Source organism: Simochromis diagramma, unplaced genomic scaffold (assembly GCF_900408965.1).
Source record: "Simochromis diagramma unplaced genomic scaffold, fSimDia1.1 OVJJ01000026.1, whole genome shotgun sequence".
Lineage (NCBI taxonomy): Eukaryota > Metazoa > Chordata > Actinopteri > Cichliformes > Cichlidae > Simochromis > Simochromis diagramma.
Genome location: NW_024386985.1, coordinates 4,123,590 through 4,237,845, shown reverse-complemented (window position 1 = coordinate 4,237,845; position 114,256 = coordinate 4,123,590). Strand labels below are relative to the sequence as shown.

Sequence of the window (114,256 nt, the reverse complement as noted above, 5' to 3'; positions counted from 1 at the left end):
AGTAAAGGATTTCAGGCACCCCTCATAATGTACAATAGCCAGTACTTGTTAAATGTAATGAAATATCTTAAATCCTGTTAAAGTGTTAAGCTGTCTTTAACATGTAAATTTCCTGATTTACGGGAGAAATAAACACTGTTAATATGGTCTCCACTGCCTGATTTTTGTTTTTTAATAAACAGGAGCTCAGTCTCCCTTTGCAAATCAAATAAAACATATCCCTAGGTTTTTTTTTATGTTTTCATTTTCGCTTAGATGCAAAACAAACAAAGAAAGCTTCTAAATCTTCCCTTTCACTCATGTTGCTATCCTTTTGTCACCAATCACAAGGACAGGAACAAAACTTAAAGTAAAGCTTCAAAACATTAAGATCCAAGCCCTTAAAGACATTTTGTTATCTTACACTTTATGCTTGCCCCACTACTGAAAAAGCTCTGGCATGAAGTTCAGTCCCAGCACACCAGGTGTCAGTTTGAGAGGAGGAGCAACTGTAATACCTTCACATAAACACTAGAGAGCAGCAGCAGGTCATCAAAACATCTTTACATTCTCTACATGTTTCCATTCCCCCCCTTTTCCCTTTTTAGTCACACTAAGTTTTTCATCTTATAGCCATTTTGGTTAGCAACTTTTTTGGTTCCTCATCAGAGCAAATCACAGTGTTGGATATTAAACCCCCCCTCAGAAAAAAAAACTTACTTAGCTAATTTTTCTACTTAATATTTTTTCTACTGAATCTGCATAATGAGTATTTTTAATTTACGTTCTAAAGTATATTTCAGTGAAAATTTGCATTAGTAGGTGGGGTTATGTTTTAAATAAAACAGCTTTTAAATATAGAATTATGCTCAAAGTCTTCTCTAGCCCCTTTTCATGTAAAACATCTGTATCACCCCAAAAGTCCAGATGTTTACTTTCCCCCCATGTATATTGCCGATCATATATCTTTTGGTTTCATGTGGGCCCCGACATGATAACCAATTTTTTAAAACATCCTCGAAGCTCCCCTGGTATATGTCAAAGTTATTAACTTCATGTAGAAGTACATGTAAAAAATATTTTAGCCAACTGACATAAAAATAAGAACTAAACTTAACGGAAAAAATGAGAACAATATTTTCTGTGATTTTCTGCTTTGGTCAAAATTATTGCTTTAGTTTATCTTTGTTTACTGAGACTAAAATTACAGTGAAACTACACAATTAATCATAACCACAAACACCATCTGGAAAAAATGTATACAACAAAGTAAAAACCATTGGAAAGATATAAAACTATGCACAACTCTGGGTCATATCGTTAGGCTATTCAGCTGCTGGATTACAAACAACATCTCATACCATCAGTGTGATCAAATAGATATATACATATTTTTTGTGGGAAACATGTGAAAAAGTTCTGTAGAAACAGCAACAGGATTAGGATATATGAAACTGTACTTTAGTTTTTAAGGGATTTATGATGCTGTTTTTGGGACTAGCTGATTTTTAGCTAACAGGTGGAAATGTCTGTTTAAAGGTCGGTTCAACAACTGTTGGATGAATTTGGCATAGATATTTCTGTTGCCCAGCGACTTTGCTGATGCCATGGCTTTTTCTTTTGCCCTGTTTTGGAAATATGCTGCCCTCCATTAGCACAATCAAAAATTGCTCTTTTATTATAAGTAAATATATTGTAATGTATTTCAGCATTAGCGCACATCTACTTCAGTTAGTTTGCACTATTTTTCAAAGCTAAAAACTAATTGCCCCTTGGGGATAAATAAAGTCTTTCTGATTCTGATTCTGACTATCAAATTTATGGCACCTTTTCTGTTTTTTTCACGTTTTATAATTTAGGATATTAATATTAAATTGTATTAATATTAAGTTTCATAAGATTATATACTGTTGCGTGACCGGGATTATACAAAAGAGTTAAAAGAGATGCAGGACATAGTAATTAACAACGTGTAAAAACAGTCAAGACAACCAGACCAACAGAAAGATTGAAAAAGCAGTCACAGGAAAATAAAAACTCTTTCAAAGTAAAACAGGAAATGCTAAATGCTGCTAAATATGGAAGTAGGAAAACTCCTAGTAAACACAAAGCAGAGGAACACAGGGAGGTACGAGTAATAATAAAACTGGAACCCAAAACTAAAGAAAAATCAAAACGATAAACTTCACACACCAATGATTAATTATATAAAGGAAAAGAGTATTGGTACGATAAACTAAAAGAGAACATTTTAAAAGAGTATATCTGAAGATAAAGTATAACAGTTATTTAAGTCACTACAGTATTTTCCCACTTAAGTGTTAAAACAGTGTCAAGTTCTTCTTCTTTTCTACATTAACATGAGTGAAAATTCACAAACGATCTTTCATCAGCGATTAGCTCTCTGCACATAGTCATCATTTATATCCACCTGGATCATAAAGGGTTATTCAACCACTGCTGCATGCTGAGGCATGCCATGGAATTCCCCAGCTGTGCCTATTCAGTTGCATACACCTGCTGGTATGTTTCTTTAAGTTGTGAAACACTCGTAAATTCTTGGGATATTATTTGTGACTGGTTTTATTTGGAACGATTAAATGAGTCCAAGGAAGTAAGCAGTAAGTTAGTAAGATCAGTGATTAAAAATCAAGGAAATGTTAACATGAGTACATGAGTACAAGCAAAAGAAAGAAACACTGTTTTTCTGTGACATACCAGTTTGACTCTTACTCATTTGTCTGCATTGTTAATTACTCATAACCATTTCAGACTTCAGTTAAGTGACTTTTCACAGCTGTACAATGTCTGATCTTAACGTTGACTCATTTTTTATTTTGGTTTTTTGGTTTTTCTCTGGCATGAAGGTTGTCCTCTGCAGCACGTCTCTCCGTGTTGCTACAGACACAGTGTGTTTTGACTCATCTAATAATTCCTTCCCTACAATGAATTGGCCTTTCTGGATTGTGCAGCACAGTTGATTCACTGGAAACCACTAGCAGACCCAGACAGCAACCAGCTAAAGCACCAAAGAGAGGTTCTCCGTGGTTAATGAAGTATACTCTCCCCAAGAACCCCTTTAAACATGGCAGCTTCATTATCTCACAACTCAATTAATTAAACAAGTCATTATGTCTGAACTCAATCAAACACTGAGGCACCACAGAGAGCTCACAAAGCTCCAGATTCTTTCAACTCAGTTTGGCTGTTCTCCCAGATGTTACAGTAAAGTTTCATGTCCAGGCATCCATGAAAAAAAAGGATTTGTAAGGTTTAGCAGAAAGTTACTTACATTAGCCAGATGTTAACATATAATGATGTGGTAGCTGGTGGCTAGCTACAGAGATATAGTTAGGCTAATATATACACATCAACATAGAGCAGATGAAGGATCATGTTCAGATGTTCATGTTGAGGGTCCCCGATGGGCAAAGTGGAGTTGAAGTTTGAACTGGATTCAAAGTCACCATCTGGCCAGAGAGTTTGCACGTTCTCCCGTGTCTGCATGGGTTCTCTACAGGTACTCCAGCTTCCTCCCACTATCCAAGGATATACATAGGCTTAGGTTAATTGGAGATTATAAAATGATTAATGGCACAAATGTAAGTGTGAATGGTTGTCTGTCTCTCTATGTTGGTCCTACCATCGACTGGTGGCCTGTCTAGGGTGTACCCCCCTCTCACTCTAGGCCCCAGCCCATTGGGTAAGAAGAAGAAAATAGATGGATGGGGCTTAAAGACATGCTGCACATGAACAGTGCTGATAAAACGCTGCAGAAGCTGATAATGATGACTTGGACTTTTGTCTTAAAAAAAACCCAAGACAAAACACTTTAGCAAGATAAAAAGACATCATCCTCATGAGAACGTGACAGAGAGTGACATGTCACCCAAACAATGCTCCGCTGAAATCGACAGAGCTTTGCTGTGACGTTGGGTTGAAGTAGGAGAGCAGAGTAAGCTCCTTTTCTCTAAGATGTCAGCTCCTCCCTGCTGGATGCGTCTTCTGCTGGAGTTCTTCGTCTCCACCATCACCAAGTGGTGCTCATTTGATCTAATGTTGTTGAGTCTTTACCGTACTACATAGAGGTGACTGTTATTGTAAACAGACTTTTTATAAATAAAGCTTAATTGAATTAAGTCGAGCAGTTCAGCAAATAATGTTGCAGTGGACTCAGGCCGAAAAATTTGCTTCCAGTGGCCTCCTCTGAGAGATTTGCATCGTCTCTCTAACATCCCTAAAATTAGAAGTCAGTGCCCTGATTTATGTGGAAACGCTGAGGGGGCGGGGGCACATTCCATGGCTGCTGTAGGCAGGAAGTTTTGGAATCTCCATGGAAATCAAGGCAAAACACAGAGCCCCACAGTTATTTTTCCAAATATTTCACACATGCCTTTAGTACAAAATGTGCTCAAAAGGAAAGGAGGACAAATGATTTGTTACCAACTGTCCCCTTCATTCCTCACACACACTTCGATTGTATCTCGCATTGCTTCAAATGGCGCTTGACTTTAACATTTTTCTGACTGTAGATGAAGCGTGAATTATGTGGAGTGCATTTCACACGAGTCTGCACTTTCATACCATGAAAAACAAACAAAGTCGAAATTCAGAACATTGACATCTGTTCTTGATCCACTCTGAATCACGCGCACAGTTGGCAGGAGTCACAGTGGTGAAATCACGGCGATAACCTGACAACAGTCTTTGTAAGTTATGCTCCAGTCTGCATCTATGTGGAATGCATACATGAAGGTTTAACCTTTCTCCATGCAGACTGGATGAGGATGACTTTTCGGCTAAATTTCCCACTATGATGCTGTTCAAACTTAGTACTCACGTAATCCTAACCTTTCCCCTCAGCTGAGCCTCACCTCACTCACAGTTACTGACATACGAGTCAGGAAATGTGATCTGCATTTGCACAGATAGGACCAAAATAATGGGAAATCACAGACCACATGGTGCCAAAGCTGAAAATGGTACTCAACACATGGCGATTTATTACTGCAGCTTTTCCCCGCCTGAGAAAAGTGGCACTCGCCTATGACAAGTAAAGGCAGCGAGAGGAAAATGTTTGGCATCTGAGGAATGAAATTCCAACCTCAGCAAGGGGGAACAAGGAAGACAAAAATATTTACATTAAAATTAAAAGTTTACCGAGGAATTCCTGCATGTCCCTGCACATCTTGAGAATATATAAGAAAGCACATCCACATCAAAATACAATCAATTACTTGGCATTTGATCTGATTATTTGAGGTTAAATTTGTATTTCCATTTAACTTGAGTAACATTACAGGTTCTCTTATTTTCTGAGAATTCGTGTGGATTAGTTCCTGCTGGGCAGGTTTGGAGAATCACTTTGTGTGAGATGAAATCTAAAATCCTCAAGAACTTAATTTTCTTAGGATTTGAGGTACAGCTTCTGGTATTTGTCATGCAAGATGCCTTTATCTTAACAGCAAGATAGAAAAAGATTGCTGTGAAACTAATACAGTACATTTTGTTACTTGCAGAGTTTTTGTACATCATATTGTGTCTCTGCTTGAAGAAGACCAACCACAGCTGAGCAGTCATAGAAGTCACAGAAGAATAGAGGAAAATCTTGGCTCAGTTGGTGTAGTAGATTTATTGGAAGGATGACTGATGACTGAGGAGAGACATTTTAAAGAAAACTTGGAGTCAAACAGTAAGTACAAATGTTTAACCCCAACAGCCTGGTCATCCCCTAAATCCAGTATATCTAAAGAGACCAAAACTAGTAGATTTTTGTCACTTTGGGGATCAGCCTCAAGTGGACAGAGGATAGAAGATTTTGGCTGAATTTTTCAAACTCGAAGATTTCTGAGGTCACTGAGATGTTTGGAAATTGTCACAGCGACAAAAAGAAATGAGGCCACTCTGGAAGTGTCTGAGCTGAAGCTGTTAAGATTTTCAATGGGAGTGACTATAAATGAGTATGTCAGAGGAGCAGTTCAAGTGTGGATATGAAGTTAGAGAGGCTAAGATGGTTTGGACTTGTGCAGAGGAGAGATATTGGATATACTGGACAAAGGACGCTGAAGATGGAGATGCCAGGCATGAAGAAAATAGAGGAGATTCATGGACGTAGTGAAGGAGGACAGGCAGACGGTTGGTGTGACAAAGGGGGTTGCTAAGGATGGAGGCAGATGATCCACTGTTGCGATCCTAAAGGGGGCAGCTAAAAGAAGAAGGCGAGGTCACCGTCTTTACAGCCTGATATAAATGGTTGTTTCTATAGCTGATATCTGCCTTCATAACAACTGCAAGAGGTGATTTTTAAACTTTTATCTTTGAACTAATGAGGAACCGTTGGTGCACCCTATTTGGATTCAGTAAACCTAGCTAGCTGATGTTAGCGGGTGAAGTAAATCCTTCTAATTGTCCAAATATGGTCACTTGTGGTTCCAAAAACGCTGGCAATAGCACCAAAATTTCAGGTTTAAAATGTTTACAAACCAGCGGGTGACATCTACGGCTTTACTTCGGTGAAGAGAACAGAGAGCCTTTTATCAGGAATATATTAAAACTTTATTATTGTGAAATGTTAAGGCATACATACAAATGTTTCCTTTACAAAAGTTCACAGCAACATCACGTTGGGTCAACCAGCTGAAGCGAGGCAACTTAACACAACCTTTTGTATTCGTCATCAACTATAACTTAAAGATAGAGTCCATCTTTGGCACCAGGAAACAAGACCATTTAAAGTAGATATGAAAAAAATAATAATTACAAAATATATTAACTTCTCTCACTTCAAACAGCCATTTGTGTAAACATGTTGCAGAATAAGCAAAGGGCAGTAACTCTGACACACTGCACTGACCAGCAAATGCACTGTGATGGAGGATGAAGGAGAACATCGGGTAAACGTGAGGTTTCACACGCTAATATTTAAAAACTGGATGAGCTTATTGGCTTCTTCAGAAATCCACTGATGATGAGTTTTAATGTCCTTTCCCCATGGAGTGTGGCACATTCCAGTTAAATAGAAAACACATTCATTGAAAACAGAAGTGTACATTCATCAGTGTTCAGTGATTCTACATCACGCAGGGAGAAATAAATAGAAGAGTCCATATTAGGCTTACAGTATAGTCTACCCAGAAATGTGAGATACTTGAAAAACAGCTGAATATAACAGCGATGGAGTAGCAAATGCGGGCCAATTATAGTTGACCGTTTCGACGTTCGCGGTAGATCCAGCTACCACGACTCAGAAGAAATAACCACCCCAGAAAAGGAGTCATGTGGAGAATGCCTGCCATTTTAACAAGGGCGAAGGGTCAGACTTTAGATAGCCTTTTTCTTTAACGGGAGCATTCCCTCAGCGAGGAATGTGAGAAGATTAGCTCCACTGTGGCATGGGAGGGGAGCGAAACGCTGGGTAGCCACCTTCTGAGGCCCCAAACATTAGCCGGGGATCTGGAAAACCGGACCCCAGAGAAACGGCGTCAATCCTCACACGCTTTTTAAAGAGAGAACCGAGCAGGCGTTTTGCAGGCTTCGCATTCAAAAAAATGTTTCCAAATCCCCCTCTGAGCTGAGAGCAAGGCCTCCGAATGTATTTTAAAGAGGAGGGCAACTGTTAATTTAGCTCTGTTAAATTCTGAGTCATTTTATAAATATTCCCATTACTTTCAGAGGGCATGGTAACAGGGATGCTACTGGAAAACAAAACCAAGAAGTGAGTCATGTGTATATAATTAGAAAAAGAAAGTGGTGCACATTTAGGACAAACAAAAATCACATCAATTATGAGCAGCATTTACATGTATAAATACAATACATAATTAAAAAATAAAAAGAGAAACATGCACAATATATGCACAGTCAGCAGCCCAGTTCCTGTCACGCTGAAATACTGTCCAGGTACCGTGAACGAATCCCAACTGCCCGTTTATGAGTTGTGCAGAAACAGCAGAAGGAAATCTCAGCACACACATGTTGATTTAAGCCAGACGTCGAGAAAGCCCTTTAAAGTCTCAGCCAAGAGTCTGTGTCAGAGCTGCTGTCAGTCATATGAGCCGCAGCGAGCGCTCAAATGAGGATTTCCACCACGTCTGCGCCCAAGCTGTTGAGGCTCCTTAGCATCTTCGGCGGAAGCTTTGGCTCCTCCGAGGTTTCTACAGGCAGGACAGAATTTATAGATTAGAAAAAACAACACTGGAAGGCAAACTGCCGATGCACGTGTCATTCGTTTAGATAAATATTTGTTATTTATATGTCCAGATTGTTTTGGAGTTGCTCGTTTTTGGAAATATCCTCGGTGAAGAGGTCTGCACTTGCCCTGCGGTGCTGAAAGCACCAAAAACCTGATGTGAAAACTAAGTAGCAACATCTTTTTTTTTCTAGAAATCATGACCCAGTTACCACGTGGTTCCTGGAGGAACTATTTTCTCTCAACCACAGTATGGTAGAAACGCAGCGTGGCCAGAGGCCTCTGTGGATCTTTTTTGATCCGAGTGTTTCAGCTGTAATATTCATGTTTGCTGATTTGACTGGAGGAAACAATGTAAAGCTACTTGTCGGAGTGATTTTTCTATTTAATTCAATGACACATTCTTAAAATGAGCTGTGAGGAGCTGACTGGGCCTTAAGCACTTCGAAAAACCCACCAGGTGTAGCCGCTGAGCTTGCTTCACACATCTTGAGCTTGCCGTGCTCTGCTGTGGCCTCAGGCTCCTGTGAGGCCTCGTCGCTCTGCGTGCTGCAGTCTCGGCTCAGGACCTTAGCAGCAGCAAGCAGCTTGGGCTGCAGCACAGCTGAACCTGTCTGGTCATCTGAGAGGCTCTTTCCTGCAGACAAAGAGAAGAAACTGCTTAATTACCCGTCTACATCCACATTTACGCGCTCCTGAACATCTGCCGCGCAGAGCTCTTCCCATGACTATTCTGGATGGGGCTATTCTGGAGTGAGAGATGATATGCATTCCAGTTTAAAAACAGGGCTGTGTCCTACTTGTTTTTGTCTTTTTCAGGGTGTGCGCATTCTGTCTGGCAGTTGTCACAGGATAGCGTGTGAAATTAAAGATTCCAGATTCCTCAGCTCGGCACGAATAGTAAGGGCAGAAGCTCACCTTTGTTCTCCATGCCGCCGGTCGCTATGTTGATGGAGGGGACGGATCTGGCCGAACGAAGCCCCTGTTTCTCAGGCTTGCTCTGCTCCAACCTGGAGCGCTGCTGGAGGACTTTGATCACCGCGTCCTTCTCCAGGAGCTGAGCGTGAAGAGCGCGGATCCTGAACGCACGGAGAACATAGTGAGTTTAGAAAAAACATCACAGAGCAGGCAGAAGGAGACAATGACGTATGGATGAAAAGATGATCACCTGTTCTCCATCTCCTGACGTCTGTGATGGGACAACGGCAGGTCTTCATTAAAACTACTGTCCGGAGAGTGCCGCGGGGAGTGATTGATGATAGTTGTATCTCTGAAAATAAAATAGACGGTTTTCTAAATAATCCCCCAATTTTTACGTTTTGAATCTTCACTCCATTTTGACAGATTTGTTTGTACCTCTGTGCTGCAGCTGTGGCTGCTGCATCCATTGCAAACTGCCTCATGGTGCTCTCCTCCAGGTACTTTTGCTCCCACTTGGTGATATCTGCCTCCAGGGCAAGGATACGCTCCTCCTTCTCCCTCAGATGCTGCTGCAACCTGGACGAGCTCGGCTCTGAAGCTGTGGAATCAGTGCTCTGGTTCTGGGACTGAAACGGTAGACAGAATAGAGCGTTTAACACCCAAGGAAACAAAATGCTCTAAATCTGACTCTCTGAAAATGTGTTTATCCCTCAATCCACTTTTACTACTTTAACTACGCAGGAATCCTCTAGCAGACTAATGCTGGTCCCTTTCACCCTGTGAGCCAACCAAGTGTTTCTATAGGATAAGCCGCTTGGACATGTTCACATTGTTAAAATCTGCTAACTGAACCATTGGGGGGGGGGGGCTTGTTTTCCTCACCTGTTGTGCCCTGAGGCTTTTTAGCTCCTGCTCCAACCTCGTGCGTAGCCGGAGCTCCAGCTCTTCCCGCTTCTCACAGGCGGCCTGCAGCTGGGCCAGCGCACTCTGCAGCCTCTCCACTTTCTTCACGTACGCCCTCTTCCTCTGAAGTTCTTCTTCCAGCTGACGGTTGCGAGTCTGCGCCGAGGCCAGAGCCTGCTCCATCAGCTCCCGTTTCCGCTGGCACTCCTCCCTGGACACTCGCAGGTGCTGAATCTGCTTCTCCAGACATTCGCGCTCCCGCTGCTGCTCTTCATCTGCAATACAGGAAACAGCAGGTTAATGAAGGTGACGAGGCTCTTACCAACTTAAAAATAAATCTTTTGAGATTCTTCCTGGCTTTTGTTTGATTTTTTAAGCCTATAAAACTATATCACTGAAAAAAAAAAAAAAAAAAAGAAAAAAAAAAAATTTGGTCTCCTCTAAAGAGAAGCTCCCATGGCCTTCACTGGGGTCAGTGAAGCCTTCACTCCAGGGAGCATTTCAGTGCATTTTCTAAGGAATGTGACCAAACAACAGACATAAAGGCATGTGGTTCAACATCAAAACATTTGACACCTCAATTTCTGCTAAGTTTATTGCCCTCGTAAACATGGGATCAGTAAAAACAATATTTCTCATTGAATCTTTGAAAGCTAGTCTGCATTTCAATGAGCCCTTTTAGAAAGTTTAACTGATGTGCCTCTTTAAAAGGGGGCTGATTACACAACATGAGTGCATGCCTGTGGAGGGAATGCAGACTTCCTCTTATCCACTTACGCACACAGGCATAGCCTTGTACTGGTAAAAGCTCTGGAATGCCTCTGAGGACGTGAAGTAAACAAGCAGCTCAAAATATATTTCATGTGGTTCTCATAACACAAACATATAAACTACACATCCCACTATTGTACTGCTTTTCTCTGCTATGCTGAGATAACCGTTTGGGAAAGATAATCATAGACACTGACACGACTGCATTTACTGCCCAAATGTTCCAACATAAGTGTTATTCCACCTAATCCTCGCTGTAGGGATTTCTCTACAGCTCAGTTCTGCACAGAGCTAAAAGGGAGCAAAGAAATATTCACAAGTGGCCGATCATCATTAAGCTATGGCATGAAAAAGAAATGCCCAAATAAGGAGAATGAGCAAGTCATGGGTCATGTAGAGTTAGGCCAGGACACCCAGACGTATTAGTTCCCCTTGAGAAGGGAGGTCATTAGTAGCGATGCAAAACTGAGCACATCAGTACAAAAAAAAAAAAAAAAAAAAAAGGGAGGGGGGGCATTCCTAGTGGCAAACACCCTGAAAGCCCTAAAAACATCTCAGGAATCCAGGCCACATTTACTGCAGCATAAAAAAAGTCTGGAGTCTAGGTGCCAAAAGTCACTTACAGGGGAGATACACCCATTTGTGTGACAACATGTAGACAGCACCACATCACTAAAGAAGGAAACCAATCCCTGCTCAGCTATGTTCCTGCTATTGTTCAGTGTTTCACAGGGAATTGTGATTGAATCTGTGATGAACTGCAGAGTGAGAGGAGTTTGTAACAAAAGACTGATGCAGACTCACTTTGCTCCAAGAGTTTGACAAAGACGTGCTGCTTCGGGTCGGCGCAGTCCGCTCTGTGCTTGTTAGCCACGTCGAGTTGCTCTGCACAGAGATGACCAGCATACCACAATGAGCACATACGCATAAGGTAGGTTTAAAGCCAGGAGACAGACAAATAAAAATGGAAACTTACCTCGCAGGTCTCTGTTGAAGTCATGCATTCTCTTAACCTCTGCCTCTAGTTTATTCCTCATCGTTTTCTCCAGAGTTTCTCGCTTTCCAGAGCCTTTCATGAGGGTCTCATAAGCCTCAGATATCCTCTGAATCTCCAACTCCAACTGGGAAGAAAGAGAGAAAATGAGTCTCTGGGGGAGGAATTCCTGCATATTGTCTGGTTTATGTTGCAAATGTTAATATCAACGAGGCTAATTAGTCTACTGAATGCCACCCGCTGTGAAATGTCTCTTTAATACTACGTGAATGAATAATGGAATTAACATTCCAGACTGAACACTCGTGATCCCAGGTGCCAGCCATTTATCTCCTCACATGCCGACATGTTTTTAAAGACAAAAGGAGATGCGTTGTAGAGATTCCATGCTCTGAATTAGTGAGAAAACCCGTCACCTCCTGCCCCAGCTAAAAACTTTTGTTTTCTCACGACCTCAACGAACCATTCACTACCATCCTCTCACCTTCTGAAGCCTGGTGGCCTTTTCCGTGTACACCTCCAGTTCCTTCCTGAGCCGCTCGTTCTCCCGCATTAATGTGTCGCTCTGAGGGGAGTTGCTGTCTGAAGCTGCTGTGATGCTGTTGTGAGTCTCCTGCGCAGACTGAGCAGACACAAACCTGCAGACAGGAGATAGCAACAGTGCTGAAAAGACCGCCAAAATAAAAGAACAGCAGACTTCTCTGGGGCTGTTCTTCTTTTTTTGATAGCGCATGTGTTTGTGGATGTTACCTGTGCTGTTGTGTGTAGAGGGGAGGATGGGGGTCTTGGTTGTATTGCACATATTCCTGTGAGTGGCTGAGCATGTATCCAGGAAGTCTGACACAGAAAGGATAGTCTGGGGGTGGTCCTCGTTGCTCTGCACACAGCTGAGCCCTTTGTCTGTCAGGTGTCGCAGCATTTAAAACATTATTGTGATGATTATAGAGCTGTGGGTAGCTGTGTGAGGAACTCATAGGCAGACTGTTCCTAGACCGGTTTCTCTCCAGTAGAAAGCTGCATGAGTCTCTCACTGAGAGAGCGAGCGTGCTCTCTCTTCAGATCCCACTGTGCCTCACTTCCACTTCCCTCTACATCCATGCTGGGTCCATTGTGCTCTGCCTGCCCCTTCTGAGAGTTCAGGAACTGGGAGTGGGCTTTGGCTTCCTCGTAAGTAGGCAGTTCCTCCTTGTGGAGATGGTACAGGTGGCACACGGGGCTCTCAGAGTGCAAGCTGTCTCCTTGGTGCTCCTGACCTTGAGGCTCCTGCCTTGTTGACATCTGGATGTATTGAGTGTCCTCCTGAGTGAGGCTCTCCAGAGAGGAGCGGGGACTGCCGGTGCCGCCGCCGCTGCTGCCTCCACGCAGTGCCTGCTGCTGGATGGCTAGAAGCGTGCGCGTGTCCGTCAGGTTTCCGTAGCGGAGCTGTTCCTGGATGAGACGGTGCAGGACCGTTCCAGAGGACTCCTCGGCAGTTCTCATGTCAGCCAATGAAAAGACAGTTTAAAAAAAAAAAAAAAACGAAACAAAAACAAGCCTCGATGTGGCAGCGTGGGCGCTTCACAAATCACACATCTGAAAGGAAAAGAACTGTGGTCAGACTCAACACTGCACAAACTTATCCACACTTCTGTTACACAATGCTGTGTGTGCACGAGCTGTAGCTGGAAATACCCCTGATAGTGATGTCACTGGAGATCCAGTTTTTATGGCCCACATGCTGCAATGCATAACATTCTCCAGTCACACAAGCATAATACTCAACGGTCGCACAGACTCAAAAGATTCCAGTGATTCAGGATCAGATAATGCCCAAAACATGATGAAGACATATAAAGTCTTCAGAATATGAATGATGGATGCTTTAAAATGCACTGGTTGCTTTATACAATTAACTCATTTTAACTTTCAACGTGAAAATCTGGATAGAGAGTAAAATTAATGCCTTATTAAACCACCACAATGTGTCCTGACCGCACAAAATAGCTACACAGCTACATGAGATCAAGAGTGAATTACGCAAAACATCATCAAGTCTAATCCTCCAAGCTGAAAAAGCAGCAGTAAAGATTATTTAAAAATCAGTTTAAAGACATTAATGTCAGGGGTGTGAAAGGGCCTGGTGACCAGAACCGGCCGCCACAGGGTCAATTTGGCCAAAGTAAATGTTCTTGTTTTGTTTTTACAAAGTGTGAAAAGTCTTTAAATTCTTTACTATTTGAGTTTGAATTATAAACACATAAAACATAAAATGCAAAAGCTTTATGGGTAACTCTACATTTGAATGGTTTGTGCCTTTATAGCTCCTGCATGAATGAGACTGTTTTGTAAATGGATGGATCTGTGTGTGGCTCATGAATTAAAACGGGACTCAGATGTAATCTGTTAAGTAAGTAACTCCATCCGGAGTGGACTCCGTCCACACACAAACCGACAGAAAACGTTCAGATAAACCTATTCAGATAAAATGCTAAACTCACCAAATTTTTGTCTCATCGCACAGTGAGCGGTGCCGTCGTATCTCAAATCAATGATCTGCGCTTATTGTTCAAAATAAACGTCCACAAGTGTGCGGAGCTCCTTTCCTCCGTGCGCATGTGTGCGCGCTGACGGGTAGCAAGCAGCAGACTGAGCGGAGCGGAGCTGCGAGGCGCACTAATAAATAACTGAGAGCTGATTGTTCGCTGCGGCTGGAATGACAGGAATGCAAAGGCTCCGAGTCCCTGTGGGATCAAAAGCAGAGCAGAGGGGAGGAGGGAGAGGATGAGGAGGAGGAAGAGGAGGAGAGAGGGGCGGTGTGTTTAAAAAAAAAAAATGGATTCAGAGCAGCAGAAGCAGCAGCCCCTCAGCTGGCTGCTTGTGTCATGTAAAAGAGCTCGTTGTTGTTTTTTGTTGTGCGGCTTCAGGACATTTGAATGCACAGTTTCTATAGCTGAGGAAGATTTAAGTCCCTGCATTCTCATGTTTGAACGTTTCTGTGGCACTGCCGCACAAAAAAGATAAAAAGCAGTAAAATAGCTGTTCAAATACTTTAAGAATGCAACGTTAAAAAATTTGATATTTTGAAGAATTTTTGCGTCAAAATAAAAAAAATGTCACAAAACGCTATTTAGTTTTATTATATTATCATTATATTTTATTTTTAGACATTAACTTAGATGTGCCAAATTAAGCCAGTCTGTCTCCGTTTCTCATCACAAACTGAATCCTTTCATTTATTACTAATTTCTTTTACTTCAGTCAGCCAGCACAATACAAACTATTTTAACTAGCTTCATTAGCAAGCAGCCCTACGTTCCATAGAAGTGTTATCCTTGTGCTAATGAGCAAACTGCATTTATGCCACATGTACGTACCATGTCACAATTTGTTTGTACATGTACAGTGACAATAAAGGCCTATTTTATTCAGTTCGACCAACCAGACCTATCACGGCTGCTGAGGTCTCATTCACAAAGACGTCTCATTACATATTTGGGAAAGTGTACATCAAGTTATGCTATACATTTAACACACTATGAAGCTAGGCAAAGTCTTGTTGTTGTTTTGTTTAAGCCTCAGGCTAAACATTTCTGTGGTTGTTATCTTTCTGAAAAGGATGGACCCAACAGAAACTTGCAGATCACAAGGTAGGCCTGCCCATCACAATCTCCAGCTTTCTCCTGATTTATGAAGATCATAATCTCCATACTGAACATCGTGTTGTATTAAATGCGACTTTTAACCAGCAACAAACCAGAATATCACATCAAGGGAGTTTTTACTGAGCTCATAGATCATGTAAACTGTAGCCTCTTTTTCCTCATAGTTTTTTATACAATGTTATACAGTTGTTATTTATAACTATAGACTCGCCCCTTGCTTTTCATAAAAAAGAATGCATGCTTAAGGCACTTCCATACTGGCTTCGCTTTCTAGCCCCAGAACCCATGTCCACCTTTTATGGCTATCTAACTATAGACGATCACAGTCAAACATTCCAGCTATTTTCCCTGTTCAAAGTTCTTCTCTTCTTGAATTTTTGTTTCCTTGTACATTTGTACCTGTTTTATTGACCTTTCATTTGCCTGCTCATCCTCACCTGGTTTGTTGTCTGCCCACCCCTGAATGACCTCAGACCCGATAAAAGATTTGGATTTGGAGCTTTTACTCTGTCCTGCGTTTTGGTCCTCTTGCTCTGTGATCCTTATACACAAACTTGACATTTGACACAAACTCGGTAACAGATTTTATACCTGCTACACTGAGCTGCAGATGAAAAATGATGTCATATCACTGAGACCTGGACTAAATCTTTTTTTCTTTTGTTTGCATGGACCTGGTAAATATTTAAGCCGCAGCCCGTGCCAGTTAATTGCAGTGTGTATGTGTGGACATGGAGGGGAGAGGGGCGACGTGAGGCATGCTGCCTGCCAGCTGTCCGCGGACTGAAACCCCCCTTCCCCTCCTTTAATAAGAGCTCTGAGAGATGCATTGTTCTCCCAAGAAAGCAGACATGATGGGGGCAGCCCTGCCATCTGCTGTTCTCCCCTCCACCTCAAGCACCGGCTGCATGTGGATGTAGACCCTGGGATCAGCTGGCAGTGGGGGCTGTGCAGCAGTAATGTTATTGAGTGCATGAACACCATCAAACTGATCCAGTGATTTGAGGTTGTAGTGAGTGTAAACAAGTCTTCTCTTTTTAATGTGATGCTCGCAGCCGACAGTGCAGGTTGCTTTATCTTAAACAGTCGCAGGTATCGATTTGCATGGCAGTTGAAGTCCAAGAGCTGCTAAAGAATGCTGAAGAACTGATAAACAGGTTTCACCATTTCATGATCCTCTAGATAAGCTTAGGTTTATGACACCTCACACATTTGTCTATATGTAATGAGACAGAATAATGATGCCGGTTTCTGTACATTCAGTCTTTGGTTCAGCGTAGGTTCTTCTGGCTCCAAAACTGCCCTTTTGCCCTCACTATGCACATAAGCATAACTGACCCACATACAGTTGGGGCAAAGAATCAGTTTGGCTTTACAGAAGCCTGTGAATTCCCCTGGTATTTTTTAGCCATCTGATAAGCAAAAAAATGCATTTTAAGCTTGAGTGAAGGAAAGCAGTGAGTCTGATCATTTTAATATAATATCAAAGCCTATTCAGAGGGTGCTAATATTTTTATTAGCAGGTAAAACCCTAATATATAAAAGATTAACATAGACGAGGTAATGTCACCCATTGGGTAGTGTAGCACTGATATTTTGAAACCAAACGTAACAAAGTGAAGAACACTCCATGCTCATGGGTTAAACAATTACCTACATGATACAACAGCCCCCTTTTTGACTCCATTTGAGATCATACTTAATAAAACAGAATTTAAGATTTGAAATGGCAGTTGAAACTATAAAGTCATTATGAAAGTGATCAAAGATCATGTGAGGAGTGATGCTTTTGATACAGTCTCCTTTTATACAAATTTGAACCTGAATTTCAGTTTAATAAAGCTTAGGATCTCTGTGATAATAAGTCATCTCTATCCATAGAGGACCGCTAAACAAACACACACCAATTATATGTGGAAAGACTGTGCTGGTAACATGAAGCGTATGAGTGACTGTGCATTCCTGTTGCCTGGAAATTAGATTATGCAACCTTTCCCACGCCACAAACAACAGTAATTTCCAGGTACTTCTGTCTCAGCATTGTACCGCAGGCTACATGAGAAGTCAAACACCTAATAATCAGACCATAAATCATTAAAACAAAGCAAACAGCAATGCAAGTCACTTGGTAGAATAAACCCATGATAGAAAAAAAAAACTTTTTTGTTTAATAAAGTTTTTATTCTTTTAAAGACATATTTATAGAAATATTTTTGGGAAAAACAGAATATACAGGTGAGTCATTACCAAAGACTAGAGTGAGAGTTTTGCCAAGCTAAGTAATTGCTGGGTAGCCCTGTCTCCTAGCTTCCTGTCTTTAAGCTAGGCTAATTAGCTGCAGCATTTTTTAAATCGCCTTTAAAGTTTGACAGTGGACACATTTACAATATTTCATCCATATACAGGTATAAAGGGTAAATGCATCTGGAAGTGTTGCTTTGTGTGCTTATGTTTGTCATTTTAGTTTCTCTTTGCTACTTTTTGCCATTTAGCTTCTGGTTGCAGCTTCTATTTAGCATTTCATCACATTTACACTGTAGTAAAACAGTCATTTTAAGTGTGTTATCAGTTTTATTTGCTCTAAAGTAAAAACCCACTCAGCTATTTCTGTTTTTTAGAAGCAAATCTCAAACTTTTAGCTGGAGGGTTATTTTTAGCGTATGCCTAAACATCGAGTGGTGGCCATCAAAAGACCTCATCTCCTAAAAAAATACAGTTGCGTACAACCAAACTCAATTCCGGTATAATCACAAAGTCATTTCAGCTTCATTGAGATTTGGTATCGCTGTCACTGTTGGTAGAATGAGCAGCCCTTTCAGATGTCTGGTTCCTTCAAGATCTTCTCCAAGAAGGTTTGTCATGTCTCCCAGCACAGTGTCAAGAATGTGGTCACTGATATATCCTGAGCTGACAGGCATGTAGAAGGGCATCAACCCACCAGGAGGACTGGTATAAGGTCTTTTGTGTGAGGAGGAACAGGAGGAGCACTGCCAGAGCCCTACAGAATGATCTCCAGTGGGGTACTCCTGCATGTTTCTAGAGATGCTCTGCTGAATGTTATGCTGCCTGCAACATCGTATAGCTTGACCAGTTTGGAGCTAGGTCAGTGATGGTCTGGGAAGGTGGTTTGCCGATTGCTGTTAGATACTAGGATAAAATCCTCATACCCTTGTCAGATCATATGTTGTATTGGGCCCTAGGTTCCTCCTGGTGGAAGAATACCCATCCCCATGTCTAAATGTTACTAAGAGTGCCTAAAGGGACGTAAACGTTTAGGGCAACAAAGTCACATTGTGACATAAGCAGTGACTTCGATTTTTCACTTTAATCAACATAATTTTGTTTTCAATGAATTCAACAATGTAAAGTTTTTCTAACTAAAATATTTCTCTCAAGCATTTCTTTAATTTCTTTGTATATATTCCAGGTTTACATGTGTATCATACTTGTTTCTTACAGGTGGCAGGTGTTATGGCTGTGTACTCCTCGGGTAAGAAAGGTAGAAAGTCTAATTTACACCATATTTTCAAGGACGATTGCCATCAGAAGTGATACCTAAGATCAGTCACTGGGACCTGTTGATGGGCTGACTGGGCCAACACAAAGCAGACTGCGATCTGGGAGCACTGCCCTTGGTATGTGAGGTGGGACAAGCCTGGTGCTTCAGCAGCTCCTTTTGTTTTCCAGAAAGGAGGAAATGGCCGCATTCCTCACATTACCATGTGCATAGGGTCTAACTGAGCTTCCAGTCTGCTGTTCTACGGGGAACAACAGGAGGTTAACCGGCAGCCACTGACAGTTTCTTTTAATGTGGGGGGGGGGGGTGGGTGGGGGGGGGGGCTCTTCAGTGAATAACACTGCTGCATGGCTGTCCCAATTCATGACTTCAAACCTTTTCTTAGCTGACAGTGGCTGTGAATCACTTACAGGATCGGACTAAGATAAGCGTAAAAAAGCACGCCAACTCCTACGCCCCGAATACACCCCTTCTACATGAAGTGGATTTTTTCATTGTATGTGTGAGTATTTACCAATTCTGAAAGCAGCAGATAGTGGAGACACCCCGTGTGTGTCCTCACACTCCAAACACATGAGCAGCCATGTTTGGTTTGGAGGTGAAAAACATTTACAAATGTCTGACTTACAGCAGGTCTAACATGAAACGGCCTCTTGCACCTGATGACATCAGAAATTCCTCACCTCACCATGAAGGTAAACAAGTGACACTGAACCAGCGAGGGACAGTAAACAGGACTGTGCCTGTGGGTGATGCTGTTTACAGATAAGACAAGGACGCATATTTCCACGAGTGCCCTGTGGGCTTCTTTACAGCAACGGCATTCACCTGATTCAGCTCCAGACTCAGTTTAGGGTGATTCAGGTCAACAGTTAAAGTTTTGTTTCACTGGAAAACCATTGAGATACAAGCGCGGCATTCTAGCCGCAAGCGCTGATGACTGGGCCGTTACGCAGGTTGAGGTGTTACTTGCAAGCATGTGCACGTCTTAGGCGGCAGTTATACTCTGTTCCAAACACAGCTAAAGACTCTGCTGTTGAAGAGTCATTTCTGTTATAGAAATCGGCCCAAGGCGTGCATGGGTAGTTTTTGCATTGCATCATGTCACAAAGAGTAGCAGGCATGTGGACACCCGCTTGGAGCCCCGAGATCACCATTCAAGGACAAAATTGACATCACTCTGAACCAAGAAGACTGAAGAATACTATAACTATTAAATTCTGAATAAAAGAATGATGTCATGGGGATAAAGTCCATCTTTTTATACCGTCTGTGGCTGAGGTTAACATCTTTCCTTGAAAAAAACCCAGGATGTGCTTGTAAATAAATATTACAGTTTGAAATTAAGCATACTGGAGTTGAATGCTGCTGACCATCTGCTTTATGGGCCGATATCTAAGAGCGACCGCTGTGGCAATATGCCTACAGGTTCACCTACACGTCATCTCATTTACCAGAACAGATCAATTCTTCTTCTTCTCACACTAATAAAAGTGAAACCAGCCAGAGCAACACGCTTTATGAATAACTCCTGGTTCTAGGTGCTTAAAGAATGAGATGAGGATGGCAGTTGTAATTCGCGCCTCCTCGCCTCAGAGACCGTAGCCCAAGTGTTTCGAAGGCCACCTTCAAAGGCAGGTTAGGGCAGACTCTTTCTCTGCTGCGTTAAACACAGTGAAAGCTTTCAAGTCAACCGCTTGTCAAGTTCACACAAAGAACACGGTGTGAAAGGCTTTTCTATTATCACTGTGCCTTTGTATTTTTTGAGTAATGGTAATTTTATTTTTAAAGCCTTCCAAGTCTAAAAATATCGCTGAGGTAATGATGTCTCTGATATAAAATGAGAAGGTGCCGATGTGACATCCGAGCTGTGTAAACACCAGAACAGCTGATCCACAGACATTCCTCGTGGGTACTGTTGCAGAAACCTTTGGAAGATGTTGAGCTCATTTTAGCCGTTTCGGGAGAAACAAGCAACGTTTGTTTGGCTCACAACACACAACTTGTGTCGACAGACAACACAAGCTTTCTTCTGAAGCCGTCCCTTTGAATGTTGCCCAATGTTGGAAAAATTATATCTAAAGAATTTGGGAAACAGGAGGTTATCAAATGAACTCTGCAGATTTTTATCAAACATGTAAAATTAAATAAACTTCATCTCAAAAGCTGGCAAATTCCTGTATCACAGTGGCCAAGACATTTAGCAATACCCCTTAAAACAGCTAAAATTGACTTAGAATTGGATTTTTAAAAATAAAGACAAAGAAAGGATTTGTGAAATGCAATAAAACAGATTGGCTTATAATAATAACCCTTTAATAATATGCAGGCCTGCATGTCTATCTCCATTAACTCTGCTGCTGCTGAGCCAGCATCAACATAAAAAGTTGACTTTTGTGAGAATCTTAATGAATGGCTGACTTTTGAAACCACACTGGGGTTTAGCTGGGTTTCACAGGGCTTCAGGCCAAGAGGCAGATGTTTTGTGGAAACAAAGCGCTGCTCAGTATCTACTGCCCTGCAGCTCAGAGGCAGATGCACCTGTCAGGCCCCCACCATATGGACTCCTGCAACAAGAATGCAGTGTATACAAAACAGAAAGCAGGCTGCACGTACATTACAGCCACTCCAAAATACAAAGAGGAACACCTGGAGTATGTTGCTGCGGTCTGTAAAAAAAGAAAGAAAATCAACCTGTTACCATCTCTTTGCCTGATCCAAACTCTTCAACATGCGTGGATCCAAAGTGCCACAAGCCTGAGCAATCAGCCTCGTGTCAACACTGTTGCTGTATGTGTTTGCACATATAAGTTCGCCTGCCCCCTCCCCAATCCATGCAGACTCTTTGTGAGCAGATGGCTGGGATAAAGCTTCCAGGCCAGATAAAGACATCTCCTAAAGCCACAGTGAGGGCAAAACCTCTCAGTCTGAACCATCTGCCAAGCACTAGAGATGGATGTCTCGGTGCTGGAAGCCTGGAAATGGCAGCGTGTCAGACGGAGAGCAGGTGGTCGACCTCCGGACACCAAATATCTTTGATACTGGAACTGCTGAACACTGAGATATCCATTGTGAAGCCAGTAATAAAAGGGTTCATCACTACATTTATAATCCCCTTACCCCCCAAAACAAAAGCAAATCTCTGAATCTGAAAATGATTAAACACACTAACACCACATAGTTAACAATACATTATCAGTCATCAAAAGCTGTAACGACCCACTAATAAAATTTACGAGGTTCTGAAAAGGTGTAATGTCTTTCAACATAACAAGGACATTTAAATAAATGTCATTTATAAAACTATAAAGATTAATATTAAGCTTTTGAAGTAGGACTATATTTTTTACTACACTTTGTTATTCAATTTGCCAAATAATCACGAATAACAATATGATGTCTAAGCTCTTGTTTTTCACATAATAACAGGACACACGGCTGCATATGAGCCTGAAGAATCATGGTTTTAGTCAGTGCTTATATCCAGCAGCATTTTGAGCTAATTTAGTGACCAGTGCATCAAATACAGCAGATAAGTGCTGAAAACACAGCGAGCACCTGGTGGATGTTGTCTTCATACACGTTTTTAGGACTAATGCCACTTTTCATATTCTACATCCAGCTTACGTAAAGTAGTCTTTTTAGGTCACGTATTAAACACTGAAGACTTTAAACAACGCAAATACTTGACATGTTTTTAACAGTGTGCTTTAGCAGGACAGACATTAGAGCATCTGAAACCCCGTAAGTTTGAAAAATATAAATAAATGCATCAGAAAATATGAATGAGAACATTTGCTGTAGGCGTGCTGTGTGTGTGTTTTCTCTGTATCTTGTCATTGCCTGAATTAAAGTTTGAAAAACCTTTGTTTAGTTTGAATCAGATCAGAATCGTCCCTTTTGTCAAAGTGGAGTAACTCATCACTTTGGCTATAAAGCTTCTGAGTTTATTCTTAATCAATGTCTCTCCCCAGAGGATCCGACTTTGGCTCATGTTTGGATATATTTATTATTGAATCCGAGTGTGGCAGCAAAGGTTATTGTATGAGGGCTGACACGGTTTCCTCTGTCTGCCCCCACCTTTGTCCCAAATGTCTGACTTTGTGTTTCTGGCAATTTGCTCCCATTGTGCAGCACTTCCTGATAGGAGGCACTCTGAAAGACTGGGCTCAGTCAACTGCAAAGGAATGTGACATTCCTTTCTAAAATTACGGATGTTTCGCTGGATTTTGAGGGCCGATTTCTGCCAGTTTTCCACCGTAGTGTTTGGAGAAAGTGTTTCTGGGGCAGACTGCGTATATCCTAAACTTCAACCATGATTGGCTGCAACAGACTGGACGCCAGCAAAGATTTACATTGCTACCAGCCATATTTATAGTTATTTGTTCTATGGTGGACAATTCAAAATATTAATATCTACCATTATTACACAGATAACAATAAAACATGAAAATGTTACTGCATATTTACTGACATGCAACATGTTTGTACTTCTGAGCTGTTAAAATGGTCTTTAATATTCAGCATCAGTTATATTATGTCTTTGCTTTATTATTCATACATTTAAGTTTGATATTTTCTTGTATTAAAGAACCTAGTGAATATCAGTCTGTGTGGCTAAATCTGACTTGTCTCCATGATGGATCTGTGTTAATTCAGGTCCCTTTTTAAATGAAAAACACAAACCCTACAGTAACTTTAGCATATTGTAGGTGTGCAAAATGTCAACTTTATGCTACAAAAACTGTTCAACTTATAGACCTTCAAAGTATACAAGGTTCGGTTGATACTTTTTTAAGATCTCATAACTTCAAAAGAACTATATTAAACTGTCTCACAGACATAAGCTACATTCACGAGTGTTAAAAAATTACTTGGAAATGTGTTTATTTATTTACACAGAAGGAATTCCAGCTAGAAGATGAGCCTGATATCAAATGTAGGTTAAAACAACAAAAAATAGACATTTCATCTGCTCCAACTTGCTCTGAGCAGCCACCTATCTCACATGGTGATAAAAGCCTTGAATGTTTATCCTAAATGCACTTTTTGAAGTTTTCTCTGGTGAATTATGAGAACCTGATCAAACATCCGAGGTACCTGTTTCTGTTCCTCAAGATCACAGACCTTAAACTGGTGCAGTGTATTCGAACCATGATATATCTCCACACCAATGCTAATCGTGTTGAACAAAAAACATATTGTGGCTTCAAATTCTGTCATGTGGTGCACAAAGCATTAAAACAAATGCTCTAACTGACTTAACTTCCAGATACTTAATGATGATAAAAGAAACTATACTTTTATCAGAGTTCCACTATTAACTAACCACAGCATTCAGATGATCGAGGTGAGTCTTTATTTGACATTTGTAGCAGATTTCCCCTAATGATCTCTTTAAAGGCGCGCACATGAGGATTTCTACACCAACAGACATAACCTGTTCATATTCTCAAGAACTACGTCAGCACAAAGGTTTGGTAAATAAATGTCTTAAGTAAACAAATGTAAAGAGGCCACAGGTCTGCTGTGATAACCTCCATCTCCAGATGGCAGACTGCCGTTAAAGGGAAGGGAAACGTGAGACAGATGAGTGGAAGGGTCAGACGTCAGGAATGAGGAAATCCCACCCTTTGCCCAAGCAGATAGAGAACAGGAAGCAAAGCCATTTGCATACAAATTCACTCTCTTTGGAGCAACGTGTAGCTCAGGGAGAGCATGTTAAGAGCGTGGGAGGAGACCTGCAGCCCGCTGATGGTTGGTGGTTACTACGTGCCCGATGGCATTCTTAGACGGCAGGGGGGCAATGATAAATAGGAAGCATTCAGAACATACTCCTTAGAATTTAATTTTCTGAATGTGAAGCAAGGAGGCGAGAAGGAAAAGAAACACTCAGTTGGATCGACATGTCTACAGCTCATATTGAGAGTTCCAGGGAGCAGCTACCAAATGCAAGTTTCCTTAATTTCACATAGTTGAATGCAAAAGGCCTCACCAGGCCATAAAACTGTTAACCACTTTTCCAGTTACCTTTAATCCTCTGAAAATGGTGAGCTGTGTTGTAATTCCTTATGTTAAACCCCTTAAATTATGACTGAAATCAAATTTTAACTGATTGACTTAAAACCTGCTGTGGCGAATTGTATCAGTCCAAATACTTGGCTCTAACTATCCACTGATAATAAAAGTTGAACATAAACAGAGCCTGATGAACAAGAGTGTTTAAATTAAAATGTCTCCGATTACTTTGAATGTCTGTAATACGTTAATTATTCCAATACTTTTGTGCAACCGTTTAGTTTATGCTGAAAATTGGTGGTATTGTCCAAATACTCACATACTTCAATGTATTATTAACATACATATAGTGCAGTTCAATTTCCTCTACGGCCCAAATGAAAAAAAAACCCTCTTTACTTCATTTTCTGCTACATTAAGCAAACATTTCCACTTTAAATTTCTACCTTACTGATGCTGTGACCTGTCCCAACAAGGGAATAAATAAATACCTAACAACTACCAACTGACATTAAACACTTGCAACACTCACATACCTCAGATAATGTTTGTGTAGCAAACAGATGCCGCTCATTCTTGGCTTGTGTTTGCATTTTTTAAAGCTTTGTCACTTCTTCCCAAACATGTCAAACACATTTAAAGCCGCAGATGAGTTTAAACCACAGCACACCTGATTAAAAATGAAACGTCAGATCTGAATCCTCAACAGGAGGAGCGGCCGTTAGAGCCCGCTGATTTATGACCCAGACCGCCTGCAGAGTGATCACCACAGGTGATGACGATTTTCTCTCTGATCTCCCACAACACTGACGACTTTATGGCCTGTGTAATTAAAGACTTAAATGCACAGTCGCCTCAGAGTTGACCCAGGCATGAAAGGGGGGGAAACTGATGAGGGTCAATCATTTCTGTAGAGCAAATGAGAAGGTACCTGCTGCAGCACATAGGTGCAAATCTAAAACATAAAAGAAGTATTGACTGGTGCAGGGTTGGATGTTTCAGCCTCCTGCATACTTCAGGGAAAACTGGGAGAAAAGGGTGTTGTTGGAGTAGAGAGATTCAGTTTTGATAACGCTGCTGTTATCTGCCCCCACCTCTTTGTCAAGTGACAACAGCTGCCTGAAAGTAATGGACCATGAAGTCTTCCCTCTTGAGAACCGCGTGTATACACATTTGTACACAATCCACTAAGCTATCAGATTTCTTTTCAATTTGTTTGGTTGATATGAAAACAGACATGTTTTTGATGGCATGTTTGACCACTGAAGGAAGCACTTTGTCTGTGTGTTTTTCCCACACAGGCATTTTTGGCTCACGATCATTTATTCAGAGTAAACCCAAGCATTCTCCACAATTGTCCCTGAAATAACTCATGAAACAAACACTAACGTCCACCATATTTTCGACATAGTTTACTTATAAACTGGTGACATCTACCTTTTATTTACAATTCGACAACAGCCTCTGGTTCTAGATTTATTTCAAAGGGTCATCGTTTGCGTTTTTGCCATTCCGATGCTTCACAATAAGTTGCCATGCAAGTTTTTCCGAACCCAAACATTACCATATTTGGACAAGAGAGTGGAGTGCTAACTTAGCTGGTTAAATTAATAAACATGGGTCAGAACATCTGGGTCAGAAGACTATGCACGAGTGCCTAAAACCTGCATTCTGTCTGAATGCCACCAGATGGCGATAGCTGCGGCTGCAAAAAGGTCTATAAATGTCAAAAAGAAAACAGTTTTCTGACTTCTGTAAATACATTCCTGTTGAGTTCATAGGCTCAGTCACTCATTGGGGTTTATATTGAATAAAAGAAGTCTATTTGTATCATTTTTGTCACACACACAGAAAAATGAAGGATCACCTGTGGTATTAATCACTGGCTAGCAAGCTGTTAATCATAATCAGTTTCACAAACCTGCCCACCTCGTCACATCCGGTTTTTTATAACCAAGATGGTGACGGAGGAAAGGTTTGTTTTGAATCTTCAACAAACAAATATGTGATGTCATGGTAGCTACGGTTATCTTTTGTATTAACTTTGTATTAAGAGCGAGAGAAGCTAATTAACCACAAACTAGCGAGTTCATCTGTGCAAAATCCAAGTGACAGTGAAAGAGCTAAAATAGTTTCACAAAGCAGAAAACTTCCTTTGGTTTACATCTCCACAGTGTCATGGAAAGACGAGAAGGGTTTTTTTTTTTTACTCTAAATGAGGAAGGACGTCACGTCTTCAGGCTCTTCTCTCGGAAAGATGTACAAATCAAAACATGTTCGGCTGTTTATGTCACTGCGACTGAAAGAATGTAAACTGACTTTCCCCCTTACCAATTCATCAGCGTATCCCAGGATGCTTTTAGGGCGTAGATTATAATCACTTGCTGTCTGTCTATTGTTTTGTTTTCTTTCTACTTTCTCTTCAGGCTTTACCATATCAAGAAAATCACCCCATGTTTAATCTCAAACAATCGCTTTATTCAGTGTTTTAACAAGTCGTGCATATTAGGTTGTAGGAAAATACTATATATGTAACTAAAAATCCAACATAAAAGTGATCGCATCATCATCATCATGATCGCTTGCACCTAAATGCACAAGGAGAAAATACGGCATCGAGGTCGCACTCAACCTGTGCATGTCATTGCATAAGACAGAAAGAATGAGGGTAGCCCGGGGGTGTTTGCAAGGGGAGATCTGCAAATTAATTGCAGGAGGCGATCCAAACGGATGACCTCATTAGCCATTGGTGGACAAGGAATGCTCTAAATAGCTTTTATATAAGACAACATCAAATAATTCCTGTTCTCACTCAGCTGAATATCAAAAAGTTACTATCTGCTCTATTTTTTTTCAAGAATTTCAATTCATTTTGCTTCAGGGCTAAAGGATAGTGCGGAAGGAATTCAAAACTCCTGCAGGCACATACACACAAATACCAGCCTGGTATGGATCCAAAGTATAAATCTTACTGTCAGTCTTACAAGTTTTCTGATTCTCTGGAAATACTCAAAGAAACATGAGCACATAAAGCATCAAAGGTCTAAGTATTCCTGTTACTGTGTATGACAGAGGTGGGCCTCCTTCTTCCCAGCAGAGGGCCAGACTGGCTGAGACTCAGCAGGAGAAGAGTCACATACTGAAGTCTATGACAAAGCTGGTACCGTGAATTACAACAGACAGCAGTCACACCCGGACCAGTGTTAACTTGTAGCACCGCTGGTATGTTTGCAGTAATATTGGCAATCCTGACAATGTTTGTAGTTTCTTTGCCAGACAGCCTGCAGATTTGCAGCTGGCTTTGATTAACTGGAGCAAAGCCGTACTGGCTGTGGGTTTCTTTGACTGTCTTACCAGGTTTGAAATGTTGTACCTACTTTAGCATCAACATCACTGCCTGCAAAGTAGAACTGAGTGATCCAGGAGATGTGTGGGTTACACCATTCAAGGGTTTGCTGTGTGAATGATTAGAAAACTGATCCAACATCCAGTCTCTAATCATCGGCATCATTCAGACTAAACTGGTGCAGTTTACTGAAACTCTATCCCATGATAGTGATACTCCAAGAAAAAAAAAACAGTTTCTTCTAAGCCGACCTTAGATGTTTTGTTAGCGCTGGAAATTTCTTGTGGACATCTCCATTACTTAAGAGATTATGAGATGCAAAAATAAATGAATTAAAAGTCCCAAATTCAAACCCACTTTCATGCACTTTCAGGGCCTTTACGTCATACAATGTTTAGGGTATGAAGACAAAATTTTGCATGCTACTGTACAGAAAAAGTTGTGATCCCAGCACTTATTCCACCTCTGTTTACATACTACAGTACAAACACACACTGTAACTGGGACACTTGTTAACATGCTCATTGTGTGTTAAGAGGAATGAGCCTTTTCCTCGTCGCCTCTCTGACTCTGTTGCCGCGCCGATAAGAGCGCGCCCCTCTGTCTCTGCAGCATTCCAAGCATCCTGCAGCAAACGTCCGCCGCCATATTGCCGCACGAGAAGAGTCCAGCAGCAACCTGCACCCACTCCCTTTGACCCCCATCTCCCAACACTGTCCACACACACAAACACACACTCACACACACACACACACACACACACTCTTAAGAACAATGGGACGTTCCTGTCATATGAGGGAAATGGCAGGAAGTAGAGGTGGAACACACGCGAAGCACGTCTGGTATGTTCAGAGAGGAATGTGCAACAAAGAGTACATGCAGGCAGCAACAATTCTGGGAAAAGTTATTATCTTGTGAAAGAAGTTCAGCAACTCATAAAAATACATATTAAATATGACATCCATCAAGGTACAACAATGTGTGAGAAGCGATTAACTGTCTGAGTCACGCTAAACCCACATTTGAGGCCTTTTTGGTAACATTTCTAAAGCAATCTCTGACCTCCGATAAGTTCAAACATTGAAAGTAGGGGTGCAACAATACACAAAATTCACGGTTCGGTTCGGTTCGATACTTTGGTGTCACGGTTCGATATTTTTTTGATACAAAAAAAAAATGCTCATGCCTTTTTAATTTGTCATTTATTAAATTTTCACGGCACATTCCGCACCACATCTCTATGCGTTCATCATTTGTTTGAAGCCAGCTCACCTCCTGCAACTACTTTTCCAAGAATACGCGCTTCTTTTGTGGTTCGTACTCCTTCTGACATTTCTTTGGAGGTGGAGGAACATCACAGTAATTGCTTAAAGGAGCTTGCTTCTTCGACATCTTTAAGAGTTCTAAACAAATGTCTGTCCTCCTCCTGAAAATCTTATGTATGCAAACACGCGTTGCAACTTGAGGCAGTAGAAGAAATTACCAATGCACTGGATAAAAATAAATATGTAGTTGGTATTTTTGTTGATTTCAAAAAGGCCTTCGACACAATCAATCACTCAATTTTATTGGATAAATTGGAAAGATATGGTATTCAAGGGAAAGCTGGTAACTGGTTAAAAAGTTACCTAACGGGTCGGGAACAATATGTTAGCATAGGGCATTACCACTCAGAGAAACTTGGTATTACATGTGGTGTTCCCCAAGGGTCAGTGTTGGGACCAAAACTTTTCGATGTATACATAAATGATATTTTTGATGTTTCTCAAGTACTTAAACTCATACTGTTCGCAGATGACACCAACATATTTTTCAGTAGCGATGATTATACTGATCTTGTAATGACCGTAAACAGGGAGCTAAAATTAATAAAAAAAATGGATGGATATAAATAAATTATCATTAAATATAAATAAAACTAAAGCAATGTTTTTCGGTAATTTAAAATATAATATAGAATTACTAATTACCATTGAAGGTGTACCAATTGATAATGTGAGTGAAAACAAATTTTTGGGAGTCGTAACTGATAACAAAATTTCATGGAAACCCCACGTCAGACACATAAAAACCAAAATTTCCAGTAGCCTCGCAGTTTTGAACAAAGTGAAACCATACCTTGATAAAGATGCACTTCGTACTCTGTACTGTACCCTGGTTCTTCCATATCTTACATATTGTGTGGAAGTGTGGGGAAACACATATAAAAATACAACTAATCCATTAGTCACAGTACAGAAACGAGCACTGCGTATTATTCACAAGGCTGGTTATCTAGATCATACTCACAAACTCTTTCTTCAGGCAAAGTTACTTAAATTCCAGGATCTGGTTGATTACAATACATCTATAATCTTATACAAAGCCTTTAATAAACTTCTACCTACAAATTTACAAATTATATTTGAAATTCGAGAAAGGGTTTATAATGTGAGAGGCTTCGGGGAATTCAAATTACCCGGAACTCGAACAACCCGTAAAGGTTTTTGTGTGTCTGTATGTGGTGTGAAAATCTGGAACAGTCTGAGTTTACAACTGAAACAATGCAAAAATATTCATAGATTTAAATTTCTCTACAAACAGTTGGCCTGGTCACAGTATACTCAATGATGGTTTTAGTGTGCTCTGTAATGTCTGTTCTCTTACCATTGCTGGTATGGATTCCAAAAAAAAAAGAAAAAAAGAAAAAAAAAAGTGTGTGTGTATGTATGTATATGTGTGTGTAGATGTATGTATGTATGTATGTATGTATGTTTGTCACTATGTAATTATTATTGCCTGTTACCTGTGGTAACGCAATTTATAATTATTATATATTCTGTATTTAGTTATGATGGTTCTAATTGTTGTTGCGAGCTGCCGTTGAGATGCTTGCATGTGCCCGGGGCTGTTGATGGTTTGTTTGGTTGTAACGATGGGCGTAGCTGTGGGAAGCTTATTGTTTTTTGTTGATGAGTGAGTATAGGGGTGGGATTTAATAAGTTCTCTTCGTCCCACTCCTTTTCAGGTAATTTTTGTTTTTTGCACTTTATGTTCAATATATGTATTTTGTTGTGCCTGAAATGAATAAATAAATGAAATGAACTTATTATCTTGTGCCCGTTTTTTATGTTGACAGCGAATGCGCACCTGCGGACCACTTATGTGCAGCCCTGGTTATTTCGCTTGTCATATTGCAGCCACAGAAATTCTTTTGTCCATGGAACCATAAAGCTGCACTTTCTTTTTGCCTTATAGTCTGATTTGTCATAACTTTTCCGTTTTGTGGTAAGCTTTTCTTTGGCTGTCACTTCTTCACCCTGATCCTGTCTTATTTGGCTCAGCAGAACTAAAATATTGTGGCGAGCTCAGACAAGGAGGAGACGGAGGTATCGTTTGGTCTTGCTTCCCGTGAGCTAGCCAGGGAGCACAGCCGTTTATTGACATCTGCAGAAAAACACTACCGCTAGCTAACTGCTCAGCGCGGCAACAGCACAGCAACAACAACAACAACAACACCACCACACAGGGCGCCCTCTGACCCCGGAAGGACACACCGTCGCAGCGAGAGGGCGTCACCCGTCACTATGGCAACATAAACAAAACATAACTGTACAAACAGAACCCCGAACAGCCCTGACCCGCTACATAGCCCCCACCTAAGGGGTCAGTCGTCCCCGACGACCCCATCACCCCACACAAAGTCCTGCAAATGTCCAGGTGCCTTCTTTTGGCGCACCGGCCGGTCACAACCGGCGGGAGAAAAGTCACTCGGGTCAGAACATGGGGTGCCACCATCATCCCACTTCTGACACCAATGTGGCGAGCTCAGACAAGGAGGAGACGGAGGTATCGTTTGGTCTTGCTTCCCGTGAGCTAGCCAGGGAGCACAGCCGTTTATTGACATCTGCAGAAGAACACTGCCGCTAGCTAACTGCTCAGCGCAGCAACCGCACAGCAACAACAACAACAACAACACCACACAGGGCGCCCTCTGACCCCGGAAGGACGCACCGTCGCAGCGAGAGGGCGTCACCCGTCACTATGGCAACATAAACAAAACATAACTGTACAAACAGAACCCCAACAGCCCTGACCCACTACAATATATATCCTGCTGCTTTTACACAGGCACTCACATAACGCTCAGCGATTCTCTGCGCGATCAACCTCTCACATGTTTAAACATATCAGGTTCCCATAAGGAGAATCATGTGCTAACGGGTGTCTAAATGACTCAGGTAAAGTTTGTAGCATGCGTGTTTGTTTGTTTTTGTCTGCTTCCACTTGTCTTTGCACTAGGATGATGTCGGTGTAAATGTGCAGTCATATTTGTTGTGTTCCCACTAGTGCTGTCAGCGTAAATCTCCTTGAAATGACGTTAACGCCACAACACGGCAAATCTCCGTTAATGAGCTACTGCAGATCGCCTGTGCATGGGGCTGGATGGCCAACACCTTAAGGAGCTAACTGCGCTAACACACTAGCTCCCACCCATGTAATTGAGCATTGCGTGGCACATCCAACATACTGTTTTACTTTAGTCCATGACGCGCTTACCTTCAGGGTCATATGTCACATGAAAACCAAAATAGTTCCAAACGCCAGATCTGAATGAGGGTGGGGGAGGTTCAATTTGCCATGTTGCAAGGAGAGCTTAACTTCTGTCTCGCTAGCTTGCCCTGCGCTCAGTGAATCTGCGTTCCACTACTCTGCCTAGGCTGCACTGTCGAGCGCAGATCCACTGAGCGCTCAACACAGACAGCATCGTCAGAAGGAAAGTTGATAAAATAAATTAAAAATGTATTTTGTATTGTTCGATACATATGCGTACTGAACCGAAAGCACTGTATGAACGGTTCAATATCGATACGAGAATCGTTGCACCCCTAATTGAAAGGGTTGAAAACCTCTTTCAATGCTACAAGCTTGCAACCACTTAATGCTGAGAAATCTCAAAATCTGCTGGCAAATCAACCCAGTCTGCTCTGAGAAATCCCCACGAACCTGCACTGCCTCAGCCATTCAGAGATAAGTCAGCCTTTACACAAACAATCAAGCTTCATTCTTTATTCCCGTGACAAGATCTTACAGATAGCAGAAATTCCTCAAACAAATACCCTGAATATCTCAATCCATCAAGATCAGTTGATAACTGTGAGCCGATATTCCCACAGAGGATTCACTAATTTGCTTGTGTATTTGATGCCTGGTATTTCGAAGGACGTTCGGTGAGGTGTTAGACCCTCTTGTGAGCCCACACAGCTCTCTCTGAATTACAGCATATCACCAGATAACAGGAGAATTAAACTTGGCAGCTGCACTGCCATTGACTTGTGCAGATCTGTAACCGCCTGTGATGTCTCCCTCTGCTGGTTCTCTGAGGAAAGGATGGGAAACAAGGTCAACGCACTTCATCTCTCTTTTGTCTGAAACGAATCGCGGAAGTAATGAAGGACGGAGAAAGGGCCGACTCTGATGACTTCATTATAATTTCTTGCACAGTCATCAATATTCTCATCACTTTGCAGCCATCTTGAAATCCATCAACTTTGAGGGAGGATGTATTTTGAACAGTTAACGATAAAAACGAGTCAAATTTGATCAAACGTGCTTTAAAAGTTTGCTTGGCACCATTTTAGCAAAATGACAAAGTCATGCCGAGCGGTGCTGACTTCACCAGTCCAGATAGCTTTTGCAGTCATTTCTCAAAGACTTGCCTCAAAGCAAGTCCTCGAGGTGGTAGGTGTCCTCTCGTGCTGCATCAAGCTACCAGCATCAACCCTGAGAAGGTGAAAAGACTTGAGTTCGTTAAACTAATCATCTTACAGCCTGAATTTATTTTCTGTGAATTATTACATAAGTAAATCAATTCCTCCTCCCTTTTACTTAGGCCCCTTCAAGGAATCTCAGCACATATAAAAACCTTTTCACCTCCCTCTGCAGAGAGCCAGAGGATTGCCTGCCTTGCCAAATTCCTGAGCGCTGTTTGTTGGAGCTTTAAGCGCTCATAAAGCAGGCTCACGAATACCAAAGTGAGAAGTCAGCGAGCTCAGCTGAACATCACTTCTCTTTTGTTATTGTAACATTATGAAGGCAAAAATGAAAAACACATACTTCTCGAGATTTGTTTCCCACTTTATTTCCATTCGATCAGAGCGTCCTTCACTGGGAGAGCAGTAAATTGTCCCCACGCCCCCCCTCGGCTTTTTCACCGGTGCACATGGAAGAAATTAACATTCCATCAGCTTTCTAATGATGAGGACGAAGCACGCCGCAGGGGATGAAGGTCCATGACAGCATTGGCACGGTGCACGCATTCCTGCGCTCGACGGGCTGGAGGGCCTCTGCAGACGGGTGTTGATGATGGGTTGTGTTTGTGTGTGTGTGTGTGTGTTTGACTCTCCCTCCATCATGGACGCAGTGCAAACGATGTGGTATTTTCTAAGTTATGACAGACGTATGGGGAGGATGGACCCTCCTTTGGCTCGCTGCACCGTCAGTCTGTCTGGATGGAAATGCAAACGTCCCATCGATGCTGCATTCCAGACAAAATAAAATATCCAGGTCAAGAAAAACAAAAAAACAAAAACAGCAGTTTGGACCAACAGAGTTCTCCTACTCAAACTTCATCATCTTGTCCTTCTACCTGGACATTTGACTTACGTGGTGTTCGAACACATTCCTCCTGCTTCCTGAATCTTGCAGTGCAGGATTTAGGGCAGCATCTTGTCAATCACAAGGGAGGCATGCCTTAAAGCATATAAGTTTAACTGCCTTCTGGACACTAAAGGGGATGACCATTTGCAAAGTAGACATCACGTTGTTCTCATTATGACCTCAAGCAACAGACTGAGCCCATAGATTTATCAGGAAAGTGTTACACAAAGTCACAGGCAAAGGGAGACACTGGCCATTTTTCCCAGACTTCAAATTAAATGGATTTGTTTTGCTACTGTGGGAGTCGCCCCCTGCTGGCCATTAGAAAAAAAATACAGCTTCAAGGCACTTGTGCTTTCTGGCTTCACTTTTCAGACCTGTAATCTACATTCAGCTTCTTCTAGCACACAGATAAACACACATTCAAGTGTAACAGCCTACAACCTTTACTACAGATGGTTGTTAAGGAACACTTGGTTTAACTCGAGGTGTAAATGTGAAAAAACACTCAATCAAGGGACGCACTAACCCATCTGCGATCATTCATGATGATATAATAAAGCCCAAGAACACAGCTGGCACTGTTGTGACTCCATCACTGACCATCCTGCACTGACATCTGGGCAGACTCCAGCTCCGAGCTGCTGTGCAGGAACGTGGAGAACGTCTTGTTGTTCTTCTCCTTCATCCCGAAGATGTGGCTGTCCAAACTCTGCAGCAGCTCCTCAGTCCGTAGGTTCTCTTCCTCCAGGAAACGAGTGACCACTGTGTCTGTCAGCGATGCAGACAAAAGGTCCTAAAGAGGGAAAAAAAAATGCAACTTTAGGATTCATCACCCCAAAAAACTAAACTAAATGTTACAGGACATCAATTTTGATGAGGCTCACCTCGGAAGAGGGAGAAGAAATCTCTTTATCGCTGCTGGTCAGAGAGTCTCCCGGGCTCGAGTTTTGTCCATCAGCTGCAGATTTGCTGGAGCTTAGGACCGGCACAGAGTTTCTCGTGGACAGTGTTGTTGTGGTGCTGCTGCTGGAGGACGAGGAGGCAGATGAATGAGGCCTGCTACCTTGGGACTGGCTGCGGGACAGACCTGTGGACGTCTTGGACGAGGTTTGAAGTTCTTTAAAGAGCATCTGGATCTCTCCTTCATAGCGAGTGGTGTTCTCTAGAGCCTGAGCTTTTCTGACTTGCATGTTCTCCTGTGGCCTGTGACAAAACAACACCCCAAACTATTTAAATCTAATATGGAAAAAACACTTTATATCTTAGTTTTTACAAAATACTGAAAATTTTCCTCTTTTACAGGCGACCGCTGATGGAAAGTAGCCTGTCTGTGTACATATACTCGCTACCTGTTATACGTAGGCTGCTCTTGGTGAGTCGCAGCATGGCTGAGCACAGCGTGTTCATATTTATTATGACTGCTCTGATTGGAGGCCTCAAGTTGTGACTGGATCTCAGCAAGTGTCTGCCTTAACTGCCGATTCTCCTGCTCCAGGCTGCTCAGAGAAGACACATAACTCTCCCTCAGGGAGGCAAGCGGGGAGCCTCCCCTCTGTGGAGCGATGAATGATTCAGGGGGTTAAAAGCGACAGAGGAGTGATTCGGACTTAGTAAAAAAGCACAGAAGAGGCACAAAGAAAAGGCTCCTGTCTGTAACATGAGTGATGACTGATATCGAAGCAGACAAACCTTTGGTGACTGAGGCTGCAGTCTCTGCAGCAGACCTTTCAGGTGCTGGTTCTCAGCCTGTACCATCTCCAGCTGTGCATGAGTCATCTGTGAAAGAATGAGAAAAATGTGATGAACCTCAAAGAATACAACATAATTTCACATTTGGCATAAAACAGGCTGCATTAATCTGCCGGAGATACAGAATAAATGCTAAGAAATAGCAAACCAGCCGTCATGAAATCGAGGTTTGTGAGTAAGTGACTTATTTATCAAAGCGCCTGTAAAAACAAGTTTATACTAAATGCAAAGTGAAAGCAAGTGTATGTGAACACAGATGAATCCATTCGCATAAGTTAAAGATTTTTAAGCCTTTGTGATTGATTATACTCCTCATGTTGAATATAAATGTACCAATATTTCTTAGGTGGGAAACAAACAGGCTCTAGAGCAGGGGTGTCGAAATCCAGGCCTCGAGAGCTGGTGTCCCACAGGTTTTAGATCTCACCCTGGGTCAACACATCTGAATCACATGATTAGTTCATTGCCAGGCCTCTGGAGAACTTCAAGATAGGGCTGTTCGATATAACGATATATATCGGATGACGATATAAAAACGTCTATCGTTTCATTTTACGCTATCGTTTGTTTCGTGGTGTTGCAAAATAAACTGTTTATGGCAATATTTTTTCATCGTTTTGATGGACACTGTAGTGGCTATATTAATTTCTACTGCTCATGCTGCTCATAGAGGCTCGTCTGATCATTCTAGTTTTCTCTCTAGAAGAAGTCTTTACCTACATAATCACTGTTTTTGTGAACTGGCACTGCATTCAACTGAATTAACTCACTTTGAGCTCAGCAGACTTCTTCTCTGATCGCTCCGCCTCATCGCGAAGCTGCTGCTTGATGCTGGACGAGGAGGCGCTCAGACTGGCGACGGCGAGGTCGCGCTCGTGCAGCTCGCTGGTCAGCTTTGACACCTCCTTTCTCATTCCCTCAACTTCGCCGCTGTGAGTCTGCCTGGCCCGCTCAAGGTCCTCTCTGAGCTGTAGATCAAACGTAGGCAGGACATGAGGTAGTGACGCAGAGCTGATGTTAAACAACAAGAACAAGAATGAAAAAAAAAATGAACAAAAACAAAAACACAGACCCTTTTCGCTTCAGCCATAGAAGAGTCACATTCAGCTTTCAGGCTTCGCAGTTCTTGCTCCGTCTTCAAGTTGTCATCTCTCTGTTTACTCACCACCTGCAGCCTGAGTCCAGACAAATAAAAGCAATGACTCGCACAGAAAAAAGATCTGAATGAAATCCACTGACAACTCTGTGTGCTCTGCATTTTTTTCTTAATTTACTTCAGGTCGATTTCAGTGCATATACACATTTAAAAAGGACCACCGAGGTCCAAAGACATTCAAAAGCTACATTGCATAAATATTCAATATTCCCACACAAGGACTAAAAAAATATTAGCATCACTCTGCAACTTTTTGCTCCCACGGTTCCTTTTCTCCTGATAGCTACATCCTAAAATACATCTGATTTGGAGAAAAGTGATTCGGTCTGTAATTTTTCTTCTTGTGATATAAATCAGGCGCACCCCATTCCCACTCACTCACTATTTGCTTCAGCACAAGACAGGACTAAAAGGAGTAAAAGACTAAAAAACTAACTTGGGTTTTGGACTACATGAAGGGGCGGACTAACATTACCTCTCTTTGAGACATGCCAGTTCAGCCTTGAGATGACCCTGATATGCTTGGGCACCTTGGAGCTTGGCTGCAGTCTTCTCCAGCTCTCGTCTGAGGATTTCCACACCGGTGCAGCCCTGAGCTACCAGACAGTCTTCCAGAGAGCTGCACAAGAACATCACGCAAACATTCACAGGATGGCAACCTTTATGATGGACAATAGCTAATTGTTTTTCCCAACAGAAAACATCAGAAGATGAAGAAAAGATGTTAGGGAGGATGTGTTGATTCATGCAGGCTGGTATCACTTGTGAAGTATCACTTCATTACTGATGTTGTAATTTTAAATAAACAGGTTTGTTCACTAGGGACGGGAGAACCATGAAACAATCATTAAAGATTAGAAAAACTACAGTATGAAAAGTACAGACCGTGGCTGCAGTGGACACTTGTTGTGGTTTTCAACACTCGGGTCGTATTTAACAGTCGCTGACAGACCAACAACAGCACAAGCAGGAGTAGCCCACAGACCGGTTATACCACATTTTTCACACTGCCTACATCTACAACTGACACAGTCTGCAGGTAGATGGCCAGTTTGCTTAGCATTTAAAGAATTTGATCAGCTCTCGTTTTGGCTGCAGATACTTCAGAGTCAGTCACTTGGAAAGCTACAGTGCTACAAAGCAATATCCTGCCTACAGTGTGGACGCAGTATGCCCCCTTCTGTATAAGTTGCTGAACTACATCACTAGACATACACCCACCAAATGACTTGATCTTTAGCTTGCAGTGCTTGGTTGAATCTGGCTGTTTCGTTACGAAGTCTTTGGCGCTCAAGACTGGCTTGCCGCACAAATGCATCCTGGGAGTCCAGCTCCTCCCATTCCTCAGAAAGCACCTGCAAAACAGCGGATCATCAGCTGATTAAAAGATATTTTAACCTGGCACCTATGAGTAACTTTGAGCTTGTAAATGCTTAACTGAAAAATCAACATTAAGAGGTTTATGGGCACTGGATTAAATGTTGAAGCTCAGTTTCTCGACACTGATAAAGTTGATCGGTAGACTAAAGTCTTTTTCATTTTCTTTCAGGCTTAATACATGTCGGAGAAACTTGTTGTGAGTGTTGTTTAATTGAAAATCTTCAGTCCTATCACCTTCCCCAGGTTTCTGAACCTACCTTCCAACTCTCAAGTGGTCGGAGACGCTCCAGTTCCAGCTCCTGCGTGTGCAGACTTCTCTGAGCTTTTTCCAGCTGAGAGCGCAGGCGCTGCACCTCCAGACAGCAATCCCTGTGCTCCCTCTCCACTTGGTGCGCTGCCCACTGGGACTGGAAACAACAGAAAACACGTGGTGAATAAAACAAACAAGCCTCTGCTTTCTTTACATGCTGAAGTCACTGAACTTACTTTTATGTGTGAGAGCTCATCTTTCAAGCTCTTATTCTCGGTCTCCAGGATTGTGAGCTCCTGCCGGCTCTGGGTGCGCTGTTGCTCCCACTCCAGAGAGCGCTGATGATATTCCTGCAGAGAGAGGGGAGCTTCATTATGCCTCACATACCCAGAAGATGGCAGCAATCCAATGGCATGACTGGGGTGATGTCAGGGTTCACCTTCTGGAGGTCTGTCTCTTTCACTCCTGCGTTAGCGTCCTTGAGGTGTTTGCGCTGAAGCTTATGGTAACTTCTCTTTAACTTATCCAACTGCAGGAATAGAAACGCACTTACTATATTTGAAATCATGCAGGAGAGTGAGTACAAACAGAAAAACTGTAAACTTCTGCCCAAGCAAAAGCAGAAAAGATTTGTAACAGACAAGTTTTCGCACCTCTTCACGGAGTTTGTGCAGTTGCTGCTCGTACTTGGCGGCTAACTCTTGTGGACCCGTCTTGACATCTTCAAGCTGCTTGCGGAGTAATCCAATCTACAGTCATGGGTGAGGACAGTAATGGTGTTGGAAAGAGTTAATATGAGCACTCAATTTATGAGCTGTGTTAGCAACTATCTTATATTGAGGCTATGCTCATTACCAGCTGCATATTTTGATTTTTGGTCTCTACTCAAAATGCTCTTTATTTATTCACACTGAGCCTTGACGCACCACCCCACTTCATCGTTGGTGCCCCACAAAAATTCCAGGTTCACAATCTACAAATTTTATCATCATCAAATCATCAACAAAAATAAAGGATCCAAATCTAGTTTTACTTAAATAAAGGCTGATTTAATCATATCAACAACATCAATTTTTCTTTTCCTCATCTGACGTTGCTTTGTGGCGGCAGCAGACAAAGCAACGCCGCTGGGAAACCTTCAAAAGGGAGCAAGTGTCCTGATTAGAGGCCATCTCAACTTGCTCTTTTTAACAGCGAGGAGCAGTGCCTCGACTCTGAGCTCCCTCCAGATGTCCTGGCTCCTAATCCTACCGCTACGCCCAGACTCACTTCAGCTGCTTGTATCTACCACCACACTCGTTAGGTCATTCTCCAGATTTCAGCACGCACTTTAGGAGTTTGCAGGCACATCACACTCCACGTTCCCATCACTTGTGACTAAGATCATAGCCTCAGACTTGTAGGTGCATGCCCTCATCCTGGCTGCAAACTGCTCCAGTGCATGCTGATGGTCATGCTGTGATGAAGAACAATATCTGTTGGATGCAAACTGACTGAATAACCTCATCAGGAATGCCGAATCTGTAGTCGGCGTGAAGCTCATCAGCCTGGAGATTCTTTTAACCTCACTGTCTGAGAGTCTGCTGCTATCAGACTCTTTAATTCATCTACTTGAGTCAGACCCACACATACTGATCAAGACTAAACACACCTCACTGCACTCTGCCACAAAGTATATGTGCACACCTAGCAGCACCTTTGACCTGTTAATGTCCCAGAAACATTAATGTTAATATGTATGTCCTTTTATATTTATATCTTGAAGTTTCGCTGATCTGATCATTTGCACAACACAGGGATGTGATTTTGAGGTTCCCACAATGGACACCACCTCACACCGGCTACACTTTGACATCCTGTCCACAAACATCACTAACAGAATCGAGGGAGGAGTACCAACACTGGATCAACACGTGTACACATCATCATTTATCTTTTAGAACTTTGCTCCTGTTTAGTATAAACTCTTAGGCTCTTCTATTTCACCTCCAGGTCCCTCCGTTCAATTGTGCTCCTTGAGTTTGAAAGTTCCTCTTCTCTACTTTTCAGCCTGAGCTCCAAGGCGCGGTTCTCATCTTCCCACTTCTTCTTCTGATCGTTGATCATGATGTCAATTTGTCGCATCAGTTCCTGAAGCTCCGGCTCACACGATGAAAGGACTGAGCTGAAAGACAAAGCCAAATAACGAAAAAGGTGTAATTTCTGTAAATGCTCATGGCCCAAGTTAGTTCTTTAAGCGCAGTGCAACTTACCTCAGATCAGGGCTGTGCATCGACCCCAGAAAAGCCTCCATCTGGTTCAAAGTAACGTCAGCCCTGTTAGTAACTTAAAGCGGACTTGCTTTACGGGTGCTTCACGTGCCCTTTCCCTACGCAAGAAGTTTACTATAACTTAGCAACCATACACGTTACTAGCAACCCATAATACACAGCGAGCTAAACCATGGCTGACCTCACTGCTACACGGAGGTGGTTTCTGCTTACAGCATTGTTAGCTCACGTTAGCTGCTGGCTGTGGCTGGTCCGTGTCAACTCATCCAACTTTATTTGTTTACATCACTAGCTGGACTACACTGCACAACCGAACAGCGCGCTTCCTGAGGTATGGCGGTAACTCCACCACTGCATGTGATGTCAACACGCTGTACGTAACTTCAGAGCACAGGAAGCAGCTTGTTTAAAATACTCAAAACAGACCTGTTATCCACACGCCTAGCTATGAAAGTTCGTGTTTGGAAATTCCCTGTTGCCTGTAACGATTTTTTAACAAATATTATCATAATATAGATCATCTTGTTGGCTTCTTAGAAGATTAAAGGATATTGTCAGACATCCTATGAACACGTGGCTCGTTGGTCTAGGGGTATGATTCTCGCTTCGGGTGCGAGAGGTCCCGGGTTCAAATCCCGGACGAGCCCAATTTTTGTACCGTTAAGGACTGTTGACATATTTACTTCAAACATCTGCAGTGAATTTTTGTGGAGTCTACGTAAGTGGTCAGCACTGCTACCAGTTTTCAAGCTAATGCGCGTTTTCACTTCTGAATTGGCTTGGTGTCTGAATTGGCTTTCTGCGCATGCGCTGCGCGTGCGCAAAAACACAAACCCCAAATTGACTTCATTTTTTTAGGCCAATGTGAATATTTGTTATGGTTATGATTAGGGTTATGGTTACGGTTTATCAGAAGTCACTTTCAAATTATCGTACGTATAGGACGATTTGCCAAAGTAGGACGGTCTCAGAACCGGTGATTTATATGCTGTGCCAGTCACGGTAGAAACCAAGAAAATAGTGTAGGGTCCCTACTCTTTGTGGTCATTTGTATTTTTGGAAGGAAAAATATTTCTTACGTCGATTCCGTCCAAACAGTTTTCAGGAATTTGCTGACATCCGTTAGTCCTTATATTGAGATTGCGATTATATTCTCTTATAGTGACACGATGATTGTTGATTAAGTACATCCATGGATGTGTTAACATATAAAAACGCTACCACGGGACTCTCTGCAACTGGCTCGTTGGTCTAGGGGTATGATTCTCGCTTTGGGTGCGAGAGGTCCCGGGTTCAAATCCCGGACGAGCCCTCCTTTTCTATTTTTCCTGAAGAATATCAACCCTTTTCAATTTATCTTAAAACATAAGGATGTTTTTAATGTTAAAGCTAACTAGATTACTTATTCTGTTTGACTACACCCGCCTTCCATTGCGTCATTTCCCCGTTTCTCCACCTGCCTGTTGTCAAACACTGAACAAAGAGCGTCCCAGCCGCTCTGCTTCCCCAGCTGTTATGCTGGGTGGGTATGGGGCCGTGAGAAAGAGAAAGAGCTAGAGACGTTTCTGTTCCGCCCCCACAAACCCAACAGACACTCCTAACAGGAGGCAGACGAGCCGGCTTTCTGACACCATTTACTGCAGAGAGGCTGAGCTGTGCAGCCAAAGACGGACAATAAATTACACGCAAAGGCCAGCTGTAAGTACACTCTTTATTATTATTATTGAAACATTTTTCTTTCAAATCAGCATAAGATAGTAGATGGTAGTGTATTTTGGTATATTGCTGTCCTTTATAATCAGCTCCATTGTCTGGAATAGAACATCAATACTACAATAATCCAGATTAACCTTTATTTAAATATTAAATTATTAGATCTTAATTGGACATCTTAACTACAAATGTAACTTAAATTTGATGCAACAATGCTTCTAATAGCTAATAAAAATGTTTTTTTTAATGTATTAGGGAGTCACTTTGGTGAGCTTGGGACCTGCAGGAGCCATCATCTTCACCATTGTTTCTAAACACCGGACTTGCAGAAAGCCTTTTCACACCCATTAAAAATTTAGATTTTGTAGAAAAATCCTTCAGTCCACAAGTTGTCGGGGTTGACCATGGTTCTCTGTGAGGATGGCGACTGTAGCGTCTGCCTGTTGCCCTACTCCCGGGTGGAGAGGATCCCCCGGGTGCTCCACTGCAGGCACACCTTCTGCGATTCGTGTCTGGAGAGGATGTCAACGGAGAGGAACGGTCTGCTCACCGTGGGCTGCCCTTTGTGTCGCCGGGTGACCTGCATAGGCCGAGGTCGAGCTCTTCGAGAAGCTCTGTGGGTCAACAGCAAGCTGTGGGACCAGATACCGGAGGATGTGGACGTAAGAGAAGAAGAGGAAGAGGAGGACGGAGAGAAGCAAACAGCTGCACAGGAGAGGATAGAAGATAAACAGTTACAAGGAGAATGGTGGGTTTATCATTTTGAGTCTTTAAACATTACAACGTGGAAGTTGAGGACTGTAAATGTTTTAAATGGCAGAAAATGAGAACAAAACCTCTTTGGAGGGAGTGCTGAATATAAAATTCCTGTCATACCGAGTCATTTACACATTAGTGCCGAGCAGTCCATTTGTCCACACAGCTTCTCATTAGCGCCTCGGCTCTACAGCATTCTTCCCAAAGCCCAGTCTGACACGAGAGTCTTTTCTCTTTTCAGCATTTCCTCGAGATCCGCCAGAGCGAAGCTCAAACTGCCCACGTTCTTCAGGAGGTTCAGTCTGACGAAGCAACACCAGGAGAGAATCGTGTCTGGCAGCAATGTGTACGTCCTGAGTTTGTAGCTTTTATTTACAGATTATTAGTAAAAATGATCACTTAAATTTTTCTGTTTGTTTCATCTTAAAGGGAAATGAAATCCTGGCGCAGACTTTCAACAGAAGAGACTTTTTAAAAATATGAAAACTGACAAGTGGCCGCTCTCAGGAAGAGAAGACACAACTTTGAAGGGAAGCTGTGGTCGCTGGGGGAGGAGGATTCATTTGTGATCCTGTCAGGACACGGTTTTGTCCTCAGCCAAAGGTGCTCCGTCTCCCCATTATTTATTCTAGGATTAATTCTCCCAGCCGTTGCTGTGGGATTTAGTTCAGCTGTCCCAGAGCGGCTAACACCCGTAGACCTAGACCCCCTCAGAACAGATGGTCCCCTCTCCATTTCAGCTCCTGAATAGCCATCATAACTTATTGTTTTCTGTATTTATGATAGCTAGGACATGAAGTATTTAATAAAACTATTTTTGAAACAAGTTTCCATTGGGTTTTATTGACATCTGAAAGAATCATGAGCTTTCCTCCTTTACCGCATGCACCATTTATGACACATGAAGTATTTAAGTGAGTGAAAAAAGTGAAGCCAGGAGGGGATTTCTGAATATAATTTCTGTGGAGAAGACGCACAACAAAAACCTGCCACAAAAGACTCATTCAACCACGAAAGTGGATTATAAAACTCCATTCACCGAGCATCTGGCACATATTCCACGTTCAATGATATCTGCAAACTGGATCATCACTTTCTTTTTGTTCCACCTTATGTGCACGTTAAACCCGCCCGACATATTTTAAAGAAGATACGTTGAGAGGACTATGATGTGTTTGTTGTCTCAGTCACATTAAGGTCAGTGCTGTTTGGATGGAGCTGAAAATCTGTTAGTTGTCACACTGGTTTGGACTCAACTGTTAGCCTGCACACTCTTAGTCATGTATTGGCAGGCGGTGTGTTATTCTGCCTTTAGATACCATATTCCCACGTTTAAGTGTTAAATGACTGCCAAACAGGAAGCTGCTTCCAAGTTCAAAACAAGCTGGCAGCCACGGGGGCGGGCTGGACGGGAATGTATCAGGAAGGCAGCAACAAACAAACACGCACACGCATGATTGTGTATATGGGAAAGAACCAGTTTCAGTTTTGCAATGTATTTACTGGCTCTCAGTGCAGGCCTGATGGTGGTAATCCCCAAGATTAAAGCTGAACAGAACAGGAAACGACTCCCAGATTGTCTCAGCAGTGGTGGGATAATGTAGATAACTGACTTCAGTCGGATTTGGAATGCTAAAATATAAAATTACACTTTTCCTGGAGGATAATTTAGGCCTAGCATCAGAATTAAATACTGTGGTAAATTACACCAACCTAAAAACTGAAGGCCCGCGTAAGCATCTGCAGGTTTCTTTGGTCAGACTGATTAATGAGGCAGTTATTTACCCCGGAGCCGCAAAAATATTTTCAGCTCCAGCGGGGAAACTTTGAAACAACGTCATGGTGTAAGATCATTTCCTCAGTACTGCATTGCAAACAATAGTACATTCCTGTTTGAGTATCTGAATTCACACAAACACTCGCAGTACAGAATAATACGTCTGGGATTAATTAAACAAATTAAAGATCAACTTTCATTCTTGTGATTGAAACACTACATTATTACCTGCACAGGTGGCCTAGAAAGAGTCACCATTTAGTTTCTGTTTTACAGCTGGAAACAGGAATGAAATCAGCAAACCGTCATGAGTAGAAACTGGAGATAATCGTTATTGAGTCAAAGTAGAAACCATGCATGCCACGACACGTGTGATAACTTGACACAATAATTCCTTATTGTGACCTACACAATGAGAGAGTGCACATAACAGCAAGCTTAAAGTCATGACAGTACAGCAGTTTTAGCATTATCCAATCATCTCAGGGTTTTTATTGCGTCCCATATTTTTTTGTGTTGTAGTTTTCAAAAGGTTAAAATTTAAGACAGACACCTTTTGAAAGTCTGGCTTTTATCCAGTGTGTATAAAGGAAACCTTTGATATTTTGTGTTAGTAATACAAAAAGAAATTTTTAATTTACTGTATCATTGCTTTTTTAGGCTGCCAACAAAGACTTAAACTAAGATTTATTTATTTATTTATTTATTTTTAGGTAGGTGGGACTGGATCTGGGTTGGAAATGCTCTGACCGTTTACAGATTGTTTTACAGCAGCTCTACGTCCTTGTTTCAAGAACGATGACAGCCATGTCCATCTTTTATATAGTCTTTGGTTTTTCTCTGGCTAAGTACGAATGGCCAAAACTGTCAAATTAAAATTATATAAAGAAATACATAAATGACCTATTAAAAATATAAAATTAAAATAACTAAATATAGTATAAAGATACAAACAGGTAGCAATTATTTAAAATATATATAAATACATTGTATTTGCAATTATATTTTTTAATTAATCTTATTTTCAGCCGTTTATAAAGTTCATGAGCGCAGTGATTCAAGCAGAGAGGCTCAGATCTCCTTCTCCCCGACCACTTCCTTCAGCTCCTCTGGGATATTATCTCCAGTGTAGGCCTACCTGGGGCCTCTTCCAGTAAGACATACCTGAAAGCCCCCACCTGGGAGGCACCCCCACACAAATCTTATTAAAATGTTTTATTTATTTCATTTATTTTGGATTTTTACAGCTTTGGTCCTCCAAAGCTAAGGAAGAAAGAAAAGAAGAAGTAAAGTTTATTTAAGAAAAGTCCCATGCATGACTTTGGTAATAAGACATCTTTATTAATCATTTGGAGAGACATGCTAGATTTCTGTACAGTGTGAATGGAAAGCCAGAGCACAGGGCTTCCCCCCCCCCACATCCTCAAACACACAACGCCTCCCCCAACAAGACATCTGCTGCATCACTTGGTCCATTTCAGGAGAAATGTTAACAGGAAACAACGAAACAAAGGTGGACTTTTATATCGAAGGGGAATAAATACGAGTGTGTGAGTGTGTAATGATCAATCATTTTGCTGTGATTTGAAACATAAATACCTCCCTCCTCACGAGGCAGCAACACAAAGAGAGTAAACATTACAAGACTTTCATTTTGAGGGATTCAAACTTAAAATCCAACCTGCAAAACAGTATGTTCCAGTCCAGATCTCCCACCATATTTGACCAATCCCGTCTCTCACTAGTCTTATTATTTGGCTCATTATGTGGGTTAGAAAGGTTCACTAGCTTTCACCAGAGTGCTCCCCCATTTATTTTTTTGTGTGGTTTTTTTTTGTGTGAACGTGAACAATTCCTACATGTTTGATTCTACTCTAAGACACAGTAAATATTATTATTTTTTAACCATGTTTCTAAAACATCAACATCGTCACTCTAAATCTAAAACATGTTCTTAAAAAGTGCAGGAAAGATTTCACCTCAAAGACAAGTCAAAGTAGTGTTCTGACCGACTTCACAACCGCCACATAATCCTACGATTGTGGACATTTTTAAGAGCCGTTTGCAACCTTGCATCATATAAACGGCAGCAGTCAGTTTAGGTGCTAGTATGAGGATCCACTGGTGTCAAAATTACATTTGTACGGCTGCTGTCTATGTGGCCAAAACATGCCCGAAAAGTCGCCCTGCTCGTTTTACCGGATTTGAAAAAATTGGCCGCGTTTTTTAAACTTTCATGTCTGTTCACAAAAACGAGAGACAAGCAGAGCAGCACTTAAAAAAGACGAGAGCCTCATCCAATATAGGATTTATACTTATTACAAGGGATAAAATAAATAGAAAGACACATGACGTCATGGCATCATCTGGAGCAGAGTCAGTCCCAGACTAGTGGGTGTTTTTGCCCAACAGCAGCAGATCTCTGCTGACCCACCTCGGCTGCAGGGTGGGCATCGGACTCGTGTGCCTCTAAGTACAGGGCATTCATTGCTGGTTATGATTTTTCCATTCCTCTATATGACGATAAAACTCGAAACTTGAAACCTGCACTGCAGCCACAGGCGTGTAAAGGAGCACCAACTGTCGGGTGCTTTCAAAGCAGAAAAATTAAAAGAGATCTCCAGACAAAAGCTAGGGATCCTTCATCCAGGGAAAACTTGTGACTTTTTCTTCGTCTGCACAGACACCGAAGGGCTCTCGCTCAGTCGGCTGTGCCTGAACTGAATTAAATACTAAGTGAGTCTGAGCTTTTAGGGAAGAGCATTTTGACATGTAACACAGTAAAATCTTTTAAAAAGCCAGCTCTGTAGCATAAATGATGGAAAAATAATGATCAGGTGAGGTTATAGAACTTCAGCAGACTTTTGGCACTGAATAATCATCAGTTGACTTTGCTCTAGACTTTGATCAAAAAAACAAATGAAAGAGACGCAACCTCACCTCATCACTGGACTATGGATGATCTTATATTAGTTTAAGAGACAGTCTGACTGCATCTTTATTTTACGAGAAGCCAGAGTCAACGTCTGTCCATGGTTGGTTTTTCACCATCATACCGACAGCAGTTTTTACGTCGCTTCACAGTCACGCTCGACAGAATCGCTGCAATCATTTGCCTCAAGATTCTGTTGGAAGCCTGTTTGCACTGCATGCATTGCAAACACAGCTGACAAATGCTTAGTGTGTCTTTGTGTGAACATAATTATGGCACAAATGGATCCTCATACTACAAACATAAAAAACAACAACAACAACAAAAAAAAACTCATCTCAGTGGGAACACGAAACGACAGTTTCTATGACAATCAGAAATGTCTTTGAATTAAGTGACTGTACATTTACCATGAAGCTTCTCATAACTTCATATTAACCTGAAAGGTCTACATGTGCAAATTAGTCTATTGTCAGGAATGAAACTGATTTACAATGTTAAAGGTCGGTTTGAACACAGAACCGGTCATCAGGGAACTTTAGCCTGTCCTCTGTGACCCAAGGCGAGGGCTTTGATCCTCCGTTGCTCGCTTACAGTAAGTACACTGTATGTGCATCATAATCACAAACACCAAGATACCACACAATGCAACAGCAGCTGACAGGTGAAAACGGTGACCCCGAAGTTGCCGTAATGTGGCGAGGATGATGCGACTTGTCAGTGGCCCTCTATGTGACTGCATTCTAACGTTGCCGATGCAGAAAGCACACGTTTACACCCACACACACGCACGCACACACACACACACGACAAAAACATATCCTGTAGTCAAGTATACAAATCCAGTTCGTAAACAAACAGACAGAAAAAAAAGACTTGGACTAGTCGTCATCCGAGTGCATTGAGTCAGGGGTGTAATGTTACCATTTACATATTCAAACTTGTGTACACGGGTAAACAGTACCTATGCTTAAAAACTAGGCATGCATTAGATACTCGAGAAGTTCGCTTTGTCCTGTAATGACTCAAACACCAAGTTATGGATCCCACCTGAGTTATGGGCAGAAGGGAAGTTGGAAAAAAAAGGTCTATTAGGAGTTACACAAGTTTTCAGTGGTTACAGTTTGGGGGATTTCTGTATTTGCCCATAACAGCAGTGGCATCCATAAAAAAATATCCAAGCCTACCGTCTCTTGTCCAGCTCTCACACACAGAGCTTGTTGGGTCATTCCATAAAAAACAAAAAAGAAAACAAAGAAAAAGAAAAACAACAAAAAAATAAATCAACAAAATCTTAAAAAGTTCCCACCTGGCTCCCTCAGAGTCAGCACGTTGTGTATGTACAGTAACTTCAAGATATTTACTGAAGTCATGCAGAGTTCTACCTTCAGACTATGAATATTTTCAGGCTTATATAGGCTGACATGTTTAACCCATTTCACAGAACATAACAACACCACTGTTGTTTCACAAGCCACATTCAAGCGTGTTATCACAGGAGGACTCACAACAAGAAGATCAAAATGTAAGTCACATTTCAGATGCTATAACTTATTTGGATCAGCCACATATCTCACTTTTTTTAATTTCTCCACTGAATTACTAGAAATACCAATGATATTTCTGTCACTCTACAGATCCTATCATGTTGACAGCCTAACACTGATTTGCTTTTTTCATCTCCTGAACTTTTATAACAGACAGAAATCAGTAAGGTGAAATAAAAAATGTACTTTAGGGGTCTGTAACTCAGAAAATATTCATAGTATGTGTTAAACACTAATGCTATTGTAACACTTAACTAACACTTAAACACTAATGTTATTCTACACTTAAAAGAAAAAAACAGAGGGGGCCAGGTGGGAGGCATCGACTGATTTTTATGGAATGACTCTTTTCCGGAGAGATTTCCCTGAATACAAAAATAGAAAAGAAACTGGGGAAACTCTTTAAAAAATGTACACATAAAGCAACTTGGTGTTCTCTCCTCCACAAACATCCTTTTTTAGCAAGTTGTAGGATTTTTCTTTTCTTTTTTTTTTTTTAAACTTGGCAGTTTTGTTAATAAAACCAGGCTACTTTCGAACCAAACCCACACACTGCTCACTCCAACCGATGACCAGTCGTCAGGTGAGGAGGCCAGATTCGCAACGTGCAAAGTCAACTGCGGTTAACCAATAGGAAGCAACAAAACAAGCATGTGGTGTAAATGATGTTTTCTTTTTTTCCCCCTCAGGATGGGTGCAGAGCATTAACAGGAACAGCCGCCCTCAGTGGTCGGGGGCTCCTGCGGTTTGTCCAACTTGATGTCAATCACTGAAGAAGAAGATTAAGGAACCTTTGGGAACATGAAGACTTAAAGAGGAAAAGCCTGCATTACCAGTGTCCACCACTAGATGCTGCTGTTTTTTGCATTTAGCTTTCAATCAACAATTCTTACTGAACATGTTCTTCATGAGTCAACAATAATAACAATAACCATAATAACGATTAAAAATTATAAAAAAATGTTTATTTTCATTGTCATAAATGTCAAAAACTAGAAACTTTCAGCTTTATTTTGATTTGATTTTAGATTTTGATGTGGACAATATTGTTTCAGCTTTCATTTTCAGCTTCAAGTTTGGTTTATATATATATATTTTTTAAACTAAGATGCTTGTTCACGCCTTGTTTTAGCTTCAAGTTTTGTTTCAATTAACCTACAAATGAGGTTTGGATGCATTTTATCCAAAAATCGTTCCCCAAGACACCTAAAGAAAATTTTATGCAACACGAAGAATTACCTTTTAACCAAGCAAAAGGCAAACTATGTGACTGTGTTACTCAGTGTCAAAGAATCGGTAAAGAATTTGACTCGCTCTTGGACGGGCAGACCTGTCATGGTGTTATGGTGAACCTTGAGATTTGACAAACGTGTTTTGTTCATGAGGCTGGCATTACCCAGCTCATCGAGGAAACCTCTCGTCTATTGTTAGCAGCTGAAAATGGAAGCTGATGCACAAAGGCGTGTTAATGAGTAGCTTCTGTAAGTCAGAATGATTTTTCCCACAATGCCGGTGAGCTGTTATTGTCTATTTCCCGGTCAGTATGAGCTCCTTTGTCTTATGGAGGCAAAAGTAAACCATGACTGAGTGCTTCTGTATGATGACCTACTGTTAAATGCAGCAGCAGCAGCCTCCTACTTACTAATTACTGTTCTGCTGAACATGATGCATGTGTAAGAAGGAGGCCTGAAAAACTGTGACCTATATACTCCATGCAGGTGATTTAAGAAACAATCCCAGTGTGGCTGACAGATACCAGTCCAAACTGCTCCAGGCAGCAGTTCAGGTGTGTATATTTTTATATTTAATGGTTGCATGTCATTATGTGTCACTTCAAGGACGGCGGTTAAATGCAACATATACAGGAACGTTCCCCTTTGGATTGGATCCCATCTGGAAACTGAGGCTGCCAACATCTCCAAACCAAATGAGCCCCATCAAACTGGAATATTTTAGCTGCCTGAAAAGCGTGTGTGCATGTTTTGGCAGTGGTTAATGAGCCACTGGTAAACTGTTTCCTAACCGCTCATCCAACCCAGAGTCACCAGTGAGCCTGGAACCCAGGTGGGGACACATCTGTCCCTAAAGCATACTGAAAAATTTAGCTGGGATTGGTCAAAGCAGCTCCAAATATCTGTTTAAGAGCTTAAAATCAGATTGAAATATACCAGCTTTGTAGGAAATGTTCACATTACTTTCTACTTCTGTTGTACTATATTGCTGTTAAATATAGTGCTGATGTTGTTTATATATAGGCAGTAAATACTGTCTATCATGGAGAATTTGGAAAAATAAAAGCAGTAAAATTCTGCAGCCTCCTCGATCTGGAATCAGCTGCAAATTCACCTAAATCTTAAAGAGTTGCTGTTGCTGGCGACATGGAGACAGTTACTCTAAACTTAAATCCATGAATGAAAGCTATTGTCTGTTTTACAATTTTTTTGAAGTTTTTATGGTTTTTGGTAAATTTTCACAGCCTGCTTATCCGCTAGAACAACACAGATTAAGTGGCCGAGGGAATCAAACCCGAGCCCTTGTGACCTTCTGGCACAAAGGTCGCCAGCTCAGTGAGCCACACCTGTGCTCCACACCGAGCAACAGTGACAAACAATGAAAACTGAACTGAAACCAACAAAGCCACTTTGGAAACTGGGAATAAACTCAAGTTAAAGGACAAAAAACAAATAAAAATAAAAACTATAATAATCCTGGTCTGATGCGATTTCTTTTTTCCTTCCTCTCTCTCTTACAAACATGGATGACCCCAGCACTCGATCTGGGTCAAGAACCTTTTTCACTCTCCCCATCTGCAGCACCGCAGCGGTAATGAGGCGCTGTGATTAGACAGGAAGCTGTTCTCAGGAAGAGAGCAGAAGGCTGCACTGCACAGGTGACATCCAGCATAAATCAGCACGACCTGTCTGGCCCCAATTTAAAACCAGCCATTAAAGGCAACAAGGGACAAACTGTTCAAAGAAATCCACAAAGCTAAAGCTCATTCTGCTCACTCAGTATTTGATTTGATTTGTTTCATTCCCATTTTACCATTTGAGTCAGCAAATTGTTATTTATATGTCATCTCTTCTGTTCCGATTATGGATACTCAGATTAAAAATGGACAAAGTTTGAGCCTGAATTAACTTTCATTTCAGTTTTCTCCAGGATGTAAAAAAAGAAAAGAAGCATGTACAGGATTACCAATTAAAGCTAATGAAGGCAAGCTTTAGAAAGCTTTCCACCCCCAACAAGTTACACAGACACAAAGTTACACTAGATTGCAGTTTCACTAAGGGCTCGATTCATACACGAACAATACAAATGTCTCTGTCAGTAGAACTAATTCACTTTATAGATATGGTTAGCCAAGAAAAAAAAAGTAGTACTTGTGCATTTCATCTGCTGGTGTTGACTGGTCTACAGTGACTGAGCAGCCATCCATCAGGAGACTTAAGAGCACTGCATGCTTCCATCTGTCAATGAGCTTAATGGGGATGCCAATTTCCTCTCCCAGCACCTGCCCACAGTGCCAGGACTACTGCAGAACCCCACAAAGAACACAGGAGACGATGACAAACACCCACAAACATGGATGAGCTAAAGGTTGCTATCAAAGCAATCTGGGCGTGAGTGACACTTCAGCAGAGTCCCAACCGAGTACTGAGCATGTACTTTAGGATACTTTTCGGAAGTTGGACATTTCTGTATGTAAATCTATCGGGGTGGCTTTAGTTCTGGAGGTAGAGCAGGTCATCTACTAATCCGAAGATTTGTGTTTCAATTCTTGGGTGCTCCAGTCCCAAAAGCTGCTGATGTATTCATCAGAGAGTGAGCGTTAGATAGAAAGCACTCAGATGTAGAAAAAAAGTGCTCGTGTGAATAAGACATGCTGTGTCATCCTTCTAATGTCTCTGGCTTCAAACACTAAGTAAGTAAGGATTATTTGGAGCAGTGACTCATGCAAAGCACCTTTTATAAGAATCCAAAACTAAAAATCTGAAGTTGGAGATGAACCACTTTAATATGAAGACAAATATCCAACTGTAATAAAAGCAGTTTCCACACGTGTATCCTAGTCTCAGCCTATCTGCGCCCTTCTCCCGGTGAGATTAATAACATTCACAATGCAATAACAGAGGAGTTGCTCCATTAAGTGACAGTGTCAGCAGAGCCACAAAGCTGCTGTCATCACCTGTCATCCATCACCGCACCACCTCACTCCGCTCGCACCCTACATCCATAATGCTTCATTAAAACAGGAAACATGGCTGCAATAAAGAAATGATCCAAGGACCTCAGAGTGCTGTTAGCTTACCGAATCTATTAGATAGTTTATAACACCAGAACAACTCTTAGTAAAAACTAAACTGGGTTCGACTAGCGAGGCCTGAGAGACACCAAATGCAAACCTCTGAGGCATTTCCTGTTTTATCATCTTTTTTTACCATATTTTATATAATAAACATACTTTTCTAGGAAGCTACATCCATCTTTTATATACAGTCATAGTGTGTTTTCCAAAGTACAGCTTTTACTAAGCAGCTCCCTGTGCAGCATAAACTCATTATAAAAGTGTTTACTGTGGTCCCAGAGCGAAGGTGCTGCAGGCCTGATTTCTTTTTGAATTCACGACTTGCCCTCTGCTGGCCATTGAAAAGAGTGCAGTTCTGCAGGATTTCTGCACTGGCCTCACCATTCATCCCATGACATCCAGTCAAGACAACAATACCAGGGCTCTTATTATGAAAGTTCAGTTTCTACTGCTGTTAGCTAGCATAGCAGACATGACGGTAAATCCTCTGGACATTTGTTTGGGGACCAGGAAATAATTTCCAGATAAATCTCATATAACACATCATAAAATGTTTGTTGACTCTGTTGACGAATTTAGGTTTAAAAAGCATTTTCCACCACAGGTTACGCTTCTCATACGGTTGCTACGGTTACTTTTACCTCCACAGGATGACAAACTTACAGGAGAAATATTTTCAGTACGTGTGGTATTATTTCTTATTTATTTGAAGAAGAACGGGCACATCATGGCTAATACCAGCACAAACGTAATGAAATTCTCTGAGCAATGCTGCATGAACATATTCACAGACTGCTCACTTAGTTGCCTATGACAACATTAGCAGCAGAAACTGTGAATGCAGCTCAGCTTTAGGCATAATTAAAAGAATGTTTCCTTCGCTCTGTCTGCTGGGTGCCAGGTTGTGTTTACCTCTGCTAGCAGTTTTAGGACACAGAATGGGTTATATTATGATTCACACATTTTCAAGCCTATCTAAAACAAACATCAGGTGGCTGTATGTACACTTTAATGCTGCAATCACTCCTCCTCATCATAGTTTAAGAAATTTAGAAAGAAGTGAGCTCGTTAGATCTCTGCAGTGCATCCCTGCATGAAGATGGCAGTGTGACGTTACAGCAGCCTCCACATAGCACACCTGAATATCTCTGACACTCCTGCTTCGCCAGTGTTTCACCACAATATTATTCAATCCTACTTTCTGTCCTGATATACAGTGTGACTTGAGAGATCATAAATATACAGACAGGTTTGTGCCTTTCTAAGCTGTTCCATAATATAAACATGTCATAGATGGACACGAAATATGTTCTAGACAAATTTTAAGAATAATCAAAGAAGACTCAGATAGAGATTCGCCATTAAAGATGAGAGGAACATGGAAATGTTCACATAATCAACAGAGAAAACAGATGGTGTGATGAGTAAAGGAGGCCATCCATGTCCAACTGGAACGGCCATCTATGAATAGATGTGGTGGCCTATGACACCAACTATCAGCCACATATATATAACGCAGTCCTGAAATCCCTTCCCAACCTCCGCTCCCACCTCAACCGGGGTGACCTTAGTATCTCACATCATGGTAAGGTGGGGCAACAAGTCACAACCACGTGATGTCAGGCCTGCCTCCAAAGTGACAGCTCCAGTAAATTAAATTCCTTCGACTCCCCGTCAGCTTTTAGAACTGCAGACGTATTTCAGATGAGAAATATCTTCAAGAATCTAAAACTCAAATACTTGAGGCTTTTTCTGCTTGATATCACCATCCTTATTCTAAAGATCGAAAAAGATCAGACGTGCATCCCACTTTGCAACCCACCTTCCCCCCACCATCGCCTCTCAGGCTGCATCTGACATAATTAAAGTCATATGTGTTGTCACAGATGCTCGTTCTACTTTGTGTTGGGATTTACGCACATGGAAGGAACAGGAGGTCCCAGAACAAAGGCCATGATGGGAAATTTAAATGACTTTACAAAGCCTGAAAAAGCAACGGGATCTGAAGACTTTAGGTTGAAAACTGCTAGTTTTTCTTGACCCGAAAAATCTATGATAGAAAGAGAAATGTGGGAAATAGTCTACCTCACTGTTGAGTATAAAAATGTAATCAGATAAAGTAACAACTGTAAAAATGAAAGCAGAAACCCAGACTGCCTGAGGGCTCTCTGTAGTTATTGATGAAAATTACAGCCAAATCTGTCTCACTGGCTTCATCTGTCTCCTTTAACATCAGATACGAAAACATGCAGTGAATTTTCACAGAAAGCAGAATGCTGAAAATCATCCTTACATGAAATCAGCAGCACTTACAGCTCATAAATAACATGGTAACAATGGGGTGATCATTAAATAATAAAAAGGCAATAAGTACCACGTAGTATCAAAGTAATAAATACCAAATAACCCCGTGACAGCTTGACATTAAAAGCGATTATATGTAATTCACAAAATTAGGAACTAAAGGACAGCTTTGCCCCCATCTCTAAGGGACAAAACATCATCTATATCTGCCAATTTATTCTTTCGGCCACTACTGACCGTTTAGACCTCTCTCAGTCAGTAAATAGCAGCTTCACTTTAACGCTCTGCTCTGTGAAATGGTGACATCTTACAAGTATCTAGGGATCATTATAGATCAGAATTTGTCATTTAAAACTCACATTCAAAGGCTTGTGTCTAGTTAAAACTAAAACTAAGTTACTTTTTTAGAAATCAATCCTGTTTCTCCCTCCAAGTGAGAAAACACTTGATTCATGCAACTTTTTGACTTTTATTGGATGAAGGTGACCTGCTTTTTATGAATGCACCTGGCCAATACCTAAAGAGGTTGGATGCTGTCTTCCATTGTGCTTTATGTTTTATTACTGGCTATGGAAATCGTGTACATCATTGTTCTTTGTATGCTGCTGCTAAATGTCAATCTTTGTATATTTGCAGATTTTCCCATTGGTTGGTCTTTATCTATCAATCTCCTTGGGCTGGTTCCCTCTTATTTATCTGTTTATATGTGTAAAAACCACAACCAATACAGCCTTTGTTCTCACAATATCATACAATTGATTGCCAAAATTAGGGAAAAGAGCTTTTAAGGGCTTCACCAACTGAACAAGACCCCAGTATACTTTGGCTCCTCCACTTGGGGAAGCAACTTAACTCATCCTCAATCCAGAGTGACTACTCCACCCTTTTCAATCACGACCTCAGACGTGGCGGTGCTGATTCTCATCCCAGCTGCTTCACATTTAACAGCAAACTGGCCCAATGTGAGTTAGAGGTCACCGCTCGGTGAAGCCAGGGGCGAGGCAAGACCACTGATTCCAGCATCCTCCACCGAATGGCTCAAGAACAGAAGGGCAGCTCTGACCCAGTTCAGTGCCCACTGGGGCCTCGCTACGGTTGAAGGCATGCAGGAATCTCCAGACGACACCTCAAGGGACGCAATGAAATCCTTTCTCCAAGGCAAAAGCCCCGTAGACTGGTTAGGCAAACTCTCAAAGACACTCAAGTATTTCAAGAGGTTAAAGCTCTGGTCCAGTTTTGCTTGACTAGACTGCACTCCTTAATTTGAGGTTTACTTAACAGACAAACTCTACTCTCCAGCACCCAGGCTTAGACCATCCCAGGCAGGCTGATTTTCAAAGTAATAATGTGGTGATTAAATGTTAATGCTGTGACTTCTTACTTGTAAACACTTGTTTTCTGTAGAATAATTATAAATAAATTAATAAATTAGCCGTTTGTGTTTTATTTCATAGTAATAGTAGATTACTCTTTCAAACAAGTTTATTATTCATTAGTCTGGAGAACTATCTGTGATGCAGTAATCACTCTGTGAAAATTCATGTGTTTTGCAGCATTCACGGTCCTCCTACTTCCTGAATAAAAAGCGTACTGTGCCAGGGTTTAATGCTTCAGGTCCCGACAAACCGTCCACAGGTGAAGCTGTGACATGCTCGGCTGGCAGCAGCAGATATGAGGTGTCAGTCAGGACAGGTGTATGCAGCTGATGGCTGAGACTCCTGTCACTGTTTAAATGAGCAAACCTGAGACACTGCAGACAAAACCGCAGGTACTGAGTGTCTGACTGACCGCCCCCTCCTTTGCCTGTCAGGCACCAGCGATGAAACAAAAAACAAAAACCTGAGAGTGTCGCGCTGAAAACACTTTAATTAGACGGGTGGCAGTCGTCTATTAAATAGAGTTCACCACCTGTGCGGTGACTGATGGCATGAAAACAGAATGTTTCCTCTTTTCTCAGTTTTTCGCGATATTACTTTTTTTTTTTAGGAGGGTTTAAAATGTATTTGAATTCAATTACAAAAAGAAGCTGAATAGCTAATGCAATTAATTCCAAATTCTTGGAAATTTATTATTTAAAACAACAGACTGAGTCTAATTAAAGATTTAATCATGCTTATAAAGGCTATATTAGTGCAAATAATAAAGGGATATCTAATCTACTATCAGACAATCTCTACATAACTATATTAAGGCGGGCGAAATAATTTAATATATGGTAAAAAAAAAAAAAAGAAGACTGGCTAACTATATGAAGATCTACCACCTCAAGTTCAGACCTGTGCAGAAACACAATGTGATCCTTGTTTTAGGACTGTAATGTGATTTTGTAATGGATGTAAGTTTATCAAGGTTATCAACCCACAGAACAATTTCATTTTAGTGCTACTTCAATTAGAAATGTGTTAATTAGAATCAAAAAGGTAGCTGTTTGTTACAAATGTGACTGATAGTAAAAAACAAAACAAAAAAACAAAACCCTAAAACTAAAATACCTAATTTAAATAAAAGATTTACTAATACTGGGAAAAAAGAGATTTCATATCAAAGAGAAAGAACCAGTAGAACAAACATCTGTATTTGAATGAACATTAGATTAATCTGAAAACAAGGGATTGTATAAAAATGGATATAATTTAACTTGCAGTTAACGCAAATTTTTAGTTAAATCTCATGAATAAAAGCTGAATGTCTGCACTTCAAACACATCTTCTTTGATTCAAAATCCACTGTGATCATATGCAGACGCAAAATCACAAAGTCATACGTCATTGACGAATTACTTACTGACCGAACTCGTGTGTGTCTGCAGTCTGCCGTCAGCCAAAATGTTAACAAGGACGCTTTCGACTGTTCAAAACCTACAAGTGACTCAACAGTGTTTTATACTGTCTGTATTTTCCCTTATTTTTAACTGCACCTGCTAGGATGGTGGGGGCAAAGCACACAACGACCAAATAACAAAAACACAGTTCGAGTGAAGTGACCGGTAAAGGGTGGGTGGTACAGTGACATTAGATGCTGGTGTGTAAGAGAAGAACCATGCAAACCAACAATAATGTGCCTGCTGCTTAAAGGATACTCCCTTCTTTGCTGGTTTCTTGCATGCTTTCCATCCCTGGAAGGGCAGCAGCTACACGCCGAAACAGCTGAAAAACAAGAGCAGAATAAAGACAGGGTCACACAACACTTAGCGTCTAATCTAATCCTAATACATTTGCTGATTAGCTCAGGTGGTGGCATATTAGGGTCAAAAAATAAAGGTAAATACAAAATAAAGCATATTAATTGTTATTACATTAAAGTATTACATTATTAATTGAAAGAGCTGGGGAAGGGATAAATAAATCCTCTGAAAAATATGAGCTGGGCCACTCCACATCAAGGAAATCTAAACAGAAAATGTGAGTTATGTTGTCTGAGGCAATTTTCCCAAGGCAAATTAGATCCGGGTGAGAAGCCAGACAAGGAGCGAATCAGATAACCCCTTATTAAAAAAATAAATAAATGAAGTAGAGGCTTGGGGGTGAGCCATGCCTGTTCTTTAGATTGTGCCACTGATGTTTGGCTGCAGTTTATAACAGAGCCTAAACATGTCTTCAGTCCTGAACATTTCATCAAATGTAACACATTTGGACGTGCCTGTAAGGCAGAAAATATTCATTGTATATCAAAGTAAAATTTTTCATTAAAATTTCATTAAAAATATTAAAATTATTATACACAAAAAAGTCAGCTGACAGTGATGGGCCAGGTTGGAGGATTCTTCATCGAATTACTCTAAAGTCACAAATTTGCAAATGATAACACCATTTTAAAATGACCCCAAATATCTTGTCGGCAATCTGTGACAAGTTACATCCCGATAACAAATCATGTTTATAGACCAGTATAGGTAATAAAAATAAATGCCTTCTGCTGTAAGGCTGGCACAGCCCAGCAGCTTGTAAAAGGCAGGACTGTGACCTTTATTCGGCAGGTCTCACAGTGCTCTGTTCAGCGGTGCCATTTCACTGTTAGTGCCCAGAAATAAGGTGAAGAATAGCCTCCTCTGTCTCCGCTGCTGTGTGGCGAGCGAAGCGCCCGCCAGGAACACCATTCACTGACAGACACAGTGCAGCTTCCCTTCATCTCACTGCTTATTAACTTCACAGACAGTCATTGTTTCCAACAAAGATCATCTGTTCAGGAACAGAAACACCTTTGATGAACCAGGCTATGCTTCTCTTTGTATCTGAAACCCCTAAATCGTTTCTAAACATTAGTGTTAGTAAGTAAATGTCATTTAGAGAATGAATGCAGAGCTTTGCCTTGGTAGCAGCAGCAGGGCCGAGTTTCTGACCAACAGTGCTAACAAATGAATTTTTCGATAAAAAACAGCTTTATTGCACCATTCTCTGTTTTGGATGTGAACACACTGCAGCTAAAATAAACATGGAGGGTATAAATATGGAGGAAGAAACACTCCATCCTCATCAAGTGAATTTTGCCATGATTCAGCCACGGTATTACAGGAATAGAGGCATATTCCAGTTCGGTTTTCCAGTTAGCTTCACCTAAGCTAACTGGAATCCCTAACTGGATCTCTGGATCATGTTTGTGCTGTTGTTCATGTGTTAATCGATCAGAATTAACTATTTAACAGTCACACTGAAAGCTCACCACTTACAGTATTTTAATGAAGAAATAAATAAAAAGAAAAACATGACAAATGTCTGTGGTTTCACATATGAGCGAAGGGAACAGGCACAGCAGGTCATAAGCCTGGTAACAAATAATAATTATATTAAATAACTTGGCTTGCTGTGCGGGTAATTGTACTGAACAGACTGTCCAAGAAGTGGGAGCTTCACCTTTGATGAGTGAAATTCTGGGATTTTATTTGGATGTTGCTGAGCACTAATTAGCAGGTATCTGTGTCTGTGTGACGCTCCCATACACTCTTAATAACAAGCTTAATAACCAAGCCAGCAAACTTTAGCATACAACTCAGCACTCCACCCTAAATAATATGGTCACTCCTGTCTCCAAAAAGCCAACATGCCAGTGGCCAAAATGCTCCCACATGCAGCTACAGATGTGGAACGATGAGGCCTGAGATGCTATTTAAGGATCCAGGATTCAACATACTGAAACCTGAAGACTGCCAGCAAGGCACGTTGAATGCAAATCACGTATTAAGAAAGAAATCGGCTGTGAAACCGTTTTATGAGACACGAAGTCTCTTCTGTGTGTTTATCAGACCTCAGGGAAGCACACAGTGAATGTAAACAAAAATCTCCACGGGGCACCTTTAAGCTGCCCTCCATCCAGGCAGCTTTTCAGTGACTGCACCTGTCACTCACAGGGAGAAATGGCAAACGCTCAACACAAGGCTCTCTCTGAACCCACTCACCTGTTTGACGTTGTAACCTGTCTTGGCACTGGTCTCTATGAACATGACGCTCAGCTCTTTAGCCCTCTGTTCGCCTTCCTCGATTGTGATTTGCCTGTAAGTGAAGAGTCGTTTCAATCAAAACACTGCAGATTGGAGATAATAATACACTGTTTATCTGGACACAAAGCCAAGGCTAATTTTGTCATATTAACATTCATCAAAGACAAATGGATGCTGCAGAGAGACTCACTGTGAAGTGCACGATTAGCAGCTTATTATTTTAGGCTGTGAGGATACACCAGGCTTGGCTAATGTGCTGAAAGTGATTAATTACTTTGTCCTGGGAGAAATTAATAACAGCCAATTTGCATTACATTTTAATGAATCTGGCAGCGATTGTTTGGCTCTCGCTGTGAAACTGAGACTGTGTCAGGTGTCCATTAACACAAACAGAGAGATCAGCTCAATCCTGCTGACTCCACAGCCTCAACAGCCAGCAGGTTCGTTAAGACAAGCGGCTTAAATCGGCCCCGGAAAACTAGACCAGTCTGTCCTCACAGAAAGCATTGTTAGGTGTTTACTCCGTTAAAAACATCCGACTGATCTCTTCAAAGCTTCAAACACGGCAGCCTCATATTTTACCGCTTCCTGCCTCTTTCAGTAACGTCACGTTTGCGCAGAAGAAAGAGATTCGGGGATAGAAATAGAAGTTCCTGCAGCGAGAACAGAAAACAGTGCACTAGAGACGTATTTACATAATAACACCACCTGACAGAGTTGCACCAGAGCTTCTGGGACTATTTCTGGATGCATTTGTCTGACTTCCAACTTAAACAACATGGTGCCTTAGTCATCATCAGACAAGCAGTTGGAAAGAAAAGTGCGTGATGGATGTGGGATATGTGGCATCCTAGCAACGCTCACGCACACTTGAAAAGCACTACAGTTGTAATCGAAATGACTGACATCAGCTCTCTCTCGCGGCACAGATTAGCCCAATAATAATGTCACTCACAGTAATCAAATCCCTTCACAAAAGCACTGATTTGATCATTATTCCCTTTTCATTAAAATACACTTTACCAGACCAGGTGATTCTTTTTTTTTTATATGTATAGACTTTTGGATTTTAGGTTTAACAGTGAAGCTGGGAGAAAAACATGCACCAAACAGCCTCAGGGTGGATAAGACATTAGCCTTACAGGCTAATGAATACCAACAAGTGATGGTTTTGTGGATTTTTTTATGGCTTTCTGCTTGTAGTTTGAGTCAAATTGACCAATCACATTTGTGCAGGATTTGGAAGAGCACGCAGGGAACCAGTGCCCGTATTGGATAAGCAGTTTTGGTGACAACTGGTTGAATGAGGCTGAACTATTCAGCTCAGTTCTGACATCAAGGGTCAGCAGGGCGTGGCTGTGGCTTAGAAGGTAGATCAGGTCGCAAGATTGGAGATTTGATCCCTAGCTCCTCTTGTCTGCATGTCAAGACATGGTTGGGGGTAAGATGTAGGATCAAAAACATAGAAGAAAAAAAAGGGACTAAAACAATGTGGTGAGCTGCTTCCTGTCTTCACACCAGGCCTCGCATAGCTGAGGCTGCCTGGTGTATGATGCACATTGGATTTCTCTGATACAGAGCTCCTGGGGATGTACGGTACCTAAACTCTGCATACTTTATCTCCCCTAAGCACTAAGCACTGTGAAAAGCTCCACCACACATGAATAAACAAAGTAACAAACACAAAGAGAGCCCGGCTCAGAGAGGTGCTCCTCCTGATAATCATTTCATCACACCACAGCACATCACCACACATGAATCTCTGTTTCTCCTCAATTAATCTACAAAAATTTAACAATGACTTATTTTAAAATCGTTGTAAAGGTAAAAAAAAAAAAAAAAAAAAAAAAAAGGGGGGTTTTGCAATCAGAGGAGTTGCCCCCTGCTGGCCTAAAAAGAATGCAGGTTCAAGGCTTGCATTCACATGTAGTCCAAAATATGGCTCCACCAAACTAATATTGATGCTTTTCTTATGCCTACATGGACATTGTAGTCAACTAGAAACTAAAGCTGTTTGTGGAAAAATGATTTTAGTTAACTGAAAGGAAAAAAAATGTCATCTAACAAAAATGATGTGCACATATTACATAGGAAAATGTTTAAGATTCAGTGTTAGTCACAAATTGCCTGAAGAGGCTGAGAACAGTCTGTACAGCTGTCAGTGAATTTCCTGTACAAAATACTGTTTGCATTGTAAAATATTGTATAATGGTAACAATTATGGAGTATCATCTGTTGCAAGTCCAAGCACATAAGCAAGAGATAGGACACTATGTAGTACTGTTTCATTAAGATTTTGCTGGTTGAAACTGGAGCACTAAAAACCTGCAGGGTTTCAGATTTCCTGCACTGATTTCAACAAACTGCTGTCAGGCTTGGAACTACTGATTTACCTAAGCACGCTGGAAGAGGATGGTGAGGTGATGTTAATGCACTGAACAGCCTTTACTTCTATACCACGGAACATTTACTGGAAGGCTTTAACGTCCACACTGCATTAAAGGAAAAACTAAACTGCACCGAAGCTAAATTATCATCAAATTAAAGACAAAAAGGTTCAGTGAGTTTAAGCACTTTAGCTGAAGCTTATTAAACATATAAAGACATCACCTGAAATTCCACCAGCTGAAGATGATAAATATACTTCTTACACTGCGTGGGATAATTTATGTGTGTGTATACACCACTGCAGACCTGCAGCTCCCACGCAGTCTCAGTGTAACCTCAAACCAGAGCTTTTTTACTTCGCCTGTTGTTTTTGTGGCCATGAACCTTTATTGACAGGTCCAGCGAGACACATTCTGAAAGTTGCAATCAGCAGCATTTTCTCCTGCTTCCTCTTCACAGTTACTGACAGGCTGAGAGTTCAGACACAAACATGCCAAAGGGAATTTCTCTCTAAGGCCGTCAAAGTTGCTGCTACTGCATGCTAAAATAAAGCTGGCCATAACATTAAAATTACTTGATTGTGGAGGAAAACCCAACATTCAGTAAAGTTTTGTATTTCACAAATGGAGAAAGAAAGATAAAGACTTCCTGAGTATATTTACATTTAATCAGTAAATCAGGGGATCGGTTTTAGTTCTCGCACCCATGTTTACAGACAGAAACCTACTCTTACGTTTCATTCGTTACCACGCTCAAAGTCAACCTTCCAGTTAGCAAGCGGTCATTTATAACCATTTATAACCAAAGTTCTGTTACTTTTCATAGCCTTTTGTTTCCCCACAGGAACTGACCCTTCCAGTGGTGTGGCGGGAACAATGGGAAGCACTGTGAGGTCATTTATCATTCAGTCAAACTGGTTGTGGTTCATACAATCATGGGAAAAAAAGAAAGTTCATCCTCTGTCAGTTCAAAGGTTTTACACGTCAGGACACAATAAAGAATTAGCCGGTCCCTATCAGGTCTTAGAATTAATGTAAAAGTAATGCAACAACAAATGACACACGTGCCTTTCTCTTATTTTGTATACATGTATGTACATATATATATTTGCTATTTATTCCTACTGTCTACTTTTTATATTGTATTCCGGCACAGCTGGTGTGGAGCAATTACAATTTCTTTGCACATGTACAATGACAATAAAGGGCTATTCTATTCTATTCTATTCTATTCTATTCTATTCTATATTATTTATTTAACAAAAACTAAACCAAAATACAGAAGCAGTGTGTAGAAAAACCTACTACAGCATGTATAATACTAGGAAACTTAAACTACGAAAACAAACCAGGAATTACGAACTAGAATTTGGTTAGGAACACAGAGGGAATAACAGACAGCATGAGACACAGGAGGAGAGCACAACTGGGAGTAATCAGACCTAACAAGACAAAGACCGTCAAAGTAAAACAGGACGTATAACACAGAGACGCGGACTTGACACTGAGACAGAGGCATGAACTGTGGAACAGGGAAAAAAAGCACAGAGAAGACATGACACGGACACTGGGAAGATACACTGACTGAAATTAGAAGCTAGAACAACAAAATATAACCTCAAGAGAACTATAACCATGAATAACAAATAATCAAGAAATATAGATTAAATACAAAATACTGGGTCACACCAAGGACATACTAAGGACACACCATGACATTCTCTTGGAGATTTGTTGCTGTGCTTGGGATCATTGTCCTGTTAATTACCCAGTCTGCCTCACATTTGACTCTAGAATAATTAATTAATATTTATTTGTATGAGGTGAACATGCTAACCGAGGCCCTTATAGTCTGAGTTCTAGCTCTTTCATTTTTTCCAGTTTCTTAGAGCATAGTGTTAACACACACCTGAAATCTCCAGACTAGCAAACCACCAAAACTTCAGCTTGGCAGATAACTCATGGGTAAAAATTTTACTAAGGTATAAGGTATGCCCACATTGTAATGTCACAGTTTGCTGGATGTACTTCTTGGACTTCCTGACAACAAATGTTTTTATGTAAACAAAAACAAAATTTAAAAAACTGTATAATAATATCATCAATTTGGTCATTTTAACTGATATAACAGCTTGGCTGCACTAGGCTTTGTCTCCGTCTGTATTTCAACACATACTCTGCATAAATAAATAACATGTAGTGGGTAAGTTAAATGTTTTGCACTTCTAAATGGTTTCAGAAAAAAAGGCGGAGAAAAAGGCAGTAACTTTCTAAAAGACTTGCTGGTCATTTTCATTCAATTTTCACATCACATAGTTTTTACCATCTGAAATTGATCTCCAGCCTGCATTTTATACACAACACATTTTTGCACCAGGACAAAAGTAATTTTATGGTTCAATTCTCTCTTTATTTTCTCCTGTCCACTAACGTATATTTCTGCTCCATGTCCTCTCACGTCTACCCTGTTTTTTTTTTTCAGCCGGCCCACTTGAAATCAATCTCAGGTTTATTAAACACTGCGTCTCATCAGCAGTTTCTCACCTACTCTTTCCTCCACAGACACAGTCTGCAGCTTCATATAGAATATGAATAAAAATGAATTCCCTCATGCACACAGCTCATGATGCTCAAGTGTCCCTACAGATGAAAACACTAAAGCAAGCAATAATTTTCCCTCTTTGAAGCAGGCTGTCTGACAGGAAGTCCTCCAAATACAGGAGCCCCCCCCCCCATAATCACTATAATAATAATACTAATAATAATAGTAATAAGCATAGCCTGTTTATTTCTCATTGGGGTGGCGTAAATATTTATATAAGATTTTTCAGTCCAACATCTAACATCAGCTGGCTGCAACATACTGATGACCTCCTCAGGTATGCCCCGCCTTTCATCCTACAACAGCTGCAGTTACAAAGCCATGGCATGAAGGCGTCACAACCCGCATGGTTTATTGACTTTGAAACTGATGGAGCAGCAGCTGCAATGGGCCTATGCAGAGGAGCAGCCACACTCCTGTGTGGAAAGATCAACCCTGACTGTCATATTCACCGCATCAATCTCAGGTCAGAATCTGTGATCCGTGCTACTGTAGAACACATCGCAGACTGATTCATTTTCACATTTCTGACTCTTAAACTCCAAAAGACTGTGGCTGATCTCAGTAAACAAACAGGGTCACCTCCTCTCCTGTTGGAAGGTTTCCAGATGTGGGCGTTCCAGGAAACCCTCCACAGAAAAACAGAGCTAATCCATCATCAAAGCAGGCTGCTTTCTTGGGAATTTGCGGTAGGACATTATTTACTTTTTCTTTACAATGTTGTCGGTTCTAGCCAAATCTGGCCAAATGATGGTAAATCCTCTGATAAAAATGCTTATTCTCTTTTATCAGAGGATACACCGGATCATCCTTTATAATTCAACATTCATGAACACCAAAGGTCAATGTAACTGACAAGATCTAAATTTTAACTTTTGCATCAAACTTGCTTGATTTCAGTTTTGGTGTCCACATAGATTTAGAAGTCTCTCCAACAAAGATCTGTTCATTAGATCAGAGCGACATACCTCTTGTCTGCCAAGTCTGTTTTATTGCCAACAAGCATGATTATGACATCACTGCCTCGCTCCGTTCTCACATCATCGATCCATTTTGATGTCTGCTGGAAAGAATTGACATCTGTTGAAAAAATTAAAATATAAAAAAAACTGTTAAAAAACTAACATCAGACTCAAATGACTGACATTTGATTTGATTTTTAAACATGCGTGGTAGTGCCAACACAGGTGCCCCACAGGAAAATCTATTTGTATAATAAAAAGGATTGTAATAAATTATAAGGCTGTGTGTCCCATTTACGAAAATGTATGACATTTTATGATGTTGTTTATCATAAAATAATGCAAAAAATGTTCTAGGCAAAATTCGAGTCACTATCAGACTGTGTAAAGATTTTTCTTTTTAATCCACAAGACAAAATATGATATCAGATTATTTTCTAATTTTGCTGTAGACGATGTATTTCTATTGAATGGGTGACAAAAACACGAAAACGTAATTCACTTTTGGTTTTCAGGTTTGATAACGAAAACCTAATAAATGATGATTTTCGCATAAATTTTTCATGTTTTTCTTGGAAATTCACTGTTTTTTTCTAAAATATTTCTCATAGATTTGTTTTATTTTTTCTCCCAGTGTGACATTTTTTCAGCAAAGTTATACTAGTTTCTCCATATAATTATTGATTACTTAATAATTATCATTAGTCAATCATTTCTATTAAATTTGCCACTGTTTTCATATAAATTTATCATTTCAGTCTTGAATTCATTTATTTTTCTCCTTTTTGGTTGGACTTTTGTTGTTTTTTTCCATCAGTGTTGGAAAATATGTAATTTTGTAATTTCACTGTGAAAAACAGTAGTAACAGTTAGAACCTCACTGATAATCTTGCATTAATAAAGAAGATTTACAGTTTTAAAAATGACTCCCGGTCAAAAAATATTACCTGGTAGAGGACGTATTGAAGTGCACATGAATATGGTTAGTACTGTATATGGAAATACACAATAAATCAACATACAACACAGCTACTTCTGGCTCTGGAACATGTTAAGGTTACTAATAAATTCCTTTGACCTTGTCGGGTTGAATGAGTATGCATGCTGGCCAGCATGTAGATAAAGGGTCATGTTGTATTCTTGGACTGGGAATTTGATGAGACAAGACTCCATGTTTTTTTCAAGGTTAAAGAGAACATGGGTTAAGGAGGAGTGGATAGTGTTTTTTAATAAAGCGGGGTTAAAATTAATTTCCTACATGCTGAGTGTCGCAATTGTTTTCTCTTTTGGACAGAAAACATGATCCAGATAAAGCTACACAGTACAAGGAGAAGCAAAACCAGAAAGAAATATGTTGTGGAGAAGCAGAAAAATGGTTGTTGTTAAGGGTGGAAAGATAAATCGGAACGTGAAATGAAATCTAAGTGACAAAAATTTTGCTCCTTCTATTTGTTTCAATCACTTTTGATGGGAAATATCGAGATGAAACGTGATATTTCTAGAATCTGATTGTGGAAATCCAACTGTTTCACAAAATAAGATACAAAATGTGAAGTAGGAATGACTTCAGCAGGTGTAGCTCAGGGTCCTCCAGCCAAAGCATCCGATGGCCTTTATGTAAGTTTAGAGCAGCTCATTCTTCTGTGAACAGTACACAGAATAATTAAAATAGGACAACACAAACAATGAACTTTACTCTTCAATAAGATTTCACAGAGTCAGGTCTTAACCACCTGTTTTGCTTCTCGGGTCGATATGAGGTCACTTTTTAATGCTGCCGTTTTCAATTGAAGTTAAACATCTGGCTGGTTAGTGTTAATAAAGTGCAGCTTCAAATAAACTCTGCTTGGACTTACAAACAATTCCGTCTTCAGGAAAAACACCTGTTAGCCTTGAGTAACGTTATCTTTACCTCACCTGTTCCTTGTTGCAATCTCTAAACCAATCTCTAATATAATGGAGAACTTCCGTGGACTTCCTGTTTCAAAGGGAGTGCCGGCAAGCTACTTCAGAAGGGGCTTTCTGAAGCTTTTTGATCAAAGTAGTTAAGACACTAGATACAGTTCACTTTTATTTCTTTTAATTGGAGTAAAATACCTTAATGACATCACAGCCTCATGGGCCACTTTAAAAAGTGAGAAGCAGCAGAGATTTTATAGTATCAGCCTCTAGATAGCATCAACCACAACAAAGAGCTTCTTCTTCTACACACCTGGACATTTCTGATGGACTTTGACTACGCTCCTAACGTCTGTTGGAGTTATCGTTTGGAAACAGGCACTATTAAGGGAGCCTACCCTGTCATAAATCCTTAAAGGCCCAATCAGCATGCATTAGTTCAAAGTTTTATGAGCACTTTATGAGCAAATTTAAGCTCCCTGTAAGAACAATTAAAGGACATAAGCCTCAACATATTATCTGCCCACTAACCATTACCCAGCATGCCTTTTAGCAGAGTAACTGCGGCATTATTAGTGTTAATAATTAATAAACATAGACAGGCTATTGTGTGCCATGTTGTGAAAAGAGCTACCTGTACAGAATTAATGCATCATATGATTAGAGCTGTGAGTATGAAGGGTGCACAGTTAATATAGGGCCCCTCTCAATACTCTGCAGCTCTTCTGCCTGCAGATAATAAAACACATTTAACCCTCTGAAAAGCCACAGTGGGTGTTTTGTCTGACTCTGCTGTCAGTAAAGGGAAAAAAGCAAATATTGGAACAGTTTATCAAGAGTTCACCATCTCAAATTTTAATAACTAATATATCTTTGTTGCTCTATGCACCTGTTTTCCTTTCTCACTGTGTTTTTTCCAGTTTGCCAAAAGACAGCTACATGGGAATAAATGATGCCGCCGAGTACACCAGCGACGCTAAACGGAACAAGACCTGTTGACCTGGAGGAGACACTAAGGAGATGACGGGGCTGCAGAGCTGGAGCTAAGAAGAGGAAACATAAACGGTTCCAGCATCATATGGGGAAGGAGAGATCCTCAGGCAACAAGACTGATGAGCTCAGAGTGCTGATTAAGACACATGGGTGCAGTGTGATGCGCTTCATGGAAACATGGCTCACACACACACTTTCTGGACGACAATGCAGCAGTACTGGGCTTCAGAACGGTTACTGTTGGTGCTGTTTACATTCAATCAGCTGAAGCAGAGGTAGCATGTGACCTATCGAGGGATTACGTTTGTAAATGTGCAGTTTGACTAAGATCATGCCTGTCTGTTTACATCTTCGAGGTTTACACTTATCTCCATCACTCTCTTTACCATCCCTTTTAATAAATACATTCAAAATACAGTATCCCGGTACCCTTTGCACAGCCTTTTGCATGCTTAACATTAAAACTGTGACATATCAATAAAAAAGAAGCAGCAATTGCACTGACTTGTGATGTCGTAGACCACCACGGCCACGGTGGAGTCCCGTATATAGCTGGGGATGAGGCTCCTGAAGCGCTCTTGTCCTGCTGTGTCCCAGAGTTGCAACCTCACCTGGGGTTCAGAGAGTGAAAGCTGAGGAGGCTGAGATCATTCAGATAGTCAGAGAGCCTGAAAACAGTAAGCTCCCCCCACACACGCAAACATTCATTATTTATACAAGCAGACCTTTCATTTCCAAGATCGTACAGCTGTATGATAGATTCTCTGAGATCAGCAGACACATTTAAACTAGCAGGACTACATGCAGTCAGACAGGTCGTTGTTCCACAGCTGAACACAATCACAGTTCACACAGTTTCTGTCTGAGGGAGACTAACATTTAACATCTCTCTCGTGACATGATACAGCTGTAACTTACCGTTCGATCTTCCAAGTACATGGTTTTCGACAGGAAGTCGATTCCAATTGTGGCCTGGTTTAGGGAAAGAAGATAGCCACGAATCAACATCACTCCAAATATTCAGAGAAGCAAACAGCGAGGAAGTGAATCAGCCACATTAAAGATGCAAAAGGTGAAGAAGGGGACAGACTCTTCATGCAGGCATGATCACATCACCCCCATGTAGGGGATGATCAATATCCACACAACATGGTGAATGTTCAGTTTTATCGCACTGCTGATTCAATTCTAACTACTTACAAGTTTCTAATGTCTAGTGATTCATCATCAAATACAGACACTTGCAGAAGGTCACAGTGTGTCAGCATCACCCTGCAAATGTTCACTTAAATAATAAGAACAGCTGCGTTATTTTACTCTCTGATCGGTTGTTTTAATCACAGCTCTCATCATACATTTACACAGTAACAGCAATCTAATCATTTCCTTATTGTGTCATAAGGCAGATGGCACTGTGTTCCCTCTTCAAAGGATGTTTACTCTCCGCAGCCAAGCCCACAGCTTTCTGCTTTGCTGCCTGCCATGATATCATCAGGTGCTTTGGCTCAGACAAACTGCATCCAAGAAGTCAATATTAAACTGCAGACCTGAGGTTGGTTCTTTTAGTGGATTCAATGGGCTTAAAAATGTACTTTCACATTGAAAATTATGAGCAGGGCTTCTTTTAAAGATATGCAATTAAGTTTGTGAAAAACATTAATTTTAGTAAGGCATTCATCCGGGAAAAACTATCCAACTGACGCCATCAAATCTGCTAATTTTTATGTAGAATCACTTTAGGATATTTATTGAAGTCAGGCAGAATTTTATCTTTCTATCTGTCAGAAGTTACAGATCCTGAAAGGGCAGAAGCTCGGTCGTGCTTTTTAACACACAGTATTTTTTCCATTATTTTTGAGCGCTCATAGCTTCATAAGTACAGCAGACATCTACATGAAATGTTCAGGGCTGAAAAACGCACTTGATCTCTTTTGGAAACTACAACCAAATGAATTTTAAATCTCACCCCAATTGTCAAAATGTCTTTTTTCTTCAGAAAGATTTGAGCATCAGTACCACAGGATATCTCATAGTTTGAATAAGTCTGTGCTCTATGTAGCTGTAAATCATAGTAGCAGGACAATCTATGGATTGGATCTATAGCTTTCCAGTGCTGTGATAAGTTAGCAGTTTCTGCTCTCATCTAAATATGATTTAACCTCATATTTAATACATGTTTGTCTTCTGCTCACACTGTGTTTAACAATTTTCTAATAGTTTTTACGAGACGCTTTTACACGCCCACACTTCATTTTTACCACAAAACTGAAGCTGCTCTCACTGAAGAATAAACTGTGACTTCTGTAGTGAATCACGGCTTGCTGAAAAGCACAGCTTGCCTTCTTTCAGGAGCAGTTTTTATTCTTTTGATATCACAAAGGTAACAGTAACAAAATGATAGCTTGGTTGCTTGAACGTCCAACAATACGTCAGGTCTCAAAGGCTTAATGATTTGCAGTCAAGTTGGAGAACTCAACCCAATTCTGTTGGGCACCATGTATCTTTAATATTAAGAATAAATTGTTGATGGATATGGATGAGCTTAAAAAAGCATTCAATTACAGTGGATTTAAAAAAAAAAGATGTACATCCCTTGTCATGCAGCACATCCAGATGTTTAGTTTCTTGATTTATACGTGGAGGGAAGAGGGTGTAAAAGGTTCAGTAGTAGCTGGCACAACCAGCTACTACTAAGTCTGCAGCTGCAGCTTTGAGGTGTCTGACCTCGGCCTGCAAACAGGAGTGGCCAGTTGGAGCCGATACTGTGGACGGGTGACAGGTCTGGATCAGAGGATGAAGATGCACACAACAATAATTGTGCTGATCTCTAAATAAGGAGCCGGATGTATATACTGTGTTTTTTTCTGTGCTGAGCAGCTCTGCGGGGTGCCCACTGCCCACTTTGACAGAACTGGGCATCAGCAGCTTGCTCACGCACTCGTTTCCTTGGTAATGCCAGCTACCACAGTGGACTAACTCAGAGAATCTGGCACAAAGGACAGGATGTCATTTATACTGCTGCTTTAGACCCACTCACATCAAGCACTGCCAGGATTAAACTCACCAGCCTCAACAAATTAAAATTATAAACATTAAACATGATTAGAAGTGAAATCTAAAATACCCCGCCCATTTTCTTTCTGGAAGAATATCTTTTATATGCACCAGCATACCGAGGACGACACCAGATTCAGTTTGTGGAAGCTAGGTGAGGAGCAAAACAGCAAAAAATTTCCTTTTTTAGAGACGACTCCCTTAAAGAGATAAATAGCCTCCATGTGAGAACAGAAGGACGTCCTGAAGAGCTGATATAAGAAGACCGGTCGAATCCAAGACTAAAAATACCAAGCTAAAGATGAATGTGGTATACTAGGGGGTTAAAAGTGTCACTTTTTAAAACTATCAATACAGACTCGCTTTTTAATTTTTTTTTTTTTTATATGAGAAAACAAATGCTATTATATATTCTTGAATTAACTTGAAATTGAATTAAATTAAATTGCATTAAAAGAATAAAGATGTTTTTCTGGGGAAGTGGCAGAGGTGCTGTAGACTCTTCTTGGCCCTAGTTTTAAATATAGAATCCCACATGGACAACTATACATGAGAAGGATTAGATCACGAGAAATTATTAATATCCCTTTTAAATCTTTAACCAGCGCGTGTCGTTGGAAGACAGACGAAGCCTTTACGGCCCATCCTGCTGGCATCTAGGGATGAAAATGAATTTAACGGATCGGAGAGAGTTTGGTGACATTATATTTTTAAGTAGTTTTTGTGCTAGTGAATTACAAAGAAATAAACACTGAACAGAAGAGACAGAAAATTACTGGTTGCCGCCTTTATGTTTGTAGAGAATCTGAACATTTCTACTTTCAAGGTCCTCTGTCTGGCAGGGACGCAGCTAAAACCCGCAGACCTCGAATCACAGCGAGCAATCACAGCGCCGCAGTCACAGACATTTAAGAACACAAAAAAATCCAACTGCTCTTAAGTTTCTAATAGGATGACAGAGTGCATCTATGATGAAGTCTTCATTCTCACTCAGCAGGCTGCAATAAATAGAAATTAGAGCTTCCTGAATTTTATTAATAATATTAGAATCAGTGCACTCATAATTTTTAGTCATTAACATTAAATTTAAGATTTAACCCGTGTTTCAGTCCTGGAGCAGGAAAGAGGAAGACGTTGAATTTGAAGTGCTAAATAAGAGAAGACACAGGAGCAGTTCATTGTTTTGCTGTAAGAATGAAAAATAAAACCAAGCGGTGACATCTTCAGCTTGTTTGTTTTATCAAACCCTGAGTTTTATGTGTCGGCAATTCAACTATTAGCCAGTTTAAAACCAGTGCTCTGCTGACTCGGTAACTGCAGAGCTCCAAACCTCCTCTGGCATGAACATCAGCATTGAAATTGTGTGCCAGGAGCTTCATGGCATGGGTTTCACAGGCCGAGCAGCTCCTGAAGGTGTGATGCGACAATTATTCATACAGTTTAGAATAATAACTTTATTTGTATAGCAGTTACAAAGTGTTTCGTCAATCTGAAAAAACAAAACAAAACAAAAAAAACACTGAATATTTTTAAGATATATCAAAGTGTCAAAAAAGGTCACTTTGTCACAACCAATGTACAAAATCTATATTTACGGTTCGGTTTGACAAAGGTGGTTTGGATTAAAACACAACAGTTGCCACTTTTTTTATAGCCCTGTTTGCTTGGTCACGTGGCTGACGAGGCTGTTCCAAAATTTAGGTTCTGCAGCCTCAAAGCGTAGATGCCTCTGGATTTAAAATTAGAGCCTGTATCAGTCAAAAGGCCCTGATAACACGATTCAAGAGACCGACTGCTGGAAGGTGGTCTCAGCAGATTTGTTATATAAGCAGGAGCCTGGCCATGAAAGGTTTTAAAAGCAATTCTGAATTTCACTTTAATTGTTAGCGCTTTGACAGACTGGCGACCTGTCTGTGGTGTACCCTTTCTCTTGCTCTGTGACTGGAGGGACAGGCTCCAGCCCCCAGAGACCCTGAATTAGATATGTGGAAGAAAATGGATGGATGGATGAACAAATTTGGAATACTGATGCCAAAGAAGCACCAAAAAAGTAATATGTCAGCTTCTATCCATCTGTAATTAGACCCTCCCCACGACACCGAATATGAATTGTCCAATAAATCAGATTCACCCCTTGCTACACTAAGCAGCTGCATATTTGGGCACAGCAGACAGATGCAATCACAGCCTGGCAGTCGGGCCTGAGTGACAGCTCCACCACAGCCGACAGGAGCGCTCTGCTCCCAGAGGCCTCTGAGCCCTTTAGCATGTGCTACCAGGCGATGCGGACGCTTGCTTCTGTCTCTCTCGCGGCTGGATGGCTGCTTGATGGGAGGCTGCTGCTTTAGAGGCAGCAAATGTAGCTCACCTCGCTCACGTCCTCCTGGTGACTAAAGCCACCGCCACGCTCGGTTTCATCTTCCTGATGGCCCTCTGTCTCTGACTTTACTTAAGCTCTTACTTCAAAAGACTCAACTGGATCTGCTCAAATCTAACGCGTGAAAATAAAAGCAAGTGAAACCGCGACTTCTTAAATCTGCTCATCGGGACAGATGTCTCCTACGGGCTGTATTCTTATCGTTTTTCCACCCTCACCAGGCAAATCTAGCTTCCCCGCTGAGCAGCCGCATAAACACTCACACTCAACTAATGTGCGCTGAATTTTAATTAATACTCCGTTGTCTCTGGAGTTGAGTCTGCAAAATCATTTACAGCCCTACCTGTCACCGAGCCAGGCGGGAAACAAGAGGCATTAAGACACGGGCAGAGGAGGGCAGCAACCACACACACACACACACACACACACACAAATGCATCTGGGGAAGACTTTTTAGCTTTGGCTTTGATCTGTGGCTACATAGTTGAGGTTGTGGCATCTGAAACAAAATGGTTAATACACTAGCTTTAAAAAAGAAAAAAAAACCAAAGGAAAAAACGCACCATCAACAAGGACTTTCAAATGATTTTAGCTTGTGCACAAATTTGATAACCTGATTTTTTTTATATTTCTCTCTGCCTGCTGCCATTACAGCAGAGAGGGGCAGAGACTGACATTAAACAGCATATGGGGAGCTTATTAAATAAGCAGATTCTATCAGCCCAGCATCTGTTTGCCTACCATGTCTGAAGAAGCATGGGGGAAGGAACGGTGTCTGTCCATTCAGGCACCATAAAGATGGTACAGTTATTTTTCCTCAGAAGCATGTCCACCCCCCCCACACACACACACACACAGGCACGTTTCTCAGAATTACTGCACTTAGCACCGACTGTGACGGCTGTTAGATTTCAAATTCATAATTTTTCCTGCTGCATTCAGAACTCAAATTTTCTGCAGTGCCCTTGATGCAAGGCAGCCTGTAGGCAACAACAGATGCCTGCATTCACTCCAGGTAATGGTACTTAAGTATTCAACACTCTGAAAACGTTACAGGAAATGACTGTCACATTAGAGGGCCCGTGCATTAGAGGGCTCATATAAGTCTGACTTTTTCCAGAGGGCCCTGGACTGTGCCAAAGCTGCCTGTTGTCTCAGATTCATAGTGTTTATGGAGCCATGAACAAGAGACCCCCAGGGGGTGGAGGGTTTCCAGCTCGGTGATCTGAGAATCTTGTCTCTGCTTTTAGTGTGGATCATGTGGTCCTTCTGGCTTCATCGAGTGACGACCTGTACTCCCGCTGGGGCGCTTTGCAGCCAGGATGAGAATCAGCACCTCGCAGTCTGAAGCCATTGTTCTCAGTCGGGTGAAGTGCCCACTCTGGTTTGGGGATGATGTGCCTTCTAGTATCTCTAGATCTTGTTTATGTGTGGGGTGAAGAGTGTAGATGGAGATCTGCAGAGGTTGCACTGGTCTGTTACGGTGAAAAGAGCAACGCTGTTGATTTACTGGTTGAACTACATTCCTACCAATCACCTATGGCTGTGAGTAGTGACTGAAATACGAATGTGTCAGATGGCTGAGAGCCGCTACACCTCCACACTGGAACAAGCAGTGGAGTGGTTCAGCTTCTAAATAGGATACTTCTTAGATGCCTCCCACCTGAGGTGTTTTTGGAACCCAGGGAGGAGACTCAGGGGAGTCTCAGCTGGCTTAAGAATGCCTTTGTCCCCTCCCAGCAGGGCCGCAGAAGGAGGCCAGTCAAGTTTCTCTCTTCCCACAGGAGGAAATGGAAAATGTTGCAGGAGGAAAAGGCTTTCCTGCTTAGCCTGCTGATTAGCGACAAAAAAATGACCTCTTATAGCTGTAGACAAAAAAACAAAAAAAAACAAAGACAGTTGTCATCTGTGTCACTGACATCTTTGTTCCCTTTGCAGAATTGCAAAGGACTTTCCGAATTTTGTTCTTGAAAAGCACCATGTAAATAAATAAAAACCTTATCCCCCATTTAGGATTGTCAGTGGTGGATGGACCATAATTTCTGTGCTGAAAATTAAATGTTTTCTTTTCACACAAGCAGTCCTATGCAGACCTTTCTCAGAGCAGGCAGCCCACTATTTTCTGGCAGAGAACTACAACCTCGGAGATCCTTATCCCAGGTGATTCACACTCCTCGGATCACCCACTCTTAATTAAAAGTAATTGCTACAAAAACTAGCTTAAAAGCTATGGAGTGGCATTTGGATGAAGGTAATTATCCAGAGGATTTGGCATGTTATTAGCATGAATGAACAAACAAATGAATCCCCTTTTCCCACGACACACTAAGACGTCATAAAAAAACTCCACAGCCAACCTTAGCCAAATATGAGCTTCTTCCACTGCAATTTGTGAGAATGAAACTAAAGAAATGACTGTCCACCACAGAGACTCAGTAGCTTAAAGACCAAAAAAGACATGAGCCCCAGCAATCAGTGTGAAATGTCTGGCTCTGTAGACTTTCATGACTTATGAGTTTAGAAATATAAAAGGATACAGAAGCAGCTGTGAAGACGCAGCATCACAGAGCTAACACAGACAGTTTAATCCACACTCAATGAGCCACCCAAATCTCATTACAGCACAGCACAGAACTAATGCGAACGCTGAAGAATAGAGACTTGTCGTTCTCCCTTTTGGAGGGTTAGCATAATGAAGAAAGGGCAAAGAAAACCCACCAACATGGATAATATAATAAAATGGATAATGTCAAACAGCAACATCATCTCCCATCAATATCTGTCATTAATACCTTATGTGGTGTTTATTCAATTCATATAAAAATTACATGGAAAACATGGTGGACCAGACTGTTACTATGATGAACTACTGGAGAGTTCTTTGTAAATGATTTAATTAGTAGTAGAAATATATGTATATATGTATGGGAGGGGTTGTACTATCATGGGTGAAAAGTAATCTTGGAAATCAGAACCAAATTGATAACATTAAAACTGTGACATGTGGGGTTCCTCATGGCTCTTTTTTAAGACCACTTCTGTTTATTTTGAACATTAATGACATCTGTGTAATTTCTATAACACTGCAAACTATCAGATGACACCAGCGTAATTTACTAAGTTAAGGACTTAAATTAATGAATTAAGTAAATTAAAGACCTGGTTTAAATATATGCTATTCTGTTAAAATAGCATATAAAAGAAAAATAATCTTAAGTTAAACTATATACATGATATTTGGAAATCGTTCAGCGCACAGCAATAGGAAAATTATGATAAATTACGCTGAATTAGAAAAAGTAAATGAAATTAAATTTCAACAATAAACTATGCTGGGAACAATACATCAACAAAATTAGAAATAACATATCTAAATCAGTCACAATACTATACAAGTTACAGTTTACATAAACCAAGAATCACTATACAGCCTGTTCCTTCATGCTTCCATATATTTTTGTTATATTGTGTGAAAGTATGGGAAAACATCTACAAGACAAATATTCAGCTAACATACATATACACATGCATACATAATCAACATACATATTACAAAAAGAGCCGTAAGAATCATTAACACCCTCTAACTCACCATTTATGAAATTTAAAACACGTCAATTTAATGACTTATTTGAGCCTAAAACAGTTCAAACTATGTACAGATCAAGGCAACATGCATTAACCCCAAATATTCAGAAGTCGTTTGCAGTCAGACAAAAACACCATGCATTCAGGATGTTTCATAATCTAGCTGTTAGAACCAAGTGTAAAAATTACAGCATTACAGTCAAGAGACTAACCACTGTGGAGAGGAAATGCACAGAGGAAATCAAAATCTGTTTGTCATTGTACACGCAAAAAACAATAAACAGAAAACAAAAGGGAAAAAACTATGTGAATATGGGGATGATTTTACTGGGTAAATAAGCTGTTTGGCTTTTCCGTTCTGTTGAGTTCTCATTCTGCTCATCTGGATGTTGCTTTGTAAATTATTAGATATTTCCTTATATCTATTCATTGATCTATCTAGCATCCAATCCAAGACGCTGACTTTTCTGAGCATATGGCCTCACTTACTAGTTTCCAGACTTACCTAACAGAGAATGTTAATTATTCTGTAATTTTCTTTGGCCTGCTTAGAGTCAAATACATTTCCTTTTTTTCATATGTTGCAAAGCTGATTTCTTTTTAATACTGTAGAGTTTAACATTACAATATAAAGTACCTTGAGGTGGCTGTTGTGAATTAGTGCTATATGAATAAAATTAAGTTGAACTGAACTGATATTCCAAAGTACATCCCAGTGAATAATGGATGTACCTTTCGTACCACTGGCTTATTCATGTTGTGATAGTTTATTATGCTTGAGTTTGTTTACCTTACTGATTGCTTTTATAGTTTATTGCCTCTGTCTTCCTGCTTTATTTTTGGAAATTAACTCTTTTTTTTTTGTAACTCTATCTGTATCTTCTGGCCTTTGTAATCATCTTAACTGTCTCCACTGATACCTTATTGGGTAATCAGTCCTGTGAGTGTATATATATTAGTTTGTCCTTTCCCTTGTCAATTTATTTTGCCCCTCTAATTTATTTCCCCGTGTTCAGTTGTCTGGATTTCCCGTTAAATTGTACTTCTCTGGGATTTGTGTTTCCTGTTTTTGCTTTTAGTCAAGAAAATTTTTATTGAATTGAATTCAATTTTATTTATATTGTCTTAAATCACAGCAAACGCTGCCTCTAGGTGCTTTACATTGCAAGGTAAAGACCCTACAATAATGGAGAGAAAACCTTATCAGGCTGGAGGATTTGAAATGGTGACTGCCTTTGAGATCCATGTTTGGCATTTTTGGTCCTTTGTTTTTGTAACATTTAAGCAACAACATCATTCTTCTGTGTGTCAAATTATTTGAATTTGTAGGACAAAAAAGTAAAGGTAGATGGAAGTAGTGTGGAAGAAGGTTAGATCAGGTACTGAGGAATTCTTTAGAGGCTGCTGTAGATAATTTAAAGGCAGTAGCAGATTAACACATGCCTGTGGGATCAAAGCCGCAGGTCTCCAGTTTTAGAGGCAGAACATTATTAACTTTGCTGGAGCTCTGCAGAGTCTGCAGGCTAATTTTATACCTGATGGAAACGGTTTGTCTTAGAAAATGACCTGAAGTTCACATGAAATGCAAAGCTTTGTTTTCTACATATATGCAAAGTCATGCTTCAAAACAATAATGCTAATAATGTATATGATCAACACTATTCAGCAACAAAAAAGTCTTCCTCTTCGTCTGTCTTGTCGTGACGTAGTCAGGTTTTCTTCAGATAATCAGATTTAGTTTTTCCATATATTACTCAGGATCATAATACTGTAAACTCCCTCATAAAAGAGCCTTAGCGAGCAGCAAGACTCCCTCTTAAACTATCAGAGAGGGCGGACAGAATAGTTTTGCGAGATTTATTTTTAATTCTGTTTTTATTACTATGTAAGTAGATACTTTTTGTTTATAAAGCAATAAAGCTGCAGGTTTTATTTAAGGGTGCTTTGCAGATGCTCACAAAGAGCTCTGGAAGTGCTGTAGCTGCAAAAGTACTATTTTGCTTTTAGGATGTCGAGTGAGATTAGGCTGCTTACAGGGATTCAAAGAGCTCTTGATCTTCAGTTCAAAGGTGTCTTTTTTAAAATCACTGATGGCCATAATTTCCTTATTTTACACAAAGAGAAGAATTTGTATTTGCTGTGTATTAATTTCCTTCATTATTATCCCAGTATCTAATTTACTTAGGCCTTATTTGTTCTAAGTTTCTGTCTTCAACTTATCGATTTACGCCCAGCTTTATGTTTCACTATCAAAGGAAATGCCTGCAGCCCAGTGTCACTGATCCATCAGGATAATTATTAGAGCCAAACCATTCAGCCTGTGCTTGCAGCACCTACCTGATATGTGTTGTCAAAGCTGTCATACATGAACCGTGTGATCAAAGACGTCTTTCCAACTGCAAGACAAGAAAAAGACAGAATGCATTAAATGACAGCTTTGTGTTCCAGCATTCAGGCTCTCAGCGAGTGTAACAGCAGTATTAGTAGTTGTGGTTTCTACCATGGCTGTCACGACTGCCCAGGGAGCTCATTAGTGTGTGTTTGGGGTGACCAGGAGGTCAGCAGGGGCATCGGGTGTGAATATAATTACAGTGCTGCTGCTACTAGAATTTATGTGTTCCCCAACAAATATACCTCCCATCTGATGTACGAAGTCAGGGGAACGGGAAGATGAGATGCAAGGAAATTGCTATAAAATGACAGGAAACCTGGACGAAAAGTCATCCACAGTGCCATTATCTGAGGCTTCAATGAGTTTTACTGACATTTAAAAACATCTGCCATCGGCACGGCCAGCAAGCAGATTCATAAACTCCAACTTTCCTGCTTTATAAAGTGCAGAAAAACCTGTTTCTCAGTCATAATATTTCATCACCAAAGATGAAGCAGGGAACATGGGGTTAGAGGAGACTGGTTTGTTTTGTGTTGATGCTTTTCGATCTCTGATTTCATGCATTTTTGTGCACCAATCAAAAAGTGATAATAACCGTAAAGCTGCTTGATTATGTTTCCTAGCTACAGTCAATCAAAGTGAATGTTAAATGATCAATATCCAATTTTCTGGATTTTTGCAAGAGAATAAATATTAGCTGTTAATAAAATCGCTTTAGTTCTTTTAATATCAAATACCTTATACAGTTTAAAACATAGTGTGCTTTGTAATGTAATCTAATGAGAATGCAATTATCATTTCATCAGCTATGACACTTTACATAATATAATATCGAGTCTCAACCTTCTTACAGTGAAGGTTTAAGGACCGGCTCCTCAAAGGGTCCAATCTGTTCCACTTTGCAAAGCTTGAAAATTGCAGTGAAATCATTAATATGTTCAGTTTTTCAATAAAAATGAGAATCTAAAAATGTAGGCTGGAGTCTATCCTAGCTGTCATATGGTGAAGGGTGGGGTCCACCTGGGACAGGCTGGCACTGCACTCCAATTGTTCATAATCCGTTTTTCAAACAGATGATTCAATAAAGCTGTACTTGCATTTCTTTGGTTTTAAAGAATGATTTTTAGGGTATAATTTTACTGATCTGGTCCACCTGAGATAAAAATGGGCTTTGGATGCAAAATAAAACAAGTCTAAGGCCCCTGGTAGTCAAATACGCCTGCAATCACAACGTGTCCTGTAGCTGTGTTGTGATATCCATATTAACACTGGTCTCACTCCTAACTGGCTATTTGTTAAGCATAAAAGCAAAATCTAACAGAATAGTTTCAGTGCCTAACTTACAGTTAAAGAAAGCGAGAGTAAACAAAACACAAAACAAACCATGTACTGCAGGTTCACAGTGTTGTGATCCACCTGCCTACCTCTGTCAGTAGTATGAGCATCAGTTATAACTTAATAATCTATTTCAAAGGAACTGAACTCAATAAAGGCTTCCATTATCAGCGATTGTTATTACAAAGACCTATGTCTCTTTTACACCAAAGTATCCCTAAACATCTTCATCACATGTTTAAAATAATGTACAATAACAGTGTTTACTAAAAATGCCTGCCCTACATTTCTTTTGTAGCATGAATGACTTCATGAATGGCATTAAAGATGTTCTACATGTCCCCGAATGTGTCTGACAGGTCTGATGTTTGTTTCATGTTATGTGCTGATAAATGGATGAAAAACTCATTTCAAATCTCTTCAATAATTCATTCATCATTTTAGGATCATAAGTCATATTTTGAGGTCCAGAAAAGAAGGCTGGTTAGAAATGACTGACTTATTGATAAATAGCACAAATGGTTTTCCAATTTTGTTTTCCCTCAATGGGTTTATTAATGATGGAGAATGGAGAAAAGCAAAAGCCGACAGGAATCAATCACGCCCCCCTTCTTATATGCATTTAGCAGCAGTGCAGATGGTAAAGAGCCAGCTCATACCATCTCACTCATACAGTAATATGCACTACGGTTCAGTCTGAAAAGCCACTGGTCAGCAAGTGTGTTGCAGACTGTGGATGGTGCAATATCAAAGAGTATAAAATATAACTGTATAAATAAACCTGACATTTAACAAAGTGTGCGGGGGCAAATGGCTATTAGAGTGGCCTCACAACACTCAGATCCACAGGTTATGAATAAAGACAGATAGTAACCAGAGATAAACAAGCAGATGAATCCGTCAAAGTAAGAAAAACTGCAGTCCCACTAATGTCCACTGGAGGCTCTAACACCGAGTCAGTATCCACACACTCCCGGGTTAAAATGTCTACCAGCACTGCAGAATTAAACTTGTTTATTGGCTGCTACAAAAAACAGTTTGTATGGATAGTTTCCTCTTTCAGAACAACTGCATGGCTTGGCTAAATTTTTGAGGTCCACCACTTAATCTTATTAAACTGCTCATCTGTAACCTCATAGCTGCTCATCTATATGCTGTATACCCTCAGTGAAACTATGCAACAAGAGTTTTTGCTGCTGCCCTGCCAGGTTCATGAGAAATAAATGCACCAGCTCGCTCAGTAAACATAATCTGTCTTATATTCACAGTTCATCAAATGGGCACCCAGTTGCAATTGTTTGCAGAGAGAGTTTTAATTAGGCAGACTAATTGCATGTGTCTGTGCCCTCACTTGGTCTCCTTATCTGCAAGGCAGGATCTACAGCGTAGCTACTGATTATGCTAATGATCTCATGCTAATTTATCAATATATCATCTAACTTACTTAAGATACCATCTAATTGAACAAGCTCTGCTAATTCAGTCATGCTTTATTGGTAATTAAAACACCATCATGACTCATCTAGTCCACTGTACAATATGAAGTCAAAGACTATGAAGGCTGATGGCAGGGCAAATAATAGGAAACCAAGATAATAAACATAAAAACATTTCCACATATCAAATACTCATCGTCTTTCAACAAAAGAGTGTCAAGGCAAGACGCTACCATTGTGTTTATGTTTGTTTGGTGGCCAAGACCTTGGAATAACCAGCAAAGCCTCTTCACCAATCCCACACCCAGACACCGTGGCATGGTACTGAGCAGGGTTATTTAATGCTTTACAAGTAAAATTTTAAAATCTTGGAATGTTAGTAATAATGCTTTGTAAGTATTATAATTAGGAATCACCCAGCTCGGTGGAGAAGCTGTTAGCACTGTTGCCTCACAGCAAGAAGGTCCTACTTTGAAATCCACCATGGTTGTCTGTCTCTCTGTGTTAGCCCTGCGACAGACTGGTGATCTGGCCAGGGTGTACCCTACCTCTTGCCGTATGATAGCTGGGATAGGCTCCAGCTCCCCTGCGACCATAATAAGGATTAGTGGAAGAGATATTCCTGATGAATATTAGGAATCGAGACATCCTTCAACATGGCTCATTATGATTGATTTCCGGATTATAGGCAAGAGGAAGGAGAAGGAGAGAAGGTGAAAAAGAGACAAAAATAAGAATAATGACAAAACCGAAAAGAAAGTAATTAACAAAGTGAGAACTCTGGCACCTTGGGGTAGACTCAAAACTACTGGACAGATTTTTTATATTTGGAGAAGATGACACCACCGTGTCTAGACTTCTGAAAGATGAAGATGACGAATGGATGAAATCCGCTGAAGCAAAGAAAACTGACACACAGACCAGAAAAAGGGAAACAACAGATTTTTCTCATTTCTCTCAGTCCTCTTTCCTGCCCGTGACCTGGAAAGCCACGTCTCTGTGCCACACTAAAGGATGTTTCAGTCCTAAAATGCATTTGGAGGATGGAGGAGGTTGTTAGAGGAGTTATAATCCAGGATGAACAGGTAGATCATTTACAGTCATTTACTGTTCCTTCGGGTATAACAGAGGCGTGGCACACAGCTGGAACATACCAAGCAGGGAGGGAGGAGGACTCTTTAAACAACTCGTTATTTTCATTTATATCAAATTATAATAAGGGGTTACTATGATCACATACAGGTAACGCTGTGACGCAGTTATGTGATGCCTTGCTGCATTAAATTCAACACTCGTGGCTATATTTATGTCATAAGTTGTGTTACAAAGGTCTTCAAATATCTACATGAGCTGAGGACAGAAATAAAGTGTCAGATGTGCCATGTTATTCCTGTGCACTTGTGTAACGATCAGCTGATTTCAGTTTGTGTGCAGGGAGAAGGAAAAAGGTCAAGCAAAGTTGTGAGAAGTGGAAATACAGACTTTTTTAATTTCATGAAAAGACAAGAGCACGATGGTAAAGTGGAAAAACTGCGTCCGGGATAGAAACAACTTCATTACGCTACTAACACAGAATGATGTTAGAGGCGAGTGCATAATGACCTCAGCCCTGCATCCACAGCCTGGTCTTCAACAGCTAACACGTTGAGCACGTTGCACCCTTCCAGCCACCACCAGCGTTTCCAGTATGATCACTGTGGAGATCACAGTGAAATGCTTTTTGGCTGATTTTCAGCTTTGCTATCATACTTAAAGAGTAAAAGAAGATCTTGTGTGTCCTAGTTAGAATACAAACATCAGTGTGTAGGACAATAGCCTAAAGTGAGGCAGTCAGGTACCCACAGTAGTTTTAATGTTTAAACTTAACCAGATAAAGTCTTTTACATTAATATCCTAGTTAGAAGTAACACTGGAAAACCTCCATCTTCTGTCTTTTTAAAGTACAAATTATTAATTTAATTGATAAATATAAACAATAATTGTGGGAAATGTGCATCAAGAAACACAAAACATTAGATTTGAGCTTGTGGGTATTCCACAAGCTCCTTTCAAACCATGCTGTCCTGTCACAGGATGGCAAACTGCCAATTAAAAGTAGCCCTGAATATAAAAACACAATGAGCGCTCTTGAGCCTGACATCATAAAATACAGACGTACTTAGGCCATAAAGCACAACTTATCATGCAGTTGTGCCAAATGTCATATTTAATTGACATCACTTTAAAATGCCGTTGCCTCGATTCCTCTCTCCTTGGCTCCTCTGCTCGCACCTGTGGGAGGGACTAAAACGCGAGGAGAAGAAGTAGTGATGTACAAACGGAGAGATGAGAAAGCAGGAAAAGAATGTCACTTATCTCATAACATGGTATGCGTGTGTGTTTATGGGAAACAGTCAGGTGAACTGTGGAGTTTCAGTCGCCATTTCTGCCCTGGGCATTTGAAGCCTTCACATGAACGCTTATCAGAGGGAGAAAAACATTAGGACACTGAGTTTGATCCAGCATCCTCGCTGCTGACTCATCCTGAGCCACCGCTGAGCAGCATGAGACAGCACTTTGTGAGCCTCTCAGTCACTGCTTTCAAAACTCAGGGACAGACAGCACGTCCTTATTTCTTCCTCTGACTCGAGTAAATCTGAACAGACACTTCTTCTTCATCTTTGTTCCCACAGAGGGAACATTCATCACATCCCAGTTTAATTTGTCCTGGAGGCAGCAGCATAATGATGGACACTCATTCTCATAAACAGGATGTCAAGCAAACAAAAACACTTCCCAATCCCTCCTACAGCCCTCCCCCCCTCTGAAAAGGCTGCACTTAGCGTTAGTTAAATTTTTGTCAGTATCTTCAGATGTAACTGCAGGTCTGTTTGTGTGAATTTAATTACCAGGGAAACAGGAAGCTTAGTTACGCTCACGGCTGCAATAATTTAGTGGATCTTCTGTTAGGCTAAAAAGAAATGATTAACAAGGCAGATTTTTGATTACATTTCAGAATTAGCTCTGCATTTCTGAGCATTTCCTCCTCATAATCATTTCATCCTCTTTTGCTATTAACACCGTTTTAGAGATTATGATGGGATTCTCGTGATTAGTAGCTCTAGTCAGACATACAAATGTAAAAAAAAAAAAAAAAAGCCGCTGCTAAAGCTGCAGCAGCGATGACAGCAATAACCTCTTTTCATTCAGGTTCTAATAGAGGTGCGTTCTCGTGGCGCAGAGGGATCACAGAGAGAAACTGTAGCTTATTAAATTTCAAAATGAAGGACAACATGAAATAAAAAGTTCAACTGCAATTTAAACCGCTCGACTACAAGCCAAAAATACACCAGGGGGCGGCGTAACAGAGACGTGCAGGGTTAGAACAGACCTAGCCTTTAGAATTAGACTGTTCCACAAAAATAAAGAACATATTACCAATGCAAATGCAAACAATGTCCTTAAATGACTGCATTTACCTTTATTTTATACAAGTTTTGTATTCCGTTACTTATACCTATACTTAAACTTATCTATTTCTTGTATATTTGCTTCAAATGTTTTGATCTGATGTTTCTAAGTAACAGCCACTTTTCTGAGGGCAAACCCAAATATTCACAGGACTGTTTAATACCTAATTCTTTATTTAGTCATGTTGTGATCCGCAGCTATGATATCTGATATGTTATGTTAAATTATGGGTCATTTCCAGTGTTTGTTTATTAATTAATAAGTCTAGTTATTAACAGGCCACCATGACCGAGACTGGTAGCGATTAAAAACTGGGATCATTTTCAGGGCTGTTGCTTAAACTGACTGTAAACATGAGTCAGAAATACTCTGACACGTCAATACAAACAGAAATAAAGACACTTCACTCTGGCCAAATCGTGTATAATGCTGCTGTTTTTCTCATCTGCTGATGCTGCGACTTTACATTTATTTTATGATTAATTCGTTACCTACTAAAAATGGTTGTCCTAAGAGAAAGCCCAGCTGGATTTCATTGTACCCGTCATGGACCCAGACACCAAAATCCTTTTGTATTTTGGGATGTTTATGTTCTAGTTCTGTACCTAGTTAGTATTGTTGATAGTACCAAGGACAATGACATTAAAGATCATTCATAATAAAACCAGTGTTCCTGCAACTCTCTGGTGTATGGGAAACAAGAATGAGGACATAAAAACTACCCTGATTGTCTTATTAAGCACCGACATCCCAGCTCAACTATTTACCGTCTCTGTAATTTCTTTATTCTTATGATTGTACTTTCCTTGAGTTTCCCCAAGTAACCTAATCTTTATGTTGTGCTGAATTCTTCCACAAGATATACATTTTCTACTCAGAGTTGTATACTGTTACTTTTTTCATGCTTTCATACTTAAGCTAGTGATGAAACTGCTTTCTGATATAGATAAATTCTTATGTACATCTTAAGTCTAGATGTAAAATGTATCGCCTGTTACAATCCTAGTTAGTCTTTGTGAAATGAAACTCAACAGGTAAGGTTTAAAAAAAGTGCTAAAACTGATGAATGCTTGCATTGCTGGCAAAGCTAAGTCAGACTCATTTCTATTGGATGTTGGACACCAGGACTGAACTTTTTTCACATGTCCAAATTTTTAAGGACAAAGTTTCTAGGTACGACAAAAAAAAAGTGTTCCCATTTCTGCTTTTTCCAGATGACGTGATTCCTTTGGCTGCATCGATTGGTGACACATTGGAGTGGTGGTTTGAAGCCACACACAAAGTGACAGAAATACATTTTGGGACCTCCAAGTCTGTCGGCTACAGAGCTTCCAGTGCTCCACATCGAAAGGAGCCAACTGAGATGGTTCAGGCATCTGACCAGGACATCACCTGTGTTTTGGGCATGTCCAACTGGAAGGAGACTCATGGGCACATAAAGGACATGCCATAGAGATGATGTCTCTCAGCTGGCTCACGAACACCTTCGATTCCCACCAGATGGGCTGGAGAAGTTTGTCTAGATGTGTAAAAGTACACGATGCCCTGATAATACTACATAACAAACAGGATAGTCCCTGTGTGAAGGCAATGAGGCCACTTTTACTGCTATCATCCACTTTGATAGTTTGATGAAATCTCCCTCAAACTCCAGGCCGACTGTGCAAATGGCTCATCTTGACATTTAAGCTATTCAGCAAAGCTCTTTCTTCAGTGTCTGAAGCCTATTGATTACCCTCACACTCTAATTGAAGTAGATGGAGAGTGCAAGTTGCTCTTGTGCAAATGGCCCACTATTTACAACACATAGCTCTGACAGCAGCAGCAGCCTCATTCACCCAAACCGTCTCCATGTGGCTCTCACCAGCAGACCTGAACCTGTTAATAAAGACCCAGTGGGCTCATTTTAAGAGCAGCTCACTCAGGTCCCGATCTGCTGCCGGACTCAAAAGAGAGGTCTTGAAATGACTATGCTAATGTCCTTCTTTGTGTTGCCTTTATTATGGCCTGTGAGGACTGTGGAGAGACGGCTGCTTCATTGTATGAAAAAGATGTCAAATTATTCATTTTACTTGGTTTTGCTGCAAGCCTACATTACGCAGCAGTGTTTGGGAACAATTGTTATTTCTATTGTCATTTTCAATTGGCCGTGAACACTTTATTCAAATGGATGTGGTAATTTTAGACGGCTCATTCTTCTGTTACATAGCAGCAGCAGGGGTTAGAGAGGACGAAATCATGAGGTTACATAAGACATTTTAAATCTTTAACGTTGTCGTGCAGCATTGTATGTGAACTCGATGACATCCTCTTCTATTTAAACCTGCAGTCATATGACAGCACCAACCCAGGTGACTGTTTCATGACACTTCATCTCTAGAAACATATCTGCATAGAAACACACAGAATCTAACCAATTACATTTGACCAAAGGAGATGTGTTTGCTCAAAAACATTATTGAAACCATTGGTTATGACCCGAGAATGAGTTAGTTTTTTTTTATTATCTTTTTTTAACCCCTCAAGTGACAAACTATGTTGGCTAAAATGACTATTTTGGCTAACTATTTTGGTAAATGTCATTCATCAATTTTAAACTACAAATTAACTCAATTATTTACACAATCTCCTTCTGTCAGTTCTTCCAAAACAAATTTTCTTTGTCTAACTGAATGTTTGAGTGACTTAATATTACTGTATGCTTGCATTTTAACACCAAAAAATGCAAGAAAGGTGGAGAAAACCTGTCAAAAAATGTTTTTCTTTTTAACATTGTTTTCTGAAATTTCCAAACTTTTAGATTAATGTGTAAAAAACAGATTTCATTCATCGTTTTTTATTTTCCGCGAGTCTTTGACTTGAAAATGTCAAGTCACTGAATTATTGTGTTTTAGTTATGATGCAAATAGAGAAACTGTCACTTGTATTACATTTGTAAATGATTAAACTTCTGATAAAAATCCTACCGAGGAAACAGTTGATCAACTGCACTTCACACAGCATTATCGTCATAGGCTAAAGGTGGAATAGTAACCAATATCACTAATGGGGCAAATTTCACTGCCTGACTCATCAAGTCCCATGAGGCTTTGTTGTTTATTTGTCGTGTATGCATTAGAAACAGAAATTGGAAAATAGTGGAAAGTCCAGATTATCTTGATTGTGTCATTGCTTGGCTTTTGTTGTCCTGGGAGTCTCGGGCTACATCTTTGGCTGGCTTTTCTTATACTACATCACAGTGAGATGAACCAAGGCCTGAGGATGAAGCGCAATGGTCCCACAAATGTGTCCATCTGCATACGTGTTTTCCATTTGCACAGCAAATGGAAAGGAGTGTTCACATACCACAAACCTGCAACTGTGTAGTACTTCAAAATCACAACTGCACATTAGTGGATGTGGATGATGTATGTCGGTCAATTGCTTATTTGTTGACAAGTGAGTCGGAATAGGGAGGGAGTTCACCGGGAACGGGCAAGGCATGGAAAAACCATAAAAGACCAAAAATACTACATGGAAACTACAAACAGTGGCTGCAGTGGACACTTGTCATTGTTTTTAACACTCGATTTCACTTTAGCTTTTTGTATGTTAGAACACACTTCTCCGCCATTGGCTGCAGTGTATTGTACCAAATATTGTATACACTGCCTCCACTGACAACAAAAACTCTCTGCAGACAGACTACCCCCACTCAACCCTAAAACAAGCATTCGTCAGCAGACGAACTGAGAGGTTCCAGGTTGAATGTGAGAAGAGGTCAGAGGGCTGGTGCACTATAAAGCAACATTAATGGGTTTGTGAAATCTGTTGAGCTTACAGCCAGCTTTCTAATGTCATGACTAGGGATTGTGAACCGATTCTCGTAGAGAACCAGTTGTCAGTAACTCAATTCCTTGGTATTATTGGTCCGCCTGCATATCATTTCCACTCATCAGTTCAACCTGCACTTGCACTACAACCAGCTGATAACTTTTATTTTTATTGCACAATGCATTTGTTTATCTGAATACTGCCTATTCAGATAAACTTTTCCAATAGCGGTTGTCAATATTGGCTAAAATCTGAAATAAAGTTTCTAGTCTTAGCTTTATATAATCTTACAAAAAAGGAGGAGTTTCCTAATATAGTCATCTCAGGAATTAAAGACCCAGCTACCTGCTTTTCAAGCCTTCTTTTACCAAGGAGAAGTAATTGAAATGGCTGGTTTCAGATGAAGTCTGAACTCCACCAAGGCCCACTGAAGGAAAATATAAATCACTGTGATAAATGTGAAGTGTGAATCATTCAATGCTACTCTAGTGGAGTCTAAGAATAAAAATACAGAGCTGGAATGAAAATATTAGGTCCCCTTTAACATCAAATAGACTCATTCCTGTTGTTAACATAAATACACAGAGTAAGCCAATAATTCTACAGTCACCTCTAAATAAAGGGTAAAATAGAATTTTAATGAAGTCTCTACTTGGAGTGATGCTTCAAAGAGTTTGCACAGTGAGTTAGCAAAATGACAGCCAATTAACCGAAAGTGCCGGGCACCTGCTGCGGCACAACCTGCACTTTTATCACCCGGACACCGCTGAGCCCAGTCAGCACACTGCTCATCAAGGCGTCTCTTAAGAGCTCAAAATGCAATTTATGGCACGTTAAAGGCCCCGCACGGTCAGGCTCACACTAGGTTCTGCTATTTGTGAACCATGCATCCATAAAACGAGTTGGTTACAGACTCGCTCCTCTCTACACATACAGTCAGTGACAAGAAAAACTAATGTGTGATGAATATTGTAGAAAAAGGAATGCATTTAAGATAACTATACTCAGTGGCAATGTACCTGGAGAGAACCCACGCAAACATGAAGAGAACATGCAAACTCCACGCAGAAAGATGGGCCTGATAGTGGAATTGAACTCAGGACCTGCTTGCTGTGAGGCAACAATGCTAACCACCGTGCTGCCCTCTTTTTTCTTTTACCAGTATTGTAATATTACATGTGTAATATGCATGTGCACAATTGCTTTTTAATGGCAAAGACTGACATAAATTACTTAATTTAGAAAAGCTTGAGACTTTTAATTCAAACTAAAAATACTCTTCTGCAAAGTTTATATTTTTTCTGTGAATCTAAGGGGTTTTGATGTTGTTAGTGCAAAATATGGCTGCACAAAATGTTCTTAATAAACCTATTACTGTTGCAGTACTTGATACAGGGGTGTCAAATGAGCAACCCAGTTTTCATAACTGGCTCACCAAGGGGCAAACTTAATAATTATTTCAGCAAACTTTTCAAATTGTAAACAAATATGGTTTAAAACAGTGTTTCTGTCGCTGCCTATGCACACGGTTGTTGAATTTAACTGCACCTATGAAATGAAATTATTTGCTTGGATTATGTTTTTGCTTCGTGAACGTTATAACATAAATATCATCTCATAAAATTACTTCTGTGCCTTTAAAAATGTATGTAAACACATTGCTATAATTCCTAAACAGGTAATCCATTACTTTTGTTAAATTCCTTGAGTTAAAGCTGAGAGTCTGCATCCCTTTAACATCTTTATTGTTTTATTTTAAAAACCCTGTGGTGGTGGCAAACTTACAAAAATTGTGAAAAGAGTCCCTTTGTCTTTAAAACAAAAAAGCGTAATGTGAAAAGTGAAGTTTTCACAGGAGTTGTGCAATCCTGCGAAAAACAAAATGCTCCCCACGATACAAGTTACCGCCATCTTTAGCAGCAACAACTTGAAGTACTGGTTTTCTCCCTTACTTTATCAGTCTCTCACATTGCTGTGGAGGAATTTTGGCCCACCCTTCTTAACAGCGTGGCTTCAGTTCAGTCAAGTTTGCATTTGGCATTCACTTATGTGCAGCTCTCTTTAAGGTCATTTCAGTCAGGTTAAGGTCGGGACTTGGACTGGTTCATTAAAACAGTGTGATTCCTTTCTTTTTCCGCCAATCAGCTGTAGTTTTGCTGCTGTGCTTGGGACTGTTGTCCTGTTGCATGACCCAATTTCAACCAAGTACTAACTGTCAGACAGATGGCCTCACATCTGACTCTAAATACTTTGTTATACAGAGGAGTTCATGGTTACCTCGGTGACTGCAAGGTGTTCGGTTCCTGCAGCTACAAAACAACGCTAAATCATCACCCATCCACTTGGCTTTTGCAGTTTCTCTGAGCATTGGATGGTGCGACAGTGGTATGAATTTGCTCATACCTGAATACTCCAGACCAGCAAACAGCCAAAACCTCTGCCTTTATAGAGTTGTTCGCTGTTGCTGATAATCAGTTATTCAAGTGCATTTGTTTAGCAACCCCATGTTGCTACTTGCCCTCATAATTCCCATGGAACCAGTAAGAGTGTACTTAGTTTTTCACAGAAGTGCAAAGAGTGCTGTGAAACGTTTTTTCCCCAATGACTGTATTCCAAAGAAAATTGATGGCATAGCCAATAACTCAAGGGTTTTTTTTGACTAGATGAAAACAGATGCACACAAAAGTGGACAACGAACACACATACAGAGATAAAACTACAATAAACTTCCAACAGCCTCTTCCTGCTGATCTCTGTCAAGCTGAATAATACACTAACTTGTCCATTCAGCCCTGAAGCTGTGTGCCAAGTCGGCAGGTAAAACCACTGCTGGTCACTCTGCGGCAGGCATCATGGAATACCCTCCAGGTCTTGGCAGCCAATCAGAGCAGAGCAGTGCTTTTTACATGGGCCTGGTTCCCACTTGTAGGAGATGGCTAAAAATAATGCAGTGCGTGTCATTCTTTTGCACGACACTGAGATGAGTGCTCAACCCACAGGAGATGGGCAGATATCCAAAATTTATCAATGAATGAGGTAGCTGAGAAGAATATGTGGCTATTTGTGGTTGTCCTCACAGAGAAAGGAGAACAGAAAGATCTGGAGGAGATACAGACCTGTGGGAGAGATACTGACTCCTGCATCTGTGCACTTGTTTATTCATAGTCACAGCAGCCGGTACCCAGAACCCAGCAAGAGGATGCCAAAGAGCAGATGGCCTCCAAATGATTTACCAACAGTCTAAGTGGAAATGATATGCATATTAACAAATCAAAAGAAACTGCTACCAATTGAGAAGCCAAAAATGTTTCTGTCTAAAACTTTTCAGTTTCGTGCTGGTAAAATTATATTAATAGCTAACAATCACAAACTACCTGTATGTGAAAATAATCACAAATTCCAAGTTCACATTCTGCTCTCATTAGCATCACATGCAGTTTACGTCACCTAATGCCATGTAAGGTTTTTGTGTGCCTGGATGAACTGAAGTAAAAGTTCACACTGTACATTTTTCATACTGGTAAATCCCAAGACTAAGCCACTAGACATGAAATGCCTCGAGCAAAATGTGGGACTCTGCTTCATCATCACACAGGTGGAATTATGCACCAAGCAAACACACATCTGGTCCGAATACGCTGGAGTCGATAAAGCCTGTCAACTGCCCATCACAAGCAAAGAAGGGTAGGTTGGGTTAAGCTTATTTCTTCTTAACAAATCCACCATTTCCAGTTGCATATTTTTATTCTTGTAATCTGTTGGAACTGCTTGGCATGAGTCAGTCCTTATAGAACCTGTACTAGGCTTTGGGTGATAAAACCATCATGATAGTTATCGCAAAAAAACTTTTCTCCTATAGAAATATGAGATAGGTTCAATATAAAGTCGACAGAACCTATCTTCCCTGTTTTGACAGATGACACGAAAAGCCAACAACGATGAGAAAAGCCCTGAACAGAACCAATCGTGTTGTTGGAATAGATTTGGAGCCAAGTCGTTGGAGGAGCAGCCACTTATGCTGCTGTTTGGGCTACTGTAGCCGTACACACCGGTACACATATTAGATGTACGAGTGTGAGCGACATAAAAGAAAATGACAAAAGAGAATGCTAATGAAAACTCAGGGGACAGCTTTAGCGAACACGACACCTCAACGGACACAGACCAAGACTCAAAAGACAAGGACACTGTTACAAAGAGGGTCCAAGGAATATGGTAGTGTGGAGAGATTTGGGCGATTTAACCTCCTAGGACCTGGCGTCCACATATGTGGACATCACATTTTGGGTTATTTAGACCAAAATACTCAATTTTTCTCTACATGGGCCTGATATCCACTTACGAGGACATTATACTGCTACTGTTCTATCAAAATTTTAAACGAATATCCTCATATGGGGCTCTTATTTTTCTTAAAAACAAAAATGAGGTAAAAAAAAAAAAAAAAAAATCTGGTAATTCTTTGTTTTTACATTCATCGGGCCCCAATATGCCCAAATATCAAAGAGAAATTAAGCACGCATGTCGTGGAAGAGTTCGGGTCTTAGGAGGTTAAAGACCGACTGTAAACTGTCAGAAGCAAATTTCAATAAATTCAATAAATGGAAGGTGCCGTGAATCTTTTTAAACACCTGAACCGATGCTTTCCTTTAGAGCGCACACAATGCAAGACTTTTCACTTCGAGACTACTGTACCATGCATTGCAACAAGGAAACGCAGTGACATCACAACTGCAAAAATGTCAGATTTAAGCAGCTGATTGAACTAACTAATCCTCGTCACCAACTCCATAGCCACTAACATTTCCCTCTGACGGCTTTTTCCAGGTGCACGCAGAGTGTAGAGAGAGAGACGAACAGCTACTACAACAGCTACTATCCATAGACGAACCTCACTGCTCACTTCACTGTGATAGTACTGCCCTTTGCAATAAATATCTATTTATTTATTCTTTTAAGTGAACCACGGCTGAGTGAATATATGAGTTTGTGTGTTTACATTTAAAGTTTTTTTTGAATTTGTACTGTAGATATTTTTTTGATATTTTATTTTAGTTTTCCACATTTAGTTAGCATTCTTCTTAACCACTTAAATTTAAAATATAGTTGTACAATTTTTCTACAGCATGTTTATTATCTTGTTTTCTTCACTTAGGAGTGAAAAGGAGCCTTTAAGCTTGACAATGATACAGTGATTTAAATGTATATTGTCATATCTATACTGGTCAACTTTAGGTGTTGCAAAGCAGCTCATCTTTCATCTGAAACAAGCCACTTTAAGGCCACTCCCCCTTTAAGCCAATTCTCTTCTGATTTGTTACTGTTTATACGAGGCAGCCAATCAGAAGAAAGCTGGTTGCTTCAAACAGAGGATTCTCTGAAGCTACATCATTATTTTGAGTCATGGAAAGCTACTCATTTCCAAGAATAAAAGTAATGAGCTCAAAGTAAATACAGCAGGTTAATATCCACAAGAATCTTAATGATGTCAAAATATATATTTGTCAAATACTTTGGGAATACCTGCTAACGATAGCGTTAGTAAGTAATTAATATAAAGAACATTGTATTTATTTTGTATATTTAATTTTGTATAGCTTTTCTTTATTCAGTCATTCATTTCTGAATATTTATTTTCTGGCTGCATCCGAACACGCTGACCCATGTAGACCAATCAGAATCAGGCAGAAACAAAAAGAAGCATCAGATTTAGATCACAGATCGGCACTGTGGCAGTCTCAGCAATCTGTGCAGTATTGATTATTTCTACAATGCCTGTCACATGAACTACACCTGCAGAAAAAAAAGGGACTATGGACGGGACATCCATTTACCAATACCTCTGAATAATGGATGAAGATGCTCTCAGACTCAAAGGCTGAGTCTCCCGTGCACACACAAAGCACTCAGAAAGCCATTTCAGCTCCTATGCAGCCTAATGAGGCATTTGACTTTACTAAAAGCAACAGCAACAACAACAATGCGGCTACATACACAGCAATAACACAATCCCGTGTCCACCTAGGTGTGACACCAGCTTGGAGGTATATAACTCTTTGGTGTTTGTGATTGTCTTGGGAAAGAAGACAGAAGTCATATTTCTGCTGTTTGCGGCCAGAGGGCTTCAGAGAGACCAACATGACGTTTTAATGATTAAATTAGATTTCATTCTCAGAAGGCAGAGAGCAGCTGGAGGCTGCAGAAATGAAACTATTTTACCCAGTATCCTGTCAGAAAACCAGGACACTGCTTTCATTTCCAGTCATTCACACATATCTAGTGAAACTTGGTTCACTACATCATTTTTAAAAAGTCCTACTTATGTTATATATCGAGTATGAATCTCATTCTAAACTGAAAGGCTCACCTCTCAATGGAGGTAACATCTGCAGTTAAATGATCAGCATGACGTGTGGTTGTTGGGAAATCAGAAACACCCAAATTTCTGGTCAACTTGTTAGATAAGAACTACAGCAGATGTAATAAAAGATGGACATAACTTAAAGGTATAAAGATTGAAGTCAATGAGGAAGAGCCTTAAATCTGCATTCTTTCTAATCGTCAGCAGTGGGCACTTTCTCTGATCGCACGTAAGAAAATGTTCCTTCAAACTGGTCGGTGACTCGCTGGCAACCACCGGTCACAAGAGAAAAATGTGTATTAATTAAAAAGTGGTTGCAAGGCTTAACAAGACTTCATATGAATATAAATATAGTCAAAGATCATAAAGATGTGTGACATGTTCTGCATTGTGCAAACATTTTAGAGTGGACTATGATGAATAAAATTGACTGTGAGGATTTAAACCGGTGGCAGACTGTCAAAAGAGGGCGCTATGGTGCCGCCCCCATAAAAATATTGCAAGGAAAAAAATCCACCACAAACAAAAAATTACATTACCCAGGTGTCCATATCACCACCTGTTAATGGAAGTACGAGGAAAACGGAAATATATTTAGCTCATACTGGCCAAAGTGCAGATGTTTTAACATCATTTGATGTCCTGACAATGAAAATATGCAGCTGTTTTTATCACATGGAATAAATTATTTCTAACCTATTTGCAAATCAAGATTGTTTAAACTAATGTTGATTTTGCCACTTTATGAGTTATTACAGCTACATGCAGCACTGTAATGCATCAGGAGCGTGAGGTTTGGACAGAGAAAACAGCCATTATGTTTTCCAAGACAAGTAATACAATCAGGAACACACTTAGTGTTTAAAGCTCCTTTACCTGACTCTGGCAAATGTCCAAACGGGTAATTCCATATAAAATTAAGCAAACGTGAAGAGACCCACCTGACTCCTTTAAAACTAGCTGATTCTGAATATATTAAAAACTAGTTTTGACACAGAAGGAATGACAGCTTGAAGATGAGCCTGGTATCCAAATGTAAAAAACCAAAAGCACTTGTTTTGATCAGCCTCCTCCACTCATGAAGCTTTCAAGTGAACCAAAAATGCACTTTCTTACATTTTCTCCAGTGAATTACCAAAAACAGATCCAACATCAAGGGTAGTGATGCTTGTTTGTCACATTTGTATTTAATTAATGATCATTTAGAAGTCATTCGTTCAAATTTTATCGCAATTAATTGCAAATGTAAAAGGTCAATACATGTAAATGAGGTCAAAGTCGTACGCAGGGGTTAAAGAATGTAGGACATCTTGATTTTGTTTTCAGCAAAGCTTCAGATTTTTTTTGCTGGCTCAGAACCAGCAGTTTGTAACAAAATGTAGCTTTGATATTTGGAAACTGAGCCCAGCAAAGAAATGCTGACTCAGGGCTAATCACAGGCTATGAAATTCGAGTCAGATTTACCTGCAGTAGAAACAAAACAAGCATTGAAGCCAGTGTATTTCAGATCAAGGATTGCCTTTGCAAAAAAAAAAAAATAGGAGAGAGAGAAAAGACTTGAAGCAAGGTCTGAAGACAGCTTCCTGTCCATGAACACAAAGACAAAGTGAGCTCTGCAGAGGGGTGTGGAAAGGGAGAAAGATATAGGATAAATGCAACAACACATAGTAATACTGTAACTAATATGCAAAGATGGGTACCAAATAATCATAAAACCACTGCTTGGAATATTTTAATTACTTACACCTTTCTGGAACCTGGCTGGAACCAGTTTTACTCAGCAGTCTGTGTTACCGTCATTATAAGACTCAAATATGTTTTGTAGCTCCATACAGACTTTTTAAGCAAAAATTGCTCAAAAATGGCTTATTTGGTAGTAAAGGTTGCGACACCTGCTATAGACAAATTACAAAACTTAGTTAAAAAAGAAGATTATGGCGATCTGTTCAGCTCGTCAACACTAGACCTAAACACTAGACCCAAACTCCCTAGAAGCTTTGGGAGATGATTATGATTTTTTGAGTTCCTTCTTCCTGTTTTTTGTAACATTTGATGTTTTTGGAAGTTTTGGGGTCCCTGTTTTGACATTGTTGTTGGTCTAATCTCCCCGGTGTTTTTTGCTGATTCATTCCCTGGCTCCCTGTGTTCACAATTGGATTTCTGTTTGTTCCCTGCCTGTATTTTTTGACATTTGCAACAACTCATTAAAGGTTTGCTTTTCACCTGTTTTTGTGTTCCTCGTGTCCTGCTTTTCTGATCCTCTCCACACCCATTTATGTCAGTTTTACTGTTTGGGTTTTTTGTTTTGTTTTTTACGATTTTTTAGGGCTGGGTTTCTGCATTGCCTTCCTCTGCAAGTTGTCTTGCAGTGATTCATTTCTTTGCCCGCTGAGTTAGATTTAATGCTCCCTACTATGTTAAACTGCAGTGATGAATGTTCAGCTTGCCTCCACTCTATAAATCCCTGCAGGACCTTCTGCATGTTGCTCACACTGGCATCTCAATGAGACAATATATTCCTGCAGTCACATCTACTATATTAATCAGTGCTTGAAAACATTTGTTATTCTAGAATTGATAAAAAGGTTTAAAAACCCCATTAGTCAAAGAGAAAAAACCCCACCACGCCTTGCATCCCTTTAGCGCAGGTCAAATGAAGGCTTCAGCAGGATGCATTCAGCCCCATGATGAGGACTCATCTGGGAAGCTGGAGAAAGGGTAAACACCGATGGAGACCTGCTGAACTCAGTCAAGTGTCACACCCCATGCCGGGTAAATGACAGCCTTCCTCCACAGTGGGGATTTTATTCACCGAGCCGTTCTGTTTGAGCAACTGGGATTAAGTTGAAATGGGATTCTCTGCCTTTCTCCTTCAAAAGATCTCACATTAAGCAAGAACCCAATCTGTCTCTAAGACACACAATTTAGAGAGAACAGTCTGAAAACAGCTTCTCTGCCTGAATAATGTCAGGCACTTTCAAATGTTCCTGGATCCTTGTTAAACCTGATCTCTAATACAACAGGGTAAGACGTTAGATTTGTAGAAGAGCAGCACCCACGCCCGCCGCTTTATCTTTGTAAAAGTGTGTCGTCAGATAAATCCTAAATCTTCCCCTCACACACTGAGAGGGTGAACTGAATCAGACGCTTTCTCTACATCACTGCATGGGCAGCACACACATTTGTTTTATTCTGGGCAGAGTGAATAAGTGAGGCGGTGCTTTTCCCATGGGCCTGTGAGAACACACCCGCTCAGCTGTGCAGCATAAGTACTGTACACAGAGCTACCATTGCTCTGCTTGGTATTCTCTGACTGCAAACCAACCACTGCAGAACTGAAAACACTTAGACAAACATTAAAATTACAGTTTGGCAAACAAAAAACAGCTATCAACATAATATCAGACCCCTAATTATTTTTGAAACATTATGGTATGCACTTACAAATGTGTTGCAGCAGACATAAGCACTTAAGACAATGCTGGTTAGGCAAGGTGAACAATGTCTGAGCGGCAAAAACAGCACTTGCATCATAGTCAGTATAAAGGTGGGTCTGAAAAATGAGACCTGCCTTTTTTTTTTTACCATGGTCACCAGGGGCACCTCTCCTTAGGGTTGTGTAGAAGTCTATGGGCAGACGATGGTTGGTCCAGGAAGAGTGCAAAAACGTAAAATACTTTCAGATAGAGTGGAAGTCACAGATTGAAGACTTTCAGCACAGAAAAGACAGCAAGCACATGAAATGAAATGTAAATTTCAGTCAGGTCCATGCAACTTGGAAAGGTGTGTTGGTCATTCAAGGTGTAGTTCACATGGATGAAGGGATTTGATAGATAGGCACCAAAGATTAGTGTCACATCTCAGTTTCTAAACAAATGCTTGACATCATTACAATTTCCATCTCTACTTCTCAGTCATGGCGTAGACTAATGGCCAGAGAAGTGCTTTTGTGGAACATAAAAACGATACATTAAAGTTGTCCCATGCTGGCTAAATGAACTCTGTCTCACTGTAGTAAAGGTCAGAGAAAAACTGACCTTTACTACTATTATTTTGTTGTTGTTGTTTTTTCTTTTTTTTTTATAATTTCTTGCAGTGTTTTTAATATAAATACAAGAATGTGGTTCAGTTTCACTTTGTCAAAGTGGTTTTCTATCTTTTTTCATTATCCGTCCATCCAGCCATCCATTCTTTTCTGCTTATCCATTTTAGGGTTGTACGAGGGGTGGAGCCTACCCCAGGTACCATATGTGTCACGGTTCTGGGTCAGTTTTGACCCAGTATTTTGAGTTTTCATGTTTTGGTTTGATTTTGTATTTTTTGGTTATCTTCTTGATCTATTTGATGATGATGTTCTATGTTCCAGCTTATTCTGGTTTATTTTTAGTTCCGCCCGTGTTAAGTCTGTGTTTCCTAGTCTGCGTCCTTGTGTATTGTTTCCTGTTTTATTTTGAAGGATTGTGTCTTATATCAGTGTGTCCAGCTTTGCTCCTCCTGTCTCGTCAGCCCCAATTTCTCCCAGCTGTGTCTCCCTCCTGTTACCCATTCCCTGATTACCACCCTGTGTATATTAGCCCTGTGTTTTCCTCAACCCAGTGTTGTGTCGTACCCTCAAATCCTGCCTGTGTGTTCCTGCTTGGTTTCATGGTTTGTGTTTTGTTTTGTTTCATTTCATGCCAGCAATAAAAGCTGTGGTTTTCAGTTACATTTCGTCTCGGAGTCCTGCATTTGGATCCACATTTCCACCTGCCCGCACACAGAGCCCTGACAATATGGTGAGAGAATATATATTTGGATACAGAGTCCCACCACTTTCTCATTTTATCCTATAAATTTGGTCATTTGTGTATGAATTCCTGAGTCATGTCCATAAACATTTTTTCTAAGGGAACATGTCTTCTTTTGAAAATCTAGCCAGTTCATTCTTGAGTGAGCATTTGTGCCACATATGAAGAAATTCCCTGAAGGCGCTATACGAGTGAGACAGAAGAACAACCACATAAAACCATATGCCCTCCATCCATGGTTATCACCAGAATGAAAGCATAAAACAGGTAATGAGGCCCAGCTGCTTGGAATATAAAAAAAAATAACAGTCTGCATTGTTGCCCTAAAGCCACAGATAAAGGGACTAACTTAGACTATTAATGGCCAGCTGAGCCGATCAATAGCAGATCAAAGCTATCAGGGAGTCATTTCCCTCAATCTGTAAGAGAAGAATACTTTCTGGGAAGATGCAATTAGATGTGAAATGAAAGAAGAGCAGCTATCTTTAGATGGAGGTAGATTGGCAGATACTACAGCAAACACAGATGCTACTCAGGGAATGAAGACTAGACAAAGTGCCAGTGTTGAACAGCCAATCTGCAGTTCCTCAATCATAGAAAACGCTACAAGCTCAGTCTCCAGCTACTCATTTTTAATGATTCACTTTTAGAATAGGAGGCGGTGGGACAGGCTGAAATCCCAAAACAGCAGCTCCTCTTTACATTTAAAGACTCCAGAGATTTAAAGCTGTATTTATCCTTTACATTCTTTTAGTTAATGACAGTTTTAGTCAAATTAGTGAATCTCAAAGGAGATGATGAGGAGTTAAATCAAACCCAGCGGGACCTCGCCTGTTCTGTTCCACCCATCACTCACTTGAGGCCGTCTAGTCTTACGCACTCTTGCACAACGTGAAAGATTTTGTTTTGACTAACTTTGGAGATGGCAGTGGATTTAAAGTTGTCTAGGAATGACTTTTGCAATACTGATGAAACATGTTTGTAGGTGAAGCATCAAATTATCTTTCAAAACAAACTAATGTGGATCATCTGGTCTCAGGTGTTGTTTTTGCAGAAGGTGGGTTTGTCTCTGTTTATCTAGAACTCTCAGTAAGATTTTTGACTGAACACAATGTAACCTCCATCGTTTCAGTTTTATTGTCTTTATCTTCACTAACCCCCCAAAACAGAGCCACATTCAGTTTTCTGGCTCCATTCAATTCTAAAGTTATAGCAATGCTCCATGTTTGTAGAAATCTATAAGTCAGAAGATGATCTCTGGTATCTATGAATTTTACATTTTTAAACTTACTTTCTTTCAGATGCTCAACAACTTATTGTACAGCCCCAGTAACAGGTCAAATGGGAATATGGAATTTGACACTGGTTTATAGAATCAGTAAAAAACTAAGCAAGCCTGTCATTTCTAAGTATATTGAAATATTGATTTAAAGAAGGTGAGTGGCACCTTCCTTTCTTCTGGGGCTCTATTTTAAACTCAAAGCACTGCAGTGCAGAAAGCAGAGCGAGCTATAACTACTCAGAGGGGAAGATTTCTGAACAGGGAAGTTACTTTTAATCACCTGTAGGTGTTTTCTTTAATTTATTTATTTATTTATTTTAAATCCCATGAGTCAACTTCACTCCCACCACTGAAAATTCAATAGATTATTAACTATTCCTACTATTAGACCGGCAGGGGTATTTTGCAGCTTGAAATTAGGTGCTAAAGCCGGATAAATATAGATTTTTTTTGGGGGGGGGTTTATTTTTTTTTGCAAAGGTGTTACATAAAGTTTTAAGGAGCTGGAACATTTGTGACGACAAGAATACAACAAACAAGTCGACCCACGCTAAAAGCACACATTCTCCACATATTTCATCTACAACCTCCTCTGATTCACAAAGCGAGAATTTCCCATCAGCTGATAAATGTATGAAACCCAGATTTGCCAACGTTTGAATCAGCTCTGAGGCCATTTACTGCATGGCTACCATTTACATTCAAATGTTTTATATTCTCTATACTCCTGGCAAGAATGAGCCTCTTGCATATTTTACCTTTATAGTATTTATGGAATATAGCATACAGTAAAAATCTTTCCTACCATAAATGTCTCTGTCTGCTTCCATAGATTTTCAAGTTTTTTGCAGGAATGGTACCAATTTTATGGCGAGGACAATGAAAAGTTGTGTAACATACGTTTTGTTTTTGTTTTTTTGTTGTTGTTTTTTTCACATCATTAGTGCAATTCTAATCACTACATTTGCTCACTCAAATGTTTTTGAAATATTCAAACATCTACAAACCAGATGTTTATTCAGATTTACTTTGAAATTGAAGCATGGCAACAACAAAGGATGAAAAACAGCGTGACTATGATGACTTCAATGTAGTCTGTTGTTGAAAAAAGCACCACAGAGTCAGCAGCTGATTTATATTTTTGTGTTAAAATGATATCAGCAGACTGTAACACAATTCACTCAAATGTGCACTATTGAAAGAAGCAACAGAGAAGGATGTACTAAATAAATGGCATTTGCTTATATAGTTCATGTTCTTTACTAAATTTACTAAAAATGTTGAAAGGAATGACATAAGAAACATTTTAGAAGAAAATGTTCTTATAAGAACACTTTTAGAATATCATATCATGGATAAAGGAAAAAGTATAGATAGGATAAACACCAAATGAGGCATTAGGAAAGTATTCCTGCATAGAATAATTAAGAAATTGGTTAATGAAATTCCCCATTTGTTCACATAAAGGTCAAGTGGTTGAGTGTTAAAGATACACAAAATCAGAAATAATAAATATTTAAAAATACCATGAAATTGGTACAAATAGAAGCCATCAAACCAAGAACAGGAGCCAAAACTGAGCCACAGGCAATAAAGCTAAAAAAAACATTACAGTGGTTTGACTTGCCTGTTCTTGCTACAGACTTTTTTGCACTACCTTCTGCTTGTCATTGTGCAGAGTATGCACAACAAGCTGTATGTTATTGAAATGTGAGAAATACACGGTTTGTGGTTTCAGAACCTGAAAGTGAGAAATTGTTGGCTGGTGTATGGCAGTCTGTTGTGAGCCTAACCCCAGAGTTTCATTTGCTCAGAAAGCTGTTTCCTCGAGACATACTGATTGATGCATTAGACAACTAACTGAGCCCTACTTTGGAGCATGTCAGTCCGGTGATTCAGGAGTATTTTGAAGCCAGCGCTGGTTTGTACAGTGGTAATCTCTGTGCAGCAAAGGGTAGAAGATGGCCTTTTGATTCAGTGAGCAAAAGCTCATGGCGGCCAAGAGGATGTGTCTTCCAAATATATTCCCATCTGTTTGTCTGGGGTGAAATGAAGCATTCAGCCAGGGGATTAGCTCCAAACAATTGGCTTTTACAAAGTACCATGTAGTATTGCTCCTGTGAAAAGATGCCTAAGGCACAATACTCATAGCCCAATAAATGCAGATCAGTAATCTGAGGTGTTCTAACAAAGACTTGGTTGATTGCACTCAGGCTGGAACGGGTAAAAAGCTGTTGCCACCAGGAGTGTGGGTGCGCATACTTGGAAACAGCTGATTGGCCTGCTTAAAGCCCTCAGCTTTGTCAAGGAAATGTTTAGCCAACCTTCTTTGTGCACAGAGTGTAGAAAACACCTAAAGAAGTATGGCTTCCTGACAGCTCATTTCACATTCTGCCTCCTGCTTCCACCCACTTAATGTAGAGCCTCCACCTCTCTGACGTTAGCGGATTCTTTTATGAAAAACAGCACATCGTGCCATCTTTCCCTTTATAGACATTTTTCAGCCACGTCCACCATTATGGGGCCTTTACTGTACACAGGGACTCTCAACTCAAAAAGAACAATAAGGGGTGTTTTTTTTGTGACATACTTCAGTCCAGTTGTGTATATTAATAAAAGATAGCGGCTGAGCTGATGGGATTCACGCCCGCCTGGGCACCAGCTGCAATTATAGTCGACGTGTCAGAGACACGCAGCTCCACCGGAGATGAGGCTGCCGCTGCTGCTGTCTGGATGGTTGACAAATAAAGTCCCCTCGCACTGATAACAGGAACACACTTAACTCCACAAGAATAGATGTACAGACCTGCTGGGTCTCCAGTGGAATTCAGAATCAGGATGTTTCCTGAATCAGACTGGGTATTTGGGAGGGGGGTCAACATGACTGGTCTCCACATATTAAAAGCAAAGAGTCTATGCTACTGTATTTGACAGAAAACTATTAATTTTTCTTTTATATCTGGCCATTTCATAAATAATGTCTTTCTTTAAAAGTAATTTTATTAAAAAAATTATGCCCTTTCATTGGCACACTCTTAAGCTTTTTTGAGGGGTAAGAAAACCCAAAGAATGAGACCAACTAAAGTGCCTTTAGACCACAACAAAGTTGCTATGTTATGGCAAAAATCTTAATCTAGGCTGCAAAAAAGGGCCATAACAGACATGCTAACATCAGCCAAAAGAAATAGTTGGATTTGATCCTGAAAACTAATCTCCCCAGCAAGTCCTGGTCTGACCCCTCCAAGACATGCCTGAAACACCTCGCATAGGAAGTCTCCATGAGGTATCCCAGTTAGATGCCCAAACAACCTCAACTGGTTCCTTTTGATGGGAAGGAGCAGAAGTTTTACTCTGAGTAGTAACATAGATCGGCCGGTAAATTGACAGCTTTGCTTTTAAGCTCATCTCTCTCTTTACCACAACAGATTGGTCCCAATCCATCTTCAATCTCACGCACCTTTTCCTCTTAACTAATGGACACGACCACCAGATACCGAAACTCTTCCACTTGGGGCAGTAACTTGCCCAGAGTGGGAGCTCCACGCTCAGTGATTCACTTGCAAAGATGTAATCTTGAAGCCACCAAAGTAGACACCACAGGTCACAGGTCGGGCTATATAGAAGCTAACTTGGCTTTATAACAACTCATTGGCAAAATCTAACTTAAATTAAAATCAGATTAATGATCCAGCACTACTGACAAACCCACATGGCTGTTTTACAAACATTTATCTTGCTAATAAAAGTTTGCAGAAGTCGCCTTAATCACCTGAAAGTGAGCAGTTATTATAGGAAATGCTGAGTCTAAAATCCTTTATTATGTATCGCAGGAGCTGAACACAAAACCCAGCAAATCCATTGGTGTGCATGTGTAGCATAAAATAAGTTTCACCGCAATAGAGCAAACACAGAGAAATGCTGATAAATGCAGTCTTGCTGTTCGCCAGTGAGTAAACACCCTACAACGGCATTTATTAAGACCACGTGTTGGTGAGCAATGACTTCAAGCTGTAACAACAAGCTGAACAATTAGGAAATTTAATTACCAAGTGGCCCACTTTGCTTAGGATAAGAAATGTCCTTTATCAATAATTCAGGCCTATTGTTAGTTAGTTTTAGTGTATGTTCATGTACAGGGATTTTTCCTGGCTCAAACAGACCTTCGTTTGTTACCTTACGTTTTAGAAATATTTTGTGTGCACACTGTAAAAAATGATCCGCAATTCTAACAAACAAACGAGAGATAAACGGATAAACAGGTAAAACACTTACAGTGAGATGAGATGCAATGATTGCTTAAATGCCATTTTTGCTTGCTTGCCTTCAGTAGCCTCTTTTATACAAATCTTATTTGAACTATGAATCAATATGGGTTACACAAGCCTCAAATTAAGTTTTATACAGCACACAAAGAGATAAAAATAAAGATTTTATTTGTATTCATGTCTAAAACGAATAAATTTACTGGATAAGACATTATGTCTCTCAGTGTGACCATAATTTGAAATGTCAAAAGAATCAGACGGCTTTGTGGTTGGGTAAATACAGACAGTGCACTCCCTGATATTATGTTTATCCAGCCAAATAAATCCCCTTTGGCTTGTTGCTTGGCACTTAATGTCATAAAATTGCCCAAGAGGAAAAAGCTAACTAGCAGGCGTATGTTTGTACATTTTATATAAACTGCGTCTAATTTACTTTCATTTACTGACGAGAGCACTGCGAGCCGACTGAGCAGAATGTGCTGTTGGTTTTATAAGCTAAAAAGGGAAATCTGAAGCATCACAATGCTTTGAAATCACTTGTAATTATCATTTTTCTCATTAGGCACACACCGCTGGTGCCTCGTGTAGGACAGTACCAACAAATTCTGGATCCAAGGCACTACAGAATAGCTGGACTCATAGATGAAAACACTTGTGTCAGTTGTTAACAGAGGGGGCTCCTCATAGACTGCATGTAAAGATGGATGCAGAACCTACCAAGCATTGTTTTCTAATGGCCAACAGGGGGCAATTGGCCCTTACCTCACCTTACCTATGACCTAGTTTAACTTCAAGTTATTAGTTTTAGTAGCTAAACTCTTTCCCCCCGGTAAAGATGATATTTGTCAACCTTACCAGTACCCTTAATGACGAGTTTTGACACCTCAGTATATATCAATAAAGATCTGGTTTAGCAACCATTAGAATAGGTTCTGGGTTTTGCCACAGGTAGTATGAGTATGCTGTATAGGCGGAGATCACCCCCACTAATTCCTAAACACCAGTGCTTTTGTTCTGGAAGTAGACCTGAAATATGACAGAAAGTACTCAGTTCAGAAAAGAGAAACAAGGGTTAGCTGTAAAAGGGTCCAACGGAATAGAATTAAAGTGGCTCTCTTTGTTTTTCTCATTCACTGTTTCTTTTATTTATAAAATATATCCATACATTTTCTTATTAATTACAGTTTTCAATCATTTTAATTTCTAGGAAGAAGTCAAATGAGCTGTTATTGTCACAAGTATCTCCATCAAGGCTTTAGTAGAGTTCCACAATGACAGCCTAACTGAATATCATAATATTGAGTTCACGATTATTTAACACAATTGTTGATTGTGATTGATGATTTTGGTGAAAAAAAATGATCATAAACGTCTCTGCAGACAAATGAGATGTTTATCCACCTGACTTAAGTGCATCTGCTAGAGCTAAAAAAGAATCTTTCACATAATTCATTGTACCTGCGTGATGGATGGTAATAAAACTCGACAGCTGTGAGATCCCACTCTGTTTCTCCTCCGTGAGGAGGTAACATCTTTTGTCTGGTTTGCTGACCCTTTCCCAGAAGTCTTCATTATTCACTGTGGTTGCTGGTCACATATGCAAGTGCTGCACAGTGGACGACTTACGTTAGCAATCACTGCATTGTTTTTCTTGGCCTTCATTATTTAGCAGTTGGGAGTGCGTTTTCAGGCAGACAAATAGAATGGAAAGGTGTGTATGTAAATATAAGCATATATTTAACCTTATAGGTTTTGATTTGTTGTTTCTAAAGCCTCAAATAATATATAATAATAAAATGCAAAATAGCCTAAGCTTTAAAATGCATTTTCATGTCTAGCATTAGGACTACATATATATGTATATGTGTGTGTGTGTGTGTGTGTAATTGTATATGTAATTGTTTGTACATTTGTGTTTTTACTGGATTTTTACATAAAATGACTGTATAAAAATGTTATATTATCTTTCACAAATAAAGACACAGTAATAAAGACATTACAACCACAAATAGAGAAACTGAAAGTATTTCTTTAGAGCTGCTGAAATAGTTCGGTTGCTTCAGGGTTAAATGACATAATGTCTTATTAGTTAGACACAGTAATAAACATGGCACATTGCTGTAAATGAAGCATTATTCAAGCTAATGCATGATCCCACCGTACTGGGTAATCAATATGACCTGCTGGAGCCCTGAACTGTGACTAATGTGGTTCATTGGGCTGCTCAAGACCATAAAACGACCTGCCCTGCTCAGAAGACAAAACCCAGACATTCAGCTCATGTCTGAGGGAGCTCAGCTGTGTAATCCTGAGGAAAACAACCTCAGACAAGGAGAAGCTTTGGACTCTGATGGTTTAGGATGGGGGGGAAATGTGCTATTTAGTGTGAAATAATAATGACTGAGCAGGTCATCATACACAGACACACAAACTTGGTCCCAGCCTCATCAGGCAGGCAGGCTGGAACAATACCAGGGCAGAGACTGCAGCCACACAAGTTATCTCATCGCCGCTGACAACCTGGGTGTGTCTCAGCACACAGGAATATTTGCCAACTTGTACCATCCCCAGCAGCATCAGACCTCAGACCTGAGGCTGGTACAAGCCTCCCTGCATGCATTCAGCCGGCACTCCATCCGAAGAGCTCGTTTCAGGTTTAGTGCTTCAGTTATTTTACTTTTAAACTTAAGAGCCAGAGGGACACAATTCACACACTCCCGACTATTGTGCAAAGCCTCACGGGCTGCTAATTTGATTAAAAATCTCCTCCCCACGCTCCGCTCAGACATTTTTTTCTCCTTCCTGGTGCTCAGTTTAAGTCCTAAAACTCCACACAGTCGCCCTGTCACCAGGCTAAATCAAGCTCTGCTTCCTTCTGAAACATGAACTTGCCGACCGGCCCCAGCGGCAGCAGCAGCAGCAGCAGGTGCACCAAGCCACTACACCAACTTCTACAGAGAATTAAAGGCGTCCTTACCACTCTGCTCCCCGAGAAAGACGAGTTTGAATTTTCTTAAAGGATTCCCAAAGTCACTGCCCACGGACATTTTGAAGAGGAGGAAGAAGAGGGGGGGAGTACGGACTAGGTGTAGTTGAGCGCGTTCCCACTCGAGTTCTGAGAAGATGTTGGATGGAAAAGGCGGAGGTGCTGCTTCCCGTTCACTCTCTCTCTTCGTGATGAGGACACACACACACACACTGCTGCTGCACCGCTCCGTGACGCTTTGGCTTTTTTTTCCTCTCCCCCCCTGTGCGCATGCGTGGTACCGTCTTCGTGATATGAAATGACGTCATGGGCCTCGGTGTGTAGAGAAGGTGCTGCCGGGCGCCGCTTTGATGTTTTCAGGGTTCAGCACGAAGTTCGAAGACACTGGCACGCGCTCCGTGCGCGCGCTAACACTTTACAGCACTGCAGCTCTGTGTGGAGCTTTTTCAGAAAACACGTTCTTAAAAAATGTCAAAAAGAAAAAAAACTACAGATTTTTTTGTTTCCTCATTTATCCGTAAATTGTTCTACTTTGTTTTATGATTGTTTTATTTTCACAATATGGCTATATGAATGTTTTGCACATTTTACTTTTATTGCATTTTAATGAAATGTTTTACCTATGTTATTTTTATTACTGAATTTTATCTCTTTAGTTTTTCTATTTAATATACTGTTTTTAATATACTGTTTTGTTTTACCTTGTGTTGTATTTTGCTTTATCTTATCGAGCCATTCTACTTCACTTATACCCTAAGCTGTTTCAACTAAGCCCTCAAATCAGAAGTACCTGACTCCGTGGTATAATTCTCAAACACGTAGGCTAAAGCAGATGAATCGGAGAGGAAACTTGGAGAGGAACTGGTGTGTCACAAATTTAGACGATCATCATTTAGCCTGGAGAAATAGTTTGTTGCTTTATAAGAAAGCCCTCCGCAAAGCCAGAACATCTTACTACTCATCACAGTTAATCCAAAATGCTGCAGCAAGAGTACTGACAGGGACTAGAAAGAGAGAGCATATTTCTCCTGTATTGGATTCCCTTCATTGGGTTCCTGTTAAATCCAGAATTGAATTCAGAATCCTGCTCCTCACATACAAGGTCTTGAATAATCAGCCCCCATCTTATCTTAATGACCTTGTAGTACCATATCACCCTATTAGAGCACTTCGCTCTGGCACTGCAGGCCTACTTGTTGTTCCTAGAGTATTTAAAAGTAGAATGGGAGGGAGAGCCTTCAGTTTTCAGGCCCCTCTTCTGTGGAACCAGCTTCCAGTTTGGATTCGGGAAACAGACACTATCTCTACTTTTAAGATTAAGCTTAAAACTTTCCTTTTTGCTAAAGCACATAGTTAGGGCTGGACCAGGTGACCCTGAATCCTCCCTTAGTTATGCTGCAATAGACGTAGGCTGCCGGGGGATTCCCGTGATGCATTGAGTTTTTCCTTTCCAGTCACCTTTCTCACTCACTATGTGTTAATAGACCTCTCTACACTGAATCATATCTTTTATTAATCTCTGTCTCTCTTCCACAGCATGTCTTTATCCTGTCTTCCTTCTCTCATCCCAACCAGGTCGCAGCAGATGGCCGCCCCTCCCTGAGCCTGGTTCTGCCGGAGGTTTCTTCCTGTTAAAAGGGAATTTTTCCTTCCCACTGTCGCCAAAGTGCTTGCTCATAGGGGGTCATATGATTGTTGGGTTTTTCTCTGTATCTATTATTGTACGATCTACTGTACGATATAAAGCGCCTTGAGGCGACTGTTGTTGTGATTTGGCGCTGTGTAAATAA

General features: G+C 40.5%; 4 protein-coding genes and 2 non-coding genes across 11 annotated transcripts; 3 read left to right on the top strand and 3 right to left on the bottom strand.

The window, feature by feature from the left end:
* Positions 1-6,515: 6,515 nt before the first annotated feature.
* amotl2a (angiomotin like 2a) lies at positions 6,516-14,464 on the bottom strand. Its single transcript, XM_040040239.1, is given in 12 exon segments — positions 6,516-8,132; positions 8,625-8,804; positions 9,086-9,246; positions 9,336-9,437; positions 9,524-9,714; positions 9,971-10,266; positions 11,567-11,647; positions 11,739-11,883; positions 12,241-12,394; positions 12,507-12,763; positions 12,765-13,328; positions 14,234-14,464. Coding segments are annotated over 11 exon segments (2,124 nt in total). The 5' UTR covers positions 13,236-13,328; positions 14,234-14,464; the 3' UTR covers positions 6,516-8,046.
* A 19,922-nt stretch (positions 14,465-34,386) lies between these two features.
* cep63 (centrosomal protein 63) lies at positions 34,387-41,874 on the bottom strand. Of its 4 annotated transcripts, none has more exons than XR_005697047.1 (15): positions 41,708-41,874; positions 41,442-41,619; positions 40,109-40,204; positions 39,895-39,984; positions 39,692-39,805; positions 39,463-39,612; positions 39,047-39,180; positions 38,301-38,444; positions 37,742-37,844; positions 37,440-37,637; positions 36,610-36,696; positions 36,270-36,472; positions 35,805-36,123; positions 35,447-35,713; positions 34,387-34,795 (listed from the first exon to the last, which is right to left on the bottom strand). XR_005697047.1 is itself a non-coding variant. In XM_040040175.1 (15 exons), exons 1-15 carry the CDS (start codon positions 41,746-41,748, stop codon positions 34,707-34,709), a joined length of 2,139 nt encoding a protein of 712 aa, XP_039896109.1. In that variant the 5' UTR covers positions 41,749-41,874; the 3' UTR covers positions 34,387-34,706. The 4 variants fall into 4 exon arrangements, 2 of the variants coding, with proteins under 2 accessions (XP_039896109.1, XP_039896110.1); XR_005697048.1 differs by having other exon boundaries at positions 34,387-34,765; XM_040040175.1 differs by having other exon boundaries at positions 35,521-35,713.
* Positions 41,875-41,942: 68 nt separating this feature from the next.
* On the top strand, positions 41,943-45,021 carry im:7152348 (uncharacterized protein LOC559250 homolog). 2 transcript variants are annotated; one of them, XM_040040188.1, is made up of 5 exons: positions 41,943-42,056; positions 43,317-43,423; positions 43,694-44,186; positions 44,436-44,540; positions 44,624-45,021. In XM_040040188.1, exons 3-5 carry the CDS (start codon positions 43,843-43,845, stop codon positions 44,667-44,669), a joined length of 495 nt encoding a protein of 164 aa, XP_039896122.1. In that variant the 5' UTR covers positions 41,943-42,056; positions 43,317-43,423; positions 43,694-43,842; the 3' UTR covers positions 44,670-45,021. The 2 variants fall into 2 exon arrangements, with proteins under 2 accessions (XP_039896122.1, XP_039896121.1); XM_040040187.1 differs by having other exon boundaries at positions 41,991-42,056; positions 43,209-43,423.
* trnap-cgg lies at positions 42,301-42,372 on the top strand. The gene has a single exon. It is a non-coding gene; the product is annotated as a tRNA-Pro (tRNA).
* trnap-ugg lies at positions 42,966-43,037 on the top strand. Its single transcript has one exon. It is a non-coding gene; the product is annotated as a tRNA-Pro (tRNA).
* Positions 45,022-47,291: 2,270 nt separating the features above from the next.
* rab6ba (RAB6B, member RAS oncogene family a) lies at positions 47,292-112,708 on the bottom strand. 2 transcript variants are annotated; one of them, XM_040040184.1, is made up of 8 exons: positions 112,458-112,708; positions 82,697-82,755; positions 72,259-72,312; positions 71,846-71,981; positions 68,455-68,566; positions 62,456-62,549; positions 60,143-60,209; positions 47,292-51,219 (listed from the first exon to the last, which is right to left on the bottom strand). In XM_040040184.1, the coding sequence occupies exons 1-8, from the start codon at positions 112,525-112,527 to the stop codon at positions 51,155-51,157; spliced, it is 657 nt and encodes a 218-aa protein (XP_039896118.1). In that variant the 5' UTR covers positions 112,528-112,708; the 3' UTR covers positions 47,292-51,154. The 2 variants fall into 2 exon arrangements, with proteins under 2 accessions (XP_039896118.1, XP_039896119.1); XM_040040185.1 differs by having other exon boundaries at positions 71,846-71,951; positions 112,458-112,702.
* Between the last annotated feature and the right edge of the window lie 1,548 nt (positions 112,709-114,256).

Coding starts and splice junctions, on each gene's coding strand:
- cep63 (XM_040040175.1), bottom strand. CDS start 41,748: ATGGAGGCTTTTCTGGGGTCGATGCACAGCCCTGATCTGAG. Junction 39,181..39,462: donor GACCACTTGAGAGTTGGAAG/GTAGGTTCAGAA, acceptor GCTGTTTTGCAG/GTGCTTTCTGAGGAATGGGA. Junction 37,845..38,300: donor CTGGCATGTCTCAAAGAGAG/GTAATGTTAGTC, acceptor GTCTGGACTCAG/GCTGCAGGTGGTGAGTAAAC.
- im:7152348 (XM_040040188.1), top strand. CDS start 43,843: ATGGTTCTCTGTGAGGATGGCGACTGTAGCGTCTGCCTGTTGCCCTAC. Junction 44,187..44,435: donor AAACAGTTACAAGGAGAATG/GTGGGTTTATCA, acceptor TTCTCTTTTCAG/CATTTCCTCGAGATCCGCCA. Junction 44,541..44,623: donor ATCGTGTCTGGCAGCAATGT/GTACGTCCTGAG, acceptor TTCATCTTAAAG/GGAAATGAAATCCTGGCGCA.
- rab6ba (XM_040040184.1), bottom strand. CDS start 112,527: ATGTCCGTGGGCAGTGACTTTGGGAATCCTTTAAGAAAATTCAAACTC. Junction 72,313..82,696: donor GCTTTGACAACACATATCAG/GTAGGTGCTGCA, acceptor TCCCTAAACCAG/GCCACAATTGGAATCGACTT. Junction 71,982..72,258: donor TGTACTTGGAAGATCGAACG/GTAAGTTACAGC, acceptor GAATGATCTCAG/CCTCCTCAGCTTTCACTCTC.